Below are 140701 nucleotides of genomic sequence, written 5' to 3' on the forward strand. Positions count from 1 at the left end.
TTGTAAGAGCCAGAGCCTGGAAGAAAGGTCCCCTGCTATATAAAAGCTCTGGGTGCCTGAGCACCAGCACTGTGGAGCTGATGGTATTTAAGTGTAAGGTTAAAGGCAACCAGTGACCTAGAATGCAGCTTAGAGATGGTACCTGAAACCAAAAGGGGGCCCATCCCATGTATCTGTCCAGTGGTCCAGCTGTTCCCTGGAAGTTGCTTTTCATCTCCCTTGGGCATGGGCCCATGGGTGGAAGCTACAGCTGTGCTGGCATTTCCCACTTGCAGTGTAGATTTTTTTTTTTTTTTTTTTTTGCAGTGTAGATTTTGTACAACTCTTCGATCACTTTGGTTGAAGCTTAAACGGTGGGTTTTGGAGTTGGGTTTTTTTTTTAAATGTCCTTTTTACTATAACTCCTCCTGCCAAGTGGAAGATAAAGGCTATGGCTACGCTGGCACCTTACAGTGCTGCAACTTTCTCGTTCATGGGTGTGAAAAAACACCCCCCTGAGCGCAGCAAGTTACAGCGCTGTAAAGCGCTGGTGTAAACGGTGCCTGGAGCTGATCCCCTCATGGAGGTGGAGTACCAGCAGAGCGCTCTCCAAGCACTGGCACGCAACCACACTCACACTTTGAAGGTTCCAGTGTAGCCATGCCCAAAGAGAGGTATCAGTTGAGCAGTCACAGCCCTGCCTTCTACCACCTTCCAACAGAAATATCTAACATGGGCCTGGTTCTGCAGTGAAAGCAGTTTAACTGTAGTGACTGGCCCATGAGTGAGGGGTCAGCATACCTGAGACAAAAAGAAAAGGAGTACTTGTGGCACCTTAGAGACTAACAAATTTATTTGAGCATAAGCTTTTGTGAGCTACAGCTCACTTCAGCAGATGCATTCAGAGCTGAGACAGTGCCTAGGCCCCAAACTTCAGCCAAAATCAAGTAATTGTGTGTTGGAAAGAGGTTCCACATCTTCCTCTCATGAGTGCAGGGCCAGTCCCCACATGGTTTTGCTATTTGAACAGTAAACTGAGCACCTCTCCCACATACACCTACAAATTCAGGCTTCTGTTTGTCCTACACATGGCAATCAGCACACGTGGCGGGGCGGGGGGGAGCACTGTCCTTCTGGGGGTTTGGAGACAGGGGCTCTGCTGCACCAGGAGAAATTGGTACATAAGACTAGAAGGGACCTCCAGGATCACTGCGTGTAGATCCCTATTACAAGCAACTGTCATAAGCTTACAAAGCTTTATCTTCAGTTGAGCAGCCTGAGCTTTTAGGCACAGAATGTACCTGATAAAGGGAAAAGCTGAGGGTTGAATCCTTTGGATGCATGCAGGGCTTTTCAAAGGATTTCTTTTGACTCCATGCTACTGCTTAGCACTAGGACCAGTATGACAATGCCCCCCATAAGGCTTTATGGAAATATGCTTATGAATATATGACATAACTGGAATATGTTCTATGCTACATATGTCGTAACATATCTGTGTAAAGATTATGATCTACTGAATCTATTAATCGTATTTGTATGCATGTATCATTTTTGTATTTGAAGTAACAAATATTGACCATATACTGGCTTGATTTCTAAATAACCTTAGTTGGTCAGTTCCTGGAGTAAGGAATTCGCAAAGTTAAGTGCCCAGTCAAGAAACACTTAAGGAACAATGCATCTTAGAAGGCTCCAGTCCACCTAAGTCTTCCTGGAGACATTCAAGATACCATGTGGGCAATAGCTTCTGCCTGTAAAAACTGTGAAAAGGAGTACTTGTGGTACCTGTGACAAAGTTCCTGCGCTACCCTGGTGGGTCTTGCGCTTATTGGCAGATTTGTGTGCCTTGGAGCTTCACGGCAGCCCTCAGCTTGGCTGTTTTTCTGAATTCACAGTCCAGTTTGATGACTCCTGTGTCTGAGCAGGATTTGGGGGGAACCCGGGCCTGCCCTCTACTCCGGGTTCCAGCCCAGGGCCTGTGGAATGCAGCTGTCTAGAGACCTCCTGGAACAGCTGTGCGACAGCTACAACTCCCTGGGCTACTTCCCCCTGGCCTCCTGCCAACACCTTCTTTATCCTCATCACAGGACCTTCCTCCTGATGTCTGATAACAGTTGTACACCTCAGTCCTCCAACAGTCCGTGTTCTCACTCTCAGCTCCTAGCGCCTCTTGCTCCCAGCTCCTCACACGCACACCACAAATTGAAGTGAGCACCTTTTTAAAACCCAGGTGCCTTGATTAGCCTGCCTTAATTGATTCTAGCAGCTTCTTGATTGGCTGCAGGTGTTCTAATCAGCCTGTCTTAATTGTCTCCAGAAGGTTCTCGATTGTTCTGGAACCTTCCCTGTTACCTTACCCAGGGAAAAGGGACCTACTTAACCTGGAGCTAATATATCTGACTTCTATTACTCTCCTTTAGCCATCCGGCCCAACCCTGTCACATATCCCACCCCTCTTCTCAACACTATGGGGTTGGGCAACTTGGGACATCAGGTAATGTACTTGTGACAAGCCATCTGCATTGCCATGGTGGCTTCCAGCCCTGTGTTGTATGTTGAATTGGAAAGGTTGTAGGGACAGGAACCATCTGGTCACCCTTGCATTCTTCTCTTTATTTCACTGCAACCACTGGACGGGTGCATGGTTGGTCACAAGGGTAAACCGTTCTCCCAGAAGGAAATAATATAGTGTTTCCATGGCCCATTTCACAGCTAGGCACTCTCTTTCAACCACGGCATACTTCTGCTCTCTCGGGAGGAGTTTCCTGCTGAGGTAGAGGATTGGGTGTTCTTCATCTCCGACAGGACAGCTCCCAATCCTACTTCAGATGCATCTGTTTGTAAAATGAATTCTTTGTTGAACTCTGGGGCTATAAGCACGGGGTTACTGCAGAGGCTGTCTGTAAATCCATGAATGCTTTCTCTGCGGCATCTGTTCACTTCACCATGTCTGGACCCCAGGCTTTTATCAGGTCTGTCAGGGGGACTTGCTCTGGTAGCAAAATGGGGAATAAATCGGCGGTAGTACCCCACCACACCCAGGAATGCCTGGACTTGCTTTTTCCGATTCGGCCGGGGCCAATTTTGGATAGCCTCTAGTTTGTTTAGTTGGGGCTTGACCATGCCTCTTCCTACAATGTAGCCAAGGTATTTAGCCTTGGCTAGCCGTATACCACACTTGGCTGGGTTGGCTGTGAGGCCAGCGTGTCCAGAACCACTTCCACCTTTCCTAAGTAGGTTTTCCAGTCGGGGGTGTGAATAATCACATCATCCAGGTATGCTGCTGCATAACTGATAGGGGGCTGTAGGAGCTTGTCCATAAGAGGCTGGAAGGTGGCAGGTGCCCCATGCAGTCCAAAAGGAAGAACAGTATATTGATACAGACCCTCTGGTGTAGAGAATGCTGTCTTTTCTTTTGCATCTTTGGCAAGGGGAATCTGCCAGTATCCCTTTGTTAAATCAAGGGTGGTCAAAAATGGGCATTGCCCAGGCGGTCAACTAACACATCGATACGGGGTATGCATCAAATTTGGATATCTCATTCAGCCGGCGAAAGTCATTACAAAACCTAGTGGTGCTATCGGGTTTGGGCACCAACACAATCGGGCTTGACCACTGACTGTGGGATTCTTCGATGACTCCCAGCTCCAACATCCTTTTTACCTCTGCCTTGATCTCCTCCCTTTTTGCTGCTGGGACCCGATAGGGCCTTAAAGTTACCTTTGCCCCAGGGTCTGTGATAATGTGGTGATAGGCTTCGGTGGTCCAGCCCAGTTTGGTTGAAAACACGTCCTGGTATCGGTTGATTATCTCAGTTACCTCCTTCTTCTGGTTTGGTGTCAGATCAGTGGATATCCTGATCTGCTCCTGCACATTATTTCCCTGGATCGGGGTCTCTTGGGCCACTACACACACCTCTCGGTGCCAAGGCTTTAAGAGGTTAATGTGATAAATTTGTTCTTGTTTCCGGCGTCCTGGCTGCCACACCTTGTAGGTTACTTCCCCCAGGGTTTCAACCACCTCATAGGTCCCTGCCATTGGTCCAGAAGTTTGCTTTCTGCCGCAGGTACCAACACCATCACCTGATCCCCTGGTTGGGACTGTTGGACTTTTGCCTGGTGATTGTAATGGGTTCACTGGGCCTCTTGTGCCTTTTCCAAATGTTCCCGTACAATAGGTGGCTCGGGCTATCCATTCTCGCATCTGCGACACATGGTCAATTATATTGCTCCCGTCATTGGGTTCCTCTTCCCAGATTTCTTTTGTGATATCTAGTATGCCACGGGGGCGGCGTCCGTATAATAATTCAAAGGGGGAAAACCCAGTTGAGGCCTGAGGTACCTCCTGGATTGCAAACATAAGGTAGGGTAGTAGGGTGTCCCAATCCTTCCCGTCTTGACTTACCACTTTCTTTATCATTGCCTTGAGGGTTCAGTTAAACCTTTCTACCAGCCCATCGGTCTGCGGATGACAGACTGAAATTCTCAGGGTATGTATATGGAGCAGCATACAAAGGTCCTTCATTAGCTTCGACCTAAATGAGGTACCTTGGTCTGTTAATATCTCCTTTGGTAGCCCCACTCGGGCAAAGATCCCCACCAACTCTTTAGCTATCATTTTAGAGGCCGTGTTCTACAGGGGGACAGCTTCTGGGTAGCGAGTAGCATAATCCAGAATGACAAGTATATATTGGTGGCCCCAGACTGTCTTCTCCAGGGGTCCCACTAGATCCATGGCTATTCGCTCGAAGGGAACCTCTATGATGGGAAGGGGTACTAACAGTGCCCTCAAGTAGGGACAGAGACCGTGCAGTTGACACTCCGGGCAGGACGCACAGTATCTCCGCACTTCGTCATGTACTCCGAGCCAGATGAATCATTGCAGGACCTGTGCCAGGGTCTTCTCTACCCCCAAATGCCCCCCAAAAAGATGACTATGGGCCAGACTTAATACAGTATTCTGGTGTTTTTGAGGTACTAGGATCTGCTGTACCTTCTGCCCCTGTAGTGCTGCAACCCGGTATAAGAGATTCTTCTACATTATGAAGTAGGGTCCTGGTCCCTGGGTTTTCCCTTCCATGGGGACCCCATCTATTTCGGTCACCTCCTTCCTAATGTTGTCGTACCTTGGGTCTTCAGCCTGGTCCCGTCCAAAATTTCCTCTCCTGAGGTTAATCTGCCCGAGATCTAGGAGGCCAGTCTCTGTTGCCTCTCCTGGTTCAGAGGTGTTAGGGTAGGGGTCCGACTCGGGTGCTACTCCCTCCTGGTTGGCCTCCTTTTCAGCTGCTCGGGTCCACCTACCTACGAGAGCGACCCTCTGGCTTTGGGCCAGTATTCAGGTTCCCGAGACCTTAGCTGCCCTTCTTTCCCTTTTCATCCTTCTACGCTGTCTGGGAGTGGAGAACAAATATGGGGATATTTCAGAGAAGGTTGGGGGTTGACAGTCTACTGTGGATGCCTCACTACTTTCAGGGCTTCCCCCTTTCTCCAATTCCCCTACTGGAAGTAAGTCTCCAAAGCCTGGGAAGTCCCTCCCTATGAGCACTGGGTATGGAAGTTTAGGGACTACACCTGCTGCTACCTCAGTAGTGTTCCCCTGAATCTCAATTTTTACGGGAATGGTGGGGTAATAACCAACTGTCCCATGGACGCATATTATCCCCATACGCTTAGCCCACAGCAGCTGACTACGCTTCACGAGCTTCCCTGAGACAGCGTGATAGCACTCCCCGAATCAACCAGTGCTGTAGTCTCTACCCCATTTAGCTTCACTGGTCTGGTGTACATATGTAGGGATAGTGAGACCCCCACAAGGTGGATTAGGGAGCATGGGTCTGCCCAGATCCCAGGTTACACTGCATAGGCTCCTCGGCATAGGGACACTGTGCAGCCATGTGTCCCCACTCCCCGCAGGCGTAACATCTGTATGGAGCCCTAGGCGTTCCCCGGTCTCTTGGTTTGGGTAGTCTAACATCACGATCCTCTTCCCCCTCTGTGCTCCGACTCTTTGTGACTTCTGGTGGGCCTTCAGCCCCTCTCTTTTTCCACCTGGGTTCTCCTGGTGGCCCAGTCACCCGAGCTCTACGGCTTGGTGCTGCTAGTTTAACCCAGGATGCTTCTTCCTTAACTGGTTGGGTCAGCTCTCAGTTTAACCCAGGATGCTTCTTCCTTAACTGGTTGGGTCAGCTCCCTCGTCGTCCTTCGCCTCTGTACCAGCGTGACAACCTCGTTGTAGGTGGAGGGTTCGTTCTGGCTTACCTAGGCGTGAAGGTCTGGCGGTAGTCCTCTCATGTACCGGTCGATCACCAGAACCTCTAGTATCATCTCCAGACTCTGGGACTCAGTTCGTAACCACTTTCATGCAAGATGGATGAGATCATATAATTGGGACCGTGGGGTTTTGTTTTCCTGGTACCTCCACTCATGGTATCACTGGACCCGCACCGCGGTCGTTACCCCAGATCTGGCCAGGATCTCTGCTTTCAGCTGGGGGTAGTCTGCCGCAGCCTCTTTAGGCAAATCATATTAGGCCTTCTAGGCCTCCCCACGCAGGAATGGAGCAAGGAGGCCAGACCACTGTTCTCGAGGCCAAGCCTCCCGCAGGGCTGTCCTCTCAAAGGCCAGGAGGTATGCCTCTACATCATCCTCCCGCATCATTTTCTGCAGCCAATTGCAGGCCTGCATGATCTCCATCCCATGATAGCTGCAGTTCAGCTCTGTAAGGGCCTTTACCTGGTTTACCCGTTCCCACAACATAGCCTGGTTTGAGCAGCCTGGTCCATCAGCAGGTGATTAGTCTCTTGCTGCAGCCGCACTGCCTCCTGTTGGGCAACTGCCTGGAGACGGGTAGCTTCCTGCTGGGCAGCCGTGGCTTGTATCAGTTCCTGCATTACATCCGCCATTGTGGTGGAAAAAAAAAAAACCCTCTCCCTTCCCCCAACACCCTCCTTCTTGCGCTGCGCTGTGGACACCAGATCCCACTTTGGACACCAGTTGTGACAAAGTTCCTGTGCTACCTTGGTGGGTCTTGTGCTTATTGGCGGATTTGCTCACCTTGGAGCTTCACAGCAGCCCTCAGTTTGGCTGTTTTTTAGAAACCATAGTCCAGGTCAACTCCTCCTGTGTCTGACCAGGAGTTGGGAGGTTTGGGGGGAACCCAGGCCCACCCTCTGCTCCGGGTTCCAGCCCAGGGCCCTGTGGAATGCAGCTGTCTAGGGTGCCTCCTGCAACAGCTGTGTGACAGCTACAACTCCCTGGGCTACTTCCCCATGGCCTCCTGCCAACACCTTCTTTATCCTCATCACAGGACCTTCCTCCTGGTGTCTGATAATGCCTGTACTCCTCAGTCCTCCAACAGTCCACGTTCTCACTCTCAGCTCCTAGCACCTCTTGTTCCCAGCTCCTCACACACACACACCACAAACTGAAGTGAGCTCCTTTTTAAACCCAGGTGCCCTGATTAGCCTGCCTTAATTGAGTCTAGCAGCTTCTTGATTGGCTGCAGGTGTTCTAATCAGCCCGTCTGTCTTAATTGTCTCCAGAAGGTTCCTGATTGTTCTGGAACCTTCCCTGTACTCTTACATAGGGAAAAGGGACCTACCGAACTTGGGACCAAGAGCTCTTGCTTTGATTGCTCTCCCGTAGCCCTCTGGCCTGGAGGAAGAAGGAGGGAGAGGGCTCCTACTCCTATTGCTATTAAGCCCTGGGCTCTCCTAGCTGCTCCCCTGGCTGGGCCGGACACCCCCCACCCCCTTCTCTGCTACCTGGTTGCTGGCTGGCTGCTGGACCCCCCCACCCTTGGGTGCTGCTATTGCTCCAACTGCAGCCCCTTGGAGGGGGGGTCTGCTGGCCCACTCCCCAGAAGGGGGGCCTGAGGGACCCCAGCTCCAGCCATTTCTGTGAACACCACCAACACCTCAGAGGGTCCTTTCTGCCTGCCTTGATCACCACCTGGAGTTCGTGGAGCTGCTGCTGCGGAGCTTGCTGCCTGGAGCTGCTGACGCCCCGAGGAGGAGGAGAAGGGGATCATCTACCAGTGGGGGAGCATCTAGAGACTTTGCAGACCACCGTGGAGGGGGCCTTAAGACTGAGTAACTTTCAAACTGTGCTCTTGTGGTGGGGGTCCTGACTGTGTTTGCAGGGACACGGGGTGTGGCGTGGAGCTGCCCCCCGATCCATCTGTGTGTCCCCCCAACCCCCACCACTACTACCACCATCGCTGCCCCCTCCACCACCCCCACTGGCTGTATACCATCTGCCTCCGCTCCTGCCTCTGGCCTCAGCTGCTTGCTTGGCTTGCCAAGCCCTATTTCCACCCTTTGGGCCAGAAGCAGCAGCCAGCTTAAAAAGACTTGTGCAAGTGCACATGGGCGCACATGCCCCACCCCGGATTGCCCACCTCACAGCTTTGCCCTTTGTTACCTGCCCCCTTTGCAGCTTTTGCCCCAACCTTTTTGCCCCAGCCCCCTTACTAGATTCCGTTTGTTTGCCTGCCCCGCCCATTTCCCTCTACATCCTTTGTTTGTTTGCCCTGCCCCAGCCTCTGAAGCTAGCCCCTTGGTTTCCCTGCCCTACCTCCAGCCCGCTTAGCCCCTCGCTCCGTGCGCCCACGTCCCCTCCCATGCGCTTGTGCTACTTCCCATTTTAGTTTACACCCTCTTTACTGCACCCCCAATGTTGTTGTATCCCCCCCTCCCCTAGTGCAGCAAGAGGAGCCGGAATTCCACCTTGTGTCAGTGTCTGACCCCAACCCCTGATTGCCCCCCATCCAGCCCACCCCTTTTGGTGCCCTCCTCCCCTGCCTGCAGCCTAGCGGGGAGGAGTGATAGACCTGCTTCCCGTTTTGCCCTCTTCCTTCTAGTGTCTCCCCTTCCCTCCCCGCTCATGATGGCGGGGGCCAGACAGGTGGGGCCCCTCCAGCAGCCCCAGCTACCCCTCCCCCGCCTGCCCCTCCGTCACCCCCCCAAGCTTCTACCTCCGCTGCCGAACCATCTGCCATCGCCCCCGCTGGGGCACCAGCAGCGACAGGCACCGGGGTGACCTCCACTGCTGCCACGTCTCTCACACCCTCAGATTCGGGGGGAGTCCCCCCAGCCAGCGGGAAGGGCCAGGGCAAGAAGAAGAGGAAGGGCCCCGCTAAAAAGACCAGGCCCTCCATGGCAGGGGCTGCCCCAATGCCCCGGCCCCACCGCCGGCTGGGGTGCCCCTCCCCGTTATTCCCTCCACCAGCTCTGGGGGTGTCCCTCCCCCGCCACCCAGGGCATACGCCCAGGTGGTGGCAGCCCCTCCACCTGCCGCTACGTCATTTCTCCTGCCCACCGGCTCCGCTACCATCTATAGCGGCCGGGGCCCCTTTCCCACCATGACCAGGAAGCACGGCGTCCGTTGCCTCCTGGTGCCCGCCTCACCCCACGTGGAGACCTATGTGCGGGCGTTGGCGAGGGTGGTGGGGCCCACGGCCATTGTGGCAGCCTCCAAAATGTATGGCAAGGTTGTCGTCTTCTTAACATCGAAGGCCGCCGCCCAGGAGACGGTGGAGAAGGGCCTGGGGGTGGGGGGGGTGTTCGTCCCCCTGGGCGTCCACCTGGTCCTGACCTCTGTCCCTCCCTTTCTCTCCAATGCCGCCCTGTTACCCGCCCTCTCTACCCTGGGGAAGCCCATCTCTGTCATCAGTCCTCTCCCGTTGGGCTGCAAAGACCCCACCCTCCGCCACGTCCTCTCCTTCCGCCGGCAAGTGCAGCTTCCCTTCAGTCCTTCCTAGTCCCCTACCAGGGAGCCCATTACGGGGTGCATTACTCCACGGGGGAGGCCCGGTGCTACCTCTGCCGGGCAATGGGACACGTCCGGAGGGACTGTCCCTTGGCCCGGCAAGGAGGGGCATCTGGGACCCCTGAGCCTCGGCAGGGCGCCGGCACCCCTGGCTGCCCGGTGCCCGAAACCACCCCTCCTCCTTCCCAGTCCACCTTTGCTCCCGCTCGGGCCCAAGGGGCACCTCCCCAACTATGCCCAGACGAGCGGGAGAGCCTCGCCCCCGCTGCTTGCAATCTGGCGGGGCCTGTGGAGGAGGGTGCGGCAGGGACACCGCCAAGCATGGGAGAGGGCCCGCCCCAAGGGGAATCTTCCCTCCCTTGTGCTGCCCCACCGTTACCCCCTCGAGTCCCTGAGCCATCGCCTCTGCCCCCTGACACAACCCCTGCTAGCCAGCCCCTGGATGATGCCATGGAGGGCTGGGCCCTAGTCCAGGGGAAGCGGGGCAAGCGGAAGGCTCGAGCTCCGCTCCTCCCATCGGATGCGGAGGCCCCCCGGAAGACCAGGAAGGGGGGCACTGATGCCGAGCCTTCCGCTCTACCCACGGGTGTGCTCTATCCACCGGTGCCGGCTGGGGAAGATGTGGCAGCACTGGAAGGTGATATCTCCCCTCCATGGGAGTCCCTCCCCTCCAAGACCCCCAAGGGAGCCCCTCCTGCCCTGGGGCCATCTGAAACCTCAGTATGCCCCGAGGCGACTGTCGTGTCTGGTGCCGGCAGGGAGAATCCCTGGGTGGCAGAAAATGATCGTGCTGGAGTCCTAAGGTGGCAGCTCCCAGGGGGTTTCTGTGATCCAACCCGTCACACCCAGCATTTGCAGAATTCCAAGTGTCAAGCTGCATGAGCTAAGTGACTAGTTTCAGGACATACAGAACTTTGATGGGAGCAAACCCCATGGTGCGTGTCTGGTACCCAGGGTTCTGCTGTTGGTATCTGCATGGCTGCAGTGTTTGTAATACAGAAGAGCAGGGGTAGGAGCATAACTGCACAGCAGTGGAAGGTTATAATCACACTGAAGATGTGAAATTGGCACTGGCCTATAACTTGTCTGAACTGAAGAGAAGGGAAACAATGCACTAAGGATCAGGAGAGGAGCTGCCCTAGGGGTGAGGGCCCTATTATTTGGGACACTTACAAATAGACTAGGCCAGCAGGGCACTGGACTGGGCAGGAGCCCTGGGGTTGAATGCTGGCTCAGCTGGTGACCTGAGGCATGTCAAGTCTCCCCTCCTTGCTTTTGGTTGTTTGGGGCAAGAAAGCTCTGTGGAGGTGTGGTGCCCAGCACCCTCTAAGCCCCTAGAGCAGCTGAGGAGGATGCACTGCTCCCAGCATGCCAGCAGCTTCCCTCCAGCATGAAGGCCTCAGCTCCCAGTGGTAACTGCAGGACTCGTGTCTCCTAGGTAATGCTCAGCGAGGCCAAGGAATGCTCTCAGATCCGAGTGAGTGATGCTCTCCCTGAGCTACCCCAGACCTTTCCCTTAATCGCCATGCTCTGGAGCGTATCCTCTCCCTGCTGCTGTTTCACTCCCTGGAGAGACAAGGTGGGTGAGGCAGAATCATCTCTGCGGGACTAGCTGCGGGGGGCGACGAGATGTGTGAGTGAAGACAGAGCTCTTGGCTGTAAGCTCAACTGTGTCTCTACCCCCCCCCCCCCACCAGTTGGTCCACTGACTAGATGCTACTGCCTCTCTCTACCCCACCCCACCCCACGGGACCAACCTCACGACCCCAGCCCTGCCTGCACCAAGGGAAGGTAGCGACGTTTCACACGCTGGCTGAGGAGGCCCCACTGGAGCAGCCGGGAACTGTAGCATTAGTGGGTTTATTACCAGATTAAACCAGGCCTCACAGCCAGGATATAAAAATAATGTATACAAAGGAGCAGTTCCTGTTTCTTAAAGGCATCGTATAAGTTACACATTCATTTCCCCATCCCCCACCCCGCCTGCATTGTGATGAGTGTCTGGGAGTGAGACCAAGCAGCTGGCATTTTGCCTATTAATTACAGCAGGAAATAATCACAGCTCTGGCTTGCAAACATGGCTAGTCCTGCTCTAAAAGTCTGGCCTAGCAAGAGGATCCATGGCAGCTGCATGCCCTGAGTCAGGCCGAGAGAAGGGGGGCGAGCACTGTGGAACTAAGGGCTCGATCTCAGTGGGCTCCTCTACTCCAGCAAGCGGGGGGGGCTGCATCATTCCACCAGTGACTGGGGCTGAGGCATGAGTCAGGGGGCTAAAGGGGAGGGGATGGGGAGCTGCAACCCACAGGCCTCTCTGCAGCTGGGTGCACAGCCATGCAGCTGGGAGCGTATACACACTGGAGTAGCTCTGCAGCCAGGAGGGCACAGCCGCATTACTGCAGCCTCCTGGCAATGGGGGCAACTGTGCAGCCTGGTGGGTGCTTAGGGCTTCGATAGACATCCCGGCCAGCCTTGCAGCCCAGAGCCAGTTGTTCTGATTGTCACTCATCTGCCTGTGAAAGGCTTAGCTGTATAACTAGAGGCCCCAGCCCAGCCCAGGGCATAGGGGGCACTAGGTCTGAGCTGTGGCCCCAGCCCCGCCCAGGGGTGGGGGGTGCAGATGGCATGGGGAAAGGGTGACACCTTGTGGTGACATGAGGAATAGCGCTGCTTTACCCCTGTTGATTGTCATTGTTTCTGAGCCTCCCTGGGGATGAGAGAGGGGCTGCTCCCATCCTGAGGCCAGGAGGAACAGCGGCATCCCCTCCCTCTCCCACGCAGTGCAGCATAACGAGAAAGCCAAGGAAGACATTTAAAAGCCACCCTAAAATACCGTTCCCACGTTGGGTGACCAGAGAAGGGTGTGACTACTCGGGACACTCTTTCCAGGGGGCAGGAGGGAGTATAGGTGCCTATGTAAGACAAAGCCCCTCGGTTCAGGACAGCTGGTCACCCTATTCCCACCTGCCAGCCAAGAGGGTTGGTGCAACAGCCCCCTCAGCCGAGCACCGCTCTGTAGGTCCCCCCTGCGGTCAGGCCGGGGCCAGGGAGTCGAGAGCCTGGGCGCTCTGTTCTCATTACAACAGAGAACAGGGCAAGGCAGTGTCAAGGCCGAGCGGGAGGCTGGGGTCAGGGTCAGCCCTAAAGCAGCACGAGAAGGCCAGTCGGACAAGATGCAGCCCATGGACTATAATCCCAAGCCAGACAGCATCTGCCAGACAGTGGGAAGGCAGGGCTAGAACAGACTGCGGGCAGACCTCACCCTTGGTGCACTGGGGGGCCCCCCCTCAGTGGCTGTGGTCCAGCCCAGCATGTGGTGTTGCGTGGGAGAGAAGAGGGATGGGAATCGCTACTGGGCCCTAACCCCCCTCCGGTCTCTCATGTGGAGCTCAAGCAGCTGCCACACACATTACATTCCCCCTCCCCCCAGAGCCACTTGGCCACTGGCTTTGCTGCCCAGGCAGCAGGGACATGGCCAGTGGGGGAGAGCCCGGTGCCAGATGTGCAGGGCTGGTTTGGGGGGGAAGGGTGTGCATGGCACCAGCTGGCACTCAGAGCAGTTAAGCGTCTTGAAGCTGCGAGCAGGGATTCTCCCATCAGTGTGAGAGTCCTTGGTTCAGGCCAGTGGCTATGGTAGTCCAGTCCCTGTGGATCACATCCACCTCCTCTCCCCTGGCAGGGCGGGGCGGTGCTGCTGGTTGGTCTCCTCCAGTCAGGGCATCACTGTAGGCGGGGCGGTCACAGCGAGATGTCAGGGGTCACCTGGAGGGTCTGGCCCATGGGTCGTTTCTTGCCGCTGCACCGGCCAGTGTCGCCGCGCCTGTACGGCTGGTTCCGCAGACCTGTGCCCAGAGGAAACGGAGCCTGGTTGGAGCCTGACCAGCAAGGGGGAAACCACGCAGCTCTTTGCACCTGCCCTGAGGCGATGAGAGCAACTCCTCTCACTGGTGCCTTTCACCCCCAGCAGCTGCTGGGGACACGTGCCACCCTAACATGCCATCGCGGCTGGCTGTGGGGTGGGAGGGGCCTTTCCCATCCAGCCGGCACTGGAGGGAAGTGGAACGCCAGGAGCCAGGGACACAGCTTCATATTGCAACACTTGCCAAACAGGCCAGCAGGAGAGGGCCAGCGCCTCGCCAGGCCTCCCCGTTCTGTGCTGGCGCCAAGGGAAGCACATCGCCTTCTGCACCAATTGGTGAGCCACCTGCCCTTTGTCTAGGCCTCTGCCGTCCCCGTATGGACCAGGCCCAACCCTACTGAGCATGAGCGCAAACAAGATCACAAGGCCCAAAGCAGCGTGGGCAGGGAAGTGACGGACAGACATACATGAGCCCCTGGCCTACCGCCTCCCTGGCAGTCGTGCTGCGGAGGGGACGGAGGCAGCCGAAAAGCATCCTCCCGCCTGACGCACCCAGCTCGGAGGGAAGAGGTGGAATTCCCGGCAGATGCATGCACAGGAATCTGCTCCCCCAGCCCAGCTACTCCAACGCAGTCGGTAGCCCAGACCTGGGCACCCCTCCAGAACCCAGCTCCCCAGGCAGGGGTTACCTAGAGCTACAGGGGGCTCTCCTCATTGAAGCTGGCCTCGCAAAAGAGCCGGGACGAGCGCTTGCCTGTCCGGGCTGTGAAAGGAACCGTCTTCAGAGCTGAGCAGAGCGATCCGCCGAGAGGCAGCAGAAGGGGGGGAGAGAGAGAGAGCAGGAGAGAGCCGCAGAAGGAGGTGAGGCCAAGGACGTATGAGAGACAGACCCAGGTGCACGGGGAAAGCTCAGCCCTGCACAGCGGCCAGGAGTGCTGCTTGGAGCCGCAACGATGCTCTAGAGGAATGTTGAGCCTCTGCAGGGTGGATGACTTGAGCCTGCCCCCTCTCAGCTGCTGGGGAGGTCAGTTCAGCCCAAGACCAGGGGATGGTTCGACTGTTGGCACAGCCCAGGGAGATTTGGAGGGCTAGAGATCCAGGGGCATTACGGAAAGGCAGCAGGGAGCCCCCAGGCTGAGCTGCAGCTGCCAGGCAGAGACGCTCAGTCCCGGCCCTGGCAGCTCTTTGCACACACTAATGCCCTACCAGCACACAGCACCAACCCACTGCACAGCTGGGGACACCAAACCCCGGAGAGGATGCAGCTCGCCCCAAGCACGGCAGTGCCAGAGCTGAGAACAGACCCCGGGAGCTCCCTGCTCCACCTATTGAACACATTCCTCTGGGCTATGCAGCCCACTGGCCCACCCCTCCCTGAGCCCCAGGGGACGGGAGAGCTGCCAGCCAGGCCAGGGATGGTACCTTGGGAAAGAAGGCCAGAGCACAGCCCTGTGATTGGCAGCAGGCTGCAGCAATGGTGTGTACCACATGGCAAGGCGTGGCAAAGGGGGCAAGGGTTAGTGGTCATGTGACATGCAGAGCCCAAAGAAAACTCATCACCGAGCAGTGGGCTCTTTCTGGTGCCACCTGGCCAGGACCCTGCTCTGCACCAGCTGCCCTGGCTTTGGCCCACTGGCTAAGGTATGGTGCGTTAGTTCCCATGGGCGTCAGTCTGTGGGTTCACCTCCCATGCCTGGGAGACCCTGCTGGTCTCTGGGTCTATGCCCCCTTACCCGAAATGATGTCCTCAATGGCACCATCTCCTTCCTCGTAAATGAGGGGCTCCTTCACCATCTGCTTCTTCTTCAGCTCAGCGATCATGTCCATCTGCTGGCGCTTGGCCTTGTGGACAGGAGACTGTAGTAGCAACCGTGGAAAGGAGAGAAGTTAGTGCCCTCAGCCATCTGGCCCCTCAGACAGTGTCTCCTTCTTCAGTAGGAGGAGATCCCAAAGAACTTTACAAATCAGATACAAGAATCACTTCACCCACCACAGAACTGCAGCCACCTCTGGGGTAGAGCATGGCAGCTGTGTACCAGTACACAGCAATGCTACACTCTGGGTTATGAGGAAGTGAAGAAGAATCCAATGGCCAGGGGAGGTATTAGCGAGACAGAATGTTGGAGCTGGCAAGAATCTGGCTCTGACACCTCACCTCTTGGGAAAGGCTCCTGAATAGCACATGGGACAGGCGCTTGGTGTCATGGCTGTGGGACGAAACGGGGCCCAGCTCTGGGGGTTACAGCTTGGCTCGTACCTTTGGCTCTGGCTTGCTGGGGGAATTGGACTCCACTTCTTTGGCAGCTGCTTCCTCTTTCCTCCACAGCTCGATGTCCTGCTCCACTTTCTTGGGAGGAGAACAGTGTGGGCTCTGGTTACACGGGCTGGGGCTCTACACCCACCACCCGGGAAGCAGACCCACTCCACCCCCTGGCTGCGAGGGATCGCAGCAGATGAGCTTGCAAAGCCTGGCTGGAATTGGCCCTGCAGGCAGGGCCCGAGGCCAGGCTTTGGGCAGACCCTGCTCGAGCCCCGCAGGGTTACAGCGGCAAATGGCCTCTGAGTGCCACGGGGCTCTGCCCGTCCCTCATGGATCCCAGATCCAGTCTGCCCAGCCAACATGCCCAGGGTCAGGGGGCCCCATGGGGTCCTTGCTGGTGTAGGCCAGTCCCAGCCAAGGCAGATTCCCAGGGCTGCTGCTATTCTCTTGCCATGGCATGACCAGAGCGTCGCCCCGCCCCCCAGCTCCTGGGCCCCTTTACCTTATAGGCCTTGACAAAGCGCACGAATATAGGGAAGAATATGGTGGGGGAGCTGGTCTTGGGGTTCTCCCCGAAGTACTCCACAGCTGACTCATAGGCCTCCTGCCGGCAGGGGGGACCCGTTAGCGCAGCCACTCCCAGGTAGATTCCCTGCTGGGGTCCTGGAGACCCCGCTCCCAGGCTGGCGTCAGCTGGCTGGGGCCGAGGAGCCTTGCTCTGCCTGGAGGGTGCCCCGCTGCAGTGGATGGCATTACGCAGGGCCAGCAGCACGTTCGCTCCGCCCATGGCTCCCCTTCCCAATGGCGCTGCCATTGGAAGCCTGCTCCAGAGACAGAGCCCCCCAGCAACCCCACCTGGGCCCTCCCCCTGCACCACCTTCCAACCAGGTCCCCTTCCAGGCCAAGAGCACCCCCAGCTCAGCCCCCACACCAGAGCATCAGCCTGCCGTGCACCCCCCTAGGCAGTCTCAGTCCAGCCCCCTCACCAGAGTATCAGCCCCACCCTGGTCTGGGGTGACCCACCCCCCCAGGCAGTCTCGGCTCAGCCCCCCTCTGGTCTGGGGTGACCCACCTACCAGGGCAGTCTTGGCACAGCCCCCACTCCAGAGCATCAGCCCCACCTTGGTCTGGGGTGACCCGCCCCCCTAGGCTGTCTCGGCTCAGCCCCCCAGTCTGGGGCGACCCACCTACCTGGGCCGTTTTGCTATCAGTCTGCAGCTTCTCCATCACCTCAGTGTTGGCCTTGAGGAAGTCCTTGAGCACCTGGCTGTCGTCCTGCCGCATGAACTCCTTGCGGGTCAGCTCCATACCCCGCTGCAGGGCCCTCATGTCCTGCAACACGCTGTCCAGGGACACTGGGCGGGCAGAGGAGAATGGAGTGTCAGTGGGGAGTGGCAGGGCTGCAGAGCCGGGCCGTCCTGAGCTCCTGTCCCGGCTCCTCTGACAGGCTTCACACAGCCCTGCCGGGACTGTGCCCTCCAGCTCCACCTCCCCAGGACTCAGGCCTGGCCCTGCCTGCGGGCACCCTGAGCTCCAGCCACGCTCGCTACCTGAGCCCGCCTTGTCCAGGAAGTGCAGCTCGGTGTAGAAGCCCGTCAGCTCTGGGTACTTCTCCATGATCACCCGCACAATGTAGTGCAGCAGCGTCTGCTTCCGGTCCGTCGACTTCATCTCCAGCAGCTGGGGAAAGGCAGAGTCAGGCTGGGGCCATGCCCAGGTGTCCACCCCCAGAACCTGCACCCAGCTGCCAGCCTCCGTCCCCTTCCCCATACTCAGCTGTCACCATCCGCCCCTACCCCATACCCAGCCGTCAGCCTCCGCTCCCTGCCCCATACCCAGCCACCAACGTTCGCCTCCTGCTGCCCCCATGTGCCCATACCCAGACTCGGCCCCCTGCCCCATACCCAGCCGCCACCCCACCAGCACCCATACCCAGCGGTCGCCATTGTCCCCCTGCCATTCCCCTCCAGTGCCTATACCCAGCCACCACTGTCCTCCCCCTGCCATTCCCCCCAGCACCCCTATCCAGCTGCCACTGTCTGCCCCCTGCCACCCCCCAACACCCATACCTAGCCACCACCATCCCCCCAGTGCCCATAACCAGCCACCGCTGTCCTCCCCCTGCCATTCCCCACCAACAACCTCCTCCCCCTGCCATTCCCCACCAACACCCATACCCAGTAGCTACCGTCCACCCCGTCGCCCCCATGTGTCCATACCCAGCCGCCAGCCTCTGCCCCCTGCCCCATACCCCGCCACCACCCCACCAGCACCCATACCCAGTGGTCACCATCGTCTCCCTGCCATTCCCCCCCAGTGCCTATACCCAGCCACCACTGTCCTCCCCCTGCCATTCCCCCCCAGCACCCCTATCCAGCCGCCACCGTCTGCCCCCTGCCACCCCAACCCCCATACCTAGCCACCGCCACCCCCCAGTGCCCATACCCAGCCACCACTGCCCTCTCGCTGCCATTTCCCCCCAATGCCCATACCCAGCCGCCACCATCCGCCCCCTGCCACTTCCCTCCCCTCCCTGTACCCAGCCACTTCTTCTCAGGGTAGATGCAGCTGTGTATTCCACGTGGGTGTGCGCACCAGCCAGAGCATTTTCCTGGCAGCACCCAGAGGAAGTGGCGCTCATACCTCGCGGCCACAGCCTCTCCCCTTCCCTGCCCCCCTGACCCTCCTTCGGTTCTTTCGTCTCTCCCATGGCTGGAGTCAGAGCTCCGGGTGGTTCTGAACCTCACAACTCCTCCTCCTCTGACGTGGCTGGTCCGGAAGCCCATCGTTAGCTAGCGCCTTTCATGCCAGCATTAGTCAGTTGGCTGGGTTAAGTGTTCCCCGGCGATGCCTTTGCCAGGGTTCAAACACCGTCAGTGGGGTTGGGGGGAAGACCCCCATCAATGCCCCCACAGGGTGCTTGCTCCACTTAGGCGAGGCCCCCATCAGACAGCAGCCTTTGATTTGTAATGTGTTCACAAAACACACTCGGGTGGCTGGAGACCTCTGCCTAAAGCAGCACCGTGTCCAGCAGGCCACGAGGCCTGTTTCAGCACCGAGACCCAGGGTCGGAGGGCACCCTCGGCCTCAGCGAGTGGTACCAGCCCGTAATTTGGGACCGGGGCCTCTCCGGCGAGTGCGCCATGGAAAGGGGCTCGTAAGACAAATCGAGACCACTCCAGGTCTCGTGGACACTCGTCTTCCTCCTCCAAGAAGAGCACAGCTACTGCTGGCATACAGGATGGAGCAGGTGCTTCCAGTCACTGCCCAGTACCACACAGGGGTGAGAGAGACCCCATACCATCGACTTCGGTTCTGGCCCCGGTGCGTCTATTGAATCGGGTACTGATGTGGGTGACTGTTTCCATGCCAGCAGCGTATCAGGCGGCAGCGGATCTCCCTTGCCTTTCCCTCCTAGGCTCTTCCTTAGTCCAGGGTTTCGCTGGGGCTATGGGAGCCACAGCCTCGCTGTCTGGATGGCCTGCTGCACCTCTGGGTCTGTCAGCACCGCATCCCGATGTGCCTTTGCCACAGACTGTGCAAGTGAGGCTGGTGCTGGGCTTGGCACAAGGACCTCCTCGGCATCACTGGACGTCACGCCGGCAATGTTACCACGGCGGCACTCCCCAGCCTCGCTGACTTCGGTCAAAATGGCCCAAGCGCTGCACTCCTGCAAGGATTCTAGAGCTTCCTTGGGTTCCTTGGGGGTGTGCACACCGGCGGTGCAAAGGTGCCACTGCAGGTCAGTGGCCGCAGCACTACCCACAATGCCCCCTTGGGTAATCTTTCCCTCCCCTGAAACAGCAGGACTACCCCAGACAGGAGCATCGGGTTCTGGCTTCGGCCAGGCAAGATACCCTCCCCCAGCCTCCTTTGTCCAGCACAGGGGTCCAGTCTTGACTTTCACTCCCTGTCCCCTCCGTTCAGGGACAGGCTTGATTAACACCCACAGCTGGGTCCTAAGCACAGTCAGATCAGGCTATGCTCTCCAGTGCCTCTCCCCTACTCCTCTCCACCCTGGCTCCCTGTCCCATGGGCTGCAGGCACCCCCCGGATGAGTGACTGCTGCTTCCTGAGCAGGTCCGCTCTCTACTAACTTTGGGAGTGGTGGAGAATTTTCCTCCAGAGCACTGGGGCCAAGGTTTCTATTCCTGGCACTTCTGGTTCCCAAATCCAAAGGCGAAGTAAGAATATCCTCAACCTCCAAAGCCCCAACAAATGTGTCAGAGACGTGAGGGTCTGATGGTCTCAACTCTCCTCCCCACTCTGGGTCACCACTCGTTGGCTGCTCCGGACCTTTGGGACACTCAGTTCCATGTGACGATTCTCCCGAGCCACAGAAGATTTCTCCGATTTGTTGTGGCAAATGGCCATTTGCAGTGTACAGTCTTTCCCTTCGATCTGTCTTCTGCCCCCCCCCCCAGTGGTTTTTACCAAACGTCTGGGCTCAGGAAGAAGGGAATCTGTGTCTTCCCGCCCCTGGAATACCGGTTACTAAGGGGCAGGCCCAGAGAAGTTCTCTCTCATGTGCACGTTACACTGTGCTGACTCGACCGTCTGGGTCTCACCCTAATACCAGGAAGTCAACATTGGGCCCCACTCAGAAAATGGAGTTCATTGGGTCCTAATAGACTCTATGATTTAAGGGTGTTTTTGCCAACTGACAGTTTTCAGACAATTCTCTGCCTTTGTCTCACTCTGCACTTCAACCTTCCAGAACAGTTCAGAGGTACCGAAGGCTCTTGGGCCACACGCTCGCATGCCCACAGGTGAGTCCATTTGCCAGGCTGCATGTTTGCCCTTTTCAAATATGGCTCAGTACCATTGACCGTCCAACCCTTCCCACTCCTGGACTGCCTCACTCACTGATCCTGGGGGATGGTCCAGGGGAACGTCAGGGCATTCCCTTCATCCAGCCCTTACCGATCTGGACTGTGGTCACCATCACCTTCCTGATGGACTGGGGACCACATCTGGTGTTTAGGGTCTGTGGTCGGAGCAGGAAGCGTCACTGTATATCAATGTGCCATCTACAATGCCTGTCACGCTTCTCTAGGCGCATCGGGGCTCAGTGGCTCGCATGATCGATGACAATAGCGCCGCGATGTGTTATGTGAACAGGGAAGGGGGTGCCCACGCTGTGGCAGTTCTACATTGGGTTCTGCTTGCCCAGAGTCCAGAACCATCTCGTGACCATCTCAGCAGGAACTTTTCCCTGAGTCAAGAGTGGTCCTGGGAGTCCAGTGTCCTGCGCGTCATTTTCACAGCTTGGGGCACCCCAATGATCGCCTTGCTTGCCACATGGGACAACAGGAAATGCCATCTGTTCTGCTCCCTTCCACCTCTGCTGGCAAGCGGCTCTCCTGAATGCTTCTCCTCCACTCCCGACTATCCCACAGGCCATCAGTCGTCAGGCCTTACAGTTAGCTCATTGAAGGTGCCTCTGGTGGCAATCTCAGTGTTTCATCTGCCAATTCATGGAAGATTGGTGTTTTCCAATATCATGGTAGCAAGACTCTTAAAAGAAATCCTTCCTCTCACTGGTGCTGGAACCGGTTCCCTTGTGGGACCGTCACTTGGTCTTGGCAGCGCTGCTATAACCCCTTCGAGGCTCTGGCAACTTCCCCCTTTTCTCTCTTGTGTCAAAAACCTGCGTTCCTGGTTGTGATGACACCTGCGTGGAGTCTGGGAGCTGCAGGCTTTGAAAGCAGAGTCTCCTTACATGTAATTCTCTAAAGAGTGATGTTGAGGCTGCACCCAAAATTTGTGTCTAAGGTGGTCTCTCAATTTCATCTGAACTAGGCGGTGTATTTACTATGTTATTTCCTAAGCCACATTCTTCTGTGGAGGAGCAGTGTCTCCACACATTAGATGTCAGACAACATCTTGCCTTCTACCTGGACAGGGCTAAAATCTTTCCATGCTTTGCCTTCTCTCTGTGTCGTATGCAGACCGTGCGAAGGGACAGGCAGGCTCCATACAGTGGATAACTTCCTGCGTCAAAGCGGTGTAAGAAACAGCTTTGGCTGGGGCGCTGGGACAATGTGCACAGTGGCGGGGGCTGAGAGCCACTGATCCAAACTGCAAACCCTGAATGTGATGGAAACCACCTCAAGCCCAGGGGCATGGCAGGCCCCCCAGTTCCAGCACCTCAGGCTTTGGCTACACCCCCTCAAGGGGTGCGAGCTCATTAGACAAAAGCACAAGCTACGTCAAGAGCTTCACTCTGTGGTTTACAGTCCATTAAGCCATTACCGTGGCACCCAGAGCAGATGCAGGCCTTGGTAACGTGACCCTGTAATCCCTGTGCAGGCAGACGCCGAACTCGCCTCCCAGGTCCTGCTTGTGAATCACCACGTGGAATACATGGCTGCATCTCGGAGAAGAAGAAACAGTCACTTCCTGTATCTGTGGTTCGTCCAGATGGGATGCAAACGTCTCTTCTACAGCCCCCACTCCGGCCCCTCTGCATCGGAGCCGTATCTCAGGGGCGTTTGGGGTGAAGGAACAGAGAGGGATCAGGGCGCCGCTGCCCCATACAGCCAGGGATGGGGTTGGCCACGAGGTGCAAGTGCTGCCCCTATGGGTGCTGCTAGGGAAAATTCCCAGTTCTGGTGCACTTGGCATGCACGTGCCAAAATGAAATATATGGCTGATAGCATCTGGAAGAACCACAGTTACAGGGAGTAACTGCTTCCTGCCCTGCCACTTCCCCGTCCCGTGCCACTCCCACAGGGCCCACACCCAGCCAATACCACCCACCCCCTGCCAACCCCCACCCTCATCCACACCCAGCTGCCGCCACCCACGCCCCACCAACCCCCTAGAGCCCACACCCAGGCACCACCGCCTGCCCCCTGCTAACCTCCACCTGCATCCACTTGCAGCCACCACTGCCCACCCTACCAACCCCCCAGATCCCACACCCAGCCAATACCACGCACCCCCTGCCAACCCCCACCCACATCTACACCCAGTCACCACTGCCCGCCCCCTGCCAACCCCCCAGAGCCCACACCCAGCCACCTGCATCCACATGCAGCCACCACTATCCACTCCACCAACCCCCCAGAGCCCACACCCAGCCACCACCGCCTGCCCCCTGCCAACCTCCAGCTGCCACTGTCCACCCAGCCAACCCCCCAGGGCCCACACCCAGCCAGCACCTGCCCCCTGCCAACCTCCCAGGGCCAACACCCAGCTGCCACCGCTCACCCCCTGCAAACCTCCTGCTCCCTTCAGTTCCCAGCTGTCACTGTCCACTTCCTGCTAGTCCCCCGGTGCCCACACCTAGCATCATCACCCCTCACTGGCATGATCAGAGGAACAGAGAGGGGACACTGTTTATGCCCTGACAGTGAAAGCAGACTTTGCAGACCCTTCTGATCTAGTGCTGGATTTTCTCCCTGGGGTGGCAGACCTGGCTGATAGAGTCAGGAGCCCCCAGATGCCAGCTCCCCACTTCCCCAGCATGAGACCCACAGAGTGAAACCTGCTGCTTGACCCTCCTCCCCCTTGTCTGGTCACAGCAGGTGCTGCCTGGGGACTATTGGGGTTCCTGTCCCCAGAAAACTGTGGGCCGAGGGGGGCCCTCCTCCCCAACAACCTACCGCGTCGAGGCTCTGCAACCGGAAGCCATAGGCCGCTCCACGCTTGCTGCTGTTCATGTAGTTCCCGAAGGCCAGGACGATCTGCAGAGAGATGGCTGCTAACGATCACCAGTCAGGGCAGTGCCAGGTAGCCCTGCCAGGCTGCAGCTCCCATGGGCAGCCAGGGCACAGAGCACCGATTCCTGTTAGCCAGCCAGGCGGGGCACCCCCCTGGAGTGTGGAAGTGGCCTGGGCAGGGGGCAGAAAGGCACTGAGACTCATCCCAGATGTCCTGAGCTGCCAGGCTGGGCACCAGACAACTGGCTGCAAGGCTGCTGGGGGAGTCTTCTCCCAAATAAGACACTGCACCCAGCCCAGCCCGGACCCTCCCCCGCAGCCTAGCCCAGACCCTCCTGCCCAGCCCAGCCTAGCCCACCCCCTCCCCCACAGCCACAACAGGACCCCAGCCCAGCCCAGCCTGGACCCTCCCCCCAGCCCATGCCCCTAAAGAGTAGCCCTCTGCCCGCCCCTGAGCAGGGAGAGACTCCAATGGTGCCGCCGGGACAGGCAAGCCCAGCCCAGGGCACAGGAACCCCCTCTGGCCTTGCCCTGTCCCCTCACCTCCAGGATGTTGCGGAGCTTGGTGGAGGACTTGAGGGACATGGAAGCTGCGATGATGGCATTGAGTTGCTGCAGACAGAGGGAAAGGCGGGTGAGATGGGCCAGCAAGGCACAGCCTGGGTCCAAAGTGCCTGCAGAGACTGCCTTCTGCTCAGCACAAATCACCCCTCCCCCATCAGCACGCTGAGCCCACCCCATGCAAGAGTCTCCCCAGGTATCCCCACCGGGGAGCCCCCAACAGTACCCAAAGCTGGGCTCCCACCCCAGCCGAGCCCTGCCCAAAACAAGGAACCCCACCCACCCTGAACGCACCACGACACCAGTCCCAGCGCTTTCAGACAGCCAATGACACTCAGGATGGGTTCTGGACCCGCTCATCCGAAGGCCCTGGCCCTTGGTCCTGACCTGCAGCCCCTGCCACCCCAGCTCTGGGCTCCCCCGGCTTGGCTGCCCCGGCCCTGGGCTCTCCCACCCCATAGCTCAGCTGAGACACCACCGTCCTGGCGGGCTGCCCTCCTTGCTCTCCCAGCCCCAGAGGCAAGCTGCCCGTGCAGATGTCCCCCAGTGCATGTGGCAGCTCTGATAGCTAATGAACTAGCTTGAGATGCACCAAGGCTGTTCCCTGGGTCTCCTGACCTGATTGGGCAGATTGGAAGCCAGATTGCTGAAGACTAAATGCCCGCGATCCCCCAGCCCACCCCTCCCCGCACTGGGCCTTTCTCTGGAGGCCTGCGATGCTTCTCCACACCCCCAAGCCCCTGCTCGCCGATCTCATCGAGTCCCGGAGGAGGCTCAGGAGGGAGTGTTGCGACGTCATGACCCCTGGCCCCCGGCAGAGCCCCCGCCCGGGTCGCTGCGGGGGCAGGCCAGGCGGCCACCCGCTCTGGCCCATACCGGCATCAGGAGCTGGGCGGTATCGCTGAAGTTGCCCAGGAAGTTCATGATGTTCATGCGGTCAGCGAGGCGAGGGATTTGGCTGAATCTGATCATGAAGATGTCCTCGTCCGACAGCTCCGACAGTGGCCGCTGCTCCTTCTCGTACTTGCGGATCAGCGTCAGCTCATACTCGGTGGGCAGGAAGCGCTGCAGCAGCTCCAGGAAATCCAGGCTCAGGCTCCGCAAGTCGTACCTGGGGGAGGGAGGCAAACAGGCCAGTGCAGCATCGCACACCCAGCTGCAGGGTCCCTAGCAGGGAACAGAGCCTTAGCCGCTCATCTCCCCGCCCCATTCGGCCTGCAGCTCTGGACCGCTCCCCTGAACAGCCACTCCCGCCAGGTGGTCCTTCCCATGCCAGGCTTGCTCTGAGTTCTCTGGGGCTGAGCTCCCCTCTGATCCTCGCCCACGCCCTGTCACTTGGCCCTTCTGTGACTCAGTCCAGTCTGCTCTCAGCCCTCTCCGCCCTCCCAGCTCTTCCCTTTTTCCCATTGACCAGAGTGGCAGATTCTCTCCATGCTTCAGTGTCCCCCTGTCCCCTCACCCTTGATGTCTCTGCTCCTCTCCCATCACATGGTCTGCCTTGTCAATTCTCAGCCCTGGTTCACCCCCAAAATCCACTTCCTGCTCTTGTGCAGCGGAGCATCTCTGGAAGTTCAGACCATGCCGACTTCCATTACAAGTTCATTCTCTTCTCCAGTTCTACCATTTCCCTAGCTACATGGCTTTACTTTCCAGCCACATTGAATCCCATACCCACCACAGACACGTGTTGCTAGCTTCAGCTCTCCCACCCCCTCTTCACAGAAATGTTACTTTCACAAAGAGATAACAGACAAGATCCAGTGTGACCTCCCCATTCCATCCTCTCCCCCCTTCTTCCTGTCACAGACTCTCTTCTGCTCTTCCTTTGCCATCCCAGTGACTCCATCCCATCCCATCTCCTCCCCTCCCCTCAGGTACCTTTCCCTCCCAAAACAAGGATGCCTTAGTCTCTTTCATACGAAACCACCCATCCTTGACTCCCCTGCCTCTCCTCCTCTCCAGGCTCCTTGAACGCAGTGTCTGCAAAGGCTGCCTGCAGTTCTCCAATCCCATCGCAGGGAATTCACCAGCACAGCTACGAGTGCTACAATTACACGGGAAGTTTCCCCTGTAGACAAGCCCTTAGACCCGCTCCAGGCATCTCTCGCTCCTTGTATGCCATCAAATCAGCTCTTACCAAAATCTAACAGCCTCTTCCCAGCCAAATGCCAGGGCTCCACTCCCTCCTCTTCCTCCTCAACCTCTCAATACCGGCGACAGCTCCCTGCTTCTGATTCCATCCTCCCTCCGCTCTCATCCCGTCCACATTCTCCCATCCCTCTCCAGCTGTCCCTGCAGCAACCTGTTCGCTGGGCCCCCCATCCTCTCTGTGGGCATCCCCTGCTCCTCATCCCTGGCCCCTGCTTCTCACTAGGCCCTCACCTCCAAGCCAGGCTTCCGATGCCAGCCTTAGCCAGAGATGCCCAGACCCGCCTAGCCAGGCTCCCCTCCCCACAGCCCTACACCTCAGCTCAGCCTCCCGACGTCAGCTCCTGGATGTCTGGCCAGCAACTTCAGCTCAGCTGAGCTTTGGGCCCCTCCAAGCCTCTCCCCGCCCCTGGGGTTCCACCCCCCCAACCCTGGCCATCACCTGGGCGTCTCCTCTCACAGGCCCTGGCTCTAGACCAGAAGTGGGCAAACTACCCATGGGCCATATCCGGCCCGCGGGACCCCCCTGCCTGGCCCCTGAGCTCCTGGCCTGGGAGGCTAGCCCCTGGCCCCTCCCCTGCTGTCCCCCCTCCCCTGCAGCCTCAGCTCGCCGCGCCGTCGGCGTAATGCTCTGGGCTGCTGGGCAGCGCAGTTGCAGACCCGCAGCCTGACCAGTGCTCTGTGCTGTGTGGTAAGGGGGCAGGGAGCTCTGGGGGTTGGATAGAGGGCAGGGGAGTTCGGGGTGGTGGTCAGGGGGCAGGGGTGTGGATAGGGGTCAGGGAAGTCAGAGGGCGGGGAACAGGGGGGTTGGATGGGGGCAGGAGTCCCGGAGGGCCATTCAGGAATGAGAAGGGGGGTTGGTTGGGGTGGCAGGAGGCAGTCAGGGGTGGGGGGCCCAGGGGTGATCAGGGGACAGGGAGCAGGGGGTGGTGGATGGGCAGGAGTCCCGGGGGAGCTGACAGGGAACAAGGGGGTTGGATGGGGCAGGAGTCCCGGGGGAGCTGACAGGGAACAAGGGGGTTGGATGGGGCAGGAGTCCTGGGGGAGCTGTCGGGGGGGGAGAAGCGGAGGGGTCAGATAGGAGGCGGGGGCTGGGCCATCCCTGGCTGTTTGGGGAGACACAGCCTCCCCTAACTGGCCCTCCATACAATTCTGGAAACCTGATGTGGCCCTCAAGCCAAAAAAAGTTTGCCTGCCCCTGCTCTAGACCCTCCAGCCAGGCTGTGTACAAGCCGTGTGCTCCTTGCTAGCTCCCCTGTCTCCTGCCTCCGGCTGCAGCCAGCCTGGGCTCGGGCCGGAACTCACGTCTCGATGGCCTTGCAGATGCTGTCGATGCTGAGACCGCCCTTGCGGAGCGTGATGGCCAGGTTCTTGGCTCGGTTGGACTCGATCAGCGTCACCTTGCTAGGGGCCTTTTGAACAGCCTTCACCTTCAGGGTGCTGATGTCTAAGCTGGGGCCCTGGGCCTTCGTCTTGAACTGCTCCTCAAAGTCATTCATGTCCAGTTCCTGTGGGGAGGGAAGCGGAGAGGCAGAATGCAGCAGGACAGAGATGGAGAGAGGGAGGGGGAGCACCAGCACAATGGGGGGGGGTGTGCAGGGAGAGAGGGGGAGCCCGTTTCTCTAGGGCTGGGCCGGCTTCATACTGGTGACGTCCATGAAACTGTCCCAGCACTAGAGCCCCTCTCCAGGGTGCTGAAGAGCCTCCTCCAGCCACTTTCCCAGCAGGCTGGCAGGCAGGAGGCTCTTCCCTCTGCTTCCCGCACGCTACTGCCCCATCTCGCCTCCCTGGGCTGGAAGACGAGGCTGGTCTGTGCCAGGGCTGGGTGCTCCCGGGCTCAGGAGCACACACGGAGTCTCGCGACACCAGGCTGCCAGTCCAGCCTGCAGGCCCTTCAGGCAGTCTCCACGCAGAAGTGCCTCAGCCAGCACAGCTCAGAGCCTGCTCCACCCCCCAGCCTATCCGCCCGGGGCAAGGTAGTCTCACCTGCAGGACCTTCTCGTCGTTGAGCTCGTTGAAGACGGTCCCGTTGATCTGGGTGGGTTTCAGAGCTACCCAGTTGAAGATGGGCATTCTGAACTTGGTTTGAATAGGCTTCTTGATCTTGATGGCTAGCAGGAAGAGGGAGGGAGAGGAGTGGGCTGGAAAGCATGGCATGAGCGCCCACAGAACCAACCTGCAGCACCAGGACAACCAGGACCTCACAGCTCCTCCAACACCATCACAAAGCTTGCAGAAGGGTTTTCATACCTCCTCCATAAGAGCACGGCCCAGCTTGCCAGGGGCATTGTGGGCAATCTCCTTTCCCTGGAGCATGGCTTTGCCGTTGGAGGCAAGGTGGCAGATGGACCGATGTTCTGATCCATTTGGCAGAAGGCCAGGGACCAGGCTAAGCGGCCAGGACCCGAGCTGAAATGGCCACGGGTGCAATACTGAGTTAGATGGCTCGATGGTCTAATACAGGCTGGCAGGGGGGTTTCAAGGTTAAGTCAGGGGGTGAGATCGGCCCCAGGTCATTTTCAGCTGAAGGCTGTTTAGGGATGGCTGTGAAGTGATGCGTGTGATCAGTCTCCACATCACACCCAAACCCATTCCCCTGGCTGGCTCAGCAGGGATGAGGGCTGTCTGGACCAGGGGGACTGACCATCCCTTTTGTGATTAGGGTGACCAGATAGCAAGAGTGAAAAATCAGGATAGGGGGTGGGGGGTAATAGGAGCCCATATAAAAAAAAGCACCAAATATCGGGACTGTCCCTATAAAATGGGGACATCTGGTCACCCTATTTGTGGTGTGAATGATGCTACGCTTGCTCAGTGGATAACCAGGGGACCCGTCTTCCCAGGGCACCCCCGGCCCCTCTGCCCAGCGCTGTGCTCTGGCTCTCACCCTGCACACGCCATGGACACCATCGCATCCTGGAAACTGGACTCACCTGAACTGGCTGCTGTGCTCGGGCCACTGACCTCTCCAGCTGGCATTCCCAGAGGCGGGGGGGGCGGGGGGGGAGGGGCCAGGCCACCCTCCACTGAGAGGGGAGGAGGTGGTGGGATTTCGACCCCAGGAAGGGGTGGGGCTGGTGGAGGGGTGTCGCTCCCAGGAAGGGGTGGAGCTGGAGGGGGTGCAGAGGGTGGGGCTTGCTGCTGAGAAGGTAGGTTGACAGAGCCTGTGTCTTCGCTGTGGGGCAGTGGTGGGGGAGGTGGAGGCAGAGGAATCGTCTGGGCAGCAGCAGGGGGTGGCAGTGGGGAGCAAATGGAAGGAGACGGGAAATCTGCAAAATAAGGAAGAGAAATGTCACCCACTCACCCTGCCAGCAACGGAGAGACTAGGCTCAGCAAGAGGCAGAGGCGTCTGTCCCCAGCCACTGACCTGCTGGGTGACCTCTGGCAAGTCACCGCCCCCACTCTGTGCCTCAGTTTCCCCATTTGTACCATTGGTGTATGAGGCTGACCCTCCTCTGCAAAATGCTTTCAGATCCTCAGCTGGGAGGTGTAGACGGGGAGCATATCTGAACAGATCTGTGCACCCCTGGCCTGGGGGCCCCGATCCCAGGCAGCGGCCCGTGTGCACCATGGGACGAACACAGGCAGCCGGTGGGCAGCGGGGCCAGCACCAGCAGGTGAAGATCCAGCTCCCTGCCTGCGAAGAGCCACCCTGCGGGCTCCGGGGTTTGCAGCCCCAGCCGGGACAGGCCAGAGGGGAGGAGCTCAGGGGTGGGCCATGGTAACCCAGTGTTCAGAGCCTCACTCCCAATGCCGAGGTCCTATTAACCCCTGCAGCCCCCCAGCTACGCTGCCCACTGAAGGTACCTGTGCTGGTAGAGGCGGAAGCTTCTATCGTAACTGTGGGGACTGCTGTGGTTTCCATGACAACAGGGACAATCTCGATGGCAACGGCTCCCTCTGGCCCACGCAGGATCCGGACTAACCCCTTCTCCTCCAGCTCCTCCAGCTTCTGCTCCAAGGCCGAGGGACGGGCATCCACCGGCCACTGCTGCGGGGGGGGCCGGGCTTGGCCGCTGGAGTCATTGAGCCGCTCCTGAGCGGACACACACAGCGCAGCGGGCATCAGTGCCACCCCCCCTCACAGGCGGAGGGACCCGATCCCCTCTGCCTCGCGCAGGAGCCAGCGGGGACCAGCCCGCCCGCGAGATCCAGAGGGGGTTGGGAGGGATCATCCACGAACAGAGAGAGGCACCACCATGCCCCCCGCCCCATCTCCAGCACTGGCAGCTGGGTACCAGGAGCCCACCTACAGCAGGAGGGCCCCCGTCCCAACCCTGCCGCGCTGGGAGAGGAGCCACTCGGGAAGGCTGACAGCAGCATCCCCCCCCACTGCGAGATCTCAGTGTGGGACCATCTCCCCACTGGAATGCCCCCCACGCTCCCTGTCTCCCTGCCCCCACCCCGCCCGACACCTCTCTCACTGCGCCCCCTGCACCTCCCCACTTGGCCTCACCTGCCCCTAGCCGAGTGCACCGCCCTCCCCTCCCCGCTGGTCTCACCCGCAGCGTCTCTGCTTCACGGCGCGTCTGGCTCAGCTGTTTCTCCAGCTCCGCGATCTTGGCCATTGACTCATTCTCCACATCCTGGAGCTTCTCTGTGAGCTGCAAGAGGAGCCAGCGCTCAGCCAGTCCCCCATGAGGGGTGGGCCTGGGCACAGGCTCCCAGCATCCCGAGGGAGGAGGGGAGCTGCAGGTGACACAGCCCCGATGCCAGGAGACCACACTGGGAGCCCCCTGCCCAAGAGAAAAGTCCCAGTGTCCCCCCTCCAGCTGGCAGGGTCTGGGAGAACTCCTGGGACAGCAAGCCCAGGCCATGGGAAACCCCTGGGCTAAGCGGCGGTGCCAGCGCACTCACTGCCAGGGTCAAAGCTCCTGGTCCGATAGAGCCACAGGCGGCATGGAGGCCTTGTTCCCTAGCAACTCCCATTGGTCGAAAACGGGAACAGCAGGACCAAAGCAACCAGCCCTCCTGTCCCAGAGCTGGGCGGCGCTAGGGGCCTGGAGAAGCAGCCCTGGAATCCCTCCACGCTCTCAGGTCACAGAGACGCTGAGCACATGGCAGCGTTTTCCTGCCCATACGCAGATCGGCTCCTGCAGCCACCCTTAGCAGGAACGGCTCCACGCTCCCTGCCTGCCCTGGCTGGAGCCCCAGGGCCCTTACCTGCCCCACTTGCTCCTGTAGGTCCTCCATGTGCTCCAGCACAGCATTCTTGGTCTCTGTGTCCTCCAGCAGGGCACCCACATCGAAGATATTATCCAGGTATGCCTGGATCTGCACCTGCAGCTTGTCGCTCTCCGTGTAACGCAGCCTCTGTCACAAGACAGCAAGGGTCCCCATTCAAAGCCAGGCCCAGCCCAGCCCTTGACCCTACCAGGGAGTCCCATGCGTCCTGAGTCTATCGTTCTCAGCTGAATGCACAACCACCCACACCTCCTCTTCTGGGGTCTCAGCGCAGCCTCTAGAAACACCCTGCTCCTCCAGCCAACACAACTGGTCTGGAATGTGGCTCTGGGGAAGAGGGAGCCAGAGGACCCCAGTCCTAGCCCAACCCTTCTCTGTCCCAGCATTTCCAGGCTGCGTGGCCAATAGCCCAGGCTGGTATGTTACACGTGGTGCGTGCAGACGAGGCCCATTAAAGGAGATGGCTGTAGACAGAGGATGACCCTCGTTGAGAGGACAGTGGCTAACACCTCCAGTGACAGGGGCATACAGACCAGCCCCCTCTCCCCTCTCCCCTCTCTCAGAACTCAGGGGGTCAGAGCAGCCTCACCTCCAGATACTCATCCAGCCCCAGGTGAGTGAACTCGTATTGCAGGAAGACGCGAAAGTTCATGTTCTCCACCGAGTGCACCACGATGTTGATAAACTGCATGCAGGCCACCTGCCGGGGAGCCCCAGGGTTAGCACCAGAGCCTCTCCTTCCACCAGGGCAAGTGGCGGGCAGGGGGTAGTGAAACACAAGCAGGGACACTATAACCATCAATGACCAGCACCAGAAGCAGCTGCCTGGCCTCCCAATCTCGTGACCTTGCCGCTCGAGGCTCTCGTGCTAGGCACATAAGCCAGCGTAAACAGTTCCGGCACGCATGAGATGGCGTTTCCCAGTGCTAGTGCCCTAGCGTGGCCGCAGAGTGCTTTAAGGAACCAGCAGAGAGGAGGCCCAAGGTCAAGCAAGTCAGCAGCAGAGAAGAGAATCCCGGTGTCCTGCCACGCGCTCCAGAACACTGTCTCCCTTAATCATACCGGAAGAAATCACCGATTGTTTTTGTTTGGTGGCTAAACCCTAACTAAATAAATAAATAACTCATTTTGTTTCAAACCAAAGTGGGATTTTTTTCGTTTTTTCCTCTCAATGAAACAAAAACCACCACCACAACGTCATTTGCACCAAATGCAACGTTCGGAATGCCGACTTGAAACAAAAGCGTCAACCCAGTTTGTTTAGACATTTGCTAAATAATCTTTTTTGCTTTCAGGCTTTTTTGTGGCTGAAACTATTCACCGTGTTCGGCCCAAATTCAGTGCCCGAAAAAGGAATTTTATGGTGAATTTACTATTTGCCAAAGAAGTGTCACCCAGCTTAACACAGCCACGCTTAGTGGGAGGAGAGGAGGCAAGCCCAGAGCCAACACAGCTGCTGGATACAGGGAAAATCAAGCCTCGAAGACCCAGTCAGAGGGGCTAATGGCATTTGGAACTGCCCCCTGCTAGCTCCAAGAGAGACCCTCCAGACTTGCAATATATAAACTACTGTCCTCTAGTGGTCTGATGCCTATGCACGCTAAAAGCCCTATTACTACTGACCCCAAATGTGATTCACCCGTAATTCAGGTAGCAGAGGCCTGGGAGTGAGGTTACAGATTCTTTCCTCAGTGCCGCACACGTATGGTTTAACAGAGGGCTGAAGGCCGTGTTTGGAGCCCAGGATCCATCCCAGGGGCAGTGGGGCATGCCCACCTATGGTGACAGGCGGAAGGAAGGGGAGCTGCAAACAGCTCTTTCCTGCACTAAGCAGATGGAAAAACCAGCCAAGTCTTCACATCACATGAGCCCTGAACACTCAGGCAGCAGCAGCACGTTATGGATGGTCTGGGGGATGGGGCAGGCGACGGGGCTGCCTGCCCCCCTCTCCCTCCCCGCGTCAGTCTCCTCCCCCAGTGCTCACCATGAAGTCAATGTTACTGTCCTCATTTCGGAAATACTCCATCAGCTTCTCAAAGCGATTCTTCTCTCCGCAGACCTGTGGGCAGGAGCAGAGACCACTCAGCGTGGGCGGGTTCTGTGCCACGGGCTGCTGCTGCTCCCTGCCCAGGAGAGAAGCCACCCAGCGAGGGAGCCGGGTCCAGATGGTGCCATCCTGCTGCCCTAGAGAGCAGTACGGTGTCTGTCCTGCAGCTAGCTGCAGTCCAAAAGCGTTGCAGTGCCCAGAACACGTGCGAGTCTGGGCAGTGCATGGATCTGTGAGTGTATGTGAGGGGGTGCATGTGCATGAATGAGTGTGCCAGACACCCTGCTTCGCTGAGCTCACCCCAGTGTAACCGCACCCCTCACCACAGCCTGTTCCAGCTCAGAGCACAGCACACACGGCTCTGAGCCCTCGGCGTAAAACCCCTGCAGCCCATCTTCTGTTCCAAGGCTTGTGGGACTGAGATTTCTGTGCACTTCTAGAAATGAAGCCAAAGGCAGCTGGGGGAGAAAGGGGGGTAGATTTTCCAGGGGATCTCCAGCTCCTCCTCCCTGCCACATTACTCTAGTAGGCCAAAGCTCCCCCAAGGTAAGGGACCATGCAGCGCCCTGAACATGGGGCCCTGGTCTGTGACCAGGCTGCCCGGCGCTGCTGCAGTACAAATCCTCGATAACAACTCGGCCCAGGATGAAACTCCAATAACTGGCATCGATCTGCCACTAACTGGCATCCGTCAGCTGACCTGATGGCTCAATAAAGCCAATGCATTGCTGCCCCATGGGACTCTGTGATGAAGCGGGACTGTTTTTAATGCTTCCTCTGAATATTGTGGGGGTGCCTCAGTTTCCCCTAGGCAGTTCTTAAGTATCTAGGGGGTGGGATAAGGGTGTATGATCCTTGCAGAGCCCTAGAGGGCAGGTGTGTGCAGGGGTCTGGACACAGAGAAGGGCCGACACCCTGTTTCCTGGCCGCTGATGGCCTTGGCCCTTCCCCCCCTGCAAGGTGAGAGCTAAAGGATTGGAGAACAAAGGAATCCGGTGACCTCCTGGTCCAGGAAAGGGACAAAGCCCAGAGCAGGAGGGGCTGGAGGGCGAGTCAGTTTGGGGCTGCTGGGGACATGGAGTGAAATGCAGATGGGATTGTCTGGCTCACTGCCCCCCAAAATGGACCCAGATGAGGGGTCCTGTTCTCTGCACCTACAACTCTGGTTTAGACCATGGTCCTGTCATCTAATAAACCTTCTGTTTTACTGGCTGGCTGAGAGTCACGTCTGACTGCAGAGTTGGGGGGCAGGACCCTCTGGCTTCCCCAGGACCTCGCCTGGGTGGACTCGCTGTGGGAAGCGCACGGAGGGGCAGAGGATGCTGAATGCTCCGGGGTCAGCCCCAGGAAGGGGGAAGCCGGGTGAGCTGTGTGTCCTGCAGACAGTCTGCTCCCAGACAGGAGACTTCCCCAGAGTCCTGACTGGCTTTGTAGGGAGCAGCTCCCGAGCATGGCCTGGGGACGCCCTGACAGACTCGTAGTGACAGCGACCCAGAGCGGGAGAGGGACTCTTGTACGTGGACATGGCCAGGGCATACCAGCAGGCGGCCACATGGCGATTCCTGGAATCCCAGCTGCAGGGGGATGGAAACCACGGAGGCATAAATGTTCAGTCCAGTGCAGCTACTCCTGGGAAGGGTCAGGCCAATGCAGTGCAGTGGGCAGCCCCTTCTGTGAGCCTGGTGGAGGCTGGGCCAGGCCCTGGGAAGACCCAGGATAGGGATACGAGGTGAGGTGGGCTGGGAGCTAGAACCAGAGAGAACTGGAGGGTGCGTCTGAGTCCAGCAGCCTCCTTGGTTCACCACAGCCCTGCCCGGGCCCCTTCCCGACCAGGAGGGACGTTGCAGCTCAGAACAGGGCTCTGTGAAGGTTTTGGCATTTGGGTCCAGGTCCAGCACTAGGTCCTTTGCCTAACGCCAGGGCATGAGCACATGGGCAAGGTCTGGCCCTCAGAGAGACGCGGCCTTGTGCTGGGCAGGACTTCTCTGGTTAGCGATGCCTGTGCCATCCTACCCCTGTGCAGTGCAGGGGCAGTGCCCGGGCCACAGGACACCACAAGACCTGGGCCCTGGCCAGAGCCAACCAACAAGGGGAGGGAATTGGGGGATGTGGATAATTAAATTCCTCCAGTTGCTCCCTGGCTCTCATTTCTCTACTGTTCCTTGCAGGGTGGGGGCCCTGCCATGGGGCTGTGAGCCCCCCATGGCCCATCCTGCAATGCCAGCAGGGGCTAGGAGAACTCACTCAATACATTAATTAATACTGACTCCCCTCGGATAGCAGCTTCCAGCCAAGGCTCTGAAAACAACTCTAGGCACTGGAGCCTCACGCCCCCTTTGAGGTGGGTTAGTTTTATTATTCCCATTATACAGATGGGGAAACAGAGGCATGGAGCTGGGAATGGTCTGGCCCACGGTCACCCAGCATGCTAGCAGCAGAGCCAGGAATAGAACCCAGGCGTCCTGGCTCTAAGCGAAGCCAGGGCTGGGATGCAGAGATAGGAGAGAGATAGCACAGGTAGCTGCTGAAACAGACAAGCTAGTGAACTGAAACCCAAGTTGCGGAGCCAACGGAGCCCCCCGTGTCCGGCCCCCACGACTGCAGGCCATGCTCTGGCTCGCTGGCCTGTCTCCAGCACAAGGGATCAGGTCCGCTGCCCTCCATTCATCGCTCAGCTGTCAGCCTGGGTTCCCGTCTCCCACTCACCTCCCGCTAGCCTTAGCCCAGCTCCCTGCTGCTGCACCTGGGAATTCAATCCAGGCTGCAGCCCATGTCACCCAATCGGCCCCTTTGTTGGAGCCCCCTTGTAGGGTTACAGCAGTAACAGAGTGACAGCTGGGGCAGCTCATTGCCAGGCACCACCAGCCCTGCCTGAGCATCGTATCGCTGACCAAATGGGGCCAGAACTTCGCATGCTGCCAGCGTGGAACAGCCACCACTCGCCCCAGCAGCCGCAGTGCAGGGGCCCTCGGCACATTGGTTCTGTCCCACTAGGGGAGAAGGGAGAGCAGCAAAGGGCAACAGCAGGACACGGCCCCGGGGGCTGCTGGGCAGGACAGAGGGACACTGGTAGCACTATGCTGGGGGGCAGGGCTAGGCTGGGGGCAGGGCTAGGCTGGGGCAGTGTGGGGCTGTCGGGCAGGACATGGGGACACTGGCAGACCTCATGCAGGACTCTGGCACAGCCTCTGCCCATCGCTTGCCACCATTAGCAGCACCACACTCAGGAGCCCTTCCCTCAGCGCACAGAGCTCTCTGGGCAAAGAGATGAGGGAGCTTTCCCAAGTGCTTGGCCTTCCCCCCCAAGAGGCAAATCTCCACCGCTGCGTGAAGTGCCCCCGTCCCACCCCATGCTGCAATAGAACCTCCCTGAGGGAGCCCAACGGGAGACGCCGGCAGCACCCGGGCACTAGTCACGCCTGCGAGAACTTCACAGCTGGCAGCACAGAACCTGCACTGAGTGCCTGGCAGAGGAGCTGGGCATTCCCCTCACCAGGGGCACGCGCGGGACGTGGGGCCGTTTCAAAGGGACGTCAGACCCTTCCTTCAGAGCCACGACGCCAAGGAGGCGGGGGCGGGGGGGATTTTACAAACCACAACAGCAAGAGGGATGGTTTCAGGAGCCCAGAACGGGCAGGCTGTTCCCCAGGGACGGTAGGCGGGGGGCGGCTAAATGTGAGTGGGACCGAAGAATTGTAGGCTGGCTCCAAGGTCATTTGGGGGAGATTTTCAGAAATGTTTAAGGGAGTTAGGAGCATGACTCCCATTGATAGCCAATGGGACTGTGCTTCTAGCTCCCCTAGGAACTTCTAAAAGACTTCCCCTTTCTGGCTGTATGGGGGCAGGGCAAGACTGGTCATGCGCGGAGATACCGTGCTGTAGCACCAGTTTTCCAGGCAAGGCCCTATGATCAGAGCCAGGGTCGGGGAGTAGGAGACCTGAGATCCATTCCTGCCTCTGCCACTGATTCACCATGGAGCCTTGGGTGAGTCCTTTCCCCACTCTGTGCCTCAGTTTCCCCATGTGTACCATGGTGGGTAACTATGACCTCCCTCCATAGGGTTTACAAGGGTCAATACATCAGCGTCTGGAAAACACCTTGAAATCGTTGGCAGAAGGGGCTAGAGAAGGGCGCTGGATTGTTCCTTGCTACCACTAAGGGCCGGCGCAGAGAGGAAGAGATGGGAAACCTTCAGTACGGCGTCCATCCGACACCCTGCGACACACCCCCGTGTGCCGGCTATCAGCCCTGGGCAGGGAGCCATGGAGAGCAGAGGTCGCATTCTGACCCCATTCTGAACACCCCCACCTGCAGACAAGCCGGAGCTGGTGCTGGGGGCTCCCAGGAAGCAGCAATGGCAGGAGGGTTGGTTCTTGCCCCAGCACTGGCAGCAGAGACATGCCCTGCCTCTGCCCATCCTGGCTAGAGCATGGGGTCCTTGCCCCCTGCTCTGCCTGAAGAGACACGCCAGCTCTGCCAGCCAAGGCATGCTGTGGAGGGGATGGAGGGGAACGTGAGCCAAAACACACCTAGCTGGTGAGGGGCTGGCTGGCGTGCAGATGCCCGCTGGGCACAGGGAAATGTCTGTGTATTCTGGGGAGGGAGGACAGGCTCCAGGGAGCCAGGCTGTGAAGGAATGGGGGATTGCAGAGGGGAGAGGGTCCCGCCGCTCTAGCACTGCATTAGTGCCAAGGAGAGCCCCTCATGGACCTGGCCCACAAGGTGTGAGGCAGGGGCTCCTCAGAGAGAGACGTGCTCCATGATACTCCCCCCCAGCCAGAGACCTGTCCCCCAGAGAGACCCCACCTGGGCCCACCCCCATGCTCTGCTCATTTCTGGCACAGGGCAGGCCAGCCACGTGCAGCACCCACATCCTTACGCCAGGGGCACAACGTGGTCCTTGGACTGGAGGGGAGACGTAGCTCGGCCTCGCCCATAGCAGCGACCAGGTTACCTATCTGACTGGCCAGAGCCCCAGAGAAGGGCTGTGGGGTGCAGCCCTGAGCAGGAGGTGGGGCGGGAGGTGTCCGAGCAGGGCTCGCACAGACACAGCAAGGCGGCACCGAGGGACCAGAACCAGGCTGCTCAGTCACAGAGCGTAAATTCCAGTGGCTGCCACCCGCAGCCACGTTCCTTAGTACCTGGTGCGTCTCCTCTCCTCAGAACTGGCCCAGCACAGCCCCCAGCAGGCAGCTGGGTACCAGATGGGGAAACTGAGGCCTGGGGAAGGGCAGGGATTTATCGGAGCTGCACTGAGAGTTGCTGTCAGAACTGGGACTAGGATGCAGGAGTTCCTGGCTCCCACCCCTAGGCCAGGCCCCACACCCATTGCCCCCACCCTCTTCAGCAGGGGCTCTGACATCCCCAGGGCCAGCCGGCTCCTGGACCCCATTGGCTCTGACCCAGTCGCTGCGGGACCCACCTCTTTGAAGTTGTCAAAGGCAGCGAGGATGATGTCGTGCCCTCCTCGGACCAGGCACACGGCGGCCAGCAGCTCCAGGACGAGGGCTTTGGTCCTACAGGGAGAACACAGGGTCTGACTCCCCCTGAGGGCTGCCCCTTCTCTGTGGCACCAGCCACAAGGTGCTCATCTTCACTCACAAGCCCCTGCACAGCCTATGCCCCCTCCCTATGGTCTCCCCCACTCAGGTCCGTCAGCCCCCTGTCAGCCTCCATTGCACATATGTTAACCTCTCAAACAACGTGTCCCGTGCTGCCCTGCATGCTGGGGGGAGCTCCCCAAAACATCAGCAAAGCTGCCTCCTGAACCTCCTTAAATCCAGCCTTTGCTGCCATGCCACAGCCAGGCCAACGCTGACCAGCCCTGCCTCGCTGCTTCCTTGTGCTCCCCCATATCTGTCTGCAGCTGTCGTCTCGTTTCTTACTTAGCCTGGCAACTCTCTGGGGCAGGGCCTGGCTTTTTGTTCTGTGTTTGTACAGCACCTGGTGCAGCAGGGATCCCGGGTGCTGCGGTAACCTACAGCACGAGGAAGAGGGGCGGGGAGCATACCTGGGGTTCTTGTTGTTCAGGCTCAAGGTGATCTCGTTGACACAGGCTGGATGGTTCATCACCAGGCTGAATCCAGACTAGGGGGAGAGGCAGATGTTAGCAGGTTTGGGGCGGATCCCACGTCTCACCCTTCGCCCTCTGAAATGCTTGCGTGTCTTTAAGGCAGAGACCACCTGGGCAGGACCAGAGGACACGGATTGCAGGCCCATCGCGCCGAAGGTGCTGGCAAGCCCCCTGCCAGCTGCTCTGCCCCCTCTGCCGGCCCCCACAGGACCCAACACACCAAGCTGAGCCAGGCCAGTTACAGGACTACAGTGAGGAGCAGCTGATGCCATGGGCATGACGGGGCTCAGCGCCCCCTCCCCTGCCGAGGAGAGTCCAGGCTTCCACGCACACATCAGGAGGGGCTGCAGGGAAGACAGCTGGGGGCAGGAGGGAGAACCCAACCGGAGGGGGAGGGGAGGGGGGAAAGGGGGAAGAAGAGGAGGAAGGGGGGATGCTGGAGAAAGGGAGGCAGGGGAGAGCAAGAAGGCGGCCGTTCAGTCACGTTCAGGTTTCAGGCCCCCACGTGGTGGGACTGACCCTCCGGTCAGCACGGCCCGCCCAGGAACGCCCCTGGGGTGCTGGGTGGAACCCACACTCGCCCCCACCCCGTGTGCCTGGGCTGGAGATGAATCAAACAGCTCACTGCCAGAGGGGCAGGCGAGAGGTCCCCAGCACTGTCTGGGCTTCGGGGACTGTCTCCTGCTGGGACCCCGCAGATTAAACGGTGGGGGCCACTAGCATTGTGCCTCTGGGGTCCCTCCATTCCCCCGGGCGGCTGGTGGAGTCCGGGCCAATGCTGGGCGGGGAGATTTCCCTGAGACTGTCCCGGAGGAGCAGCACTTGGTAACTGCTGAGGACAGAGAAGCCCCCTGAGTGGCTCACAGCTAAGCGGGGCCGACGCTGAGCAGGGAGATCATGGCGCCAGACACGTCTACCCCGCCTGGCTGCTGGGAAGGGCGAGGGGCTCCCTGCCCCAGAGTGGTGGGGCTCTGCTCTGCGGTGCCTGGACAGGGAGCTCCAGCCTGAGGGTTACCGTGGTCCCTGCACAGCCGCACGGAGCAGGACCCAAGCCCCCCCTCTCTGCACAGGAGTCTCCCACCCTGCAGGGAATTGCCTTTCTGGCAAGGTGCAGGCTGGGGACCAGCAGCTGGCCCCCCACAGGGCCGTGGCCTTGCCCCACCTGGTAGTTCATGATGGCCCGCAGACACATGATGCAGACATGGACGTCGTCCTTCTGGCTGATGATGCGCGAGTTCCGCAGCGCCTTCCTGCTGTGCACCGGGTTGAGTCTGGGCCAAAGGGAGAGAGCGGGTGACGCCCGGGAAGGACTCGGCGGAGCCCAGCTAAAGAGAGCAGCGGCTGGGGGCCTGGCTGGTCCCCTCTGATCCGTCCACAGTCTGCAGCCCCAGACACCCGCCCCACAGGCCGTCCTGGCAGAGGAGCCAGCGACTGAGTGGGCTGGGCTCTGCCTCGCACCGGGACAGGACTGAGGCCCTGCGGTGGGTCCAGCGGGGCAGCTGCTGAACCTGCTGCGGGAAATCAGGAGAGGACCCTAGTCCCAGGGCTATCAGTCCGGTGCCTTTCACCAACACTACGGTGGCTTATGGCCTGGAATGACCTGGCATTGTGGCTGGCCGGGGAGTGCAAAGGGCATCAGCCCGGCCCAGTCTGCACTCTAGTGCATTGGTGATCTCAGATGGCTGCGGGAGGCTCACCGGGGCGCATAGGAGTTCATAGGTGGCCTGGGTTTACTCTCCTGATCACTCCAAGGGGCGCTGGAGGGGACGCTTGGGTGGACTTGTTGAAAGAATGTGTGGATCTGCTGGTTCAAGTGGCAGCACCTGAAGGAGGATTACGGCCTGCAGGACAGGAGGGAGAAACAGTACTTGATGGGGAGGTGCCCTCCTTGGAGGCACATGGCGGAGTGGAATGGCAGGGGCTTGGCGGCCTCTCTGGGGCACAGGCAAATGGCCAGGAGGCCTCAGCGTCCAGCAACGGAGCAAGGCCAGGTTGTGCGCTAAGCACCACGCTCTTCTTACAGGCTGCTAGAGGGCCCAGGGCTGGATCTTCCTTGGATTTACCACCAGGCCCTGCTCATCACACCTCTGATCTTTGCATGCAGGGAACTTCTTTTATCTTTCCATGCTCATATTGCAAAATATCCAGTCCCTAAAGAGGGTCCCTGCCCTGTCCCTGTCACTGCACTGACAGCTGCTCCCTCACATCCCAACCCCTCAGAGCGGATGGCACACATTGACACCCCCACAGCCTGCAAAGGCGCAGTCTCCAGGGGCACATGTACGGGCTTTAAGCCAGTAATTCTGGGTTGGGTTCCTGAACAGTCACTGCAGGTAGCAGCCATGTGAGCCGGGAACTCAGTAAGTCCCTATTGATTCTTAAGAGGTATTTCTGCTCTCAAAATCAGCTGGCAAAGTGCCTGGAGTGCCATGGCTATTATCTCTCTGGTTTTCATGCCCAGCGTGCATGGTTAGGTGATTTCCTAGCTGCCAGCCTTGCAAACACACCCCAGAGGGATGGGGGGGACGACACACCAGGCTCTTTTCTCCTTGCACATCACCATGAGCAGCCAAGGCTCTGCAGGTCAAAGCAGGCTCTCGACACCACCTGCGCAGCCCCTAGTGCTACCCAAAGGATCAATTCTACGCATGCACAAAAGGCTCCTCCCCCTGGCTAAACAGGTCCCGCAGTGCTAATGGGGTCAGACTCCGGCTCCCACCTGCCACCCGTGGCTGGGCTGGCCCCACAGGGCCAATGGGATCAGACTCCAGTTTGCTCCCCCCGTGGCTAGGCTGGCCTCACAGGACCAGTGGGGTCAGACTCCAGCTCCCACCCCCATCCCCGTGATTGGGCTGGCCCCACGGGGATAACAGGAGTAAACACCTGTATCCCTGAGTCAGTAGGTCTGACTGCACACACAGGGAGCGTGAAGCGGCACCATAGGACGACCTTACACATGACTAGAAACAGAACTGGGAAGTGATGCCAGAGCCTGACCCCAAGCACCAGGAACCCTGGGGCAGATGGCAGAGCCAAATCTCCACCATCCCCGAGAGCGAGCCCTGGTTACCTACCGTGAGACACGGCCCAAGGGAAGCGTGCAAAAGAAGCCTGCGGTTAGAATGTGGGAGGGGAACGGGCATGCACAGAACCGCATGAGGTGAGCGGGCTTTGAACTAGAACCATCTCCCATCAATATGGATCAGAACCAACCAGATTCAGCCAGGGTGTGGGTGGGTCCAGCTCCACAACGTCCTCTTTTAACACTTCACCTTGTTTTCAGATCCATGAGATTTTAACCTATTGTCCTTTTAGGCCTCATAACCTATCCTGTGCTAGCATCCTGATGGGGAAACTGAGGCACAGGAAGGGACAGGACTTGTCCCAGGTCACATGGTGAGTCAGGAGCAGAGTCAGGATGTTTTAGTGGTCAGGGCACTAGGTTCAATTCCCTGCTCTGTTACAGACCTACTGTGTGACCCTGGGCAAATCGTTTAGTCTCTCTGTGCCTGAGCTGGGTGAAATGGGGACAATGGCACTTCCCTACCACCTGGGGGTGCTGAGGAGAAATACATTAGAAGAGGCCAGCGGTAACAGATAAGTAGTTACGATAATTTCTCAGGGACAGAACCTGGATTCCTGGCACTGGGTCCCCTGCATTAGACAGTCTGTGCTTCCTGGGGCCGTGGGAGTGGGGTGAATTCAGGTACAGATGTTCTCTGGGTCACCAAGCTCCATGTTTATCAGTTTAGGGGGCAGTTGTTAGAGACCCCCCAGATCATCATTTACACACACTTGGCCTTCTGGCCAACATCAGATCAGTGCAGTTTCTGGTGGTCCTCTAGCAGCTATAGCCCTGACCCTGCTGCGCAAGCGTCACTCAGCCACAGCCAATAAACTCAGAACTCGAGGAGCAGTGCTGGACATTTATTTCTTGGTGGTGGTGGTTTTTCTTAAATTTATTTTTATTTTAATTGTGAAAAATTTCAACCAACCCCATTATTCAGGGATCTAATCCTTTCCTGACACTCACCAAGCCATTAGCCTCAGTAACATCCTGCAGCATGGAGTGCCACGAGTTAAATATATGGTATGCAAAAAAGGAAAGGTGGTGGGGAGAGGGGTGGGTTCCTCAGACGAGCAACTCCAGGCTGTACTGACTCCAGATGGGCAGCGTGTCAGCGCCAGAACAACTGAGACAAAGCTGTGTGTGTCGAGATTCGTAAAAGGCCACAGTGCAATGGTGCCATGGGCGCTCCCACAAGGGGAGCTGATGTTCTGGTGTGTGTGTGTGTGGATGTAATTCTTCCCCACTGGGAGCTGGGCACCTCCCTCCTGGCCCAGGGCAGAATCAGGCCCACGAGCTGTGCTAATGTTGGGGCGGGAGAGGACTCTCTGCAGCCTGTTTGCTTGTCCAGAAGAACTCAGACCGGATGGCTGCCCACTTGCAATGGCCTCTCCTCCAGTATCTCTGAGCAGAACGGAGGGTGGGGGTGCTGAAGAGCTCCAGCATGGGGTGTCCCATACTGGCTGTGTGTGTTACCTGATAGTCAGGTGCCTCGTTTTGGAGGAGCCCTGTGTAGGGGACGAGGAGTTGCTCTTGCTGAGGTCCTCCATGGATCTGTCCGGGGATTTGCCCTTGTCAGAGCCCGGGCTCCCGTTATCTGCGCTCTCCATATTGTACCTGGAGCCACACACGTGAAGACAGACGTGTGAGTCAGCAGAATATAGTGAGGCCTCGTATGAGGCAGCAGGATCCCGGCCAGCGGCAGGGAAGGGCAGACCCAGCGACAGAGCACATTGAGGGGAGGTCCCCCGACATAGGTACCTCACGGCTCCTCGGCAGAGCACCCACCACTCGAGCCCGGGGCGGGATGAGACTGTCCAGCCTAGCCCAGCTCTCGCTCCTCTGGGACTGCAGAGACTGGCCCACACCAGCTCGCTCCCCAGCCAGCCTCCAGCTCCGCTCAGCCCAACACTACCACGCAGCCAGCCAGAGCCACACGTAGCCGCACTCGCCTCAGGGCAGGTACTGCTGCCACCACAGCCCTGCATGGCCCCACAAACGTCCCCAGGGACCAGCAATGCTGCCACAGGTGGTTATGCGTAGGGGCCAGCCCAAGGCAGCAGGTTGCAGGAGTGGAGACGGATGGGCTTTTAGGGAGATCTCTGCAAGCTGCAGACATTTCAGCACCCAGGACAGGGACGGACAAGGGATGGGGGAGGGGAACTGCTCCTACATATGGGGCGACATTTGTTAAGGGGTGGGGGTTTTCAGGGATTTTAAGGCCAGATAGGATCATCTAAGTCTATCCTCTTGCATAGCACAGACCACAGATCCTTCCGCAGGGGTGACCCCTGGCCCAGAACGTCTGAGCCCATTTCTCAGCCTTTGCCAGTTGGCAACCCTGTCTCTGAAGCCAAAATCTGTGCAGCCCCCCTCAGCATGTATGATAGATCCATCTCAGGACCACCTCTGCTCAGCCAACCCTGCATCTTGGCTGGGGCTTAGACTAGATGGCCCCTGCGGTGCCGCCTAACCCTGTGGGTCTGTGAGCTGTACATGTTCCCAGAGGCTGGCACGACACACTTGACCCTGAAGGCTCGGGGTGCGTGAGGGGAGGGGGACGAGACTTTGCTTGAGATGGTGCCAAGACTCTCAGGTGCCTGGCCAACCCCGACGGCCTCTCGTGCCACCCCTGGCGAAATGCCAGGCTTAAGCAGAGCTGTCAGGAGATGGCCAGTCTTGATCTAAACACTCCCAGAGATGGAGAATTTACCCTGTTCTTAGGGAGGCCGTTCCACTGGTTAATCACCCTCCCTGTGAGCAACTGGCGCCTCCTTTCTAGTCGGAGTTTGTCTGGCTTCAGCTCCCAGCCCTTGGGTCTCATTCTGCCAGGCTGCTCAATCCCAGACCCCTCTGCTCTCAGAAACCTGCTCCTGGTCACACGGGGCCGCGGGAGCCCCACTCCCACAACCTGCTGGCCTCCCATGGAGAGCTGGGGCCCCAGCCCTGATGTCGCATGGGGCAGGCTCGTGTGGCCCCTCCCCTCCCACGACCAGTCCAGGACAGACTCTATTGCACTAGGGGCTGGCACTCCTTGCATGACACATAGGCCCTATGCCAGAGAGCACAGACTGGTGCACTGGTGGAAGGCTCCTATGGCAGAGACGTGGGCTGCCCTGGACTGTGGCTCTTGGCCCTGCCCTCCTGAGAGGCTGCTTTCAGGGACTCATTCCCAACGAGCCACAAAGGAAGCGAAGGGGCCGCCTCCCCCCTGCTCAGGGGCTGCTAGCAAGGGACGCAGAGGGCAGTCTAGAGAAGTCGATCTGTGGCTGAAGTTCAGAGCCAGGCCCTGTGGATGCAGGAGCAGGGCTCCCATGAAGCATGGTGCTCAGGCAGGTCTCCCGCTTTAGACCTGAAGTCACAAGCATGACTCATGCACTTACAGCTCGGCGCTGGTCTGAACCAGGGCCAACGCTCGGGGAGGAAATGGCACCCGGCCCATCACGCTCCCCTCCCCGGCAGGGGCAAAGGGCTCAGCAGCAACTTACGTGACGGCACACTGGGCAAAGGCGAGGTATTCCAGCAGCACGTCCAGCCCCTTGTTCTCCTCATTCAGGAACTCCTGCACCCAGCTGGGGGAGAGGAGGTGCGTTAGCCATGGAGATCAGGCAGGGATAGCCCAGCTGCACCCCCATCCTCACGCCCGTTTCTCTTTTCTTCCTTTTGCTTCCTTTCTAGAGCGTCTCTCACCCACTGCAGGCTGGTGCTCTCTTCCCTCAGGCCTCCCCTCAGGCTGGAGCAACCCAGCCCTGTGGCTACCCCTGCTCAGACTGAACCCAGCTGTGATGGGTGTGATGAAGCGGGATTGTTTTTAATGTTTCCTCTGAATAGTGTGGGGGTGCCTCAGTTTCCCCTAGGCAGTTCTTAAGTATCTAGAGGGTGGGATAAGGGTGTATGATCATTGCAGAGCCCTAGAGGGCAGGTGTGTGCAGGGGTCTGGACACAGAGAAGGGCCGACACCCTGATTCCTGGCAACGGATGGCCTGGGCCCTTCCCCCCGCAAGGTGAGAGCTAAAGGGTTGGAGAACAAAGGAATCCGGTGACCTCCTGGTCCGGGAAAAGGACAAAGCCCAGATGAGGGGGGGCTGGAGAGAGTTTCAGTTTGGGGCTGGCTGGGGACATGGAGTGAAGTGCAGACGGGGTTGTCTGGCTCACTGCCCCGCAAAATGGACCCAGATGAGGGGTCCTGTTCTCTGCACCTACAAGCTCTGGTTTAGACCATGTTCCTGTCGTCTAATAAACCTTCTGTTTTATTGGCTGGCTGAGAGTCACGTCTGACTGTGGAGTTGGGGTGCAGGACCCCCTGGCTTCCCCAGGACCCCGCCTGGGCGGACTCGCAGTGGGAAGCGCACGGAGGGGCAGAGGATGCTGAATGCTCCGGGGTCAGACCCAGGAAGAGGGAAGCCGGGTGAGCTGTGTGTCCTGCAGACAGGCTGCTCCCAGAGAGGAGATTTCCCCAGAGCCCTGCCTGGCTTCGTAGGGAGCAGTTCCAGGGCATCGTGACAACGGGGAGCACAGGGGTGGCTCACCCAGCTCTGCTCTGCACGAGCCAGTGGGAGGGGCAGAGTGGGCTGGAAGCATGCTGGCCCTGCCCCTCTCACACATGGGCCACAGCCCTGGGATTAAGTAATCTGCTCCCTTCCTAGAGCTGTGGGGAAGGGCAGGTCTGCGTCTCCCCCCATCCCAGCTCTCTCCCCACTGGCCTAGGCCGCCCACATTCAGGGCGGACAGCAGAGTTAGGACGGAGCCCTCTGGGGGTATGGGTGGTGTCGAGTCATCCTGGTCCGGCCTGGCTGGATGCGTGGCCTGGCTTCACAGGAGCAGAGAGGGTCACTTTCCATCAGGACCTTGCTGTGCAGCTGCATCCCCCAAGGGCAGCCAGCAGGCCCTCTTCTTGCTTCCCCCACTGCATGGTTATTCACAGGTTCCCTGCTCCAGAGGGAGCCTTTTACTCTTTTCCTGAGAGCTCAAGTCCCTCCGCCCGGCCCCCAAAGTCTCAGAGCTCCCCTCAAGACTGAGCGTAGGTCAGGCATGCCATCACTGCCACCCCATCTTGCAGGCGGGGGATGGCAGCTCAGGGACGTGCGGGGATTCGCCCAAGGCCAGCAGGGAGTCTGTGGCATGGCTGGGAATTGCCCCCAGGTCACCTGAATCTCAGAACCCAATGCCTGAACCTCCAAACCTGCCTTCCTGCTCTCCATGCAACCCCTCCACTTGTCTCCTGTTCGGCTGCCATCACCCCCAGCCCATCTACCACAGGACCCGCCCACAGATGCCTCCAACTGCCTCCATTGCTTTGAGACGTGACTGGCTTTGGGCCAGGCCCCAGATGGCACAGGACAGCCCCAGCCCCACGATCAGGGAGGGGCACTGCCCATCTGCTTTTGCCCCATGCTCAGACAACAGTATAGACGTTCCAAATCAATGCTGGGTCCCATTTGTCAGAGCACTACCCAGTGGGTGTGCCCCACAGCGTGGGGGTAGATTTAGCAGTAGACATACTCCAGGTCACCCTGGCAGTGCAGACACTGGGCCAGCCAGGCCTCAGTGCCCACTCCCACCCAGCCTGGGTCTGATCCTGAGAGCCCGTCACACGCTGCACTCCAGGTAACTTCAGAGAGGCTTCTGCACAAAGCATGGGGCCACAGAAGTGCCAGTGTGGACACAAGAACAAAGGGATATAAACTGCCCATCAACAAGGTTAGGTTTGAAATTAGGCAAAAAGCTTTCTAACCATCAGAGGAGTGAAGTTCCCATCTCCAGCCAGACTTGCACCTGTTCTGGATCTTCCATGATCCGGATGGGTCTGGAGGACAGCCAGGGGCCCACAAAAGCCTCACCACCACAGTCATGAGATTTTCGCAGTGGGATGGTAGCACTGAGGCAAACTCAATGGGAGCCATCCCTAGTTCCCCACAGTGCTCACCCCTCCCAGACACGGCACGACCTGTTATGACATCTGAAAGCCAAGCTGAGGAGCAGCAGCAGATGGAGCATGACAGGAATGCATCCCTGACGGGTCTTGAACCAGGGACCTTTTATGCAAAAACCAGCAGCTCTGCTGCTGGAGCCAAAGCAGACCTCCGGCTAGCATTGGTAGCAGCTCCTGCTTCTTGCCTCCTTGCAGGCCTGCAGTGATTAGCAGGCAAGAGTGCAACACCCCTTGTCTGCACACCCAGTCAGCACAGCTGCCAACTAAAACACAGACCTGCAGCCACCGAAGCACAAGCCCTATCACGAGTTGAGTCATTTGCAGGCTGGGAGCAGCCACTAGAAGGAGAGAGTCATCTGCACTAACCCTGGACATTAGATACTCACCGAATATAGTTGGTCCTCAGCGAGATCTCCAGCTCTCGGAGCACCTGTGTGGACTCCTGCACTCGCCTCTTAAACTGCGTTTCAAAAAGCAAAGGGGAGTTAGACAGATCTGCAACATCACTGGCCAGGTTGCAGTCTCATTTCTCTTTTACCACCTATGTTAACTCCAAATAACCTCTAGAGCAGCAATTCCCAAACATTACTGGTCCATGTACCACCCTCTGAAAACAGACGCTTGCCTTGCCTTGTGCCAGCATCTCCTTTTTGTGCACAGTTATTTTAGGCCTTAACAGACTTAAGTATTTACAGAGTCAAAGTGAAATAAGTTTCAAATTTGGCTGGTGGAGATCTGCCTGGGGGAATCTAGAAGAGAAGGCCTTTTGGCTGGGGGTGACTGGTAGGGTGGGCTACAGAACGTGAAGTTTAGAGGGGGTTGGAAATTTTTTGACTAAATGGTTTTTCATCAGAAAATGCCAATCTGTTAAATCCAAACTTTTTGCAGGAACGTCCCAGCTTCAATGAAACTTTTCTAAGGCAGGTTCCTCAGGCCCAGGATGGAATTTCGAGTCAAAATGAGAGAGAGACGCAGCCTCAGTCCAGAATAGCCTGACTCAGAACAAGCCCTGGGACCTGGGGCTGTCACATCCCAGGGGAGTGCCCTGACCCCAGGCTACCGGCTATTCTGGGATGATGGGGGATGGCGGGGGGGGGGTGTCTCTCTGAGGTTTTTCCACACAAAAAAAGTCAAAAAGTCGCAGTTTCATCCCGATGCAGAACAGGGAAGTTCTTGAAATCAGGAAAAGTTTTGTGAGCTGGGAATCCTGTTTCCCGCCGGCTCTAATGAGGTTAGACTGTGGGGAGGGGTGCTGGTAGTGTGTGAGGGAGTGGGCACGTAAAAGGCCAGGGAGTGCTCAGAAGGGAGGCATAGGGAGCTGGGGGAACCTTGGCTGGAAGTGAGGGGGCCTCAACTGGCATCAGGCAGCTCCAGCTCCAATTCACCTCATTCCAGGGCTCCCTTCCCATTTCCTCTGAGCCAGGCAGCTCTCCCAGCCCCAACCCCTCTAGAGCGTCTTTCCTGTGGGTCTCCCTGTGCCCTGGTCCCTGGACTAAACGCCTTCCTCGCAGCCAAGCGATTCCACAGCCCTTCTCCTAAGGCCTGTGCTGTGTCTCAGGCCGGCTTCCCAGCCCGCCAGTATCCAGCTGCCAGCCCCACTCCAGGGAGCCTCCTTTGCTCCCCCACTTGTTCCCTTTGGTTCTGGGGCCCCCACTGAGCCTTGGGGGCTATGCTGTGACTCAGGCAGGATCCCCAGCCCCCAGTCTCTCTTCTGGGTCCCAGCTCTGGGAGCCTCTCTCCTGGGCTGCTGCTGCCCTGTAATTCTGCTCTTCCTCTCCTCCTGGGAGCCAGCCAGCCAGCCAGCCAGCAGGAGGTAGCCACCTGACCCAACCCCCAGCTAGTCTGCTGCACCCGGCAATACCTGTGTCCTTGAAGGGCTCATGGCATGGAAAGGGGTTGTCTGGTCCAGGCTCTCCTCCCCCTTACAGAGGACAGACCACCCTGCTACAGTGCACCACTTCCAACAGCTCCTGTGCCCTGGGGGTGCACTACTCCATTTCAGGGACCTCGGCTCTCGACTGCGGTACAAAAGCTAAGGGGCTGCAAAGGAGAGGGGAGAATAAAAGGGGAGGATAATACCGCCATGGCAATCAGCCAATCGGAGGTCACCTTTCTGCTGACTCCGCCCGTGTCCAAGTAGCTCTTCAGTTTCTGGATGTATGCAGCGGGGGGGTTCTTGACCTGGAACCGCTCCTGTGAGGATGGGGGAGAAGGGAGACATTCAAGCCCAGTTTCCTCAGACGATAGAGGAGAACACACAGCCCCGAGCACTGATGCAGTGTGTGCACAAGTGCACACCCGTGCAAGTACCCGCAAGTGAGCGGGATGCTGAGGAGACTGCAGGGGTCTGAGATGTGCGCGAGAAACAGCTGCATAGGGCCAGGGAGAGAGACTTGCTCTTTGGAAGCGATCTGCTGCCCAGGTCGTCTGCCCCTGGGAACTAGCCAGACGGAGAATTAGTGGCTTTACACAGAAAGGACGTTTGCCAGGATCTGGCAGGATTTCCATGCTGAGTGGGAGGGAGTGAGCCCGCCTGGCTCAGAACTCACAGCCAGCCCTCTTCTTTAGGGCACCGAGCTGCGATAGGCCAACAAGCCTCTCTCAGACACCTGTTATCACGTAGTGCTGTGGCTGCATGGGGGTGGGGGAGAGTCACAGGGACCCTCCCCAGCTCGGAAGCTACGCCAGTGAAGACAGAATACAGAAGCTGCCTGTGATAACCCTGCAGGCCCCTGCCCCAGACCACACCACCGCGCTCTCTAGTCACGTCTCCAGTCTCACCACCTCCAACTGCCAGTCCTGCCCAGCCAAGGATGAGCAGTGCCCAGAGCTGGATGCTCTGTAAACCCCGCAGGCCACGTCTGTTAGAGTACGCCGCACCTTCCTATCCCCTCCAACCCAGGCTCTCAAAGCTCTTTACATGCACTTGTCCATTAAGTCGCACAAGCCCTGACCACGAATTAGGTGAATATTATCCCTATTTTACAAAGTAGAGAAATTAAACGACTTGCCCAAGGACAAGTTTGTGGCAGAGGTGGGATTAGAACCCAGATCTCCTGCTGTCCAGTCCTGTGCATAATCCCAGACCATCTTCCTCATCCCATGATATAGCACCAGGCCTGCCTCCCTCCCTCACGTGGCCCAGGACTGGGCCTTCCTTGTCCCCAGGGCACAGCGCTGGGCCTGCCTCCCCTCCCCCTCCCACCCCCAGGGCACAGCACGAGGCCTGCCACCCTCCCCCCGCAGGGCACAGCGCTGGGCCTGCCTTCCCTCCTCCCCACTCCCCCGGGGCACAGCGCTGGGCCTGCCTCCCGCCCCACAGTATAATATTGTGCAGAGGGACTGTTGCCTGACACCAGCTGGTGAGCAGTGTGCCCATCAATCAATCGCTATCTAGTGTCACTGCAGATACTGGGCACACAGATGTTAATTCATTTTAAGAGCTAATTGTCCTAGGTCTGGTCTACACTGAAAACGTACATGAGCCCAGCTCCATCTCTGGGGGCGTGACAAACCCACACTGCTGAGAGATATCGCTGTGCTGACCTAACCCCCGGAGCAGACAGCGCTAGGTCCACAGAGGAGTTCTTCCACTGACCTAGCTACCGCCCTTCGGGGAGGTGGATGAGCAACAGTCAGGCCATGTCAACCACAAAATTACATCGACCTAACTTACATCGGCATCCAGCCACTGCAGTTATTAAATTGCTTGTGCGTGCATGCTTGGCTCCTTGTGTTGGCGGTGCACAACCTCACCAGTAGCGCTTGTACCGTCACTGTGGGGCATTGTGGGACGGTTCCTGAAAGTCAGCACCTGTCCATATAAGCAACAGAGTCTGCACTGACACTGTGTCCACCTAAGTACAGCGGCCATGACTCTCCACCGCTTGGAGAAGTGGCATTACTAAACCGGCGTAGAGAGGCACTTATGTCAGCAGGACCCACAGTTAAACGAAGACACTTCCACAGCTAGGTTGATGCAAGGCAGCTTACGTCAACATAACCATGTGGCTAGGCAGCAGTTCTGCAGAAAAGGAGCTGGGGATTACCCTGGACGAGAAGCTGGATATGAGTCAGCAGTGTGCCCTTGTTGCCAAGAAGGCTAACGGCATATTGGGCTGTATTAGTAGGAGCACTGCCAGCAGATTGAGGGACGTGATTATTCCCCTCTATTCAGCACTGGTGAGGCCACATCTGGAGTATTGCGTCCAGTTTTGGTCCCCCCACCACAGAAGGGATGTGGACAAATTGGAGAGAGTCCAGCAGAGGGCAATGAAAATGATCAGGGGCCTGGAGCACATGACTTACGAGGAGAGGCTGAGGGAACTGGGGTTATTTAGTCTGCAGAAGAGAAGAGTGAGGGGGGGATTTGATAGCAGCCTTCAACTGCCTGAAGGGGGCTTCCAAAGAGGGTGGAGCTTGGCTATTCTCAGTGGTGGCAGATGACAAAACAAGAACCAATGGTCTCAAGTTGCAGCGGGCGTCGTCTAGGTTGGATATTAGGAAACACTATTTCACTAGGAGGGTGGTGAAGCACTGGAATGGGTTACCTAGGGAGGGGGTGGAATCTCCTTCCTTAGAGGTTTTTAAGGCCTGGCTTGACAAAGCCCTGGCTGGGATGATTTAGTTGGGGTTGGTCCTGCTTTGAGCAGGGGGTTGGACTAGAACCTCCTGAGGACTCCTTCCAACCCCAATCTTCTATGATTCTATGTAGACCAGGCCTGACAGCAGAGCCCCTCCTGTCACTGTCTCCACTGAAGCTGTACCACTGTAGCAGTCTGAGTGTGGACGCACCCTTCGTAACAGAAACGTATATTTCTCTAATGATGATCCATCTATGGGGCTTGAACTGGGACCACTGGATTTAAAAGCAAGAGCTACTACTGCTTGAGCCACACTGGACTGGCCTGGGTTAGGCATCGAGATCCCCTTTCATCCAAGTGCCTCAGGACTTCTCCTTCCTGGTAGATCGATGGGGTAACTGAGGCAAAGGGAAGGGAAGTGACTGCAGCAGAGCAGAACAGTCCTGGGGACAGAGGCTGGCACATGGAGGTTTGATAATGAGCTCTTCAATCCAGCAGAGGAAGATATAACACAATCCAATGGCTGGAAGTTGAAGCTAGACAAATTTAGACTGGAAAGGTGTAAATTTTTAACCACGAGGGTAACTAATCATTGGAACGACTTCGCAAGGTGGATTCTCTGACAATTGTTAAATCAAGATGGGACATTTGTCTAACAGACCTGCCCTGGGGATCACTGTGGGGCAGGTGTCTGGCCTGTGCTATCCAGGGGATCAGACTGGATGGTCCCTTCTGGCCTTGGGATGTAGGAATGCATGAGCCCCCTCCCAGATGCTGGACTCCTGGCACCCTTGCAGGGCTTCACTGATGGGCGGGAGATAGAGACAGAATCAGGGCTCTGAGGCTCTGGTCGTGGAATAAGCCAAGAAGAGCCTGCTCTGCGCAGTATCCCCAGTCGGCACGTGATGACTCCTGCCCCACACCATCTCCTCAAGGAGCACACGGCCCAGCAAGCTCTGGTCAGACTCAGGCCCCCGGACCACAGGCAGGCGAAAGGGGTGATGACACCCATTGCTTTTGCGCAGTCCTGTGACCCCTGAGCAGAACTCTGGGCTAGGGCCAGGGATGACTGTGCTGGGTGAGCCCCGAGGTGAACAGCTCACAGCCTCCATTTATGCAGAGGAAAGGAACAGCACGACTAGCAGGGCACTGAGCCCCGAGCCTGCAGGGACTGCCCGAAGGTGGACAGGGAGGTCAGTCTCCATGGCCCACCCAGCCTACGGCCTCTCCGCTGCCCTATCTTCAGCCATGATCAGGGCTTTGTCATTCCTTCCATGGGTCCCAGGAGCAGGAGCCAAATTAACTGCCCATCAGGAGAAACAAGATAGCCCTGGGACAGCAATGCCCAGTGGTCACTGCCAACCTGAGTGAGCCTGGGGCCTCGCTGCTCGACAGCTCAGCATCCCACCCCCACCCCCAAGCCTCCATCCCCAAACCTGAGGGTTTCGCTCAACACAGACCCCCAAAAGCAAAATCTGGAGTCATCAGAGCCCCTGAGCTAAGAAGCAAGTGCAGAGGCTAACTGCTTAAAATATTCAAAGTCACTAGCCAAAACTACCAGCCCCTCCCCCAGGGAAGCAGTCGCTCCAGTGAGATGCGTCAATTACAGGGGTTTCTGAGGCATTTGATCTTTCACTGGTTTCTAATAATACTCAGCACTTACGCGGCGTTTGCATCCTCAAAGCACTTGGCAGGCATTAAGGGCCCAATCCGTCAGACCTTGGAAGCACTGGGCCTTGTTCCTCCCAACCCCCTCTGAACTGGATAAGAACTAGTGCACACATATGCCCAGTCCCTGCTCCCTCCCGAAGGCCTCTCAGCACCAATGCACAGCGAGAGGATAGACCCCCAGCTTTCTTTGCAGATCACCAGGAAAAGGCTACTTGAGCCTGGGTGGAGGCCCAGCTAACAGGCCTCTGGCAGAAAGTCCATCCCTGCGGTGGAGTGAATCTTTCTGCCGATCAGGAACTGACTGGCTGGGTGCAGAGATGACAGAAGGAGGGAGAAATGACTCATCCAGGAAACCGCTGGGATTAGCCTCCTTGGCTTCGGAGGATTCAGCCCATCAGATTCCCCTGCTGGCACCTCCAATGACTGCGAATTGCTGGCAGGGGAGCCAACCCTCAGACCGTCCCAGCTGGGAGCAGAGGCTGCCGGCCTAGCACCTCTCCTGACATCTGGAACATCTGTGGGCTGAAGCAATGAGCGTGACTTCTCCCGCTGCGGCCCCACGGCCGTGAGTCATGCTGCGAAGCGGCAGACTGAACGCCTGTGATCAGGTACCAACCTGAGCAACACAGGAAGTGTCTGGGTGTGAGTTTCCTGCCGTTAGTGTTGTGTAGCAGCGGGTAATGGATGGAGCTGAATCTCTGGCAGCAGGTGCTAGGGTGGCCATGGGGGGTGGCGCATGGGTGCCTGCAGCTCCTAGAGACTTCCCTGGATTGGGCACCTCACTCTCACCTGGTCACAGATCAGCTCCCACTTCTTCTCGCTGTCGTACTGGCTGAGCAGCTTCATCTTGTCAGGCGGCAGGTTCATGGAATCCTGCAGGGGAGACAGACAGGATAAGACAGGAGTGGGCGCTGGGTGAGGTACATCCCAGCTGCCATGACCATGAGGGAAGCAGATGAAGGAGGAGAGCCCCTGTGTGGGGAGGGCTGAGCCCTATCCATCTGTGTGTCAGGCCCAACCTGGACGAGGCAGGGTCCCTCGCATCCCAGGTATCTGGGTGATGTCACCCCATCTTCCTCCAGTGCCCTGTACCCAAGGGGCTGGGCTCAGGTCTCCACCGTCCTACCAGCATTGCATTCCCACCACCCCACCCCACCCTTCCATCTCCAAAGACGGAGCCCCTGAGCTCCAGCTCCAAGTCAGGAAGTGGTTGGGTTGCTCCATCACCAACCAGAGCTGCCTGGCCTGGTCAGGTCTCAGAGAAACAGACTCCCAGCCCAGCATGGCCACTGCCAGCTGGACCCCGGCACAGACACAGACAGTCTGTCCTGGACAGGTGGAGACCTCCGACATCCACTCTAGTGTCTGGCTGCAGAACGAGAGGCTTCAGCCTATAGTGTCCTGAGGACTTCCCCCTCCACTGCTCCTCACCACCAACCCAGGAGTCAGCCCATCCCCTCTCAGGATTTGCACTGCGCACAGCGCCGGCGGGGTGGGGGGAACCAGGCCAGAACCCCAGGCACTTGCTCAGTGCTGCGGCACTGCCTATGTAGAACACAAGGATCAATAAAGCCAAGTCAAGTTTCAGTGCAGATCTAAGCTCCCCATCACCTGTCTCAACAAGCCCAGACACCCTCTGACAGCGTGTTTTAACCGGGGGTCTCCAGACGCTTTACAATCAGCTACTCAAGCCTCACAGCTTGGCCCTGCCGGATGGGTCAGTATCGTTATCTCCCATTTTATGAATGGGGAAACTGAGGCACTAATGGGGGATGTGATTTGCCCAAGTCCACACAGCGAGCAACTGAGTGGGGTGCAGAACCCAGGAGTCCTGACTCCCAGCCCCCAGCTGCAGCCGGTGGACATTGCCCCTTGCCATCTGAAAGGGCGTTTAACCGCATTAAGGGCAGTTAACGCTTTCCCTCTGAGAGACCACGTGAGAGCCGTGTGCAGTCGCGTGATGGGTCTCAGCCCATGAAATCAGTGTCTGTTTGAGGCATTAGCTCAGCGGCAGGATGTTGTGCGCTGCAGTGTTCCCAGCACTGATGTTGCTCAACCCAGCTCCTTCCTGCTTCCCCATCCCGTGGTAGTCGGTTAGGGCCCGATCTGGAGAGACTGGGAGCCAGCGAGGGCCCTGGGCAGCTCGGCATGTCCCGGGATCGGGCCCTTCGTGTGGTAATTGGGCACAAACAGTTGGCTTCTCCAGAGGCTGCCCCCGCCCTGCGTGTGAGGGAACAGGACGTGACCTCACTTCCCCTTTCCAAATAGGTAGCACGGGGGACTTCACTTCTCCTTATGCTCGGCTGTGCTGGGGGAGGACTCGGGCCTGACGAAGTTACATTATGTGCAGCTCGCTCCCTGAGTGTTGGTGCCGGGGATCCAGCGAGGAAACCACCAGGCCAAAGTCCTGCTCCCTTCCAGCACATGGCCCATTGAGCTACAGCTCCCAGCAGGCCATGCTCCACCCTGGCATCCAAGATGGAGCCCGAGCACACAGACCTGCCTGCCCTGGGGCTTCTGGAGCTCCCCGGGCAGCCTGCCAGGACTCAGGGCGGCAATGGGGTTGCAGCCATGAAAGAAGCCCTGAGGGGCACTAAAAGGGGACGGGGACCACAGATCCTGCTCGAGAGATGAAGCCCAGCAGTTCCCCACATATATTTAATGCAGGGTGTGGGTTATCTTCCTGGTTCTAAAAAAATCATCACTTTTCCCCACAAACAGCAAGGAGACAGGAGCTAAGGCCCCAGGGAGGGGCAGCCGTCAGCTGGGAGGAAAAGCTCCATTGCTCATGGAAGGCAGGAACAATGGCACATGGTGCTCAGGGTATGCACCTCCATCATGTGATGAGCTGGCAGGTGTTTCTGTAAACCAGTGCCCTCTACTGGATGGACTGAGAACTGCTCCACTGAGGGTCATATACCCTACACTGCTAACAGGGATTCTCCTTTAGCCCAAGGGCTCAGGGCTTGTGTTTGCGAGCAGGAGGATCTAAGTTCTAGCCCCACTGCTGCCATGACTCTGAGTGGTGACAGTGACAGCTGTGAAGTGCCTGCAGATTTCTCACAGTGCTCAACGCGGAGGGCAGCCAATGCTCATGGCATTTCACACAACATAGTTTGAGTCATCAGGCTACCAGGCTGCAAAGCCTGCAACATGGACAGAACATCCTAGGAGCACAGGTAATGAGAAAGGAGAGGAAACACACTCCCAGAGGGATTTGGGCTTAAAACCAAAACTGCTCAAGAACAAAGCAAGAGAGACTCAGCTCACTTGAGAGGAGTGTATCCAGGAGACCTGCCAAGCCAGATGCACTCATGAAGCGGAAATCTCACCACCCGCTAACTGCACTTCAGTGCCCTTTGTGGTGCATTGGGGATGAATGAGGCTACCAGAGGCAGTGTGTGCGACTCAGAGGAGACGAGATTCTGCCGAGGACAGGAGCCACCTCAGGAGATGGCTCAGGGATTCTCCAGCAGTGGGGAAACCTGCGGCAGAAAGGCATCCCAGGGTTTAGGGAGAGCCTTGCTCCAGGCACAGCTGGGTTTAGCCAGGTCCCACTGGATCCAGATCACTCCCCTCCACACTCATCCCATCGGTGCTGGCTCATTTGGTCCCTTTGCTTTGGAAACACTAGGGTGAACATCTGGCGGGGGCTCTCCTCCCTCCCTCATGCAGCCATGCAGAGCCAAGCTGAGCCGAGCAGGGAGGCTAAAATTAGGCTGTGAGGCTAGAAATAGAAATAGCCTCACTGAGACAATCAACAGCCCCGGCGCTCACTGCCTAGGTGACCAAACAGGATTGTGCTCCTATTGAGAGCAGCCGGCTGAGAGCCCAAGCTGCACCTGCACTGGGCGCTCTCCTAAGGAATGGGTCCCATCCCCACGGCGCCCACCAGCTTATGCTGCATGGTGCCACCTGGTACCCAGGAAGCAGTGGACACAAGGGCAAGTGCAGCATGTCAGGTGGTTCGTTAACTAACAGCACAGGGCACTCCGGGTAGGCAGGGCTGCCTTCAGCTCCCTGAGCATCACACACAACCACCCCCACCTACCCGCAGCGTTTAACGGCCCAGTCGCTCATGGACAACGTGGCGTTTCCCAGCATGGACCAGCCCTGGCAGGATAATTTTCGGGCTAAAGCACAGGGCTGGGAGCCAGAACTCCTGTCTCCAACAAGTCACTTCCCCTCCCCATCTGTAAAGAGGAGATACCCTGATGGGAGAGATTTACGCATCACAGTCCTGGCTGTGGAGCCTGGTGCGGGAGGGGCTGGCAAGGGGTGGGGCTTTCGCTCCAGCATAGAGACAGCAATGCCACCCGCCAATCATAGCCCCTCTTTGGGTAATGTCATTGACCAAGGAGAGATGCTGGGTGCCACCATCCAGCGGTGACTAATGCAGTTGGGCAGACCTCTGCCGTTTCACCAGTACCAGGGAAGGCAGGTCAATGGGACTTTAAACCAACATGAGGGCCCCACAGATACGGGGCAGCTCTGAACCTGGGCTCTTGGTTCCTGTCCCAAGAGAGCCATTTTCCTAACTGTGCTAATGCCTTTTAGGGCAGGTTCCTGCCCTGGCTTAGCGACCAGCCCCTCCTCCCACACTCTGCTGGGGCTAGGATCCCTAATTCCCAACCATTCAGGGAGTCCCATTTGGCCTCCTCTCCCATTTCCAATACATCTGGGGGCTCCATTAAGGATCTAAGAGCCCAGCTGGGCTCACAGGTCGGCGAGCTCCCAGCCCGAGCACTAGCCCACAGAACGTAGAACTGCCATCCCTCGTAGGGATGTGCTAGAAATACTCCAGGGCTTTGTTCATCACAATTGCTGTGGGCAGCTCACTCGCTGTGCTTCATATAGCTTCCAAAGCGTAACCGTTAATAAACTGGAGCTTGCCCACCCACGTGGCTCGCCCTAGGGAAAGCAACCATCTGTGCTCCCACAGCTCCCAGCTGAGCTGCCAGCTCCTCACTGGCCTCTGGCTCAGACTCGGCTGCCTGGGCTACTGATGGACGTGAAGCCCTCAGCAAATGAGATGCTGCACTGGCATCGCCGCAAGGTGCCTAGGCCTGAAATTCACCAGCCCATCACCTCAGGAGCAGAGGAGCACATGCTGTCTAAGGCCCTCCCTGAGTCTCCAGATCAGACCCTGCTTGGATTCCTCCCTGGTCTGGTGTTTCCATCCTGCAGGGAGCTGTCAGCACATCTGCACACTCTCAGGTGGGCTCAGGGCGCCAAGCTGTGCACCCCGCCCATGACAGCACACCATTACATCCTCCCCTGGGAGCAGAGGGCAGCACTTGGGCACAGAACCATGCTCTGGGTGTCCCTGCTGAAGCATGGGGAGTGATAACAGGGCCAGGGGGAGCTGAGAATGAGGCAAAGCTTCCGCAAGCAGAGGGCAGTAAACAGATTGAATGTTCCATGCCTGCCAGCCGCCTCATCAGATCTCAACAGCTGTGTGGGCACCGCCCCAGTCAGCACTTGGAAGGGTGTCCCCCAGGTGGGGCTGGCACTGCTGGGGGCGTCTTTTGGATGAGACATAGCGCCAAGGCTTCGACCACTTGTGATCATTAAAAATCCCATGGCACCCTGCAAGAGGAGGGTCAAGTTAACCCTGGTGTCTGAGCCAAGTGCCAGTCTGGTTGATTACTTCCTGTCTCCCCTAGCTCTTTCCAGCAATTTCAGTTGCATAAGGAATCCTTCTTCGCTTCCTGTCCTAAACTAACGTGTTGCATTGTTTTGCGCTATTAAGCAGCTGCCCATTCCACCCCAAAGGTGGCTGCATTTCAGTGCTTGGTGAAGCGATTCCTCCCTCCAGCTGGCACAGTGCGTTGGGATAAAAGGAGCTCTATAAATGTAGGTCAGTATTATTACTACAAACAAGGAGCTGCAACAGTGCAATTGCTTACATAGGAGTTTTTAAACTCCAGTGAATTGACTGCCAGTTAACACCTTTGTTCATGCTGTCTGGACATTCGATACTCCGGGACACAAGCCTTTGTGGCTTACCCCAGCCTAGGGGTCCAGACTCCTAGGTCCCCCTTGAGTCTTTGTGCCACATGGTCCCTACTGTTACCAGTGAACACAGTAGGGCCCCTATCTCAACTGGGTGCTCTGGGCATCATTGCAATACAAATATAAGAGTGTAAGAGTTGCCACATGGGGTCAGACCAATGGTCCATCTAGCTCAGTATCCTGTCCCTGACAGTGACCAGTGCCAGAGCTTCAAGGGGGACTGTACAGAACAGGGCAATTCTGGAGTGATCCACCCCTGTCTTCCACTCCCAGCTTCTGGCAGCTGGAGGTTTAGAGTCACCCCAAGAATGGGGTTGCATCCCTGCCCATCCTGGCTAATAGCCATCGATGGACCTATCCTCCATGAATTTGTCTAATTCTTTTTTAAACCCAGTTATACTTTTGGCTTTTGCAACATCCCCTGGCAATGAGTTCCACAGGTTAGTTGTACATTGTGTGAAAAAGTACTTCTTCTGGTTGCCAGTTAACCAGTGCAATCCCCAGCTATACCGATTCCACAAATGGGCCATTGTGCACCTCTTTTCCTGTTTAGAGGGACATTGGTGACCTAGCAGGGAGAGGCTGATGTAATGGCCTGAGCAGAGGAGTGAGAGCCAGCAGCTCCTACCATGTCTCTTTCCCATACGTGCGCTCAATACAGTTTGCAGCCAGGACTGGACTAAATCATCGGGCTTATGGGCCCGTGGCTAGGCCTCCAGGATCTCAGCTGTCATTTGAAAACATTACACTTCCAGCCTTTGCAGGTGTAAAGAAAAAGCTTGAAAAACGTGACCAGAATGTGACTACCTGAGTCTGCAGAGAGCCTAAAACAACATCTCCAAAAAGCACAGACTTCCCCAATGATCTTAACTCTGACCCCTGCTGCCACTCCTCAGACAGGCCATGGTGGGGGGGGGTGACAGGGGGCCTCCAGTGGGCTGTGCCACCAAAGCCCCAGATCCCACCACCGGGAGCTCTGCCCCAAATCCAGGCTCCAGTGCCCGAGGAGCTCTGTGCTGATCCATTTGGCATGCAGTCACCTGAGGTCCCGCAGAGCAGGGCTGTGGAGCAGGCAGCTGCCTCCCCAGAGAAACCTGGCCTATATTTGGCAGTGACAGCGGGTCCCTTGCGCTTCAGTCGGCAGCCTGAGACATGAAGGCAGTGGCAGCTCCCCTGCTCCCATCTGGCAGAGGAATCAATGCTCGTTGGGCTGGCAGCACTGTCCCACTTGGGGGACACAGGGCAAGGCTTGCACGGGAAGCTGGCCCTATTCCACAGCAGTGCCAGAGATGCACCAGCCCGTGCTGGGCTGGGATTCCTGGGGACACCAACCTAAGCCATCTGGCTCCTTCCTGGCTGTGTGGGCTGCAGATAATGAGAGGCAATTCAGCTCCAGTCAGGAGGGAGGGGCCACTTGTGATCAGAGCTGGGTTCCAATCTCAGCTCAGGCTTCCCCGGCAGCCCCACCCCAACACATGCACCTCACTGTGTCAGGCAGGGAGCTGCCACCTTACTTCTCTCTGCCCTGTGCCAGACACCCATGACCTCATATAAATAAGCTTTCCTGTAAAGGATCAGAATACTCTGCACTGCTGTAGCACTCTCATCCACTGATCTCTGGTCATGAGCATCATTAGCCCATTTTACAGATGGGGAAACCAAGGCCCAGAGAGAGGCCATGACTTGCCCCAGATCACACAGTGAGTGGTGGAGCTAGGAACCCAGGAGTCCTGATGCCCATTGCAGGGCCCTGTGTGTCCTACAGAGAGTGGTTCAGACACGTTTTGAAACCTCAGGAAACAGGGCACCACTGGGAGTGGCTGAAGACTTGGGCTGGCGCGTTTAGCTGAGCTGGACCAGAGGACCCTCTTCAATTGGGTTACGCCAGCGCCTTTAGCCCAGAGGGGGTCCTGTCTGGCCAAAGGCAAAAGTCATTGACCCAGCCCAGAGAAACTGTTCCAGAGGGAAGGCAGGGTAGGGTGGGAGCCAAAAGGACAGCCTTAGACATGCTGGCATTTGTATGCCAGCAGCACCCAGAGGTCCATCAAGATCATGGTGCCAGGCATGGAACAGACACACGGGTACAGCTACACAGCCAACAGCGGGCCTCCGAGCCCAGGCTGAGACAGGCTCTGGCTGATGGGCTCAGAACAGCTGTGCAGACAGCGTTTTGAAGCCGTGACTTGGGCTGGAGCTCAGGCTCTGAAGCCCCACACCCCACCCCAAAAGGCTTCAGAGCCTAAGCTGCACCGTCCATACGGCAATTTTCAAGGCAGCAGCATGAGGCCAGGGGCGGCGAGACAGACCCAGGGGCTGCTGTGCAAAGGCACCCACAGAGACAGGCCCTGTCCCAAGGAGCTCAGAGCCTGAACAGACAAGAGCTGAGAGGGGAAACTGAGGTGCAGAGGGGGAAGGGAGTCAGCCACCGTCACCCAGCAAGTCAGGATGGCGCTGGGAGCTGAACCCAAGTCTCTGAGTCCCAAGGCGGTGCCACAGTCAGTAGACTGCACTCGCTCTCCCACGCTGGTGGCAGGATGGGGGGTGAGGCTTCAGGGTTCTCTCCCAGGCCCCTTGTGCCAGCACAAAACTCGCAGGCAGATCGAGGGATGATGTGGAGACAGAGCAGCAGCCCCGGGGGGGGGCGGGGGGGAAGAGATGCAGCCAGGGGCTGCCTTGGCCCAGCCAAGCCAGCTGGCAAGTGTACTAATCCCACCTGATCACTCGAAGTATAACATGAGCCAGGGTCTGCCCACATGCCATGGGCACATCCCAGGGGCACCCAGAGACAGGCACATGCTTGGGGCACACACCCACAAGGGCACCCAGAGACGGGCACATGCCCGGGGCACACCCCAGAGGCACCCAGAGATGGGCACATGCCTGGGCCACATGCAGAGGCCCCCTCACATGGAAGCCACCCACGGGCGGACACACAGCAGGCATGCAGGAGGGCAGCCCGAGCTACAGCTCAACACCAGCCCTTCCCCAGAGGCAGTCGCGCTGTTTCCTGTCACCACCTCCCACCAGCACAGCCTGGCCTGGCAGCAGCACCCAGAGTCTGTCTGGGAGCAGCAGGACGGTGGCTGCGGCTCGTGGGGGGGTCCCCCTCCCTCCCGCTTCCCAGTGCCCCCAAGGCCGGCCAGGCAGCGAGGGGCAGGAAGCAGCCGCTCTGCTGCTCCCCTGGCTACCATCACAGGTGGCTTTAGCGGGTTGTGGCACGAGAAGCAGAGCGAGAAAACGCCAGGCCCCTCCCTGTGGGTTTGGTTTCCCGTCAAGAGACATGTGCTCCTGGCACCTTGGGGCGAGGGGGAGCTCCCAGGGCAAAGGGCAGGGGGTAGAATGCAGGAGCACCCTAGGGTGCCAGGAGCTGGTTGTGGGCGGGAGTAGTGGGGCATGGAGGGGACTGCAGCCAGAGTCCATCTCATGCTGATGGAGGGGCCAGTACAGGAGCAGCCCCAGGGGAGACTCCTCATGGGGGAATCCCCAGATCCCCCCACTCTGGGGATGCTCATGAGTCCCCATCCTCAGCCTTCCCCGCTGCCCTTTGGAGACACTGGAGGGCCCTGTTGAGTGCCAGCCGTGATCATGCCCCTGAGCTATGCAAAGGGGCCTCCCTCACCCCCCCCTCCCCGCATCCCGGGCAGGTTCAACAAGCCCCACAGGTTTGGCACCTACTCCTGTGCCCCTCCCACACCCGAGGCTCCGCTGGATTGTTTACAAACTGGGCCCGGGTAAGGTGCCCATGAGTTCCTCCACCCTCCTGACTGCCTGTGCCCCTGGGCTGGTCAGTATCCAGCCGTATGGGCCCTGTGCATAGGGACTGCGTGGCCAAATGAGGGCAGCCCCGCAGCTGAGGCTGATCCAGGGGCCTCCTTCCCCCGAGGTACCTGTACTGCATGACGCCGCTGGCTCTGCGCCCACCCTCCATGTACTGTTGGGCTCTTCCTGCTGCTGCCACGGCCAAGCCGGACACCGGGCAGCGCAGCCACTGCCTGCGTTATTGATGGCCCAAGCTTCGGCTCTTCCTCAGGGAAGGGAGTGGATTATTCAGCAGATGCAACCGCCTGGGCTCCGGGCCCCTTGCAGAGCTGGAGGGATGAAGACGAGCCTCTGGCCCCCCAATCGGGAGTTGAGGGGGGCTCTCCACTCCCCCCCAAGCCACCAACCCTCCTGATACGGTGCCAAGGAGGCACCTGGCAGGGACCATGCTGCTGCCACGGTGCCAGGCAGAGTATCAGAAGGGAAAAAAGGACTCACCCCATCTCCCAACCAGGGCTGGGATGAGGCACTTGTTACCCACGTGGGGGCTGCCCAGTGAGGAGGGAAAGCACCTGGCCAACTATCAGAGCTGAAGTATTCAGCTGACGGAGGCTGATGACTGGGTTCCATAAATCCTCCTAGCCGGCCCGGTACCCGTGGCACTGAGACACGGCTAATACTGGCCAGCACTACGCTGGCTTCCACCCGCTATTGCAGTCCTGAGCTTCTCAGAGCCCAGAGTGATCTTCCCGGGAAGCTGGGGCCAGTGGCACCGTGCTGTTGGCATGCAGCCATCTCTGCACTGGGCACTGATGAGAGACCCCCACTTATTTCAGGGGTGACTGGATTGGAGTCCTGGCCCCAGAGGCAGAGACACAAGTGCTCGGATCAGCCCCATAGGTGCTGGGCCACAGGAACCGGGGGCATAAGGCCCTGGGCAATAAAGGGTTATGGCCTTGAAATGCAGGGGCCCTGGTCTAGGCTTGCTTGGCCCCAGGTGGGGAGTATGATTCTAGCTGCAGAGAGGGTAAAAAAGCAGAGCTGGATCCAGGGCACCTGGAGCAGACTTGGCTGAGCACTATGCATGTCCTGTGTGGATGGCCACCTTCATTCCCTTCCCCCCAGGCTGGGGAAGTGGGAGCTGAGGGTTGGACCTGGCTGACGAACTGACGGCTTCAGTACATTGACCCACAACCAAACGAACCAGATCCACTCTGGAGACTCTGCGCCCAGCACGGCAGGGACCAGCAAGGAGACAAGCCTAACTGGCTAATCACTGGGGGTTATTCATCCACCTAGGCTAATCACTGCTGGCTTCTGCCATCTGTGCCATGTTAACCCTCCCTGACCCGATGCCCCACCCAGGGTACCATGGCTTATTTCTGGAGCCCAGAAGTCAATGCTGCCTCTGGGGAGAACACTTGTCAAAGCACTTCCATTTATACAATGCCTTTCCCTGCAAACGGAGCACATCCCCTAGCACTGAAATGCAGCCACTGCTGAGGGCTGAGCATGGCAGCTGTTTAACATCCCATCATGGGGCAGGGTGGCTGCTCCCCAGCTTCGCGGGAGCATTGGGAGGATGTGCCGTGGTACAGCTCTGAACAGCACACATTGCTCGGAGCGGAGCAACTGCAAATTGCACCGCGGAGGCAGGGGGATGAATTGGGGGCTGGGATGGTGTAGGTAGAAGTGATGGGGGATGAAGTTAAAAGGGACAGTTTAGGCTGAGCCATGAGGTGCGTGGCGCGGTATAGACCCAGAGGTCTCCTGGGCTGGACCCTGCATCAGGAACTAGGGTCACTGCTGCCAAGTGGGAGTGGCAGGTGCGTCCAGGGAACGTCACCCAGGATATCCGGGGATCAGAGCCTCACACTGGGAGGCAGAGAGAGTTGGGGCCTGGAAGAGAGATCCTGCAGGGGAAGCCCCAGGAATCGCCATGCGGGGGAAGAGAGCTAAGGGTTCTGTCTGGTGGAGCCTCCATTGCTCGGGACATTTAAAACTAGCACATTACAAGAGGGAACACTCCTGCTTGGGGTGGGTTGGCTCCATGGGCCAATAGGTCTTCTCCATCTCAAGCTTTTCGAATGGCATCACTCCACCCAGCACGTGGGGCAAACCCACAAAAACTCAGGGGCTGGTCCTGAGGTGACCCTGATGATCAGTGCAGGGGCAGACACGTGCAGTGGGAGGGGGCTCTGCCCTGGGAAGTGAGGGACAGGGCAGCCTCACAGAGTCCATCTCCCTAGGTTCGGGGGAAGGAGCAACTCAGCTGGAACCAGTCCAAGCACAAGCAGGAAAGTCGCATCTCACACTAAGCAAGAGATGCATGAACCGCACCCAGATCTGGTGCAGGAATAAGCACCAGCCCAGCTTGTGGCTGAAAGGCAGGAGCCTCGCGTTGCCCCTCACTACTAGCACCACCATCAGAAGCTCTCAAGTCCCTGCCCATGATCAGCTCTCACACCCACCTGGATGGAGGGAGATTGTCCCCATGGCACAGAGGGGAGACCCAGGCCCAGAGAGGAGCAGTGACTGGCCCACGGTCACACAGAGGATGGTAGAAAGGAACAGAACCCAGGAGTCCTGGCCGCCAGGTCAGCGGAGTATGGCTGGAGCAATGGCTTCCCAATGATTCACACTCCTCCCTGAAGTAGGCTGAAGGCACCAGGTTTGCCACTGCTCCAGTTGTATCTCGACCTGCTCCGGGATCAGGCAGGAACCCATCCTGTTCACCCCATCCTGCTGGGCCCCTGCTCTCGGGCATCCTGCACCCAGGCCCCAACAGATGCACTTGCAATACCCCACGGAGACAAGCCACTGGAGAGCGATTGCTGTACTCCCCAGCATGGTGGCTGCCCCTGCAGTAGGCGACAGCAATGGTGGGGAGACGGACCCCTGGAGCCCACCTGGACCTTTACCAGACCACTCAGAATACATGGCAGGTGCAAGAGTAGATCTTCCCTCCCATGCAAGCTATGGTGGCACCATGGCCTAGTGGGTAGGGCCCTGGATTGGGCATCAGGAGACCTGGGTTCTATTCCAGAGTTGGACACTGAGCTGCTGGGTGACCTTGGGCATGTCCCTGCCCTCACTGGGCCTGAGGGGCCACACGTCGCCTGTGTCTGTGTCTGCAGTGCCCAGCACAACGGTCCCTCATCTCACTGGGGGCCTCTAGTGTTACTGGAATAGAAACACCCCCCTGCAGCCCTGCTGGGGCAGGATACCCCGACCTGCCCAGGAGAACTGGGGAGGCAGAAACAGACTCTAATTCCCTGCCCAATCTTGGAATTTGTTCAGCACATTTTCCCCCAAGAAAGAATAAAGTACATCTACCCCCCTGCAGCAACTGGCCGAACCACTCCCAAGGCCCCCGTGCCCTCATGGCGCTCAGCTGGGTCGGGGGGCAGCAGCACCCCACAGGGCTGGGCCCGCAAGGAAAGCCAGAGCTTAGCTGAGCAGCCTCTGTGCCCCAAACCCACTGACCCCATCTGAGAAGCAGGGCCAGTCGCCTTGCCCCTGGCTCAGGGTTGACAGGAGCCTCACTTGGCAGCAGAGCCCGGCCTGCCTCCCACCCAGGGTCTCTGGTGGTGCTTAACCTGGCCTCAGGGCCAGCTCCTCACTGCAGCACCACGTGGCTCCAGCTCAGTGAATTGTTCAGATCAGGTAGGTCCAAAGCTGCCCCCACTTCGTGGGAACATCATACAGAGCCAGGCAGCCCCTGTCCCGGCCCGGGCTGACCAGTGTAGGCTTCCAAAAGCCAAGGCCACTGACTCCGCTCCCTGGGTCAGGTCTCCATCCCTTACAAGAGACTCCGGGGGCTGGAAGCGAGCAGGTCCCCAGGCTTGGAGCATTCCCCCCTCCCACATGCAGCACCAGCTATGGGGTCTGCTCAGCCCTCCCGGGACCCTGATGCCAGGAGAGAACCCGCCACTCACGCTCCACGGCTGACGCAAGGAGCTGCTGAAGACACTGGAGGCTGCTTAGCTTATTGCTGTGAGGGAGCAGCCACCTGCTGCTCCCACCTCTATTTTAAGAGCAAGCAGCAGTTTCTCTCTGCACATGGAGCCAATGTGGTTGCTCAGCCACCCTCGAGTCCCAGCCTTTCACGCACCCTCCCACATCCCCAGCGGTTCCAGGTCCTCGCTCCCTTCGCTACCTCACAGGCCGTGCAGTGCCCGCCCATGCGGCCGGCAGAGAGCCCATGGGCCAGGGCGTGGCCGCGCACGGCCAGATGGGACGGGGAGTCGTGCAGAGGAGGCAGGGACGGTGACTGGGGACAAGATTCACTGCCAGTCCAGGTGCTGGGGAGTATGATCAGGGAAGGGCTGCCAAGCAGCAGGAGCTCTTTCCACCCCAATCCACTCCAGTGCAGGATTGTACAGAGGGGCAGGTAGTTCTAACCTGTTCAATAACTTCTGGGCTTGGTAGGAGGGGGAGTCCGCAGAGCTCAGCCCCAGCACGGGTCAAGCTGCTCAGCTGCAGAGGAGCCTTATAAAAGAATGGCAGGAATGGGTCACTGCCTGGGCTGGAGAAGAGAATCATTGCGTGTGATGCCAGAAGGGATCGTTATGCTCATTGGGTCTGGCCTCCTGTATAACACAGGCCAGAGAACCTCACCCAGCACAGAACTTCTGGTTGAGCCAGAGCGGGTCCGTGAGAAAGACACACCCAATGATGTAAAGGCTCCAGGCCACAGAATCTTCCGTCAGTTGTTCTAATGGTTATTTACTGCCAGTATTAACAAATTGTGCCTCGTTTCTAATCTGATTTTCTCTAGTTTCAGCTCCCCACTATTGGATCTGGTTATGCTTTTGTCTGCTAGATTAAAGTGCCCTCTACTATCAGAATTCAGAGTAGCAGCTGTGTTAGTCTGTATTCGTAAAAAGAAAAGGAGGACTTGTGGCACCTTAGAGACTAACAAATTTATTTGAGCATAAGCTTTCGTGAGCTACAGCTCACTTCATTGGATGTTGCATCCGATGAACTGAGCTGTAGCTCACGAAAGCTTATGCTCAAATAAATTTGTTAGTCTCTAAGGTGCCACAAGTACTCCTTTTCTTTCTACTATCAGAAATCTCCCCACCTAGGGACTTGCAGACCATAATTGTGTCACCTCTCAACCTTAACTAAATACACTGAGCTTCTTTAGTTTCACTCCCTAAAGCCAGGCTGCAGGTCTCTTCTCAGCAATTTGTCAACATCCCTTTTGAAGGGTGGACACCAGCCCTGGACATAGCAGCCAGGAAGTCTCACCAATGCCATACCAATGCACCTTAACCTCCCTCCTTCCACACCGCACGGATTGCATTTGCTCCCTTAGGCCTCGTCTGCACCTGGAACGGCTTGCTGTGTTCCTAGTGGAAACACAGTTTATGCTGATCCCTGAAAGAATAAGCCACCATTGGAGAAGGATTTTTTGCCCTGTCTTGTGAGTGTGATCTATGTTCTTTGTTCTGAGGGGTCTGACCTTCCACCTACCTGCATTAAGACACAAGTTGTGCACGTGATGCCATCCTACCCAGTTATCCAGATCACTCTGTATAAATGACCTGTTCCCATCATTGTTTACCACTCGCTCAGCGTGTCTCATCTGCAGACTTTACCAGCAATGGTTATAGTTTGTTCCAGATCATTAATACAGATAGTGAATAGCAATGGGCCAAGCACAGATCCCTGTGGGAGTTTACTGGAAACACCCCTGCTAGATGACGATTCCCCATTAACAATTCCTTTTTGAGATCTATCAGTTGGCCAGCTTTTAATCCATTCAACATGTGTGGCACCGATTTTGTGCAGTGCTATTTTTTAAATTAGATTGCAGCCAGAGTCTTCAAGAGAGCTCCTCCGGGCCAGATTTTCCAAAGTGCTCAGCTCCCATTTTAAGCACCAGAGTAAGAGCCAGTTTTTCAGAAGAGCAGAGCACAGTGGGCTCAGAGCTCGGTGGAGAATCTGGTCCCAATTGTGGGTGCTGAGCACTTGGAAACGGACAACTTGAGCCCAGCTGGTCCACTGGTTGGACCGGTGTGGTGGGCGTAGGAGGCCAGGCGAGATGGACCAATGATAAGATCCAGTGGGGGCCAAGGCTGCTCCAACACGGCAGGCAGTGTGAGAGCAGACGCGATAAAAGAGTGCAGCAGGAGCCAGAGAGACTGGCGTAGATGGATGTGCTCTGATTCACTGAAGCAAACCCACTGTTCACGAACACTGTACAGGCCTGGTGTAGATAGCCCAGTGAGCTCACAGAGCTGGTTGTTGCTTTCCATATTAACGGGGTTGGAATTCCCTGGGGCTTTAGACAAGCCCAAATCGCTTCCCTACCTCATGACCCCACCTGAATTCTGCTGGTCACTTTTAGATCTGAGAAGGAGAAAGAAAAAAAACCTGGGTGAAGAAAGGGAGTTTGTACAACCTGCATTTGGGGAGTTTCACCCTTCCTGCCCTGGAACTGCAGATCACACTGTTATTATCCCCAGCTGGCAACACCCCCACCCGTTCCATTCTTCTGAGCCCCACCCCCGGCCTGTGCATAAGCCCCACAGCCAAATTCTGAACAGAGCTGTTGCGAGGGAGGGGTCATGTGGCCTCGCCAGCCCAGCTGAAAATTCATTCAGCTATTTTTGACTGGGCTTGCCTTCAGCCTCTGCTCACATTCACCTCCCCACGTCTTTGGCCTCAATTCCCAGCTCCATTTTCTATTCCTGACCCTCTCCCTACCTCGGTGCCAGTGGAAAAGCATCTGGGCTTGCAGGCTTGTGGGCACCGGGGAATTCTAGCAAACTGCCACTGGAAAAGCTGCACCAGTGGGAATCCCTCCCAAATCTGGACCGAGGGCACGTCCAGGCAGAGAAGCTGATGGGTAATGCTGCAGCAGAGTACCTCTGTGAGGATGCTCTTCTCCAAAAGAAAAGCGATTTTATTCCAGATTAGACCGACTTTATTCTGTTCCCATGGGGGAGTTCTAGAGGAACAACTATTCTGCTAGAGCAATTCCAGTGTAACTCTCCATGGAGAAAAGGCTTTAATAATCAAGGATAAAAAGCACTGACTACAGCCAGGAATCCTGACCTGCAATCCCCCTGCAATTCCAGCCCTGGGCTCTCCCCGTCCCACAGCTCTGCCAGTGCCCCTCAATTCCAATCCCCTGCTATCCCACCCCAGCTCTGCCAGAGTACCTCATTCCTGACTTACAGGCTCATCCTCTGCTAGCCCAGTCCTCAGTCCCTTACCACAGTTCAGCCTGCCCCTCAGCCATGTCCTGCAGGACCCCTGTAATTGCCAGGCCTGGCTTCTCTTGAGTCCAGGTTTCCATTCATGCTGCATTGTGTGACTGTGTCCTCATCCCTTGCTGTGTTTCTGTGACATGACTGTTCTGTGGGGATAGGCGGTTGCTCATCCCCTGTCCTGGAGGGGCAAAGCTTTGCTTTTTGGCTGGTGCCTACCATTTGACCTGTCCAGCTTGGGTAGCCCTCTGAGAAATGACAACTCCTGCTGGCACAGCTCACAGGGTAACTGCCAAGGGGCAGTCCCCAGCAGGGGACTTAACAGCAGAGAGAGCTCTCCAGGATAGACAGGGATGGCAGAGCTTTGTCCTAAGTGATGTCCGATGGCATGAGAAGGATTCAGAAACCCACCCGCTGGTAACCACAGTCCAGTTGCAGTCCAGGTCTCTGGGGGTGAAAGGCTAATGCATTAGGCCACATGCTTGACCCACACTGCAAAATCTCTCTCTATCCAAAGACCTGGCTGCTTCTAGTCCAAGGGAACTTGCATGGGGCTGCAGTGCCATCCCAGCTGCCTGCAAAGCCCAGCCCAGCCAAGCCCCAACATGTCCGCTTTGCCAGTGCAGCTATAGCTGTCAGGAGCTGCCAGAGAGCATGGGATGGCGTGCACATGAATTGCACCCACAACGCAATGCATATACCCCAGCAACCAACCACTCTTATGAATAAACTTTGAACTAACCAGCATGCAGGCCCCTGCTGAGGGTAATGTTTTATCCACCAACTTGCCATTACAGAGAAGCGTTTAGAGAGGGCTGTGAAAATTCACAAGCAGATTTAGAAGGATTGGGACCTAGATAAATGCCAGGCTCCAATTCCTGCACACCTAGCAAAAACCACCCCCGTGCTTGGAGCAGGCTCAGTGATAGTAACTGGCATGGGGGAGTCCACAGAAAAAAGGAAGTGAGATTGGGACATCAGCAATGTTTCACAAGAGTCAGAGTTCCCATGTTACTGCAAGCAGGCACCCTGCTGTGAACTCCCTCTTGCAGAGCTAGGCATAGGGTCCTGGAGGTCCGGATGGGACTAAGACATGCTGTTCTAATAACGCTGTTTTGCTCTTCTCGTCACCTTTCAGCCCAGGATCTTAAACCGCTTTGCATGCATTCAATCAGTGTCACAATGTCCCCATCTTCCCAAGGGAGAAACAGAGGCCCATGGCCGTCCAGGCAGGGAGTAACAGAACCCAGAAATCCTGACTCCCAGTCCCCTGCTGTAACCAGCAGACCATGCTCAGCCTTCAGCGCTGGGAACAACACATCCTGGGAGCACGCTGTAGATGTAATCGTCATCTTACCCTCATATAGCCCCTGCCCCACCCCAAGCGGCATATAACCTATAAACATAGAACCACAGAAATTCAACCACCCCTGCAATGGAAGGCAAATTTTGAATAAAGAACCCAGGCCCAGGCCCAGCCCCCCCCCCACCGCAACTGCATAGAACCCATATATTTATGGCAGATACAAGGATGAAAGGGTCAGTGGACATTGCTGATGGCAGAGCTGTGTTCCAGGCAAGGCAGGAATTTCAGGCCTGGTACTGATTACTAAGCCACCCCCTCCTGCAATTGGTGAAAAAGACAGCAAAGTCTTGAAAAGAATGTATCAGCCTTGACCTGAGCTTTCCCAGCCAGCAGCAGAGTGAAACCAACATGATCCTTGTCAGTTTAAGGACTGCCCAGTGCTGAACAGCAATAGTGAAAACTGACCAGAGTCTTGTCAATTGTGCTGGGCTCAACGCTAGGAACATCCCATGGGGCACTCCCTGGGTGGTACCAGGGTCTCGTGTGCAATTTTTGCTGTGTGTCTGTAACAGCTGGAAACTTTGTATTTTTACAGCAAAAGCTGCAGGAACTGAGAGCCAAGCCCCCTTCCCTTGCCAGGGGCAACAAGGAAGTGGCTCTTTCCAGGCTTATAGAGGGCAGTAAACACGAGCTGCCCACGTTCTACTGGTCTCACTGAACTGCATGGCTAACCCCTTCCCCAGGCCTTTGGGAGGTGCACAGACATGGCTTTGTTAAAAGTCAGATCAAAACAAGACCCCCGCCAGGGGCCTTCATAGGCTGTAGCTCAAGCAGGAGTTCTAGGCTCCTGGGGCAAGATTCCCTGGCTGGCCTGCACAGGGGGTCAGACTAGAGAATCAGAATTGTCCCATCTGGCCTCAAAATCCATGACACTATGAAGAGACTATTAAGGGAAATACTCACAGAGCAAAGCTCCCATTGCATATAGGCTCTGATTAACTGACTGGAAACAAAGGGCTATGCAAGGGAAGCACCCAGGAGCTCAGGACTGGACCATCCAATTCACTGTGTATATGCAGGGCACCAAGGATGATATGAAGTCATTTGGGCTAGTTTCGTTAGTCTTCGCTTGAAGCTCAAAGTATTATACAAAAATCGCTGAATGAAGTCGCACAGCCCTGCTGGGAGGAAACTTAGCCCCATGCTACAGGTAGGGAAACTGAGGCTCAAGAAAGGAAAAGGACTTGCCCAAGGCCACACATCAAGCCAGTGGCAGAGGCAGGAATAGAACCCAGTTTACCTCCTTCCCTGCCCTGTGACCTCACCACAAGATCATGCATCCTTTAAAAAAAAAAAACAACCCATGATAGAGGAGATTGTGAGAAACGCCAAGTGGACGTGAAGGTACTGAAGGACTTTGCAGAATGACAGGAGGTGAAAGGACCAGTTTAAGGAACATTTAAAGCACCTGTCACCAGAGTGTCTGTGGTAGGTGCAGTGCAGGGATTACACAGTAGAAGCATCACCACTTTAATGTGTTTATAACACAGCTCGGTCCAGCAACTGTACAGCCAAGACCAAGAGTGTGAGGAGCTGAAATCCCATTTCCAAAAGGGACTTAGGCACTCAGGAGCTTAGTCTCCAATGAAGTGAGCTGTAGCTCATGAAAGCTTATGCTCTAATAAATTTGTAAGTCTCTAAGGTGCCACAAGTACTCCTTTTCTTTTTGCGAATACAGACTAACACGGCTGCTACTCCGAAACCAGTTTCCCTCATGCACTTCTGAAAACGTTACCCCAAGCCCTGTTGTAAGCTGACCAAGCGCAACATGCCGTGGCAAACGGAGAGCCTCTGAGAGGTGAGTTAGGACTACTCCCAGGAGTGCGGCAATGAAGGAATCAGGAGCAGCAGGGTAACAACAAACAAATAGGCTCCCCAAATGGGATAAAAAGGGAAAAATGCAATTCACAATATGGTTTAATTATGGCCTCTTAATTTAAATCAGGAGTGGAACCCAATGTGCAGTTCTGTGTCCAGTTTTCATCACCTCATACTGAGGTGGAGAAGAGGCTGAAAAAGGCCTAGAAGAAGGAGAGCAAAGCTGGTGACAAGGATGAAAGTGGGGCGGGGGGGGGTCTCTAAAACAAGGAATTTCAAAATCAAATATTGTTTAGCATGGAAACCAGTAGCATTAAAGAGGGTTTGACCGAGGTGTTGAAGATTTCAAAGAGCTCTAATGACTGTGAAAGCTGGATTGTTCCCTTCTATTTGTGCTTGTCCCATAACTGGATGGGGGGTGGGGGTGGGGGGAGAAGCCACTCAATTAAATTAGAGGGTAACAAATTGAAGCAGCATATAAACAACTTGCGGAATTCCTTGCTGCAGGAGGGCAGAGTGTCAAATCTGAGACTAGATTTAAAACGAGGATGGACTCCAAATACCAAAGACGCACAGCCATGCAACTTAAGGACACAGACTGATGGCTGCAGAGGTCAGGAAGGAACGGTTCACCTCCTCTGGTGTGCAGCACTGCACAGGGGGCTGAGTGCATTATACCCACACACACTTTCACTGGAATATCAGGCACCGGCTGCTGCCATAGGCAGGATCACAGACTAGCTGGACCACTGATGCAATCTGGCAAACGATAGTTTCCAAACATCTAAATTCTAGGCTGTGCCAGGAGTGGGCCAAGCACTAAATCTCTGGGTTAGAATTTAACCCCTTCCCCCCAGGTCTGTCTCCCAACAATCCCCAAAGGTCAAGGCATTGAATCAAATTACAAATCAAAGGGCGAGGGAAGTGATGTGTCAGAACCTCATTGTGCCTGCCTGGGGATTCCCCTGGCCAACACCCGTCCATTTTAAATTGACATTGTGAACCATCCATTCTCTCTTTTTTGAAAGCAGAGAGAGATTTGCTTCCATTTGCAAGGCACGGGCCCAGCTAGCCAGGCAGCTGAGGTAACGGTCATGTAGCAAGAACACAGGAGGGAAATGTTATGGTGCCTATCTAGCTCAGGGCGGGCATGTGGCTGGGTGGGCGTGCAGTGGGGTCCCCTCAGAAATGCCGTGATGTCAGCCAGGTTTTCTTGTGCTCTTACACACCCGCCCACAGAAAAATTTCTCCAGCAGGCCAGATATTTCCTCCCCCAGGGAGAGAGGCCAAGAAGCTTCACCCACTAGCTTCAAGGAAGGAGTGGAAGGTCTTGGTGACCTTCTCTCTGGACACCGGACCATCACGCTGGGATTGAAATGGGGGCCGGGCTGGCCAGTCCCGTGTGCTGGCCCCACCGCCCCAGTGACTTGGACACCATGGGGCCTGCCACTTCGAGCCCCTCCCTGCTCCAATGGGCGAGTCCAGAAAGTTGTCTTACAGGCCAGCCAAAGGGGGAAGGTTACGGGTCCCCCTGGGTGCGATGCACCCTCAGACGTCCTCTGGCAATTAAATAATAGATGCTGTCACTGTACGTTGTTCCCCACAGAGACCCACTGGGGCTGCGGGGAATGCAGGTGGGCGGGCGGTCCGGGGGCACAGTGACTTACCAGCACATGGGTGAATCTTTCCTCCAGCTCCCCAGCGCAGGGCATGGGCTGCTTCGGGGCTGCAGGCTGCTTGCCTGGCAGAGCTGTCGCTGGTGGCTGGCTCTTAGTCTCCTTCGCCGGAGCCTGGTCCATGCTACCGGCCGCGTTGCCCATCCTGATGCTCCTGCCCAGCCCAGAAAGCTGCTTCCAGGCTCCCAAATCCAGATTGGAAAAGAGGAAGGGGCCAAAAAGGAGGAAACTTTCCTCCCAAAGCGCGAGGGGTCAGGCGAAAGCGGGGCCAGCTCCGAGCCCCCGCCTGCACCCAAGGGGGGCTGTCCCAGGAACTCCCCGCACTCCCAGCAGATCAGCACCGGGTGCCCGGCGCGGCTGCTCCCCTGCGGGGCTCCATCTCCGGGCGGGCGGGTCTCAGCGGCTGCCAGGGGCTCGGCGCGGCGCGGCGATTGCAGCAGGCGCTGGCTGGGGCTGGGGGAGGAAGTCAGGGTGCAGCTGCAGGGGCTGCGGTTCCGCGGTGCGCGCTCGGGCAGGAAGCGAAGCTGCCGCCGGGCTCGTGTGTTGCTGTCTCCGCGGGCGGCTATTTGTAACTTCGGGTGTCTCTGCCCTCGGCCTGCAGCCCCCACCCCCAAGGGCCCCTCTCCGGCCGGCCGCTCGTGCAAGGGCCACGCCCGGCCCCAGGGGGCTAGGGAGAGCCGGGGGGCGGCGGCTCTGCCCGCTCCCCCGAGGCAGGAGCCATGGCCCGGGGAGGCAGGGCCCAGGCACCTGCCGGGAAGGGGCTCTCGGAGCAGAGCGCAGAGCCGCGGGAGCGAGTGGGCTTCAGGGTCCCAACGCCCACGGCTCCCCGGCCAAGATCCGCTCGCTGAACCGCGGGGCGACGGCGGATTGCGATTCAGCCGCTGCGCTGGAGCGGGGAGCAACCGGGTCGAGCCGCGGCTTCTTCAGCGGGGAGCATGGCCCGCTTCTGCCCTGAGCTGGGAGGGCCCCTTCCAAAGCTCTAGCGAGCCCCCCAACAGCCCCTTGTGCACTGAGCTGAGACCAATCTCAGCCCCCCCAAGCAGCCCCCCATTGATTGTGCTGGATTAGGGCTCCCCTGGGCCTGGCGCTCTGATCGGGGCTGGGCCGGTGACTGGCTCTGGGCAGGAGGAGCTAATGCAAGGGGCTAATTCCAGGTGCTTCCCTTGATCACTGTGAATTGCAGCCTAGTCCGAGAGCCAGGCCCCTGAATTGTCAGCCCCAGCGTAGGGTGCCCTGGGATCGTCGCTCCTTTTCACCTTCACTTCCCATGGGCCAACTTTCCTTCGCCGCCTGAATGTCTCCAGGAAAAGAGGGAAGAAAACGACCGCTCAGTGAGGCGGGTTTCTGGCACAGAGACATGTCCACTTTGGGTAGCCAGGCTCCTGGGGTGCTGACTCGCAGTGGCACCACAGACAGTGTCTCAAATGCAGCCTCCAGAAATGAAGCAGGCACAGGGAGTGTCCACCTGCTGACCCTGTGGCTTAAGTGACTTGCCTGGCATCACCTGCCTTAACCAAAGCATTGCCCTGCCTCCGCCTGCAGGCCCTGCCTTGTTCTCCACCCACCTTCGACTTCTCCAGCTAGCGAGGCAGGGATCCTGCAAAGAGCTGGGACCAGTGTGGCACTTGCCTGGACAAACCTTATTGAATTATGTGTCTGTATCGTTGTGGGCGGGGGTTTTTAGGTCATTTCATGGGGGAGGGGGACCACAGCTCCCTAGGAACTAAGTGAGGGGTGGGGGAGGCACAGTCACTCAGGAGAGGTGCCACACCCTGGAGAGACTCTCACACCTACTGGGTCAGACTGGATTCTCCAGAGACCAAGGCTGGCGTTAGGGGGTAACAAACAGGGCAACTGACCGGGGCCCCATGCCACTGGGGGCCCTGTGAAGCTAAGTTACATCATATCTACAGAGTCACTGGAATAAATGTAATGCAAGTATGACAGTCATTTCATCTCTAAAAGAGGAAATAAATCACACTAAAGCTGAGATTTCCAAACATTCAGGGCGCGAACGGTGATACCAGGCAGCTCGGGCTTCAGCAGGTTGGGAGCCCACTCCTTAGTTTCCACCCCTGGATTCCAGTGAGTGTAACGCAAAAAGAAAAGGAGTACTTGTGGCACCTTAGAGACTGAGTGTAACGCTGGCCCTGCCAGAGACCAGCAGACAAAGAAAGGATTTTTGGATATATATCCTTCTTCCTGATCCAGCAAACAGACAGGACCTTCTGTCTTAGGGGCCCCCAATCCTTCCTTGGACAGGCTGGAAGGATTTTGGCCTATGAGGCCCCACAACACTGATGGGTGCTTGTTCTGAGCTCAGGCTGTTATGAACTTGTAACCCCAGAAAACCCCCTTGGTGGGGTCTAAAGGGCTGACTCCTGCCAGAGCTTATGGGTGGGGTGATCCTGGTGAGCTTATTAGCATGTGTGCAGGTTCTTTTATTGTTATAATCTGTTTTCTCTGTAATGCTCTTACCTTAAGAATAAATGGGCTTGCTTAGAAAGGGCTGGGTGGTAACTCCACCATTTACTGGGCAACTTCACCATTTACTGCCTCTGAGGAGAAAAGTAAAACCAGCCAGCTTGGGCAGCCCAGCCATGTAGGCAGGGAGCTGGGCAGTCTGGAAATACCCCAGTCGGGAGGGAGAGACGCAGGTCTTTGCCCAAAAGAGCTGGTGGCTGAGGAGCTGGGATGGTGGGTGCCATGAGGGGGAATACGGGTGCATTGCCCTGAACTGTAAAAAGAGTCTCATTCACTCCTTCCCTGAGCACAGTCACTCCAGTGCCCTGAACGAGGGAGGATCCTGTGCAAAACAGGACTGCAACACAGGGTCAACTTCAGGACAGCTGGTCCAGTGGTTATGGTGCTAACCTGTGGCTAGGAGATGGGCGTTCCAGTCCCTGCTCTGCCTGGGGAATCTTGGGTAAGTCCTTGTCTCTCTGTCCCCCACCCGTAAGGTGGTGCTTCTTGAGAAGTACCATCTCCCAGGGGTGCAGAAAGGATGAATGTGTTAGACTGGGAGGGGGCCAGAGAGGTACCTAAGGGCTAGGATAAGGGACACCCTAAGTCCTGGCATTTCCTGACTTTTGAGTGCTTGACTTTGCCATTTAAAGAACATTCTTTTAGTTAAATATTTTTGCATTTAATCCTGTAAGTTTTCTTTTAAAAAAGACAAATGTAAAAACAAATGGGGATACATGCAACTCCCCCCTCCCCCCGCATCATACAGCAGCAGGGTTTGAACCAGAACCTTCAGCACTGCTCAAGCTACCAACAGGAAACAGCTGTTACCTTGGGGATGGGTTGCTAGGGCCATTGGCTAGCTCTGGGGGTAACCTAGCATCTCTTTTCTCTCTCCTTCCCTCCCTCAACTTGGGAAAGCTCCTGCCCCGTGTGGTGCCCCCAGAGGGGAACGGGACATTGAAGCCATGTGCTGAGTCCAGTCAGCAAGGGGCCCCCTGCTTGGCTGTCTTCCCCACCCCAGGGAGAGGCTGGCTGCTCCAGTGTAGAGCGGCTGGGGCAGGAGGGCCCAGCCTTTTTGAATGTTCATGTTCACTTGTCATTTGGGCTGCTGCCAACATTGTGCTGAAAATGCAAGTGCTGGAAGGGGGGTGATGATTTCCAAAGTCTGTATCTCCACAAACCCAGAGCAGAATTTCAGGGGAGAAAAAAAGACACTTTGCAGACCCCAGGGCTTTCTCCCTCTTTGATTTCAAAGGTTTGCTGCAAACAGTACAGGCCTGAGAGTGTCACAGGTGAAGATTGCAGGAATCTCTTATCATGGAAAATGTTACTCAACTTATTATGGGTCACTCCCAGTTGCCGTATAATTACAGACGTAGTTGTTGGAAACACCAGTCAAGATTGGGTTCCCATTGTGCCAGGCGCGATACAAACACACAGAGAGACAGTCCCTGCCTCAAAGAGCTTACAGTCCAAACAGACAAGACAAAGAGGGGGAAGGGAAGTGACTTGCCCAAGGTCACCCAGCACAGTTGGGTTTCCTGTAGCCGGGGCTCATACCCAGCACCCTAGCACAGGAGCCAGCTAATGGAGCAATTCCTTTCGCTCCAGTACTAGAGGCCTGTGCTTTGAAGCCGAAGGTCTATTCTGGCTGACGGAGCGGGGGGTGGGGTGGGGTGTGTTAAATGCACAGCACTCCATCCAGGCTAGCTGCTTTGCCCCAGAGGCGGCGTGGTCTGCTGGGCTGTACAGTCTCCCCAGGGGGTGCCAGCTAGGGCAGCTTCAGGTTCCAGCAGAGGTCAGAGGATGTGTGAGCTAAGGGAAGCTCTCTCCAGCCGAGCCCAGAGGGCGAGAAGCCAGGAAGGCCATTTCTTGCATCTTCTCTGGGCTCATGGGCCAATCCATCTTTCCATCTCATGCAGCTGCCCCGCACGCGGCCCGTCTACCGTGCCGTGCGGCCGGAGATGGGTTCTGAACCTGGCCGCGATCCCAAGTGGAGGAGCAGGGAATGTTTTATTTCATCCCCCACCGACATTTACAGGCTATTAGCCTCCTTCACTTGACTGTCATTTCCAGTCAGTGCTGTGCAGCCTGGCGCCTGGGAGCACCCAGAACCTCTGCAGGAGGGGAGCAGGGAAATGGAAAGCTCAGACGCCGGGAGGGAGGGGAGCGTCTGTCTGCTAGTGGGTCGAGCAGGGGACTGGGAGGCAGGACTCCTGGGTTCTATTCCTGGCTTCCCCGCCATTGTGCAGTGGGACTGAGCAAGTCATTTCACCTGGAGGCACAACGGTGTCTCCATTTGTAAGTGCAGGCTGATGGTGACTCCCCGTGCCCCAGGAAAGGCTAATGGATGTTTGCAAACAGTTCCACGAACCCCGTCGGAAAGTCACTTCTAGAAACACAAGTTATTATAGCGGCCGGCGGCCAATGAGCGTGGCATGGTATGGCAGCCAGGAGAAGGGATCAGGCTCGCCCGGCCTCCAGCAGGGGTCACGACCCCTAAGAGGAGCACAAACAGGGGCTTGCAACCTATGTTCCCTGTAAGCTGCACCCCTCCCCCAGCCCAGCCCCACCCCGCCAGAGCTTCTGGGGAGAGAAGCCCCTCCCTCGGCCCGGCCCAGGCCTGCTGGAGCTGCCACGGCCCCCCGGCCCTCCCCGGCCCCAAACTGCTGCTGCAAGAGAGGGCTGGAGGGAGTCCTCTCTTCCCACCACAGTCCTGGGGCTGCCTGCACCCCGAACCGCTTATCCCTGGCCCCACCCCAAAGCCCACCCACCCTGCACCCCAACCCTCTGTCCCAGCCCTGAGCCCCCTCCCACACCCCGAACCCCTCATCCCTGGTCCCACCCCAGAGCCCACCCACCCCAAACCCCAACCCTCTGCCCCAGCCCTGAGCCCCCTCCCGCACTCCAAACCCCTTGTTCCCATCCCCACTACATTAATTTTGTTATGTGCACCGATATGAAGGTGAGGTGTCACACATCACCTCCACATTGGTGGACATAACAAAACTCATTCCACACATGGGTGGGAAAAATTAGAGGGACACTGGTTGTAACTACACTTCCCTTCCTCCACTGCTGAACGGTTCCAGGGTCCCAGAGTGGGGATGGAAAAGTTCCTCCAGGCTGACAGGCACAGTGCCCCTAACTCAGGGTCTCAAACTCAAATGGCCACGAGGGCCACATGAGGACTAGTACATAGGCCCAAGGGTCACATCACTGACCCCCTGCCGCTGCCCTGGCCCCGCCCCCACTCCACCCCTTCCATTAGACCCCGTCCCTGCCCCACCTCTTCCCACCCCTTCCCCGAAATCCCCACCCCAACTCCGCCTCCTCCCTGCCCCCTGGGGGTGCAGGAGGGGTACAGGGTGCGACAGGGGGCTCAGGGCAGGGGGTTGGGGTGCAACAGGGGGTTGGGGTGCAGGAGAGGTGTGGCAGGGGGCTCAGGGCAGGGGGTCCGGGTGCAGGAGGGCTGTGGAGTGTGGCAGGGGGCTCAAGACAGGGGGTCAGGGTGCGGCAGGGGGTTGGGGTGCAGGAGGGTTCAGGGGGCAGGCTCTGGCCCGGCACGCACCGGGGGCAGGGCAGACTCCCCACCTGCCTGCTCTGCCCCGTGCCAATCCGGGAAGTGGCCGGGACCTGGGAGAGTGGAGGGCCCAGGGGTCTGTGTGTTGCCCAGGCCACGCCTCCAGGCACTGCCCCCCACAGCTCCCATTGGCTGGGAATGGGGAACCGCGGCCAATGGGAGCTTCAGGGGAGGTACCTGGAGGAGCCGCCAAGGCAACACACAGACCCTTGCCCCGCCCCAGGTCCCAGCTGCTTCCCGGAGCGGTGCAGGGGCAGGGCAGGCAGGCAGGGAGCCTGCCCTGCCCCCGGTGCGCGCAGGGCTGGCCAGAGCCGCTCGAGGGAAATGCTGGGGGGCTGCGGGGAGCTGACCGGCCGCAGAAAATAACCCCGCGGCTGCGTGTTTGAGACCCCTGGTCTAACTCCTCATACCTGCCCTGACGGTCTCTAGCTCTTCAAGAGGAGCCTGTTTCCTCAGTCGCTCTCAAAGGTGGTAGGTGGTCAGTGCCACGAGCCCCATGACTTGGAGGGGGAAGCTGAGACACAGAGAGGGGTGGTGACTTACTCACCGTCACACAGCAGACTGGGGCCAGGACTAGAACCCAGGTCTCTGCAATCCCACTCCCAGCCTTGTGCACTGTCCACTCGCCCACACTGCCCCTGCTAGGCAGCTGCAGTTCAGGTCCCATGTGGCCTTTGAGCCTGGCACTCGTATAATTTTACTCCCATCTTATTAATGAAGACACTGAAGCGATTACTGTCCGTGATGAGGCTGCAGCACTGGCGCCCCCTGGAGGAGCTGAGGCACTACAAAAGCAGGGTACAAGTGTAATGAACGTGGAAGGACTCTGGACAATCAACCCCTAGGGGCCAGGGCTGGCAAGTCAAAAGCAGCCATTGATTTTGGGAGTCTTGGTTTTTGGCGGCCCAGCTTGAGGCCCCATGAGTTGATTCAACCCGGAACTCAAGGAGAAGGCTTAGGCCTAGTGTTTCTGGGGGCCAGTTTGTCACCCAGGGGAGCTAAGACTTGTTATTGCTACAGTAAGAGAATCAGCAGGACTGTAAGCTCCTTGGGGAAGGAACCATCTTTTGGTTCTATGTTTGTGCAGCATTTGGCCCCAGGGCATCTGGGGCCACAACTAGAGCCAGGCACCAGGAGATAGATACTCATTAATCATCATCATAACTCAAAACCCCCTTTAACAAACAAACAATCCCCTTTCAGCCTTTTTTTATCCATCATCAAAAAGCCGGAAAGTCCGGTGTGTTTAAACTCTAGCTCGGCATGCTGTATGGCCCCACCCCAGCGTTCACAAGAGCTGCCCTCTTGCCTTTCAGCCTTTCAGAAACATTAATCAAGGGTAATTTGAAAAGCCCTTGTTGCACTCCCCTCCCCTCTCTGCCCTACATTGCTGTCGTTCCATCCCCAATCACAAGTCTTTCTAGGGCACCATTCCCCTAGGCACCCCTGGAGTTGGAGATCTAGGATTCAGCTTGTGGCTGATGCAGTGATACAGGAAACTCTTGTGCATGGGATCAAGGAGAATTCAGGACCTCCAAGGGGCTCTAGTGAGGACTTTGGGGTATCCAGAGAAAGCCCCATTCCCACCGGCACCAAAACACCACAAGCCTGGTTCTGGTAGCATTCTCACCAGTGCAACGTGGGTGTCTCATGCTACCAGCTCAGCCTGGGAAGCGCTTGCACTGGTGCAGAGGGTGGCACAGAGTGCAGGGCAATGGTGAGGCAGGCCCCAGATTTGGGTGGGGGAATCGCTAAGTTCCCTGTGTTATTTTCAGTGAAGGAGGATGCTGCTTTCTCCATGATAAAGGCAGGATTTCCTCTGCTGAGTTAGGAGTACAGAGGGGGACTTCTTTTGGGCTCGCACTTTGCCAGACTGAGGGCAGTGCACCAGAAGCCAAGTGCCAGGCCTATTTTACATCGAATGGGGCACATGGCAGCCGCTCAGAGGCTTAGTGAAGCCAATGTAACCGGGGTGGCCACACTGAGGCTTGCAAGTCACAGGTGGCTCTTTTACAGGTAAAGTGCAGCTTGCAGAGTCCCCCCGTCCCCATTTTCCATCTACCAGACTGGGGTGGCGGAAGCTCGGGGCTCCAGCCCTCCGGGAGGCACCTGCTGGGGCTTAGGGCTTCAGCAGGAGAAGGGCTGAAGCCCTGAGCCCCGGCAGCTGTGCCGAACACAGAGCTGAAGCCCCAAGCCCCAGCAAATGTGCCCGGCTCTCAAACTCCTGAAGACTGTCGTATGCAGCTCGGAGGGGCAGTAACTTTGGCCACCCTGCAATATAAAGCTTTGGAAGGGACAGAAACCCTCCTGCTCCAGGGCTCAAGCTGACCACTAGGGAGCAGGGTCAGGAAGCTCCCATAACCGCTGGATGTGGGTTCTTGCCCCTTCCTCTGAAGCAGCTGGTGCTGGCAGCTCACAGAGACAGGACACTGGACCCCTGTTCAGACCCAGCCTGGCCATGCCTGTGTAAAGTGCTTGGACAAGCACAGTCAGATTATGATAGGGTGACCAGATAGCAAGTGTGAAAAATCGGGGCGGGGTGGGGGGTAATAGACCTCTATATAAGAAAAAGCCCCAAATATTGGGACTGTCCCTATAAAATCGGGACATCTGGTCATCCTAGATTCTGATCTCGCTTACCCGGGTGTTAATCTGCAGTCTCTCCATTGAGTGACTGTGTACTGACAGCCGTGTAAATGAGCTCAGCGCCTGGCACTATTTGCCCTGTGGTGGGAGAGAAAAGCCACACCTCCCACGCTGCAACCCTCTGCCCCCAAGCTCCTTCCACGCCTCCTTCCTTCCCGCCCTGCACACGCCGGGCAGAGCCGGGGCGCCCCTGGCGCTGGGACAGTGCAGGCCAGAGCCCTGGTGAGAGGACACTGTGGTGAGGTCTTGCTGCCCCCTGCTGGGCCCGTGGATCCTGTACATCTAAGCAAGCCCGGAAGACAGCTCCAGCCAGCTCTGGTTGTAATACAAGGGGCTGGTCTGCTCAGCAGGTCTGGGCTGGCTGCAAGAGGTGAACAGCGGTGGCAGAGCCTTTCCAGAGGGAGTCATGCCCCTTAGCAGAGTGTGGGCAGGGAAACTCTGGGAACAAGCCTGGGCCCTCCTTGCTTTGGGCACAGCAGTGTGCGTGGCTCTAAAGGGGGGGCATCCGGGGCAGTCACAACACACTAGCTCCAAGTATACATTCCCTGACCACACACTTCATTAACGCAGTGTTAAGGGTGCCCGGTGCATGCCCTCCCCAGACCATCAAGTTCAGCAAAACTCAAACATCCAAACTAGGAACTCGAGTGAAGATAAACGCCTACAAACCCTGAGCTCTGTCCCCCTGGAGCTGGCAATAGCTTTTGGGAAGCCTCCGCTCGTGGCAGTCATAGGGTTGGTGTTGCTGTGATGAGTGGTGGAGGAGCAGTTTGGCAGAACGGCGATTGTGACATGAGGCAATGTGGCAGGGCCATCGCCAGGTGGGGGGTGCCCCTCTCCCTGACCCTGTGCATGTGATCAGAGGAAAGAGGGGTGCCTGAGCCTCAGGAGAGCCAGCATGCCCCTGTCCAGAGCTGCGCGGTGTGGGGCAGGTCAGCAGGGGGCACAGGGATTTTCTTGCCATGGGGCTTGTCAGCAGTGCGGTGGGAGAGGCGTGAGGTCTGTGGGGATAATGGAGGGCAAGTGGCAGTACAGTGTTAGTGGCCATTGTGTGCAGAAGGGCAAAGAGTTAGCAGGAGGTGTCCAATGTAGCAGCTGTGGTCTATATGGGGAGCAGCTTTAGGTAACCCCTGTTCAGTACAAAGCCGGCGGGAGTATGTGTGGGTCACATTGGAGCAGATCTCACAGCAAGCGGGGGGCTTGGGATACCAGGGGGTCAGAGGCAGGAGCAAACTGGAGATTGGAACCACAAGTCAGGCACCAGGAGGCAGCCAGGTCAGGCTACCCAGAGATCAGAGCAGGAGCAGGGTGGATCCCAGTTGCAAGGACGTCTTCCTGGTCTTGTGCTGGGTTTATAGAGATGCTGCGAACCAGTCAGGCCCCCCAGCATCCTGTCAATCAGGTTCCAGGAGTGGAGTGCTCCCTCACAGTTCAGCTTCTGCTCTAGCGGCCATTAGCATGTCACTGGGTTGCAGGCTGGAGCTGACTGGTACGTAAGCACCCTGTGGCCTATGGTTCAAGACCTGTGGGTCCTGGCAGGAACAGCAAAAGCTTCTTAAAAGTGGGGGAAGAGGCTACCAGCAATCAAACTGTGACCCTATATCACCCCTGCCCTTGTACTGCCTTTATGGCAGGTAAAAAGTGGTGGGGCCGTGGCCACCTGTTCTGGCTCCTGGCATGTGGGCTGCCTGGTTTGGCCAGAGGCTTCATCCTAAATCTGATCATTGCAAAAATTGTCCACTAAACCACGAAGCGTCCCAAGGAAGCAAGGGGAGTTTCCGTTGAGCTGAAGGGGGGCCGAGTATTTTCTTCCCCAGCTTGCAGGGAGGGGAGGATGAGAGGGCTCAGTGACCTGGGACAAGTCTGCTAACTTCTTCCTCTTCCTCGAATGTACTTGTCTTGCTCTTCTCCCTTCTAATAAAGACACCAAGGATGGAGGTGGTAGAACTGCTTCGCTAAGAGAATGGCTTTGAATCATTTTCCTTTGCTCCTTCCCATCTTTACTATGGCAGACAGGCGAAATGGGCCCCAGAGCAGGACCGCAGATCCAAACAGCTTGCACTTTGGCACAGCTGAATCGGTGTTCAAAGTGCCCAGGCCTGCTCTGTTTGAGAGGACAGCTTCTGTCTTGCTGACAAAGGGAGGGGTTTGCCCTGGACAAGTAATTCTCCTGCCTGTGTTTGTGTGTGGAAGGTTTGGAAGTAAGGAACAGGTAGGGCTCTTCAGCTTCAGGTTTTGGTGATTTTTTTTTAATTGAAAATTTCCCAGGTTTTACAAAAGCTATTATTCCGGGGCGGGGGGGGGGCAATTTTCACCCAAATTGTGGCCCCCTGAAGTACATGAAAATACTGATTGCTGAGGAAATCCAATGCATTCCATTAGGTGGCAGTGTGTATGTTAATAAATTAGTCTGTCAGGGATTTCCCTAGACCCCCTCCCCTGAATTCCCCCCCCCCCCCGCGGTTACATGCAGTCTTGCCAATTTAGTTGTTGGTTGGAAATTTGAATTGAAATTGAAACATTAATCCACACTTTAAAAGCATATACAGTGTATGGGAAAATACTTGTACCTCAGAAAAAATGGGTTTGAAAAGTGTGAACAAAGACTAGCTTCCTCACACCGCTGTTATTTATGACAATGTCGGCACATTTGTTTTGGCTATATTGGCCTACCTAATGATTTCAACTTATGATTTGCAAGCAAGATCTGAATCAGCTCTCCCCTGATAGCTAATGATGAGCCAGGGGAGGAGGGAAGGCTTCAGGACCAGACCGTATTTACATGAACACACCTAGTCTGCGAAAGGTATCAGCAGACAGAGCCGGGCTGCCCAAGGGATCAATTTTGGCTGGTGTTGGGTTACAAATCCCTGTAGTACATCGCTTCGCTGTGGTCCCGTGCTCGCAATGCCACGCGTCGCCTGGGAAAGCACATCGGCTGCCACTGGGAGTGGTGCGAGGAGCGCCAGGAGCTGGGAATCCTGGTGCCGCAGATCAGGTCTGACGACAACACCATCGTCACCCCGAGCGCCAGGGGCATACTGGAGAGGACCCTGACGCGGCTATCCACTCGCTGTACATGGAAACCCTGAAGTGTAAACCGGACCAGGGTAAAGCCTTCAAACTGACCAGCAAGTGGGATGCCAGCAACCACTTCCTCGCCGGGGTGGCTTCATCCGTTTCGCCGACTGGCAGTTCATCCACCGCGCCCGGCTCAACTGCGTCCCGCTCAATGGAGCCGTCCGCCACAGGAACCGAGACAAGCATTGCAGGAAGTGCGGCTACTTCAACGAGACCCTGCCCCACATCCTGTGCAGCTGCAAGCCCCACTCCAGAGCCTGGCAGTTGCGCCACAATGCCATCCAGAACTGCCTGGTGAAAGCCATCGCACCGCACCTGGGGGAGGTCGCCGTGAACTCCACCATCCCCGGGACGGACAGCCAGTTACGACCTGACATGGTAGTCACCGACGAGGACCAGAAAAAGATCATCCTCATCGACATCACGGTCTCCTTCGAGAACAGGACCCCGGCCTTCTGCGAATCCCGAGCTCGTAAGCTGGAAAAATACGCCCCCCTGGCCGACACCCTGAGAGCAAAGGGCTACGAGATGCAGATGGATGCCCTGATTGTCGGAGCCCTGGGCGCTTGGGACTCCTGCAATGAGTGTGTGCTGCGGACCTGCAGGATCAGTCAACGGTACACACGGCTCATGCGATGTCTTATGGTCTCGGACACAATCCGATGGTCCAAGGACACCTACATCGAACACATCACTGGCCACCGACAGTACCAGGAGGTGTGAGCCGGTACAACATCATGCATCAACCATGGGAAAGGGACTGAGAGACTTTTTCCATTGGACCAGATGAATTGGAACCATAAACTCACTGAACATTAAATCCCACCAAATGAGGGTAGATCCATCCTCATCATCGTATCCGCTCATTATACTCCACAATGATCATAGCCACTATATGGACAACATATCCCCATATCTCAATGTTTGTATTTTAACCCGTTAAACTTTTACCCCCAATCGGGGAGATTGCAGATTATGTATTCCTTACACCACCCGCTCCTAAACTGAATTTTGCACCCCTTGATAATCTGTACCTTATTCCCTGATAACCAGAAACTTCTATACCTAAACTCTGTAACGTTTTCTTTTTACTTCAACATTATCTTAATCAAATTATTAAATCTGTTCAATGTGGGGGTCATGAACTGTTGTTCTCCTGATTGCAGGAGTAAACGGCAGCAGACCTGTGCTTAGCCTGACTGAATGAGGAGGTCTCCCTCCATACTTAATTTGTGCCAGGGCTTGCCAGGGCTGAGCCCCAGCACCTCTAGGCTTGGCAGTTCAGAGCCCTGGGACCTCTGGGCTTGTCACTTCAGTTATGAAAGTAACAAACTTGCTTGAGCCCCGGCACCTCTTTCCTTACAGGTTAAGCCCTGGTCACCCGCAACTGAACTGCACTTGCTAAGCAGGAGGTTTGGATGCCAGATGCTAGTGAAGAGAGAGAGGGTGGGGACAGGTGGTTTGCTTGATGGTGTGGGCTCTGCCTAAGAGTCACAGGCACTATCTGACCTGCCCCTCTCTCCTGTTAGAGAGAGAGCTGATTAGGCTCCATAGAGAGTCTTTTGGTTTAAGTGACCACTAGAGCTGAAATCACTGATAATCAGGTCTAAGTGCTTAGACCTGCTGCAGCACAGTGTTTCTGTGGAAGAGACAGCCCAGCCTGCAGCAGCAGCGAGGTTCCCCCACTGAGAGCTGAAATCACTGAGAGCTGGGTGGAACCACGAGAGACCAACTTGCAGAGTTCACAGTGGCAGGAGAAAGTGACAGTGCAGGGACATTGGGGATGGAGTGGTAAAGTGAACGGTGGCACAACAGACAGCGGCCAGAGCATTGGACTATGTTTTAGTGGCTTCGCTACAGAATGCTGGATTTGTGACTGGGAAACTTATATAAATATATGTTTCCTAGTAGGCCAAGATTTTAAAAACACATTATTTGCCAAGGTCGTTATCTCACATCATCGCTATTTCAAGAGGTCATTATCTTGGGGAGTTTCTGTACTAAACTTTTTTATTATTATAATTATTGTTATGTAATAACAACCATATTGGGTCTGTCTAGCCCAGTATCCGGTCTTCTGACAATGACTGTTCCAGGTGTTTCAGAGGGAATGAACAGAACAGGGAATCATTGAGTGATATAGCCCCTGTCGTCCACTCCCAGCTTCTGGCGAACAGAGGCTGGGGACACCACCCTGCCCAACCTGGCTAATAGCCATTGATGGACCTGTCCTCCATGAACTTATCTAGTTCTTTTTTGAACCCTGTTATAATTTTGGCCTTCACAACATCCCTGGCAAAAAGTTCCACGGGTGACTGTGTGTTGTGTGAAGAAGTACTTCCTTTTGTTTGTTTTAAACCTGCTGTCTATTCATTTCATTGGGTGACCCCTGGTTCTTGTATTAAGTGAAGGGGTAAATGACACGTCCTTATTCATTTTCTACATGCCAGCCATGATTTTATAAGCCTCTATCATATCCACTCTTAGTCGTCTCTTTTCCAAGATGAAAGGTCCCAGTCTTATTAATCTCTCCTCATATGGAATCTGTTCCATACTTCTAATCATTTTTGTTGCCCTTCTCTGTCCCTATTCCAATTCCAAGATATCTTTTTTGAGATGGGGTGACTAGAACTGCAAATAGTATTCAAGATGTGGCCATATCATGGATTTATATAGTAAAAGTGGAGGAGCTTGGTTTGCCAGACTGATCAGCTAAGCCAATACTGGCAACCTATATGAAAAGGCTGCAAAACACCATGCCTCTGGACTGCATCAACATGCAGAAAGCCTTATAAGCCAATCACTGTCAAAGCCAATTTTAGAAGAACTTAATGAGGCTGTTAAGAATGCTAGAGACACAACTCAGTTTATCAGAGTAGCAGCCGTGTTAGTCTGTATTCGCAAAAAGAAAAGGAGTACTTGTGGCACCTTAGACAAATAACAAATTTATTAGAGCATAAGCTTTCGTGAGCTACAGCTCACTTCATCGGATGCATTTGGTGGAAAAAACAGAGGGGAGATTGATATACACACATAGAGAACATGAAACAATGGGTTTATCATACACACTGTAAGGAGAAAGAAAAGGAGTACTTGTGACACCTTAGAGACTAACAAATTTATTAGAGCATAAGCTTTCGTGAGCTACAGCTCACTTCATCGGATGTGAGCTGTAGCTCACGAAAGCTTATGCTCTAATAAATTTGTTAGTCTCTAAGGTGCCACAAGTACTCCTTTTCTTTTTGCGAATACAGACTAACACGGCTGCTACTCTGAAACTGTAAGGAGAGTGATCCCTTAAGATAAGCCATCACCAGCAGCAGGGGGGGGAAGGAGGAAAACCTTTCATGGTGACAAGCAAGGTAGGCTATTTCCAGCAGTTAACAAGAATATCTGAGGAACAATGGGTGGTGGGGGGGGTGGGGGGGAGAAATAACATAGGGAAATAGTTTTACTTTGTGTAATGACTCCTCCACTCCCAGTCTCTATTCAAGCCAAAGTTAATTGTATCCAGTTTGCAAATTAATTCCAATTCAGCAGTCTCTCATTGGAGTCTGTTTTTGAAGCTTTTTTGTTGAAGGATAGCCACTCTTAGGTCTGTAATCGAGTGACCAGAGAGATTGAAATGTTCTCCAACTGGTTTTCACATAAACTCAGTTTATGTGAACCAACATGGCTGTTGTACCATACTTTCTATTTAAGCAAGAGATACCACACACTGCAAACTGGAGGCCAATGTTAAGTGCATTGTCATTTGTTAATCCTGAAGTTGGACACTGGTTTCAAACAAGACTGGCAAATGCTCGCTATCTTTCTGGAAAAACTCAGCTGACTCTTTAGAAGCATGTGCTGCAACAGTGAAAGATTCAGCAGTTGGAAAAGTGAAGAACTTTCTCACCATATTCAAAATATGTGCATACATGGCTAATGAAGCACCAATGCAAACAGGCATCAAGTATTAAGTCATTGCGTATGTTATCCTGATATGCATGGTAGGCCAGTAGATGCATTCTAGATGTTCAGGTTATAGAAGACACATCAGCTGCATCTGTGACATCTTAGAAGACTTAAATACTTGTCAAATGGACCACAAGCAGATGGCTGCTTGTGGATTTGATGGAGCTACAAACTTCTCTGGAAGACATAGTGGAGTACAAGCTTTACTCAGAGAAAAGTGTAACCCTAATCTCTCCTATACACATTGCAGAAGCCATCTACTCCATCTAGCATTAGTACAAACTGCAGAATCTTCAAAAGACTTTAAAAAGCCACACATTTAATGGCTTTTTATACACTTTTTTTTTTCAGCAAGAGTCCAAAGGGACTGAATGTCTTGGAAATAAATAGAAGATACACTGGGATTGAAATTCAAATTAGTCCAACCTGGGAAAACCTGCTGGCTTTCTCATGAGTGAGTCTTGGCTGTTGTCTTAAAATTACTGCAACCGTTATTACTGGCTTTGGAAAGTATCCATCAAGATAGGACAGATCTAAGTAGTGAAGCTGGTGGATTACTTTTGTTACTAAGTTCAGAGAAGACTATCACCCTTCTCTCTCTTGTAAGTCTACTGTTGAAACCACTTGGGTCATTAAACAGTGTCATCTAGGCATCTGCTACAACAGTAGTAGATCTTTGTCCAGCAATAGAAGCTACCCTTGGTTCAATCAGAGATATCCATTGAAAATGTACTGGAAGAAGCAAAGACTTCAGTCTAGAAGTTGACTAATGAAGGTCCTTAAGTGAAGAGGGTAAGAAGTGGTTATTAAGCCAGCTGAAAAAGTACACAGACTTGATTTTTACAAATCTACAACAGTGATTTTTGGATTCTACTCAACCTCCACATAGCTTTTACAGATGCCTATCTTATAAAACACTGACAGTTGAGTGGAGTGAGGCACTACCAGCAATGGGGCTGCCATGTGCTCAGGACAGAATAGAGAACTTTGAACAGAGTGGAATATCAGATGATGAATGAATGAAGATTTAACTTCAGCTTCTTTATCATCACTTGTGGGTTGACACAATTTTTGTGCTATGTTTCCTGGGACGAAATAAGTAGGTATACATCTCTTGCTACTCCCAGTGACAACAGCTACGGTTGAGCGTTCTTCTTCCTCATTGAATAGGATTTTGTGTGCTGAAAGAAGTCACCTTCTGCCTGATCAGGAGCATATCATGAAGGACTGGAAGTAACGGACACACAAGAAGACACCAAAGAGTTGTGCAAAATTACAAGAAACCAAGAAGGGTGTAGATGTTGTGCTTCGTAGTAGGCTTTAATAGCCAACTTTAATTTTTGTGATGATTTTAAAACATGAGTTAAATCTAATAAAAGGATTGTGAAACATTTTTCAGTTTTTACTATGGTGCCATACATCCCACCTTCATCCTCATCGGCCCTCATCCCCTCCTGAATATTTCAACACCCCCCCAATTTCAATTCCTGGGGAAAACACTGGTTTGTGTAACTGTGAAGTGGTCCGCTAAAGTAAGGCAGGGTAGTGGAAGATGCGCATGTATGTGTACATCAGTAGTCAAGGCTTCAAATAAGGTGTGTGGAGCTTGCCGGACCTGGCTCCCTGCTACAGAAGGAAAGCTGGTGGCTCAGGAACCCAGGCAGATCTGGTTACCAAGCTGCCATCTCTCATTCCAGAGGTGGGAGCTGGGTCTGGACGCCAGGGGGATCTCCCTGGAAGGGGAGATGGTGGCTCAGGAACCTGAGCAGACCACAGGTGGACCCTCCCCCAAGACCCAGCTCCTCGCTCTGGAAGGAAAGGTGGCAGCCCAGGTAACCGAGCTGCCAGGTCTCCTTCCGGAGTGGGTCCAGAGCAGGAGAGGTGGAGGAGGCAGCATGAGGAGATGGGGCCCTCGCTTTCTCCATCTCTTCCACTTCTGAGCCCACTCCAGGAGGAGAGACGGTGGCTCAATTAACTGGGCCCTCCAGGTTACTGAGCCGCTTGCTCCTCCAGTGGGAGGGAGCCTTGCCTGGGTGTTAGTACCCTAACACCACCAGCCCATCAGTTATCCAAGCCCCTTCCTCTGGGCTAGGCCAGCCCTGTCATGAAGAAACGCACCCCAGTCCCTTTGAATCGCTGCCCTGTGATTCCCTGACACTGGCTACTCTCAGAAATCCCAGCTCCTCGGCTCCCAAAGGAGCAGTGGGCCCCAGTTGCCCAGCTTTACCGTAAACTTCCCCCCCCCACTCCGCCGCTCCTGCGTCACACACAGCACTTCTAAGAAAACAAAAGGTGGGGTATTTATTTAAGAAAGAATGGAGAGTTAACTAGAAACAAGGAGGTGTAGTGGAAACAAATGGTTACCATACAAAACAAAATGCACTCCCACTTTTTTTGCCAAGGTCATTAATAAAAATGTTAAATAAGGTTGGTCCCAAGACTGATTCCTGAGTAACTCCACTAGTAACTGCCCTCCAGCCTGACAGTTCACCTTTCAGTATGACCCATTGTAGTCTCCCCTTTAATCAGTTCCTTATCCACCTTTCAGTTCTCATATTAATCCCCATCATCTCCAATTTAATTAATTTCCCATGTGGAACTGTATAAAATGCCTTACTGAAATGAAGGTAGATTAGTTATACTGCATTTCCTTTGTCTAAAAAATCAGTTATTGTCTCAAAGAAGGCGAGCCGGTTGGTCTAGCAAGATTTACCTTTTGTAAAACCCTGTTTTATTTTATCCCAATTACCGTTTATCTCTATGGCCTTAACAATTTTCTCTTTCAAAATTTGTTCCAAGACCTTGCATACAATTCAGGTTAAACTAACAAGCCTGTAATCTCCTGGATCATTTTTTTCCTTTCCCTTTCTTAAAAATAGGAACTATATTAGCAATTCTCCAGTCATAGGGTACAACCCCCAAGTTTACAGAGTCATTAAAAATCATAGAATATCAGGGTTGGAAGGGACCTCAGGAGGTATCTAGTCCAACTCCCTGCTGAAAACAGGGCCAATCTCCAATTTTTGCCCCAGATCCCTAAATAGCCCCCTCAAAGATTGAACTCACAACCCTGGGTTTAGTAGGCTAATGGTCAAACCACTGAGCTATCCCTCCTTGCTATTGGGCTTGCAATTCCATGTGCCAGGTCTGTTAGTTAATATTTTTGGGTGGAGATTATCTGAGTCCCCCAAATTTAGTCCCATTAAGCTGTTTGACTTCCACCTCCCATGTGGTAATTTCTACTGCCGTGTCCTCGTTTCCATTACCAACCCTGCTGCTAATCCTCAACTCCTCATTACCCTTATTAAAAACGGAGGCAAAGTATGCGTTGAGATGTTGGGCCAGGCCTAGATTATCTTTAATCTCATTGTTTAACAGCTGCACGTTTTCTTTCCTTGATTTCTTTTTATTTACATGGTGAAAGAACATTTTACTGTCAGTTTTAATTCCCTTTGCAAGGCCCAGCTCTTCTTGGCTTTCTCACTTTTCCCTGTGCTTTCTGACAGCCAAGAGGTAGGTTTCCTTGCTGATCCCGCCCATCTTCTGTTGAGACGGATAAATACCCTGCAAGCTGTATGTGTTGTAGTGAGTGTGGCAAATCGGAGATGAGTGAGTTGTTTGCAAAGACCAGGGGAGCGTCTGCTAAGGAGCCTGGGTCACAGCTGCCACCTCTCTAGCTGGGCCAGGGAGCCGGGACAGAAGCTCTTGTACTTTTTTTGATTTGTTACTCTGTTTTTTCTGTTATCCCATCCCCCAATGTCAACCCTGAAATTTAGCCAGCAAACTGTGACGTTAATTTTTGCATCAGTTTTCACCCCCCTTTTTTTTTTAATGGTAATAAACACTGAGCCATTCCTGAGAAAAACCAAAACTGATGGGTCATGTGAACAGCCCATGGAGCCTTGGGGTGTAAAGTTAATAGATCCCAAGGCCAGAAGGAACCACTGTGACCATCCAGTCTGACCCCCTGTATAACAAAGGCTGGAGCCCTGCCCCGAAATAACCCCTAGAGCAGATCTGCTAGAAAAAACATCCAGTCTGGATTTAAAAAATTGTCAGGGATGGCAAATCCACCACAACGCTTGGGAAACTGCTCCAGTGGTTTATGACTCTTTTAAAAATTTATATCTTATTTCCCGTTTGAATTTCTCAAGCTTCAGCTTCTAGCCACTGGATCATGTTACACTTTTTCTCCTAGACTAAAGAGCCCATTATTAAATATCTGTTCCCCATGCAGGTACTTATAGACTGGGATCAAGTTACCCCAAAACTTTCTCTTCATTAAACTGAACTGGAAATCCGTGGGGGCCTGCAGTGCGGGTCAGCGGCAGGGCGTGTGGTTAACAAATCCCATAGAACAGCCTATAGCTCCCTGCTTCAGACACAGGCAGGCTGCTTGTTGCAAGGGCTGTTTGAAAGGAGCCCTGGCCCAGTATTGTTCTTGCTCTGTTTCTGTGTTATTGCTGGGTGCAGGCCTTGCTGGCTGGTTATGATCTCATGGGCAGCGGGCGAGCATTCCCCTTCCCCCAGGTATTAATGGTGTGACAGGCAGGGTGCTGGAACAAGCTGGACTTGACGTGTTGGTCCTAGTCACACGATGTGGGCCAGGGTGATGTGGGTTTGTCATCTGATGGGGCCAATAATTGCTGATTCCAGCGGCACTGCCAGCTCCTACAAGCATGTGACACATTGAGCGTGTCCCTGCCTTAGCTGCAGCAGGGTAATGGTAGCATTTTCTGCACTGAGCACTGACCTGGGCTGTTGCATCCTGAGACAAGCATCAGAGAGGGGCAGAGGGCAGGGGACTGACTCAGAGCTGAAGGGGAAATGAGGCAAAGGGGCATGGAGCCAATGGGCCCTGATTTCCACAGAGCTGGCTGAGGATCTGGCCTGTCACTGTGATGAGGAGTGTGTGTGTGTGGGGGGAGGGGGGGCACTGTCCTTTAATTAGCAGCTCAGCCTGAGAGATCCCGCCAGGGAGAGAATATCTGCCCCTTCCCCCACCCCTGAGACAGAACTGGGGGAGACGCATCCCCTGAGGCCCAACCCAAAGGGTGTGAGGAGGCTGAGAAAGGGCCAGGAGGGGGTGCTCTACTCTTCAAAGGGAAGGAGACCCTTGTAGGACAGACAGCAAGAGGGGGAAATGCCCTCTCCCCCCCAGAGATGGCAATAAGAGACCAGAGGGGGGCAAGCATTCCCTAAGGGCACCATCTGCCTCTCAGCATAGGAGGCTGAGGGAGGGGGGCGCGTACCGCTGAGACCCCAGCCAGAGCTGTGTGCTGTGAGAGGGGATAATGATCCTGCAGCCCCCCCTGTGTGCTGGGACCAAGAGCAACGTGCTGCAGGGAGAGCAGGGGATGGAGTGATTCTTCTCTCCTGTCGCCCCTCACTCCTGGCTGAGACACTCACAGCAGGGAGTCACCCTGGCAGAGCACGTGAGCTGTTGCACCAGCAGCATCCCAGAGCCCAGCCAGCATCACCCCCCAACCCCCGCCTGCTGGAGCTGTGGTGGTCCTGGGCTCCGGACGTGGGCGGCAGGGGCCTGGAGCCTACCCTGGGACTCAGACTGCCAAGGGAGACAGAACCCTCCTTAGGCAGGCAGCACCAGCCCCCCACCCGCTGCCTCCCCTGCTCCTGCTTCCCAAGGCACCGTGTGGGGCTGAGGGCGGGGACGGGGTGTCCTCCAGAGGGCATCTCAGCCCTGGGGGTGTGTCCACGCTACAGCTGGGAGTTCCCAGCCTGGCAGAGAGGAAGTGGAAGCAAAGAGGCTAGTCTAGGGTCTTCAGGCTCGAATCTGCCGTCCTCACAGGCCAGACTCCCTGCACACTGAAATGGATTGACTGGGGATTTGCCTGTTTGGGGACGGCAGGATTGGGCCCTTCTTGTCCACTCTGTGGCTGCCTGCCATGTCCTGGCCCAGTGGGAAGCAGGTCGCAGCAAGGTTCACTCCCGGAGCTCAGCAATGCAGTTAAAAGTAACAAGGGATGAGGGAAAGAGCCAGACTGGAAACAGAGCGCCTCCTGTAAGCCATGCCGCCAATGCCAGGCAGAGAGCCCATGGCCTGCTGCTCTCACGGCTGGTCAGTTCCAGGGCCCTCCTCTGCATTTGGCATCTGCATGTTGCTGCCTCTCTGTACAGTCATCCTGGCACTGCATCCTGTCTCCCCTATGGCACTGGTGGCCCTGCACACGTAGTGCCCCGTGTCCTCTACTGGGAGCCTCACAATGGCAAGGGAGCAGCTTCCATTCTCCTCCTCATCTATGCGGAGCCGGGGACATTCCTGGATAGGGGCATTGTTCCAGAGCCACGTCATCTCCGGGTGGGGAAAACCTGCCATGGAAGAAGGCCACAGTGATGGGTCAAAGGTCCACCAGGCCATCCAGAATTTTGGGACATTTATCTGATCCTACTGGGTCTCCCAAGTTGGGTGTCACATCACAGCCTCTCAGGTCCCTAACCACCCTGCAACCAGTGCCGCACTGCTGTGTCCTCTATCAGGGGACAGACACATTCAGCAGCATGGCGCTTAGCACCATGCCAGGTGTTAGTCCAGTACAAGATAACCACCTAGTGCATCAACGCCCCCTTTCCTAGAGTACCAAGGTATCCCAAGAAAGTCTCATCCAAGCACCGATGCTGCTTAGCTTGTGAGAGTTCAAAGCACACAGCTGTGCAGCCCCCATTCGTGCACAAGGCTCCCCCTGTTGCATAAGAGTGATTTAGGCCCTGCAGAGCCTTTCCCTGAGGGCGAGCACCCTGCCAGGGGACATGCTCCAAGGTCATTCCAAGGACTTCAGTCATTGAGGGGGTGAGCAGCCTTGCAGGCTTTCATAGGAATTTACCTTCAACGTGACACTGGAGGGAGGTACTGCTGCCTTCCACTGCTACTTGTTCCTTCAGCGGCTCCAAGAAGCTGGGCCCCTGCTCAATCTGCTGTGGCAGGAAAGTGAAGAGCTGATCCTCTTCCTGGCTGTGGCCCAGCTCTGGGGACCGGGGATGGTGGTGGGGGGAAGCGACATGTTAATATGCGATGGTTCATATACAGACAAAATCTGAGTCTATTGATTATAAAACTAGAACGATACAAAATGAACATGGCCCCCATGGATCAAAGAATTCAAAGACTGACAAACTGATCGGTCTCAAGGGCAGAAGGGACCATGGTGATCAGCGCAATCCTATGGTGGCCTGTGTTACATAGGAGATCAGACTTGCTGAATTAATTCCCGTTTGAACTAGAGCAAATCAGCAAAACAACCAGTCTTGTTTAAAATCTCCAGTGATGGAGAATCCGCCATGACCCTGGGCAAGTTGTTCCAATGGTTAATTACCCTCACTGTTAATAATGTACATCTTATTTCCAGCCTGAATTTGGCCAGTTTCAATTTTCAGCCCTTGGCTCTTGTCATAGCTTTGTCTGCTCGACTGAAGAGCATGTTACCACATATTTGTTCCCCAGGCAGGTACTTATAGGCTGCGATCAAGTCACCCTGTAACCTTCTCTTTGTTAAAACAGGTTGAGCTCCTTAAGTCTATCACTACAAGGCATGTTTTATCAATATCCTTCCTGAATTGTTGATATCAGAACTGGACACAGTATCAGCTCGACAAGCCAATCATTGATCAGTCAAATAATGTCAACTGACTGCCTATTATTTGACCATGGCCAAATATTACAGCAAGAATGCCCTGATGTAGGTAATGGCCTATCTTTTTTCATTGCATCATGGAGCTATCTGTTGGCAAGACTACTTAAAATGTCTTGACCACACACTTCAAGACATGCTAATGCCTCCTTTTTGGGAAAAAGCTGAACTAATTGAAAATTGAACATCTTGACTGGTTGGAATCTTCTAGAGCAGACATCCTATGTCTATCTTTATTTGTATACCAGGCCATCAATGTACATGGTGGTTTACAAAGCACATTAAATATGGAAAAAGACACGGTCCCTGCCTTGAAGAGTCTGCAGTCTAACCTGACTAGACAAACACGTAGAACTTAACTCCCAAGGCAGTTGGGGAGGGAGAGGAGGGGTCACAGTCACTAACCCTCCTCCCCCAACATAAAGAGAACAGATGCACAGCCATTAAGTAGCTTGAAGAGTCTTTTATAGTTGCTCTGGGTGTTTTATTTCTGTTTAATTTAATTCCTCTTTTGTAACTACAGCTGGTAATTGTTTTCCTTTTTAAAACTTAATTTCATTGTTTCACATTTTTCTGAGTTAAAAATCTTGTGATTAGGTCCAAGTATCTGAGGGCAAGTCTGCACGACCGCACTACCCTGGCGCACCTGCTCTGATGCAGCTGCGCCACTATCGTGCACCTGGTGAAGACGCACTCTCCCGTCGGCATACTCCACCTCCGGGAGAGGCGGAAGCTACGTGGACGGGAGAGCGTCTCCCACCAACATGTGGACACCGCTTTAAGTCGATGTAACTTACCTTGTTCAGGGAGGTGTCCTTTTCACACCCCTGAGTGACGTAAATTACATTGACTTAAGCAGCAGTGGAGACCAGCCCTAAGTCTCACTGATCGGAGACCATAAATGCTTACTCTATTTTATTACTGTTCTAATAATTAGTGCTTTAAAATATTTTTACCATTTTTGAGACTATTTGACCAATTAGTCAAACATCTAACCCTAACAATCTTCCAGCAGCGGTTGTACTAAATGCAATTGAACAGGACATAGTCACCAAGCAGGTATGTTTCTCCTGGGGTCCCACGGGGATTAGTTCTTTGCCATATACTATTTAATACTTGTATCAATGTCCTAGAAGATAAAATCCTCACTGATAAAGTTTGCAAGTCACACAAAGATTGGAGGAATGGTAAATAAGGAAGAGGACAGGTCACTGAGAGCGAGATCAATAACATGCATTTCAATATAGCTAGATGAACACAGGCCACACTTACAGGACGGGGACTGTATCCTGGGAAGCAGGAACTCTGAAAAGACTCAGAGGTCATAGTGAATAATTAGCTGAACATGGGCTCCCAGTGCAACTCTATGGCCAAAAGAGCAAATGCCATCCTGGGAAACATGAACAAGATTATATTACCTTTGTATTTGGCACTGGTGTGATGCCATTGGTGTGTCCAGCTCTGGTGTCCCCAGTTCCAGAAGGATGTTGGTAAATTGGAGCGGGTTCAGAGAAGAACCATGAAAATGAATAAAGGATTAGAACACAGTGAGAGACTGGAAGAGCCCCATCTAGGACATAAGGGAGATTTGCACACCCAAGCCATTCTTTTTAGGTGAAAAATCTAAGGAACTGTCTCAGACTGAGGTGTAAACAGAGGAAATTTTGGAACAAACAGATAAATTAGACAGTAATAAGTCACCAGGCCCAGATGGTTTCACCCAAGAGTTCTGAAGGAACTCAAATGTGAAACTGCAGAACCAGTAATTGTTGTATGTGTCCTATTGCTTAACTCAGCCTCTGTACCACATGACTAGAGGATAGCTAATGTGATGCCAATTTTTAACAAAGGCTCCAGAGGTGATCCTGGTAGTTACAGGATGGTAAGCCTGACTTCAGTACCAGGAAAATTGGTTGAAACTATACTAAAGAACAGAATGATCAGACAGGTGATGAACACAATATGTTGGGGAAGAGGCAATGTATCTTTTGTAAAGAGAAATCATGCCTCACCAATCTCTTAGAATTCTTTGAGGGGGTCAACAAGCACGTGGACAAGGGTGATCCAGTGGATATAGTATACTTGGATTTTCAGAAAGCCTTTGACAAAGTCTCTCACCAAAGACTTAAGCAGTCATGGGATAAGAAGGAAGATCTTCTCATGGACCAGTAATGGTTAAAAGATAGAAAACAAAGGGCAGGAATAAATTTCACAGTGGAGACAGATAAATAGCAGGGTCCCCCGCAGTGTTCCCTCTAATTTTTTACATCCCTGTGCGGAATGAATTTTGTTATGTGCACCAATATGGAGGTGATGTGTGGCGGGGGTGGGGCCAAGGGGTTTGGAGTGTGAGAGGGGGCTCAGGGCTGGGGCCAAGGGCTCTGGCTGGGAATGAGGGATCCGCGTTGGGGCCAGGGATGAGGGGTTTTGGGTGCAGGCTGCCCTGGGGCTGCGGCGGGGAGAGAGGAATGCCCCCGAGCTCTCTCTTGCTGCAGCAGCCCGGGGCTGGGGGAGAGATGTGTTTCCAGCCCAGGCCCTGTGGCTGCGTGCCTGTGCGGCCCTTGATAGCCTGTTGTGTGGCCGCATGGCCACGCAGCTTAGAGGGAGCTTAGGTCCCTCAGGGATCTGTACTGGGACCAGTGCCGTTCAACCTAGTCATAAATGATCTGGAAAAGGGGGTGAGGTGCAATGTTTGCAGATGATATAAAACTGATCAGAAAAGTTAAGTCCAAAGCAGATTGCAAAGAGCTACAAAAGGATCTCACAAAACTGGGTGACTGGGCAAGAAAATGGGAGATGAAATTTAATGTTGATAAATGCAAAGTAATGCACATTGGAAAATATAATCCCAACTCTACATATAAAATGATGGGGGCTAAATTAGCTGTTACCACTCAAAGAGATCTTGGAGTCTTTATGGAGAGTTCTCTGAAAACATCTGCTCAATGTGCAGCAGCAGTCAAAAAAGCGAACAGGATGTTAAGAACCATTAGGAAAGGGATAGCTGAGAAGACAGAAAATATCATAAAGCCACAATATACATTCATGGTCCTCCCATCTCAAAAGAGATATTAGAATTGGTAAAAATACAGAGAGGGCCACCAAAATGATTAGGGGCCATAAATAGCTTCCATATGAGGAGAGATTAATAAGACTAGGATTTTTCAGCTTGGAAAAGAGACGACTAAGGGGGGCGGAATATAATAGAGGTCTATAAAATCATGACTGGTGTGGAGAAATTAATAGGGAAGTGTTATTTACCCCTTCACAGAACACAAGAACCAGGGATCACCAATGGAGTTAACAGGCAGCAGATATAAAAACAAACATAAGGAAATATTTCTTCACGCAATGGACAGTCAACCTGATGAACTCGTTGGCAGGGGATTTTGTGAAGGCCAAAAGTATAACTGGGTTAAAAAAAGAACAAGATAAGTTCATAGAAGACGGGTCCATCAATGGCTATTAGCCAAGACGGTCAGGGATGCAATCCCATGGTCCAGGTGTCCCTAGGCCTCTGACTGCCAGATGCTGGGACTGGAGGACACAGGATGGATCACTCAGTGAATTTCCTTATTCTGTTCATTCCCTCTGAAGCATCTGGCATTGATCACTGTCAGAGACCAGATACTGGGCTAGATGGACCCCTGGTCTGACCCAGTGTGGCCGTTCTTAAGTTCTTATTTACCTTATCAAAGAGAAGATTAAGGGGTGACTTGATGACAGCATGCAGGTACTTATCTGGGGAGATTTCTAATAAGAGAGGGCTCTTCAATCTAGCAGACAAAGTGCTAACAAGATCCAATGGCTGGAAGATGAAGCTAGACACATGCACAGCAGAAATAAGGCGCGCATTGCTAACAGCGAAGGTAATTAACTCCTGAAACAACCTTACCGAGGGCTGTAATGGATTCTCCATCACTGCAAGTTTTTAATTAAGATTTGATACCTTTTCTGAAAGATCTGCAATGGCAGCTAGTGGACTCTAAGCGGGAATCAATTCAAGGAAGTCCTATGCTGTGTCACAGGGGGGCTGAATAGATGATCACAGGGGTCCCTTCTAGTCTTAAAACAAAAAAACCTATGAATCCATGAAAACTCAGGCAAGATAGCAGTGAAGTCAATGGGTTAAGGAAAAATCATTTTGAACAACTAGCCAGCTCCACAACATCCCCTTCCCTTGAGAGCATCTGACTTAGCTTACCAAGATGGACCTCAGTCCTAGAGTTCTTCCAGACTGCTCAACAAGCTAGATACCTAATGAGCGACAGATAACCCAAATGCTGCTAAAATGCCTTCTCCCAGCTCTAGCTAGCAACAGACTGAGGGATGTCGGCTTGGCCCCACTGGTCCATGCACTGAGGCTGGATTACTGTGGTTCTCTATGTACCAGGAGGAAATGCAGCTATGCAAGACCTCCAGCTGGTTCTACAGACACCAGCTCACCAGTTAAGTGGCATATGTTTAACAAAGCCCATCACTCCAGGACTCATTGTCAACAGCCTGATCCTCCAAGCCTGCAGTAGATGGGCTTGGACTGCTCCAGAGACGACCTCTCTCCATGATGAGGCTCCACCAGAATGATGATGTTCCCCAGGCACAATGGGATTGTTAACACAGCAGCCGTTGGGCAGGACACATCATCCAGCGCTTTCACACAATTAAACTAAACCCAGACCGGCCGCCTGCCAGTGGTCAGAGAACCATGGGGGAACCAAGCCTCTTCCGTCTCTCAGCGCCAAGCTGCCATTTCACAAGGGCGAATGTGGGAACAACGAAGCCAGGAGTGGAGCGGGAGTCAGCTGGGTGGGGAAATCGAGGGATCGCAGCAGGTGGGCTCTGAGGCAGAGGCTGGCATGGTGGGTGCGGGGAGACCGCCTGGAGGCTGGAGGAGATGGTGGGTGGGCAGGCGAGGTTGCTGCTCGCGTGGAGGTAGGAGTCATGGTTGGGTGAGCTGGTAGATGTCACAGGGAGGGCAGGGCTAATTGAGTCAAAGGGCCCCAGGGTGCAGACAAGGAGCCTGTGCCAGTTGTGTGTGTGTGTGTGGGGGGGGGGGTGGTTAACACATTCTGACAGGCTGGGCCATTACCTCCCTTCTCCTGGACATTGGGGGTGGTCACCGGGTCATCCAGTTTATGGGCCAGTCGGGACATTCTCCGCAGGGCCAGCACGGCGTTGCCTGTTTTCTAGAGAGTAAAGAAACAGTGAAGGTTCCTAGAGGAAAAATCCCAGCTGGCCGGGAGCGAGCGACCACTCCCCTACCCCCACAGGTCCCGACCACAGGCTGGCCAGGGCCGAAGGACAGGAGACCTCTCTGCCCCCAGGGGACAGCGGCATGGGCAGCCCCGGTTCCATGGCAGAGGGGTGCTCTCTCCTGAAGCCCCTTTCCTAACCAGGCCATTGCATGGCCCCCACAGAGCACGGGCCACACCCTGTCCAGCAGGCAGAGTGAGCTCCAACGCCAGCAGAGCCGGCACCAAAAACTGGCATCAAGCGCACCTGCCACTTCTGGCGCACCAGGAATCGCCTCATTCTCTCCTTGGACAGAACCTTCCTGTCGTTCTGCTCAGTCTTCCGCAGCCAGGGGTGCGCGAGGGCCTGGTCGCTGGGCAGCCGGCAACTGGGGGCGACAGCATTGAGGGGGATTAGTGCAGCTCCGTCGCTCAGGAGAGCTGGCGCTGACTCGCCGCCCTTTGGAGATGGGCAGTGATCTCCGCATTGGGCTCCAGGCTCTGTGGCCTGGCAGGAGGTCAAGTCAGTGACAGCTCAGCCCTCACGGGCCCCACTGCCTGGGCTCCAAGCCTGGGAAGCAGGATGCTCTGGTCTTGGTGTGAGCTGGGGGGGCCAAAGAGCAAGGGGGTGGCAATGCCTCTTTGGCTCCTGCTCCCACAGGCGCGCTGCCCTCCACAGAGGCCCCATGGGCACGGGGCCCTATGTGCCTTCTGGGATTTCCATTTATTCCAGTATTACCAACTCTTGATGTTCTGCAGTGACCATGGTACATGGCCATTGCAGAGCCCATCTGGAGATGCCAGGAGAAGCTCTAGCCTCTCACAAAGCTCAGCCGTACCAGAAGCCAGCAGAGTTTGTCCCCTCCACTCGCTGCCCCACAAGGAGGGTGGGGAGGGGAGCAAAGAGCCCAGCAGCTCAGTAAGCCCCTGCACCACTGGGACCAATGGGGACAGGATGGTGCCTCTGCTGCTCTCTCTTGCCCCCAGCACCTGCCTGGATCGTGACAGAGCAGGGTGAGGAGCTCCTGGAGCTGCCCCTCAAGTCCTGGAAAGGGGGTGAAGAACAGGAGGAGGAGCAGAGGTGAGACTGGGGGGGTGGAGGGAGGAAAGAATAATTAAAAATTGAAGTGAATCATATTTAGCTATTGGGACAATTATGAGATTTTATTAAAAACTAAATAATTTATTGCAATTGCTAGATAATGCATATAACTATTGTGACAAAGCTCTGTCCTTGTCTCCGTGGGTCCCGCGTTTCCTGGCGGATTTCACTGTGACCCTCCACGTAGCCATTCTCTCTTTAGAGGCAAGGGTCACAACTTACTGAGCCATTTTCATCATAAGCCAGGGAGATGAGGAGGTGAGGAGAAGCTACCCTCCCTTGCACAGTCTCTGTTGTCTCCCAGTCTCAGTGATTAATTGGAGGCAAAGGGGGAGCCTGGGCCCGCCCTCTACTCCAGGACCTTAATAGTATCAGTAGCTGATTTTTTAGAAACAGGATGCATATAATTCCCTGGGCCACTTCCCCACAGCAGCCCCCACTTCCTCAAGATCCACTTCACCCTGGCCTCCTTCCTTGTGTCTGATATGGTTTGTATTTGCTCAGTCTCTCCAGCAGCGCGACTTCTTCCTACAGCTCCTGACACATGCACCCACGTGACTAACTGGGAGGCTTTTAACTAGTTTCAGCCAGCCCCTGATTGGCTTCAGGTGTCCCAATCAACCTAGCTGTCCTCCCTGCCTTCTGGAAAGATCTTAATTGGCCTCAGGTGTCTTAATTGACCTGGAACAGCTGCCATTTGTTTAACCTGGTAACGGATTTGTTTAGCCTGTGGCTAATATATCTATCTCCCACTAGTTTACTATAGCCATCAGGCCTTGCCCCATCACAGTATGTTGGTGTTATCAAAATTATACAAAGAGAAGAAGGGTTTAAAGTTATTTTTGAAATACTTTGATTCTGACTGAATTGATTATTTTAAAAACTAATATTTGGGGGGTTATAAATATAGTCACTGCACTGACATACAGAAAACTCAGAGGTGGTTGGGGTTGTAAAGATATTCTTGCATGGAGAGCTCTGGGCCACTCACATAAACCTTGATTGAAAAATACTAGGAGAATACGATACAGATAGAGAGCGCTTTGTAGTTTCTCGGGTATTCACAACATCCTTTCTGGGGAGTGTGCATCTCTCAATTATCACAGCCTAAGCCTCACCAAGTTCACTCTAAGTCCAGCCTGCTCAAAACTGTGTTCCCACTGTTCAAAGTTGGTTTGCAGGGCCTCCCAATCTTCTGCACATATCACTAAGTCATCAGCAAATAGCAAATTCCAAGGCTCCCTTCATATAGTCTCACTTATCACATCCAAGACAATGGCAAACAAAACAGGGCTCAGCGCTGATCCCTGGTACAGGCCAGCATTTTCTAGAAATTCTCTACAGTAGTCCCATTTGGTTTTGGCTGTGGTAGTCATGCCATTGCATGTAGCCTGGACAAGACTAACATCCTTCCAGCACACTTCTCTGACACTAACTAAACCAAACTAATTCTCTCGGTACATGATCGTACACCTTCTCCAAGCCCACAAAGACCATCTCTTTTCTCTGAACTTCTCCATGAGGATTTGTAGACCATATAGAGCATCAGTTGTACTCCTTCCCAGTGTAAATCCACACTGACCTTTCCAAATTTCAACTGTTCCACAGAGATACTTTTCAATAATCTTCTCCCATATTTTCATAGCATATGACATCAGTTTCACTGGGCAATAATTAGCACACAGTATAATATCTCCTCTATGTTTAAAACTGGGCACCGCAAAGATTTTATGGCATTCATCTGGCATTTTGTCTTTCTTAAGAATATAATTGAATAGACTTGTAAAATACATTATGCCTTCTCTTCCCCATGACTTCAGCGCATCCACCCGTACTTCACCTGGCCCAGGTGCGCTCTCATTTTCTCAAGTGCCTCTACAATCTCTTCCTCCTGCTTGCAGTCTATCACGCCCTGATTTGGCTCACATGTTCTTAGTTCCTTCAGTTCTCCTCATTCATCACTCTTTCAAAACTGTCACTCCGGACTTCAGCGATTGATTCACCATTCGTTTGCAACGTACCCTGCTCATTTCTAACAGGAGAAAACTCGTTCACGTTCCCCTTTGATTTCTCTCTTGCCTTAGAGAATTAGTAGGTGGTCTTTTCTCCCTCATATCCTCCTAGTCAGTTATCCAGCTTGTCATAAGCCACATTTGTAGCCATTAACAGAAGCATTACAATGATATTGAAATAAGTCTCTTGTCACTTAGGACTAACCCAAATAAAACAAAGACTTAACCATTTTGCATCAGCTCCATTCTAATTCTCCTTGAGCGTATCTGAGCCCTCCAGAATACAGCACATCTCCATCTGAGCGCACGCACGCACACACAAGCAGAGGGGAGTTAAAGTCAAGACAGACTAAAACTCATGGCTTGATTATGTTTTTTAAATCATGATTGGTAGGGCCAGTTTCAGGATTTTTAAGGATCTGACTCATGGTCTTTGATATCTTGAGGTTGCCAATACTGTTATCAGGCACACATTCGCACAACCTGTGGAACTCTTTGCCAGCAGATGTTGTGAAGGCCAAGACTATAACAGGATTAAAAAAAGAACTAGACAAGTTCATGGAGGATAGGTCCATCAATGGCTATTAGCCAGGCTGGGCAGGGATGGTGTCCCTAGCCTCTGTTTGCCAGAAACTGGGAATGGGCGACAGGGGATGGATCCCTTGATGATTCTCTGTTCTGTTCATTCCCTCTGGGGCACCTGGCATTGGCCGCTGTCGGCAGACAGGATACTGGGCTAGATGGACCATTGGTCTGACCCAGTGTGGCCATTCTTATGTTTTTATCCAGCGTCACCCATTCTCCCAGGCATTGGCAAACCCCCTGACTCACTACCTGGGCTCCCATCCCACCCCCAGGGAGGCCTGTCTCCCCATGGAAGGTGTCCCTCCCAAACACCTACTCAGGGCTGGAGGAGGAGGTATGTGTTTTGGGAAGGGCCAACCTCACAGTCCACAGCCACAGCTCCGCACCCGGTGCCACTCCACCCCACCCCCTTGGAGTGCTCTTTCTGTCCCCCTCCCCGAACACTCTGGGTAGTACCGCTTCTCCCTCCCCGCAACATCAGCTTCTCTACCGCCTGTCTTTCTGCAGTAGCTGGCTGATGAAGTCCTTGGCCTCCTGGGAGATCTCCGAGAAGGTCTCCTCATCAAACTCCCACTGGGCAGCCGTGACGTTGTGCAGCGTCTCCATGTCACTGTTCCCCTGGAAGGGGGAGTCCCCACTCAGCCTGGGAGCAAGAGAAGAGGCTGTTACTCGCTCAGCCGGGACCTCCGCCCCAAAGGCTGTTAACGGGCAGCAACGTACAGGATGTAGCAGATCACGCCGATGCTCCACATGTCCGTGGTGAATGCCACCGGCTCAAAGGCGATCACTTCTGGGGCCATGAACTCCGGGGTGCCGTGCATCACCACCTTCACAGGGCTGTTTGGATCTGAAGGGGCAAGATAAGAGCTGTCCAGCATCCCCGTCCCTGCAGACCGTGCTTCCCCCAGCCACAGCAAGGGGGCAGCACAGGCTCCCGTGTCCACGTCTCTGGGATCCCCATTGCAATGTGCTGCCGCAGCGATCACCCCCATGTGCAGGGTAGCAGCACCAAGAGCCCATAACTGATACTGGAGCCCGTTGTGCAGGGTGCTGCACAGCAGGAGACAGGCCCTGTCCAAAGAGCTGACAGCCTGAATCCACAAAGGGCAGAAGGGGAAACAGAGGCACAAGGAGATTCGCCCAGGGTCACCTGGGATAAAGAGCTGGTCTCCTCCAGCTCATATAGCTCTGAAGGGCCAGCCTGACACCAGAGTCAGGTGCATTGACTCTGACCGTGCCCGGGGAGCTGGTGTGCCGGGGAAAAAGGGACTGCAGACTAGCAGGGACTGTCCCTTGGCTAAGTCCAGCAGGAGCTGGGGAGCTGGTTTTGCACTCTCCAGTGCCAAGGTGCATGGGCAGAACCCAGTTATTTGAATCCCAGGTGGCATGTAACTGAAATGGAGCTGGAGCTGACTTTGCAATAGAGGTGGGGAATCTACTTGGCAGGTTGACAGCACCTTGCTTCTGTGGGTCTCTGCAGTCAGTCAGAAACAAAGCCCCCCAACTCCCCTGCAAAGGCCATGTCACCACCTTCATGTTACAGACAGGGAGACAAAGCACAGAGAGGGGCTGTGACATGCCAGCAGTAGAGCTGGGAATAGACCCTGGTCCCCTGAGCACCAGCCCACTGCCCTGCCCAGTGTCCTAGCTTTACAAAAGTGGGCAGGAAATATTGCAGGAAAATCCCTGTAGCTCCAAATAACCCAACACCAGCCTTCCTGGGGGTTTCAGCTTCCAGCCAGAGCCAGGGAGGTGCACTGCAAAGACACAGCCACAGAAGCAAGCCGAGGCTCAATGCATCCTGAAGAGACCAGCAGATTGGGCAAGCCCTCGCCATAGCTGGGGGGGGCAATTTGCCGGGATGCCGGGCATTGGCAGCTCCAACTGACTTCAGCTGCTCAGCACCCCAAGAGCCAGGCCCCAGAAGTGTCGAGGGGACTCCCCAGTGTGGCAGGTTTGGTTGCAGTTTTGGGCAAAGGGTCTGGCTGGTTATTTCCTGGGACCCGTCTGCCCACCCCATTCCTGACACATGGGGAAGTCTCCACTTGCTGGCCCAGATTCAGCAAGGTGTGAAACACATGCTTTGCTGAATAGGGACGGACTCAGGAACAGACTTAAGGTTAAGCACGTGCAGCAGCACTTTGCTGAATCAGGGCCTCTCCCCCTATGGAGGCGGCGTTAGCTCCGGGACAGTGAGAGGGGAGATCCCAGGACAGGGGTCCCCAGCCGGGCACCTCTCGCTCACCCAGTCTCCGTGCCAGGCCAAAGTCGATGATTTTGACCCAGTGGCTGCTTGTGCTGACACAGACGATGTTCTCGGGTTTGAGGTCCAGGTGGACGATGCTCTGGCGATGGACGTACTGGATCCCCTCCAGGATCTGCCTCACGTACTGAATGCTGGTGGGCTCCGTGTGCTCGAAGTCGTCATCCACAATCCTCTCAAAGAGTTCCCCGCCTGCAACACTGCCGGGAGCAGAGGGGCAGCCTGTCCTAGGAATTCACTCCGAGGGACGGCTTTATCTTGTGCCCAAGGCAGTGCCGGCCCAGACCCTGCTGCCCAGGGACTTGGCTCAGGCATTAAACTCAACTAACAGGTACACGGAGAAGCCGCTTGGACACAGGGAGCAAAGACACCCAACCAAGTCAAATCTGGAAACCTGTGTGAACAGCCCTCCCCCACCCTGAACCCTCTCTTCCAGGTAGGGGATGGAGGCTGCAGCCCTGGGCACTGGCCCATGTGGAAATTCCATGCTTTGCAGTTCCTTCTTGACGGTGAAGGTCTCTGGCAGGAAGAGGCCAGGGCAGGGGTTCTGCTAGAGGCTGGATTCGCACCACCCACTCTGCAGCATCTGAACTCCTAATGCCAGAAAGCGGGGTAGGGGGCTCAGCAGACGCTGCCCACTTCTAGGCTCAGCCTCCCATTCAACTCCGATCGACCGTCTGCGAGCCCCTCCCGGGCACATGCACCAGAACACATGGAGCCCAGGGCAGCAGGGTCGGAGCCTGAGGAGGTGGGCCGTCTGCTATCCCCTTTGAGGCACAGCCAGGAACACCTGTGCACAGAGCAGTCCCCTTCTCCCCCCCACCCCCATGCCGTGCCCCTGGCAGCAGCAAGACCCCCGCTCCCACTGCCCTGTATCTGCCCAGCACGCCCCACTCACTATTCCATCACCATCACCAGCTCCGCCCGGCTCTGGAAGGCTGCAAGGCACTGCACCAGCCTGGGGTGATGCAGCAGGTTCATCAGCTCCACCTCCCCGCAGGCTGCCTCGCGCTCCTTGGGCGTCCGCGTCTGGAAGTATTTCCCTGCCCGGATCTTCCCAGTGGCCTTCTCCTGCAGCTTGTAAACCATCCCAAATTTCCCACTGGGAGAGACGAGAAGGAGAGACTGTCTCCTGTTTCCCGCCCAACAAGGCAGCTTGCACTTCCAGCGCCTGGTGTGCTGGGGCAGCAGCTTGGAGTGGGAATGGGGAGCTCCAGCCATCCAGTTCCCCAGCAGCACCTGGATTTGAACTAGACAGCTGGGGAACTGGACAGAAGAGACCATAGCTAGTATAGCTGGCAGACAGTGACAATGAACTTTGATTGTCAGCTCTTTGGGGCAAGGACTGTCTTTTCGTTTAGTGTCTGTACAGCGCCTGGGGCCTGGGCCAGGACTGGCTCTCCTAGGTGCTATGGCAGTGGTCCCCAAACTGTGGGATGCGCCCCAAAGAGGGGAGTGGAGTAGTATTCAGGGGGTGCAGCGGGGCCCGGGCCAGCCCCCATGGGGGGCAGGGAGGAAGTGTCACCCAGCACTGCCTCCAGCCCAGCTCCAGTCCTGTGCCCAACTGTGGCCCCAATTGTATGTTGCGTATGCCTAAGGGCGGCCCTGCGGCCAATCATGACAAATCAAGGAGATACAGGAAAACGGGGTCCGAGGCCAGGAGCTTCAGCTATCCCATCCATTCATACAGCCAGAAAAAGTCTGTTCATTTACATCAATGAAATGTAGTTCATTTACTCCCTGTCCCCCAGCCAGCTCGGCCCATCACCGTGGCCTCTGAGCACCTGCAAGGCTTTACAGATTAGCTGTATTAATACTCAGAGGTCTGGTTGTGCTGCATGCTGCACAGACACAGTGAGGACTGCCTCTTCCAGAGAGTTTGTAATGTGAATGGCCAAGGGGTGGAAGGGAAAACAGCAAGGCAGAGAAGGGAAGCGGCTTGCCTGAGGTCACCCAGCAGGTCAAGGATAGGACTGGGAAGAGAACCCAGGTCTCCTGTTGCCCAGCCCTGCAGCCTCTCCGTTACACTCTGCCATAAACACACACAAAACCAGAACAGGGAGCGCCCCCTTCCCTGCCCTCCCCGAGACATTTCTGCTGCGCAAGCCAGAGCCACAGGGTATCTCTGGGGACAAGACTGTCCCGGCACTGCAGAGTCCGGTTGTTGCAGGTGAACCCCACCGTCAACTTACGCCCCAAGTTTCTCGAGCTGGATGTAGAGGTCCGAAGCCTTCTCCATGGTGTTTATTGTAACGGCATGGTATTCAAAAGCCTCCTTGTTTCTCCCACCTGCAGGGAGAGAGACAGGGCTGTGCGGGTGATGAGCAGCTGAGTGACACATTAGCAAGGATCCCAGCCTGATGCACAGGAGTCTTCTGTCTGCCCTTCCCTCGTGTGTCTCTTTTAGTCCTCCACTATCCTCTCTCGTCCTCTCTCTCTCTCAGTTTTCCACCTGGTCCTGAGACCAGCTGCGCCTGACAGCACCAGCAGGATGGGAGGAGACGGCCCATCCAGCTTTGTCCTGCCTGAGCAGGACTAATGCAGGAAAAGGGACCTGCAGATATTGTCTCAGACTGCGGAAGGGAGCCAGGGTCCAGAGCAACAGCTGTCATGTTAGCCCAGAGCATCCGTCTCAGACTGACTTGCTGCTTTGGACTCCGAAAACTTCTGAATTTTTCCCAACTTCTCTCTTCTCTCCCTTTGCCTTCCTGCTTTTGACAAGACAAAGTAACCACCAATCACAGAGATCCACTCGCAATTCAATAGCAGAACTAGCCCTTTCCTTCCCAGGGCTGTCTGGAAGCATAAGAGGCTCTGTCCAATATCCTCTTTCTGGAGCAAGGTGTGACAAAGTGGAAATGTTCTATTATATTTTTATGATTCCTAGGTGTGCCTCAGTTTCCCTCTGTACTTTGCTACCCAGTGGAGAGGGTAAAAGCTGCCCTTGGGCACTGCAGGAAACATGGGGGCGGGGTGTCAGGTAACTGCCTGGGTGAGATGAATGGGTCGTTAACGGCCTGGCTGAAATGGACCCATATCAGTGGAGGGTCCACAAAGATCTTGGAAGCCCCACAACTGAGAAATTGACACTTATCCCAGGGACTCTCCGGCAGGTGGAGCACGGGAACTCGACAAGGGCGTGCAGGAGCTGGACAATGGACTGAAAGGTGTCAGGTGGCTGGAATACAGGTGGGCTCTTGGGAGAGACGTGGCAGGTCTCAGCTGGGACCAACAGAGAGAGACGGAGAGCCAGAGCCAGAGGGGTTCCCAGGCAGCTTGGCTGGGTGCAGCACCCGGACTCGTCTTATTCTTTGCTGCTCTGTGCTGACCCCAGGACTTCCCAATGCTGCGTCCAGCTGACTGACAAACCCTGCTCTGTTCTGAAAAGGCTGCCAGGCCTCACTGCAAATATTTGCCGAGGGGCTCTGGTCCTTGAAGAGTGTAAACATCTGTGACCAGGAGGCTGTCTCACTAGCTGGGCAGAGGCTTAGCCTTGGAGGTGTGACCTTAGGGAAGAGCGGGACCCCTTGGGTGGCCGGCACACTGAAGGGGCTCCTCCAAAGGACGGTTTAAAGCTGGGGAGGAGCACAGATCCTTGGGGATCTGGGACAGAGGGACTTGGTGGAGTTTGGATTAAGCTGGTTTTGCAGAACCATTCGATTTCAACTTCAAATGCTTTAGGTTTTGTTCCTCTCTCTCCCCCTCCCCCCAACATATCACATCTAGACCTGGGCAGGAAGTGTCTGGTGTGTTTGCCATGGGACTAAGCAGGCCAAGGTCTCTGTACTCAAACCAAAGTCCAACCCATGTTTAACTATTTGGTGTTGTGCAGTGTGGACGTGGTCATGTTAACACCTTTGGCACCTTAGAGACTAACAAATTTATTTGAGCATAAGCTTTCGTGAGCTGTAGCTCACGAAAGCTTATGCTCAAATAAATTTGTTAGTCTCTAAGGTGCCACAAGTCCTCCTTTTCTTTTTGTGAATACAGACTAACACGGCTGCTACTCTGAAACCTGTTAACACCTTTGACTCTCTGGGACCAATTATTCCATCCAAATGAACCCAACAGAGACTAGGTTGGGTCTGTGTTGGGCAGGGTCTAAATCCTGGGTCACGAGCACGTGGAGGCTGGGACCACGTCTGTATGGTCCGTACAGCACCTAGCACAACCTGGGTCCCTAAGCACTGCAGCAACACGAGAAACAGGGTGGGACAGAGCTGGAGGGGAGTGAGAGGATGAGGGTGACCATGGAGCCAGGGGAAATCCAGGGACAGGAGGAGATGGGGGCAGGGAGACAAGAAACGTTATAGGCGCCATGGGAGAGGGAGTGCAGGGAGCCAGCACGGCTCACTGGTAGTCACAAGCCCTGCACCCCCCGCAATTTGGGGCAATTCTCTGTTAGCTCAGTAGGGCCCGGGACGTTTGGTTCCCACTGGCTCAGCATGGCCATGGCGTGCTCCATCACGACAGCTCTGCCATTCCCATCACCCACAGATTTGTTACGTTCAAACCAGAGTTGATTTAGTTCCAATCCTGTTACACTTTGCAAAATAAACTCTAAACGCTGGGCTCAGATGCCCCTGGCTGGGCAGAGCCCCCCCCATCTGGGTCTGGCTCGGCCTGCCCATCGGGCAAATAGCTAACGACCTCCCCTTGTCAAAGGCATCATAGCTGCTTGAAGAGTTTGTAAGTTCATTTCCCCAATGGCAGTGGTGGTGGCTGCCCCAGGCAGTGGCAGAGGACAGGGTGGGAGGGAAGAACCCCACTGGACTGAAAGGTGTCAGCCCAGTCATTCAGCACCTTACCTTCTCCTTGGGACATCCTAACCACTCCTGGCTGGGGGCGCTGAGCCCGTAGGTGCTGGTGGCTCAGACCTGGCACTGGTTCTCCCCTCGGGACTCCAGATAACTCTGCCCCTGCTAGGGGGCAAGTCCTGGTCAGCGTGTGCCACTCCTATGTCCCGACTCGCTGGGCTTCCACCAGGTAGTCTGGACCACGCTCCCTGTCGTAACACGGGCTGGCCCAGAGCAGGCTGAGCGACTGGACAGACAGTGAGGATGCAGAGGGCTTCCTGGCTGTTGGCTCGGACTGCCTGAAACCCACAGGGGAAAGAAGGAGGATGTTACTGGAACGGGACAGGAAGACTGGACCCAAGCAGAACATGGAGGGATCCAGGCTCTGGCACCTCCCACTCATCCCCACCCAGAAGGCTGGGGTCCCAGGTATGTAGGTCTCTCTCATCCACCCTCTGCAGCCTGGCAGGTGGCAAGGAGCCACAACGTGAAATACATATGCTGGGGGGCTGGCTGTCATACTGCTGTCCCTTCAGAGAGGGGACCCCTGTGAGAGGGACACACACAGCCTGGCTCCCCGGCACCCAGCACCTTGTGCTTTGAGCCATCCCCTGCAAAGTGACCCACTCTGATCCAGCAGCGCCTCACACCCACACTGCCCAGGAGAGTGATGGTATTAAGTGCCGGACAGCAAAGAATCAGCTTTCTGGGGAGCAGAACTCCCTGAGAACAGCCTGACCGCTTCGCTCGTCCCCTAGAGGGGCACTTCAGGCTCCAAGGCCCCTGCCAGCTGGGTCCAGCTGCCCAGAGTGCCCTGTGGGGCTACCTGCTGTGACCAGGGTGTCACCTGGAACCCAGCCTCGGCCCGTTCCAGGGTAAGGTGTGTGAGCGGGACTCTTATGGGAAATCTGCGAGGAGCCACTCCCTGCCTGTCTGGGCAGAACAGGACAGCCAGCCGCAGGGAGCACAGTGCCCCCGACTGGGCGAGCAGCCTGCCATTTGGTTAGCACTTGCTCTGCTCACTGCACAGCACCGGAAGAGCCCTGTGCCCTTCTCTGCTCCTTTACAAGGTACAAAGAAGGCTGGGAAGTTCGTTTAAACTCTCTCTTCCCCTCGCCCATTAGAAATTCAGGTCTTGTCTGCCCTGGAAGATCCTATGGGCAACTGGAGAACTGGCAGGACCATGACATTTAGATACCAAAGATGTGACACCTGTTTTGAGATAAGAAGCAATCTTAAGGACACCTAATTCTTCACAACCTCTTTGAGCTCATCATTAGAAGCAAACTCCCCACAGACCAGGACGCACCAACTCAAGCACCACCAGACCCGGCCAGAACAACAGAGGCCAAACCTGCAGCCATATCTCAACAGCTACAATGATCAGCCCCCTCCCCACACATCCCTTTCATAATCCATGGGTCCTACACATGCCTATCACAAATGTGACGCATCTCATCCAGTGAACTAAATGCCCCGATGACAACTACGTGGGTGAAACCAGACAAGCACGACGCTCTGGAATGAACTCACACAGGAAAACAATAAAAAACAAAAACACCCTATCACCTATGGGTGGACACTTTTCACAAAGTGATCACTCATCCTCAAAGGAAACCTGCACAACACTCACTGCTAGACACTGAAAACCCTGGACTGAACAGACACTGCATGAAAAACACTCCTTGTTCAGAATCACCTGCCCTTCCAGCTAAGGACTAAGGGAACTTCCAGCCCCACCTCAGAGCCTCCAAAGAGTCCTCTGCCAGCACCATATTGCTCAAGTATTTAAAAAAAAAAAAAGACGCAGAAGAATAGCAAAACCTCTAGCAAAAGTTAGACTCCTTCCAGGCCTCCCTGCACCAGAGAGAAGCCAGCAAGGCCATCCCCTTTCTAGAGGCCAACATTAATCCACTCCCCAGACCAATGCAGCAGCCTCACAATCAATGAGACGGTCTCTTCTCCAGGCCAGCCCAGGACAGATGGAGCTCAGGAAGAGCTGCCATAAGCCTGGCACCTGCCCACGACAGCGAGGCTGATGTGATGGTGTTTGCTCCCCGTCCTGTCCAAACAGCATGTGGCAGCCAGAGCTGGCCGCATGCGTGTCCCGGATCACCAGCGTGCTGCCTGTCTCTGTGGTGTCCAGCGGGGAGCTGGAGTCACTGGTGATCAGTCAGAAACGAAGAAGAACAGGGGGAGGCGCTCAGTGCCAGGGCATCCACATCAGCCACTGGCACTGATGCAACTGGCAGTGGGCCCCCTTCCTGGCAGAACGGGCACGGACAGCAACCAGGCTCCTCTCAGCTCGAGAGCTGGTTCATCTGCTGAGATCCATTGGCTGCTGACTCACATCCCAGGGGGCCCTTCTGGACAGTCAAGAGCCATGTAAGAGCCTGGCTTGTCCTGAGGGCAGAGAGCCTGGGGCTGAGCCCCACCCAGGAGGAATCAGGCACTGCCCCATAAAGGGCTGCAGTAAAGTGGGAGGGCCAGGCTTAAGCGGTGACAAACTCTGGCTGGGAAAAGCCCGAAGCAGGGATAGTGTGGAAATTTCTCCAAGCAGGGAGGCTGGGAGAGAGCCTGACTAAGCAGGGAAGAGAGAGAGAGACCCTGAGGGGAAGGTGGGAGCTTAGGCTGTAGGGAGGCAGCCCAAGAAGCCTCAGGGTTGGAAATGGCCCAGGACAAAGTACAAGTACAACCCAGGCCAAGGAGCAGACTGGGCTATTCTGTGCAGGGCTCTGGCCCAGAACCCAGCACAGAGGGTGGGGCTGGGTTCCCCTGCTGGCTCCAGGGAAGTGGGGGTACAAGTCCAGTGCAGGGATTATTGGGCTCAGTGGGGGTGCTGCAGGCTGAGGGAGGGGCCCAGAGAACATGGAAGGATTTTCTTTGTGTTCAAGGCATTTAGGAACTTCTAGTTTGTAGAGCTGTGACCCGGGAGGGTGACGTCCAGCCCAAGGGCCAAGTTACTGGGAGAGATACTGCCACAGTGCCAGAGCCCGTCGGCAGTGGGTGCTAGACGAGCCACGAGAGCTGTTTTGCCAAATCGGCCAATGAGGGGCTGCCAAGTGGTGAGTGAACTGGTTCACACGCCCCACGGAGCCAGAGAGTGGGGTGCAGTCCTGTCAAGTGCCTGGGGCCTCGGAAGCCTGCAAGATCCACCCCCAGGCCAGGGTGCAAGGCAGGGAGCAGCTCCCGCAGATTTCCCACAAGGGTCCCGGTCCATCCCAGTCCACCCTCCCCTCAGCAGGGAAGCAGCCCTTCATTGCTGCTGCCATGGGGGCTAGACTCCTTCCCATAACCCACTGAACAGCATGCACAGCGAGCAGTCGGCGTAAAGACCCCATATGCAAAGCTCTGGGTACTGCACTGTCCCATTAGAGCCAAGAGTTTAGTAGGAAGGTGAGATACCAGTGATGGGGTTACCATGGCAGCCCAGTCATCCATGTTAAAGGAAATACCTCAGTTGTGCCCCTGAGGCCTAAGCACCCCCCCCCCCCAGCAGTACCCCGGCTGGGTCGTCGATGGGGACTAAGCCCAGGACCGTGACCCTCTGCTGCTTGATGGGAGGGAGCAGCGCTGCTGGCACAGTGCAGGCTCCTAACGCCCTTTGTTTCTCCCCCCCTGGAGGGGACGAGAGCTGGGCAGCCTTGGCTCAGGCTACACAGGGGAAGCAGGGCACTTTGCAGGAGGGCGGCTGGTCACGCCCAGCAGGGACTCCAGCAGTGCAGACCCCACGCTGTGGCCATTCTGTCTGGATCCAACTACCACCAACTGCTGGACCTGTCAAATCTGGCTCCAAACTCTGTGCCTGGGGTCCCAGCTCTGATCCCCCTGCACTCCACGGGGCCCCTGCCCCACACATGCCAGAGCAGAGCAGAGTAGCTGCTGGTACTGGGGAAATCAGCTGTGCTGTTAGAAGGCAGCTCACCTGTCTCCTCTCTCACCCAGGAGGTAGCAATGGGTGGGGTTCTCCCAATGTAGCTGCACCTGCCCGCCCTCCCCCCACGTGGGCTGTGGGGGCCAGCAGTCTCAGGGGATCACCTGGAACAAACCACAGTGATGTCTGTTAGCCCCACTCAAGCTCCCTCTGCTACAGCAAGGTCCCTGCATGCAGGGAGAGTGGGGAGCTTCTCCAAAAGCTGGGTGGGGTATGGCCGGGGATGATGGGTTTGGGGTTCAGGAGGGGACTCCGGGATAGGGGGTGGGGCCAAGAGGTTCAGAGTGTGCAAGGGGGCTCCAGGCTGGAACAGGGAGTTGGGGTGCAGGAGGGGGTAGGGACTCGGGGCTGGGGGTGTGGGCTCCGGGGTGGGGCCAGGGATGTGGGGTTTGGGGTGCTGGAGGGGCTCAGGAATAGGGCAGGAGGTGCAGGCTCCAGGAGGGATTTTGGGTGTGGGAGGGGGCTCAGGGCTGTAGGAGGGGGTTGGAGTGTGGGAGGTGCGGGCTCTGGGCAGTGCTGACCTCCCTCTGGCTCCGAGGCTCTGTGCGCTGCCCCTGCCCCCGCAGCGCCCATTGGCTGCGGTTCCTGGCCAATGGGCACTGTGGAGCCAGCACTCAGGGCGGGGGCAGCACGCAGAGCCCTTGGGGCTGCCCCCGAGCTGGAAGGACATGCCGTCCGCTTCCCAGAAGCCACGTGGAGCAGGGCAGGGAGCCTGCCTGCGCTGCACCAACTGGGCTTTTAACGGCCCGGTCAGCTGTGCTGTCTGGAGCCACCAGGGTCCCTTTTCGACCAGGTGTTCAGGTCGAAAACCAGACACCTGGCAACCCTACTGTGCCCCCCCACCTCCCTAGGAAGGTGCACCCCACAGTTTGGGGACCACTGCAGTAAGGATACTGACCTCCCCCCATAAAGCACTTTGGGATCTGTGGATGACGCACTCTGTGCAAGAGGGAGCAAACTGGGGCGTGACCCTCTTTGGGCAGCCCTCCCACTGGCTTGCAGGATTGAGCAAAAAACTCTCAGGAGGTGAAAGGAGTGAGCAGGCCCTTTGTTACCCGGGGCATCTGATCTAGAAGCAGACTGGGTGCCCAGCAGTTCGTCTGAGCCTCTCCTTTGGCTTCTGTATTAGGGAGCAGCTGGCTCTCCTCAGCGGCTGTCAGAACCGGGTGAGGAGTGAGTCTTGGACTAGCGGATTCGAAGACAAGGGGCCCGAACCTCTGCTGGCCCCTGCCCTGTGCAACCAGTCAGAGCAGCATGGGGACACTGCACTGGTCAGGGAGAGGGGAGGGAACAGAGGGTACAGTCGTGCGACTGGAGCGTGGGTGGGCGCACTGACGCTAGCTTTAATCTACCTAGTGCGGTAAGGAGCATGGTGGCGATGGGGGGCACAGGCTAGCCACCCCAGTCCAAGCCTGCCAGGTAGCCTGGGTACGTACTCTGGTGGCTCACCTAGGCGGGGGTCTGTGCCACCTCCCTTCACCACTATTGTTACCGCTGCTCGCTCAATTACAGCTCGCCCAGGCGCACCCAGAGCAGCAGGACCTGGGGTGCCCGGTCCACACAGCTCCTGCGGGCAGCATTAGCTCTGCCTGCCACCCCTCAGGCCCACGCTAACCCTGGCAGCGGGGTTCAAGAAGAGCAGGGATCTTTGTACCCACAACAAAGGGCAGCGCCCAGGAATGGGAGAAGCTCCCGATAAGACTCCTCACTGGCTGAAGTGCCTGCTGAGAACTCAGGCTGAGATTCCTTCTAGCCGCTGGAGCAGGGGCCTCACCCAGCAGCTTGCTCCCCAACAGAAAGGCTGCAAGGAGACAACAGGGCCTAGCAGCTAAAGCAATGGGCAGGCACAGGGCAGGGCTGAGGTGCGTCTCAGCTGTGCCGCTGACTTGCTCTGTGAGCTTGGGGGGTGCCAGGAGCTCTCTGTGCCTCACCCCCTTTAATAGGCCAGTGAGGCTCCCCTGCACACTACGAGACCCCGAATGGGGGGCCCAATGCGTTCTCACCCCCCCCCGCTGTAAAATGCCACCGACCTGCTGCTGAGTCTGCGTGCTGGGGCGGCCGCTGGCTCCAGGCAGGGAAAACAGCTCCTGCCTCTGCTGTGCCACTTCCAAGCAGCACACTCACAATGGCTTAATTAGCCCCCAGCGACCTGGCCAAGCAGCCTCCCTCCCCTTTGTGCAGCTGGCATCCCAGCAGCCACACCCAGGGGAGGGAGCAGGGGCTAGCGGTTAAAGCCCAGGCCTGGAAATCAGGGCAGCTGAGTGCTGCTATTGCCGGCTGTGTCAATGATTAACTGTGTGACCTTGGGAGAGTCACACCCCATCCCTCAGCTTCCCCCTCTACACAACAAAGCTCGTGCTATGCACCCCCCAGAGCTGGGGCCTGGGGCCTCAGTGTCTCTAATTCCCACAGACATCCCCTGCTGGGCGGGGCTGCAGGAGAGGTGTGTATTCCCCTGGCCAGCAGGGTGGCCTGGGACATGAGTAATGGGATACGAACCTTTCCTCTCTCCAGGCCTGGTCCAAGGAGCCACCTCCTAAGTCACGGACTGAAATCACAGCAGCTGTCCACAGGCCCAGCAAGTGTGACTTTGCTGGGGGCACACTGTGCCTGAGATTATCACTATTGTGTGTATTATGGCTGGTCCTGGAGGCCGCCTGGCTGTGGCATGGGGACTGTGACTTTAAGGGCTGAGCTTCCCGGGCAGGGGCTGCAGAAGTGCATGTTGTTCTGTGCACTCAGCTGGGCCTGGTCACAGACTAGAGCTCCTGAAGCACAGAGGGTGGGATTCATAAGTGGGACTTGGGCACCTGCTGCCTAGTGGGATCCACAGCCGCTGTACAATGCCTAGGGAGTGGCGGGGACCTTGGAATGGGAGTGACAGAAGCTTGGCCCATGGGAAATGGTTAGGCCCTGCCCCCTCCCCCCCAAGTCTGGGTCCAAGGGAGGCACCGGTCTCCACTTGCGATTCCCAGCCATGAACCTTCTCCTGCATTGGGCACCTGCACCTCAGCCCCTTTCCAAGGAACCAGGTCAATATTCCCCCCTCTACCTGCTGTGGAGAAGGGATTGGCACTTGTGTCTCCCCCCACCCCCAAGCAAGCATCCTGCCCCGTGGGCTCTGGGGGATTGTGGGACAGGGCTCTCCCCTGCTAGGACTGTCCCATAGGGTATGAATAATTAGTCATTGGGCCAGAGAGCTAACTGAAGTGACACTAGCCCAGTGGTTAGGCCCTCACCTAGGAGGCTGGAGGCCCAAGATCCCATCCCTTTGCTCGCAGGAATATTTAATTATTGATACCTGGAGGAACAGCTTGGGCGAGGGGGCTGCCCCAGGGTACCAGAAGTCTACGGGGACCTGCCCCAGGGTACCCAGAAGTCCAGTGGTGTGGGCACATGCCTGCAAGATGGGAGACAAGTTCAAATCCCGTCTCCACATCAGCCCAGGAGGGGATTGAACCCAGGTCTTCTGTATCTGAGGCAAATGCCCTACCACTGGGTTAAGGATCACAAAGGAGTGTGTGGGGGGGCACTGCCTCCTCTGGCTATTTGGGGTGGGTTTAGACATACTCTGGACACACCTATTGGCTCAGGTCACAAAGTCAAGACAGCAGGGCAGGGAAGGCCCCGGGGGCTTGAGCGCGAGTTAGGGCTGTGTGTCCGTGTCAGGACGTAGGGCTGAGCGCATGACCATTCACCCGATTCAAAGCACTTGGAGGCTTTAAGGGCAGAAACTTAGGTGCCTCCAGGGTTTGGGGCAGATGACCGGGGGTTTGTGAATCCCCCCAAGCAATCACTGAACACCAGAGAGAGCTCACCTGAGACCCCGGGTGTGCCCAGACACAGCAAGAGACAGGCCCTGCCCCAAGGAGCTCCCCATCTGATCAGACAGGGCAGGCGCAGGGTGGGAGAGAGGGGGTGTTGTTCTCCCCATGTTACAGATGGGGATCAGAGACAATGGGGCAGGTTCTGCATTGCCCATGCACCGTCATTCCCACTAGAGCAGAGCACGCCTGACCCAGAACAGGGACGGTTTTCCCTGGCCTTGGGGACCACACCTGGGCAGGGCAGTGATGATTTGGGTGTCTGGCCCTGCAGGGTCTTAGCCACAGGACCAGCCACCCTCCAGTGGACAGGAAGCACCGTGCCGGGAGCAGGGCTGGCAGGAGCAGACAGGAAGCCCGCAGCAGCACGGATTCCTGACGCTCCGGTGCTGTTTACACAGAGGGGCAGGAGAGAATCAGGGCTCAGAGGGTTAATTCCTTCCCCCCAGGCCCCTTGCCCCATGTGCCCGGCCTAACTCCTGTGAAACTCCTCACCCTGCCCCCCTCCTCCCCAGTGGTGCTCCAGGACTCCGCAGCAGCTTCAGATCAGTGAGTGACAAAATGGAGCGTGTTGCTGAATCCCAGAGGACAATGACTGAAGATCGGCACAGCCTCCCCTTCCGTCAGCCCCACTGCACACCCCATTCCCTGCAGGCTGCCCTCAGAGCCTTGTGCTCACTGTGCCCCACAGAGTGAACACGCACAGCCGAGGGGGGAAGCTGCTGGCAGTTGGGGAGGGGACAGGTGGGAGCTTTGACACCTGGACAGGGATTTGGGGGGCTGGGACTTTGGGCTTTGTCTCCACTGCAGCGTTTAACTTGGGCACTAGCTGCAGGGCACTAGCGGGACACCAGAATACGCCGGCTGGTGGGTCCCCTTGGGGCCCAGCCTCCCATGGCTTCAGGCCACCAGCTCCAATGCCCTGGTGAGTCTCTGTGGTGGGTGAGGCTCCTGCTGCCCTTCCCTCCCCGCCCTCGGGCACAGCGCCTGCTCTGGGTAGTTGGCTTCTGCCTGATGGATTCACAGAGCCGCGCTTACTGCGTGGGGACCACTTACAGCCCCATGGCCACCAGCGAGCCTGGGACGGTCGTGTAAGAACTCTGTGAAGTAAGAAATTAGAGGCGAATATTGCTCTGCCCTGGGGTGCCAGTGGAGCGCTGGAGTAAGAGCCTGGAGGATGCAAGGCTGAGCCCCCAGGGGCTCCCTAGGTAGGGCTGGTTGGGGCAGGGCAGGGGTGAGCAGCAGCAGATCCTCTCCCCCCCCCGGCCCCAGAGCGGGTGTTAGGGCTTATTGCAGCCTCCTGGACGCAACCAGAATTTTGCTAAGGAGGGGACCCAGGTTACCTGCCTGGCTGCCCAAATTTCAGTGGTGATGTGACCCCATGTACCAGGTCGTGACCCCACTCACTGGAATTTGGCCTGGCCATCCATCCATCATCCAGTCAGGGGGGCCACCAAGAGACCTGAGCTCCCTGCCCCCCCTTGCGCCCCTGACTGCAGCAGAAGCTGAGGCAGCCTGGGGACATGGGGGGAGGGGCCCAGCGCTCAGCCCACCTAACACAGCTGCAGATTGTGCCCTTGGTGCTGGCCCCTCAGGCAGACGCTCACAGCCAGACCCAGCTAGTGGGCGGCAGGGCAGTGGGAGCCCATCGCAGCAAAGAAACCCAGAGATCCCCTCGCGGGGCACTGCCCCACGCTTTGCTCGCTCCACTTGCAGCCTCCCCCCGCCCCCCCCCGGCTGCCTCCAGTGCTAGCTGCCTGGCCCTGGGTGCAGAACGCTGCTGCTTTGCTTTGTCCTGTGGCCGGCTCCCACTGGCTGTCCATAACCATAAATAAAAGTGTCACAGAGAGCACCCCGCCAGGCTGGCTGTCATCCCCCATATCACCCACCTCACTTGCCTCCACCTCTTCGTGCCAGGATCTCCTCAGCCCTTCGCTCACATAGCCCCAGTCTCCCCACTGCTGGTGCAAGAGCCAGCTTCTCTGCAGCTCCTGCATATAGATGGGCCAGAAGAGATCAGTGCAATCATCCAGTCTGACCCCCTGCACCACAGTCACTCCTGTGGGGCAGCCTCCCTCTGTGTCCTGACCCCATTGAGTCCCCCTGTCACAGCCGGCTCCTCTAGGAGCTGTTCTTTCTTGCTCTGGCACATTGCAGGGGGCGGATTACTGGTGCAGTAATCTCCCCATGCAGTGAGCTAAATCCCTGGGAGCTGCCATCTGGGGGCTCCAGGAGTCCCACCTGGAGGACACAGCGGCTCTTGCTAACCAGGGATGGCGCAAGGCAAGGGGGGTGGAGAGAAAGGGGGCGGGGGAGATGAGGCAGAGACTGTCCAGATTGAAGTGGTGTGGTGTAACCTGGGGGTCACTCCGTCCCTTAGTGCACAAACGGTCTCCGGATCTGTCATGTCCAGCCCGCTGCCCTCATCAGCATCAATGTGAAAGGGACCAGGTCTTCAGGGACTCACCTGGAAGACCCCCGAGGAGAGAGGTCTGGCCGCTCTGTCTCCTCCCTAGCTCCATCCTGCTGCTGCCCAGCCCACACGGAGGGTCTCTCCAGGGACCCACCCAGGGCGGGAAGGGAGGAGGTCATTTCAGCCTGGCAGCTCAGGGCTCAAGGTGCACCCCAGCCCCCTCCAGCCCCTCAGCTTTATCCCAGCTCCCAGGGTTCAGGGAGCTCTCCAGGGCAGGAAATGCGGGCGCTGAACTGGCAGCTGGCATGTGGCCAGAGTAGGCCCTGGCAGGTTAAGCCAGCAGTGGGGGGAACAGGGAGTTGGACCTATTATGGGGGCTAACCACTGGGTATCTCTGTATTTATGGCCAAGGCTTCCCTCACAGCTCTGTAGTCGGGGAGCAGTTCTGGACCCCTGTTTCCTGCAGCCACTGCTGCCCGGCCTCCCATGTGGGCCCAGCCTCCCGGGGTGGGAAGCTTTTCCCTGCAGGGATGGCGAGAGGAAACCAGCCTGCAGCTCGTTCCAAGTGCTGAGGGACCAGTTCAGGGGTTGGGAGCACTTAGGGTTTAAAGTGCACTAATGCCCAAAGGGCAGTGGTGATGGGTGTCTGGGGTGCGGCCATTGTAGTTATTCCAGCTCAGCACCTTCCGGAGCAGGAGGGAGCCGTATGTAGTGGTTAGATCAAGGGCCAGGGCACCTGGGTTCTATTCCTGTCTCCGCTCTCCTACTCACTCTGGGACCTTGGGCAAGTCCCTGTCCATGGGCGGGCGGGGGCAGCTTCATTAGAACCATAGAATATCAGGGTTGGCAGGGACCTCAGGAGGTTCTAGTCCAACCCCCGGCTCAAAGCAGGACCAACCCCAACTAAATCATCCCAGCCGGGGCTTTGTCAAGCCGGGCCTTAAAAACCAGTGGGGACCAGCGGCTCCCACCATACAGGCGATGAAAGGCCTGTCTACCTGGGACCGCCTGAGCGTTCTCAGCCCAAGTCCCCCCATTTTTAGAGCTGGCCCCCCTAAGGGCTTCAAACCAGCAAACTCAGGCAGCGTCTGGCCAACTCACTGGCAGGCACACTGGGGCCTGGGCGGCAGAACCGCACCACAGCTGCCATGGCTCTGCTGGGAGAGAGCGAGCGAGTCCTGGGCAAATGGGCCAGAATTTGTAATGTGCCTCCAAGCAAACAAAGAAACTGTCCTGCCCCTGCCCCCGCCCCCGCCCCCGCCCCTTGCGTGGGACAGAGAAGCCACATGAAGGGAGCCGGGTGGGGTGTCACTCTTGGTAAAACACACACGCAGCCAGATCAAAGGGAGCCAAAGACGCCCAAGCCCACAGAGGGGGGTCAGCCCTAGGGCAGAGTTTTCAAGGGCATCTTTGGACTCCCCAGCGTGGGCGCTGAGCAGGAGTTCCCAGTACCCACCCTGCGTGCCCTGCTGTAATCACCGAGAGGGGGCTTTGCCGGGGCGCAGCAGTGAGCGGGGCTGGCCAAACCCGCACCTCCAGGTCACGTGAGCCAGGTGACGGTCGTAACCAGAATGGCCCATGGGGCTGGCGCTGCGGAGACAGGCTCCACCCCAGCAGTGCAGTCTGAACAGACAACAGGCGGGAGGAGCATCAGTCACGGGAAGAGCTGGGTCATGGTCACAGCCGGAGGAGACCCCAGCTCTCCTGGCTCCCAGCCCCATGCCCTACCCCTGGGCTGCACTGGCAACAAGTGTGTTGGCTGTCCCAGGACCCTAAGACTCTTCTGGCTTCCCCACGCCCAGCAGACCCTACCCCCCAGAGCCAATGCCCCCCGCTCCATCTCCCCCCAGTGGCTGGGCTGGGCGGGGAGGGGGCACCGAGGAAGGCGGCTCAGAACTGTTGTTCCCTGGAAGACGGAGGGGGAGGGTTTCAATGAAATAAATTCTTTCACGGAATAGCTCTGCTCCCTGGGGGATTTAGATTTTTCTGTTGAAAAAACAAGTGTCAAAACCCCAAAAGGTTTCGGTGTGGGGCTGATTTTGCTTGTGAGCCAGCCCTGCAGTGCCCCGTGGGAGCTGTGGCTTGGGAGCTTCCTTCTCCCTTATGGGCCAGGTCCCCACTGGCCTTTGGCCCCCCAGCATGTGCCATCATGGGTAAAGGCTACGGTTTTCTCATGGCGGTTACGGAAACCGTGAATTTGCCTGAAGCCCGTGAAATCATGGCATGGCAGCCAACACATGTCTGGCACGTCGCAGCACCGCTCAAGTGCGGCCCATCCGCCCCGGGCAGGAACCGGACCCAGCCCCATGGGACAGGAGGCAATGCTGCAGGGTGAGCGGGGCAGGAGGTGGACTCGCTCTCCAACCCTGAGATCGTTGTTTCCTCCCGCCCCCCTGCTGGGAGTTTCACTGAACATTTCATGCCACCGCACAGCCTTCTTCCCGGGAGACGGAGACGGAGCCTGACCAGGGAGCTCCGCCGTGAGGCACCCGAACTACCGCTCCCACGAGGCACTGCAGCAGCCTCTCACAATGAAATAATCGGGTTGGGATTTTTTTCACCAATTAATCAACATTTTCTGTGGAACATTTCAATGAAAATGATTTTCTTAAAAAAAAAAGTTGACATTTTTCCATGGAAAACCCCCTCATGTTGTGCCCAGCTCCAGCAGCCACGTGGGTCCTGCAGAGCAGTGAGGATCCCTCCCCAGCCTCTTGCCCCCGGGGCCGCAGGGCTCAGTGCCCCCGCTTCCTAGGGGGGGACCTGTGAGGAGGCCTCTCTGGGGGATGGGCAAAGCTCTCCTGCTGCCCTGCACCCCAGGGCCCTTCCAGCTGAGGGGCAGGGTCCCACTGAGGTTGTTTATTGTAGAACAGGCTTTGCATGCATAAAATCTCTGGCGACGTCTCTAGCGGCTGGTGTGATGGCAGGGTGTTTACAGGATAAATAAGGTCATATTTTCTGTTACAGTTCCATCTCTGAAGAGTCAATACATGATTCACGGATGTTTTAATCAACTGTTAGAGAATCCAGCTGGTCTCTGGGATGTTTAGAACCGGGGCTTATCACCAGCTCTTATGCCCCTTCTAGCAACATGCACACTGGAGAGCAGCACTCCCCACCCCCCCAGCCGGGCAGCCAGGAATTGAACCAGGGACCTGAATTAGGACAACATGAGTTAAAGCGCATAGCTAAGGCTGTATCAGCCTCTGTTTCCCTGCAGCTCAGCGCTGTCTGAGTGGGACCCTGTAACACATTAACAAGCAGGTTACGCATCTACCCCATGCAATTAGTGTTCTGCAATGGGCTTATGACAGCTCTGGATCATGTATTACCCCTTCAAACACTGTTTATAAATGGAACCATACAACGAAGTGTGACCATAGAGAAATATGTATTCACCTGGAAACCAGGGGCCAGACTCCCATGTGCTCAGCACCCCTCATGCCCCTGCACCGAGCTCCTTGGTGACTCTGGCACGCCCAGGTTAGCTCTGGATTAAAGGCAGAACAAGGGTTTTATTAAATCTCATTGTTTCACTCCTGCCATTTTCTGTGTGTTCTCTCTAGCTCTCATCTCATGTCATATGCTAAACCTGCAAGCTGCTGGGGCAGGGACTAGCTCGTTTATGACACGTGTCTAGCGTGTAATAGCGCCTAGCACAACAGGGCCCTGAGCTTTGCTTGGGACAGCTGTAAGTAATAAGGATCAAGGTCCCATACACACAGCGCCTGATTTGCCCCTCCCTTTGCACCGATGTAAGTCCGGATTAACTCTCCAGAGTCAGCAGGGGTGTAACACTGATGAGAGAAGAGTGCCAGTGTGAACTCCCCGTGCTTGTGAGTGCTGCCTGGCAGCGCTCTGCTCTTTACTGATGGCAGTAGCTTTATGCCCCGGAGCAGCGCTGAGGCCCCGGAGCAGCAAAGCACTTAGCATGTGCCTAAGTCCCTTGACAGGCTGAAGTGCCTTGCTAAATTGGAACCTGGGATCCCAAGGTGATGGCACTCGGGAATGCCACAGACAGACAGATCAGAGGGACTCACACCACACATAAGGGTCCCCCTGCCCAGCACCAATTTTGTCTGCAACCCCCATGTCTTTTGGCAGGAAATGCAAACTGGCTGCAGCACGCAAGGGGCAGCCGTTCATCCCACTGCTGAGCTCAGGGCACCCCACACACCATGCGGTCCTGACACAGAGAACGGCAGCACTATCTACAGTAGGCAGTAGGCCCAGAGTGCCCTGGGGTTTCCTGGCCTCCCAACCAAGCCAAAGGCTCATTAGCTTGGTCACAGCCTGGGATGGTTTGGCTTGAGCCTCAGGAGCTAGTTCAGGGGTGGGCAAACCATGGCCCACGGGCTGAATCCGGCCCATGAGCCATTTTAAACCACCCTGCAAGCTCCCACTGTGGAGTGGGGTCCAGGGCTTGCCCTGCTCCGGCGCTCCAGCTGGGGCGCAGGGTCAGGGGACTGCACCACGCGGCTCCTGGAAGCCACAGCATGGCCCCGCTCCAGCTCCTACATGCTCCAATAGCCCCCTCCAGCACTCCAAAGGGAGCTGCAGGGGCAGTGCCTGCGGACAGGGCAGTGTGCAGAGCTGCCTGGCCATACCTCTGCTTAGGAGCCGGAGATGGACATGCCACTGCTTCCGGGAGCTCTCCCCACACCCCAACCCCCTGCCCCAGCCCTGGTCCCCTTCCCGCCCTCCAATCCCCTTGATCCCAGCCCAGAGCACCATCCTGCACCCCAAATCTCTCATCCCCCGCCCCAGGCGAGAGCCCACACCCCCAGCCGGAGCCTGCACCCCTTCCTGCACCCCTACCCCAGCCCTGATCCCCCTCCGGCCCTCCGAACCCCTTGGTCCCAGCCCAGAGCACCCTCATATACCTCAAACTCCTCATCCCCAACCCCACTCCAGAGCCCACATCCTGCAGCCGGATCCTCACCTGCACTCCACACTCCCACTCCAGCCTGGAGCCCCCTCCTGCACCCTGAACTCCTCATTTATATGCCTGCCCTGGAGCCTGCACCCCCAACCAGAGCTCTCACCCCCTCCCGCACTCCAACCCCAATCCCAATTTGTGAGCATTCACAGCCCGCCATACAATTTCTATTCCCAGATGTGGCCCTCGGGCCCAAAAGTTTGCCCACCCCTGAGCTAGTTCCTGGTTCCCTCTCCAAGCTCCTGAGTGGAGGAGTGAGAGCCCGCCCCAAGGGTGGATGGTGCAGATGGGCAGGTAATGGGCACATCTGTATGGAGAGGCTACAGCAAAGGATGTGGTGACAGCTGCAACCCCAAGGCGAGCACCTTCAAGTGAAATTCCCTATGTGACTGCCTCGCATCCCAAAAACTCCTCCAGACCTACTGGGTGGGAGCCGGTATCTGGCTAGGGGCCACCCCACACAGGCTTTGTCCCCCAAGGAGCTGGTCACCATCCCAGCCACGCCAGATGGCAGGGAAGAGCACTCAATTTCTGGGTTACCACTTGGGGCACGCGTTCCTGATGCAGCTCCGGAGTGCAGGCCATCCAGTGTACAGGGCTCGCAGCCCAGGTGCTCAGCTCCTCTGGCAACCATACGCCCCACAAGGGCGAAGCCTCTGCCCCCATCTCCAGGGTGATAGCTAGGATGGGGAAGGGTGCATCAGCCCTGCCACACCCCGTGCACACACACAGCCCATGCAGCACCATCCCAGCTGCACAGAGGTAAATCGATGCAGTATGGGGCCAGATTGGACAATGGGTAAGTGCTTTATGCTGCACCTTGAGATAGGAGCTGGTGCAGCTCCCTGCTGGATGGCAATGCTATGGGGCAAAAATGGACAAAGAGGGGTGAAAAACTTGCTGCAAAACTGCACCCTCTTGGGGGACTCTCATTGCACCCTGTAGCACGATGAGACAAGGCTCAGGGATATTTGGCAGGAATCTCAGGGGAGCGTCTCCTGGCACTGAGCTCTACCAGGCCCCAAGGGGGTGAGAGCCCCATGACTCAGAGTGATTGGGCAAGACCCTGGGGAACATGCTGGAGAAGGATGGTCTGGGGTGTGGACTCTTGTGCCCTTTCCCCAGGCACCAGGTGTCTGGACTGAGCCTGGCCCCCTGTACATCGGTCAGCGGAGCTAGCACAGTGTGGAGAGCAGTGTTAGCTGATCTATGGGAGCGTGCGGGGAGCTGCCAGGGCACTGTCCAGGCCCCCAGCCTAGCTTGTGGCAGAGTCAGCCACAGACATGACCTCGCCCCGCACCCCTTTGCCCACTCACTGCACCCCCCAGCCCCTGCTCTGTTCCTGGAGGCTCTTTCAAAGCTACAGCAGACAGGTGCAGATCTTGGCGATGAGGCAGCTTTGCTTGTGCCAAAGCATGTTCTTCTGCCATCCCTGACCCCTGGGCAGCAGGGAACACCATCGCTAGCAGCGAGACTCCCATGGGGCGTGGTGCAAGCCCTGTCATCCCAGTCCTGGTAGGCAGAGGTGAAACATGCATCTCCCCACCTGTGTGGGGCTATGCCCACGGTGGTATGGCCTTGCGTTTGCCCAGCCTGGGGATGGGCTCAGTGTGCCATGGGCGAGTCAGGGCTGGAGGACACACAGTAGCAAAGTCTTGCATGGAGAAGCGGTGAGGTGGGAATGCACGGCTTAGAAGGCCTGTTCCAGCACCTGGCCCAAGGACAACGCAGCCCTCCTTTGTGAACTGGGCTGGCCAAGGGGGCTGCTTTAAAGGCTGCATGTTGCAATAATGGCCTACTCAACCAACATCAGCATTAAATCCCTGACAAGAGCAGAGCCCACCACAGAACTACGGCTGCTCTTTGGCTTTTTCCCTACAGCCTGCTCTGCACGGCATGGAATGGACACATCAGATTCATGTTGTGCTCGCTTGCTGCAGTCTAGTTAGCACAGTGTGGAATTTGGGCCAGCCCCGCCAAGCAGCTAGTGTGTGACACACAGAGCAGGCACTGCAGTGCAAATGCCCAAGAGCAAATGTGACAGCTGCTATCCTGGCAGACGTACCGGGGATTGGACCAGGGACCTCCAGAGCTAATGTTCCCCAGCTAGGACTGCAACAGATTCACATCTTCTGTGGGTTGGGCACAGAGGGGACCTGGGAGCCCACCAGTGGGTTACACAAAGACAGATAAATAAGTAAAACCAAGAGAAGTGTCCATAATGCAGTAGAAACAAGAATAATGAACAATCACAGAAGAAGCTGGCGTCAGGACAGTGCAGTGTTGCAGAGGCAGGCTCCAGGAATCACCTGCCAGCTGAAAGCTGGAATCTGCCCCAGCTGCTGGAAGGTAAGTGTCACTAGAACTGGATTCATTTAACAGCAGATACATTTAACTGTCCATCAGCTCAGAAAGGACTCTGCTCCACAGGCCTCCAGGCAGAGCAGAGCTGCCATCTCAAGCAAACTCATCAAGGATTCAGTTGTAAGGCAGTTCGTCTCTGCTGCTTTATTGCCTTGTTGTTCTAATTGTGGATTCCATATGGTCCAGCAGCAAGCACCAACTGCCCCCAGATTGCCTGCATTAGACACAGGACACTCTGCTCTACTGCTCAAGCTGCAGAGAGAACCGACTGATTTCTATCCTCTTAGACCAGGTCCTAGTGGAGGACAAAGACCTGGAGTCAGCCAGTGTGTGGGTCAGCTGGGGGTAGGGCTGCATTTGGATGGGTGACTTCCAAGGAACACTTAGGGGCTCAGGAAGTGTTGTGTAGCAGGCGGGGGTCTTTCCTTTGAGCTCTTATTGAACCAATCCCCCAGCATTGTGACACTGAGCTCCCACATCAGTCCCAGTCATTACAGATCCCAGGGCACTTTTCACAGGGCACCCTCATCATTCCATTCTGACCCCTAAATTCCCTTTGCAAGTCCAGGTGTGCACAGAATTCTTCTCAGCTTCCTACCTGCTACTCTTTTGTGGCATGGCTGTGTGCTCTTAAACAGCTGCTGTGCTCCACCCCAGAGGGGGTGCATTTCAGTGCTTGGTAAGCCACTCCTGTGCAGCATTGTTGTGTGGTTGTTAAACATTTGGTGCACCCCCTCACTTAGCAGTGGCTCCATTTCAGTGGTGTGTGAAGCAGAATGTAAAGGAGACAAGGTGCTGTATAAATGCTGGGTATTAAATGTAAGTTCCCTGAAAATAGCCCAGCCCCATTCTCCACTTTCCTTTTTCGGGGAAAGACAAATGGTCTTGAAGCTGTTACTGTCTGATGCAGTCCTGGGGGTAGAGACGGGTAGCCTGCAGCTACTGAGATCAGGGCCAATTTCAAGTCCAGTGGCTGATCACGGCCTTGCTCTCTATCCGGTTTCAGAGTAGCAGCCGTGTAAGTCTGTATTCATAAAAAAGAAAAGGAGGACTTGTGGCACCTTAGAGACTAACAAATTTATTTGAGCATAAGCTTTCGTGAGCTACAGCCGAAATGCATCCGATGAAGTGAGCTGTAGCTCACGAAAGCTTATGCTCAAATAAATTTGTTAGTCGCTCTCTGTCCGGAGGAGGAATAGGGATGCACACTTGTGATGGATGGAAATGGCCACCAGATGTCACTGTTGTCCGGATTCTAAAACTGATCTCAAAGGGCATTTGGATGCGCTGGTTCCAGAGAGTCCCGTGGAAATGCAAAGCCAGCTCTGCCCTGGGCACAGAGGACAGCTCCAGGGTTTTAGTCTTGCTCTCCTATGATAATAAAACTCTGCATTTCTGTAGGACTTTCATCAGATGATCTCAAAGTGCTCTACACACTTATTTACACACCCCAGCCCCACTGTAAAACAGGTACCATTACCCCCCTCTTTTAACAGATGGGGAAACTGAGGCACAAACAGGGGACATGACCTGCCACAGTTACATTATGAGTCAAGGTGGGCTGGGAACAGAAGCCAGGCACCCTGACTGCACAGCAGGAAGCAATGAATCCCACACTGCTCACCCAAGAGTCCAGGCTTCCAGTTCCCTGCTCGAATCCCTAGACTATACTCACATCTGAGTTTTGGGACCAGAACCCAGCAGTCCTGACTCCCAGCCACTGCTCTAACCACTGGACCACTTTGCCTGTAAATTACAACTGGGAAAGAAATTTTCCCAGCCATAGGACTCTTGCATGGAGAAGTTTGTGGTCACACTCCTTTTACACCTTTCCTTTGGGGACAAAACCATGGCATCCCCATGACATGAGGGCTCCATCACTTGGTTATGACAATGTGACTCAGCACCCCCCAGACATTTCAGGTCATTCTCAGGCCTGGAAGTCTAGCTAAGATGTTGGATGATCACTGCAAAAGAGCCCAGGTGGCTACTTGTAGAACTTGGTTCTCCAGGTACTTCCAGGGGGCAATACAGGCAGCTCCAAATCTTCCACCGAAGCACCACTAGCCTTCTGGGGATACTTAGTTATTGTAATAAATCCCTGGTGACAGGGAACCTCACAGCCTCCATTGCCACTCAGAATGTCCTGGAGACAGTTCCTTCAGCTTCACAAGCCTGAGGCCCCCACTACTAGTACTGAAAGGGACTCTCCTTTAGCTGACAGCAGTATAGCCTGGGACACACAGCTGAGCAGTTCTGATTCCAGCCTCCTCAATGGCAGTGGTGACACACTACTCTCTACTATTATTATAATGTTACATTATATTATAATAACATTCATAGATTTTAAGACCAATAAAGATCATTATGGTCCTCTAGTCCGACCCCCTGCATAGAGATTCCTGCATCAGGCCCAGAATTTCTGGATGGGCTGGAGCATAAGTATTAAGAAAAGAGCCAGTCTTGATCTGAAGTCAACAAGGGACGGAGAATCTGCCACATCACAGGTAAGTTTCCCCAGTGGCTAATTACCCTCACTTCAGAATTGTGCCTTATTTCAGCTTCCAGCCACTGTTTCGCCACTGTCCTCTCTGCTCTCAGAAACCCTCTCCCAGGGTTGGGCACTCACAGATGGCTGCACTGGGGTGCACTGACCCTTGAAGGAAAACTGGAATTAGGAGGATGGGGTCCCAGTTACCCTGTTCCAAAGAGACTCACCTAAATGAAGACCCTGGGGACCACAGGGGCAGAGGTGGGAAGAGAAGAAATGGTCCCAGGGCCAGACTTGGATCTGGTCTATACTCAAAAGTTAGGTTGACTTAGCTGCAGCTGGTGTAGTTAAGCCAAGCTAACCCCCGGCATGGATGTGGCTGGGTCAATGGAAGAATTCTTCTGTCGACCTGGTGCTGTCACTCAGCAAGGTAGATTCCCGACCCACATCCATGGGAAGCTCCCTGTCACTGCTGCAGGAAGCAGCTGCCCGAGGGTGCTACAGAGGCTGCAGAGCTGGACTTGTGTGGCTGTAGCATGGGAGCATAGCCTTGGGGAGAAGAGGTGACTGTTTCTTTCCAAACCCAGGGCCCTGTACTGTGTTGTGGAGCGTGGGACAAGGCTCCACTCTCTCCGAATCACTCAAAGAGAAAAATTTTGGCAGGAAAACCACACAGAAAGCTCCTGTTCTTGCTTTGGGGAGTGGGAGGGAGGCGAGTTGGGGGGGTCTGTTTGCTAGTGGACCTTCGATCCTGGGAGGGAAAGGGGTGACCTGGAGTCCCCGTGCCAGGGTGTGGATGGAACCCTTGCCCCCAGAACACACTAGGTGGAAGGACTTTCGCTCCCAAGGATTTGTGTTTGTGGGGATTTTATTTTGAAAGACTTTTGTGGCCAGCCCCGGTGGGGATGGACCAGTGAGATGTAAAGGGCCTACTGAGGGGGAACGAGTGTCTCAGGGCAGCAAGCCCACCACAGCCATCACCAACTCAGCCCTTCAGCATCTCTTGGGCTAATGAAATAGATTGAACGTTTCTCGTTTTTCTCTGTGAAGCAGGTTTTCCCAGACCTGGAGTCACCTCATAGCTCCTTTGGAACCCTTTCCACATGGACGTCCATTTTGAAGTGTGAGCACCAGAACTGACCACAGGATCCAGGAATGGTCTCACCAGAGCTGCCGTAACAACAATCCCTCCTTCTCCGCTGCTCGGTTAGCCACATGTCTCACCAGGAGCTCATGTTCAGTTGGTTTTCCTATGACCCCAAAGTAGGGTGATCAGTTAGCAAGTGTGAAAAATAGGAACAGGGAGTGGGGGGTAATAGGACCCTATATAAGAGAGAGGCCCAAATATCGGGACTGTCCCTATAAAATCGGGACATCTGGTCACTCTACCCCAAAGTCCTTTTTTGAGTGATTACTTTCCAAAATAGAGCCCCCATCCTCTATGTGGACCTACATTCTTTGTCTTTATCTGGATGTTGATAAACTGGGGAAGGTTCAGAGAAGAGCCATGAGAATGGATTAAAGGATTAGAAAACCTGCTTTATAGTGACAGACTTGAGGAGATCAATTAATTTAGTTTAACAAAGAGAAAATTAAGGGATGACTTGATCACAGTTTATAGGTACCTATGCAAGGGAATAACACTTGATATGGGTGCTTCAGTCTAGCAGACAAAGGTCTAACATGATCCAATGGCTGGAAGTTAACGCTCAACAAATCCAGACTGGAAATAGAAATATTTTTTTTTAACAGTGAGGTAATTAACCTTTGGAACAACTTACAAGGGGGCATGGAGGATTCTCCATCACTGGCCATTTTTGAATCAAAACTGGAGGTTTTTCCTGCTCTAGGGATTATTTTAGGGAAGGTCTGCAGCCTGGGTTATGAAGGAGCTCAGACTAGATGATCATAATGGCCTTGGAATCTCTGAATCTAGGAATGACCCCTTCTATTTAACTGTATTAAAACGCATGTTGTTCAGGTGAGCCCAGTTTACCATGTGATCTGATCCCTTTACATAAGTGACCAGGCTCTATCTTTATTTACCACTCCACCTATCTTTGTGTCATTTACAAATTTTACCAGCAATGATTTGATATTTTCTTCCAAATCCTTGAAAAAGATACTGTGGCCATGAACAGATCCCTGTGGGACCTACTAGAAACCGTATCTATGGGATGACAATTCCTCATTGACAATTACTTTTTGAGATCCATCAGTTAGCCAGTTTTTCATCCAGCTAATATGGGCTGCATTAATGCTGCACAGTGCTCATTTTTAAATCAGAGTGCCTTGCAGGACTAATAACTTACAGGCAGGGGCGCCATTTCAGATTTTCAGAGTGGGATTCCAGGGGCTACTTAGGCACTTGAAAACTCTAGGGATTTTTGGCAGATAACTTAGCAATTAGCAGACAGGAGCATGTCTCTAATTCCTATATAAAAGAAAGAAAATTCAATAAATATTAGACCCACTCAGTTCTAATACTAACATGTTCTGACATCTTGTGGCAAGTCACTTAAGGAATACTGGTTAGGTTTAAAATTGTAATGTATATTCTTACTTTGTTACTAACTCTGCAGAGAGAGCAACCCCTTCAGGACTCCTGGGTTCTATCTCAGCTCTGGGAGGGGAGTGGGATCTTGTGGATTACAGTGGGGGGGGGCAGATACATCTGGGTTCTATATAAGAACATCAGAATGGCCATACTGGATAAGACCAATGGTTCATCCAGGCCAGTATCCTGTCTTCCAACAGTAGCCAATGCCAGGTATTTCAGAGGGAATGAACCACTCAGGCAAATGATTCAATCCCTGTCACCCACTCCCAGCTTCTAGCAAACAAAGGCTAGGGACATGCAGAACCTGGTTTTGCATCCCTGTCCATACGGCTAATAGCCATTGATGGACCTATCCTCCATGAACTTATCTAGTTCCTATAGGAACCCGGTTATAGTTTTGGCCTTCACAACATCCCTGCAATGAGTTCCACAGGTTGACTGTGAAGAAAAACTTTATTTTGTTCGTTTTAAATCTGCTACTTATTAATTTCATTGGGTGACACCTAGTTCTTGGGTTATGTGAAGGAGTAAATAACATTTTCTTATTCAATTTTTCCACACCACTCATGATTTTATAGATCTCTATCCTATTCCCCCTTAGTCATCTCTTTTCCAAGCTGAAAAGTTCAAGTCTTTTTAATCTCTCCTCATATGAAACCTAAACATCAATGGCCATTTTTGAATCAAGACTGGAGGTCCATACCCCTAAACATTTCTGTTGCTCTTCTCTCTATCTTTTCCAAACCCCAACATATGTTTTTTGAGATGGGGTGACCAAATCTGCACGCAGTATTCAATATGTGGGCATGCCATGGATATTTTCTGTCTTATATCTATCTCTATCCTAATGATTCCCAATATTCTGTTTGCTTTTTTGATTGCCACTGCATATTGAGCAGATGTTTTCAGCAAACTATCCAGAATGACTCCAAGATCTCTTTCTTGATGGGTAACAGCTAATTCAGACCCCATCATTTTATATGTATAGTTAGGTTTATATTTTCCAGTGTGCATTACTTTGCATTTATCAACATGGAATTTCATCTGCCATTTTGTTGCCCAGTCACCCAGTTTTGTGAGATCCTTTTGTAGCTCTTCGCCGTCTGCTTGGGACTTAACTATCTTGAGTAGTTTTGTATCATCTGCAAATTTTGCCACCTCACTGTTCACCCCTTTTTCCAGCTCATGTATGAATATGTTGAATAGGGCTAGGCCCAATACAGACCCTTGCGGGACACCACTATTTACCTCTCTCCATTCTCACCATTTTTTCCTATCTTTTAACTGGAGTGTCCCTGCCTCGGTTTATAAACAAACTCCCTGCCCCAAAGGGGGAAGCTGGGAGCAGCACAGAACACATCACATATCACACTCACATCACATATCACACATCTGCCCCCCACACTCAAGCTGTGTTGCCGTTAAGAGCTCTAACTGGGGCTAGGGTGTGCGCCGTGAGCAGACCTCAGGTACGAAACTGGGGTGGATCTTGAGCCCCCCTCTCCACACATGCCCCATCTAAATGGCATCCCTGCTTACAGGAAGTCTAAGTAAATGATGTCAACACATTTAACTCTAACCACACTAAAATCTCATCAAAAAATCTCTGTCAAGTTTGTTTGACACACCTATTTTCCATTATACCATGCTGACTGACATTAATTATGCTGCCATCCTTTAATTTTTTACTGATTGCATTCAGTATAAGCCTTTCCATGATTTTATCTGGAATCAAGGTCAAGCTAACTGGTCTACAGTTACTATTTGCTCTAAATATTGGCACAATATTAGTTTTATTCCCCAGCTCTCTATAACTTTCCCAGGACTTCAGTATTTGTTAAACAACATTAACAGCTCAGTGAGCTCGTTGGCCAATTCTTCTAAAACTCTTGGGTGCAAGTTTTATCTGGTCCTACAGATTTTAAATGTTTAACTTTAGTAGTTGCTGTTTAACATCTTGCCTACTTACTGTGGGAATAGCAAGTATTTCATAATCAGTGAAACATGTGAATACATCATCCAGCTTCTTTCCAAATACCCAACAGCAATATTCATTCAATACTTTTGCCTTTTATGCATCATTATTGACAACTGTAAGATTCCAACCCACCCATAAGAGCGAGAGATCCCCCCGCAGGATGCTACATTGCAG

General features: G+C 55.6%; 2 protein-coding genes across 15 annotated transcripts; both read right to left on the bottom strand.

The window, feature by feature from the left end:
- Window positions 1-11593: 11593 nt before the first annotated feature.
- Window positions 11594-77400, bottom strand: FMNL1 (formin like 1). Of its 13 annotated transcripts, XM_038385672.2 has the most exons (27): window positions 76648-77392; window positions 55589-55672; window positions 50625-50738; window positions 48932-49005; window positions 46102-46185; window positions 44090-44230; window positions 40709-40817; window positions 39484-39560; window positions 38896-38989; window positions 33410-33484; window positions 32015-32125; window positions 31405-31554; window positions 30744-30845; window positions 30049-30277; window positions 29175-29510; window positions 28228-28352; window positions 27547-27749; window positions 24970-25204; window positions 24076-24144; window positions 23476-23556; window positions 17416-17545; window positions 17057-17220; window positions 16368-16469; window positions 15863-15952; window positions 15339-15462; window positions 14295-14392; window positions 11594-13588 (listed from the first exon to the last, which is right to left on the bottom strand). In XM_038385672.2, exons 1-26 carry the CDS (start codon window positions 76798-76800, stop codon window positions 14301-14303), a joined length of 3348 nt encoding a protein of 1115 aa, XP_038241600.1. In that variant the 5' UTR covers window positions 76801-77392; the 3' UTR covers window positions 11594-13588; window positions 14295-14300. The 13 variants fall into 13 exon arrangements, with proteins under 13 accessions (XP_038241600.1, XP_038241594.1, XP_038241592.1 ...); XM_038385666.2 differs by lacking the exon at window positions 14295-14392 and having other exon boundaries at window positions 50655-50738; window positions 76648-77386; XM_038385664.2 differs by lacking the exon at window positions 14295-14392 and having other exon boundaries at window positions 76648-77386.
- Window positions 77401-94670: 17270 nt separating this feature from the next.
- Window positions 94671-122237, bottom strand: LOC119849059 (myosin light chain kinase, smooth muscle-like). 2 transcript variants are annotated; one of them, XM_038385685.2, is made up of 12 exons: window positions 121989-122237; window positions 119950-120062; window positions 116037-116323; window positions 113421-113517; window positions 112127-112330; window positions 111211-111428; window positions 109686-109812; window positions 109456-109608; window positions 105535-105655; window positions 105125-105221; window positions 99232-99372; window positions 94671-98719 (listed from the first exon to the last, which is right to left on the bottom strand). In XM_038385685.2, the coding sequence occupies exons 3-12, from the start codon at window positions 116050-116052 to the stop codon at window positions 98460-98462; spliced, it is 1434 nt and encodes a 477-aa protein (XP_038241613.1). In that variant the 5' UTR covers window positions 116053-116323; window positions 119950-120062; window positions 121989-122237; the 3' UTR covers window positions 94671-98459. The 2 variants fall into 2 exon arrangements, with proteins under 2 accessions (XP_038241613.1, XP_043359385.1); XM_043503450.1 differs by lacking the exon at window positions 119950-120062.
- Window positions 122238-140701: the final 18464 nt, after the last annotated feature.

The sequence above is a fragment of the Dermochelys coriacea genome, chromosome 27 (assembly GCF_009764565.3).
Source record: "Dermochelys coriacea isolate rDerCor1 chromosome 27, rDerCor1.pri.v4, whole genome shotgun sequence".
In the NCBI taxonomy this organism is placed as follows: Eukaryota; Metazoa; Chordata; order Testudines; family Dermochelyidae; genus Dermochelys; species Dermochelys coriacea.

Coding starts and splice junctions, on each gene's coding strand:
- LOC119849059 (XM_043503450.1), bottom strand. Junction 109,813..111,210: donor TGGCCTGGCACGGAGACTGG/GTGAGCGAGAGG, acceptor TTGCCCCTTCAG/ATCCAAACAGCCCTGTGAAG. Junction 105,656..109,455: donor CTACTGCAGAAAGACAGGCG/GTAGAGAAGCTG, acceptor TGTCGCCCCCAG/TTGCCGGCTGCCCAGCGACC.
- FMNL1 (XM_043503275.1), bottom strand. CDS start 76,800: ATGGGCAACGCGGCCGGTAGCATGGACCAGGCTCCGGCGAAGGAGACT. Junction 46,186..48,931: donor CTGAGGACCAACTATATTCG/GTGAGTATCTAA, acceptor CCTCTCCCCCAG/CTGGGTGCAGGAGTTCCTGA. Junction 23,557..24,075: donor AGCTCCGCAACATCCTGGAG/GTGAGGGGACAG, acceptor ATCTCTCTGCAG/ATCGTCCTGGCCTTCGGGAA.